Source organism: Nerophis ophidion, linkage group LG01 (assembly GCF_033978795.1).
Source record: "Nerophis ophidion isolate RoL-2023_Sa linkage group LG01, RoL_Noph_v1.0, whole genome shotgun sequence".
Lineage (NCBI taxonomy): Eukaryota > Metazoa > Chordata > Actinopteri > Syngnathiformes > Syngnathidae > Nerophis > Nerophis ophidion.
Window position 1 is genome coordinate 68,043,297 of NC_084611.1, and position 125,973 is coordinate 68,169,269.

Here is a 125,973-nt window from a genome sequence, read left to right on the forward strand (position 1 = left end):
CATACATGTACATAAACATTCCCTTTTCAAACATACATATATACATACTGTACATATACATATACTGTACACACATACATATACACATACTGTACATATACATTCACTGTACAAACATACCTTGACAGACTCTTGCTGTTGTCGTGCGGGTTCCATGGACCACTCAGGAAGGACATTGCTTTGAGCAGGTTTGACTCTTGTTTATTCTTTCTATAACACAAGCTTGTCTGCGGTCGGGTCACTTTTCAGCTCCTTCTCTCGTGCTCGCTCCTCGCTCTCTTTCATTTGTCTCTGTCTTCGGCTTGCTTTCTGGCGCTCTCGGTCCTCAGGTACTGCTGCAGGTTCTCCTACTCCTTTTGCCTCGATCTCTCCTCCTTCTCCCCTTTTATACAATATGAGGAGATAAGTCAATTGTTTGCCGGTGCGCGATCCACGCATCTAAATTAGATTGCGGCGGCGTCGCTCCCGGCATGCCCCGCCTCTCCGCTCAGCCGCATTCTTCGCCTACTTGTTGCGATCTTGGGCTCCGCTTCTCCACACATACATATACACATACATGTACGTATACATTCACTGTGCAAACATACATATATACATACATGTACATATATATTCACTGTGCAAACATACATGTACAGATACATGTACACATACATTCCCTTTTCAAACATACACATATACATATTGTACATACACATTCACTGTACAAACATACATACATACATACATGTACATATACATTCACTGTGCAAACATACATATACACATACATGTACATATATATTTACTGTACAAACATACATATACACAAATGTACATATACATTCACTATAAAAACATACATATACACATACATGCACATATACATTCACTGTACAAACATACATATACACATGCTGTACATATACATATACATACATAACCTCATGCATAAGATCACATTTCATCAAACATATATTAATGTTGTTACCCTAGGGCAGTGGTTGTCAAACTTTTTTCACCAAGTACCACCTCAGAAAACACTTGGCTCTCAAAATACCACCATATTGTGGTATGCTGGGTAATGGTGTTCTTATGTTACCCAGCTCATAACAACACAGCATATATCTGCCTTGGGCCATCTAGAAGGCCTTACTGACAACAACTCGTGATCTGATTGGCAATTGCCACTGTCTATCAACTGTATGTCCCCGTTCACTTACAGTGCACAGACACCCGCATTGTTGACTCTGAAGGCCTCGGCTCGGGCAGATTTGCATGGCAACATAAGCTAGCTGAATTCTGATTGGATAAAAACTCTATAAACTAAAAACAACAGTTTTATATTTAATTATGATCATGATTTCTGGTAATTTTAGGCCAGTGTAATCACACAAAACATGTCTTTATAATTAATATATATCTTATAAATCATTATTAGTTTTCATTTTAACTTTCATTAAATGAAACCATCAAAACCCTGACCGCACGTCTTTGGTATCTCGTTCTTGTTCTCGGAACTTTACAACATACGTCCAAGTTTCAGGCTTGCATTCTGACCCTGGCAAGGACTTCTGAAATGACCCCAATTGACAGAATGTAGCAACTGCCTCCTCGCCACTCACCTGCAATTACACTTCCGAGGTGCAGGTTGACCCTTGAACTGCTTCAGTGCCGTCTTCTATTCTTATGCTGGACTTTGCATGTCTCAAAGGATCGTTTTTACATGGCCCAGTTTTTAACTCAAAGTCGTTACCAACTGGAAACTAGTTTCTTTCATTTACTATTTGTTTACAGTACATTAGAAATGTGTTTGGGAGCCCAAAAACAGTTCTTGAAGTGGTACTTTTTTATTAAAATGACATGAAGGTCCTGAGTAGTCCTGGGTTCAGGATCTTTCTGTGTGGAGTTTGCATGTTCTCCCAGTGACTGCGTGGGTTCCCTCCGGGTACTCCGACTTCCTCCCGCCTCCAAAGACATGTACCTGGTGATAGGTTGATTGGCCCACGAAAGCCTAGAAAGAACATGTGCTAAGAAGTCATTACATTTTTCTTCATTATTATATTTCAATGTTGACGGAAAAAAATGTAATGCATAAAAATACAGTTCTCAACTTCATATTATTTGAACAAGCCATAGGGCGCAATACATTGTGGTTCCTGCTGGTGTCTGAATAGTTTATTCACATGGCTGAATGCAAGAGTCTGTCCTAAAGTTGTGTTTTTTTGTTGATTAGTTCAAATCAGGGGTCACCAACGCGGTGCCAGCTGGCACCAGGTAGCCCGTAAGGACCAGATGAGTCGCCTGCTGGCCTTTTCTAAAAATAGCTCAAATAGCAGGTTATTACCACTTACTTGCTTCTGTTTTTTTTAATTGTATTCATTTACAAGCAAGCTGATCTCGCTTTGCTCGACATTTTTAATTTTATGAGAGACAAAACTCAAATAGAATTTGAAAATCCAAGAAAATATTTTAAAGACTTGGTCTTCACTTGTTTAAATAAATTCATTTATTTTTTGACTTTGCTTCATGTAACTCTTAGAAAGACATTTTTAGAGAAAAAATACAACCTTAAAAATTATTTTAGGATTTTCAAACACCTTTTAAATTCGTTCCTCTTCTTTCCTGACAATTTAAATCAATGTTCAAGTATATATTTTTTTATTCCAAACAATAATAAATACATTTTAATTTAATTCTTCATTTTAGCTTGTGTTTTTTCGACGAAGAATATTTGTGAAATATCTCTTCAAACTTATTATGATTAAAATTCAAAAAAATTATTCTGGCAAATCTAGAAAATCTGTAGAATCAAATTAAAATATTATTTCAAAGTCTTTTGAATTTCTTTTAAAATTTTTGTTCTGTAAAATCTAGAAGAAATACTGATTTGTCTTTGTTAGAAATATAGCTTGGTCCAATTTGTTATATATTCTAACAAAGTGCAGATTTGATTTTAACCTATTTTAAACATGTCATCAAAATTGTAAAATTAATCTTAATCAGGAAAAATTACTAATGATGTTCCGTAAATTATTTTTTAAATTTTTTAAAAAATATTCGAATGAGCTAGTTTTTCTCTTCTTTTTTTTGGTTGTATTGTGAATTTTAAAGAGTCGAAATTGAAGTTAAACTATGTTTCAAAATTAAATTTTCATTTTTTTCCTGTTTTCTCCTCTTTTAAACCGTTCAATTAGGTGTTTTTTTTCATCATTTATTCTCTACAAAAAACCTTCCGTAAAAGGAAAAAAAAAAAAATATGACGGAATGACAGACAGAAATACCCATTTTTTTATATATATAGATTTATTTATTGAAGGTAAATTGGGCAAATTAGCTATTTCCGGCAATTTATTTAAGTGTGTATCAAACTGGTAGCCCTTCGCATTAATCAGTACCCAAGAAGTAGCTCTTGGTTTCAAAAAGGTTGGTGACCCCTGGTTCAAATCATGACGTGAGTGTGCGACATAATTAACTGCCACAAAAGGTGTTATGATCGCCAAGGAAGTTGGGTTAGTGAGCTAATAAAGAGACAATGGATAGCAGCCATGTCTCATGATCCGTGGTCTGGATAAAGTTTTTGTTATTTTCTGTTAGTTTTGGACTCTTTTAGTTCCTGTTTGTGACACCTCTGAGTTTGGTTTGGTTGCCACGGCTGCTTATTGTTTTCACCTGTCTCTGGTGTTCGGGACGCTCACCTGTGTCTAATCAGAGGCCTTATTTAAGCCTGCCTTTGCCAGTCAGTCGGCCTGGCGTCATTGTCCGCTTCATGCCTAGTCCACGTAAGTCTTGTTTGTTCATGATTCCAGTGCTAAGTTGTGGTTCTTTAGCTTCTCGTGCGAACGGCACGCTTTCCTTTAGCCTGTTTCCTGTTTTTGGTTTAAGCTATGATTTATGACAATAAATCATACTCCTATCTTCACGCTTTGTCTGGAGTTGTCCGTTCTGCATCCTGGGAGAACGACCCCGCAATGAACTGCGACCCTCCACGCGACACCATGAGATGATCAAACATCACTTTTAACGCCATCACCTCGTACATGTTGATGTGTTCACGGCATTTTCGGCAAGTTTGAATCAAAGCCTGTTTTATTCTGTGGAATACATAGCATTTAGTAGGATGTTAGCGTTTGCTAAGAAAAGATAAGCTTTCTGCGGGTTACGAACAACATACAGTATTTGGGTAAAAAGAAATACCCCTTTTCATAGACCAGTAACTGAGAAGACTACCCACATTTCCCACATTAATGCACAGTGTATTTCAGACGTAAAATATTAGTTTAAGTTTGAAACTAATTTCTCCAGGAGACACCACAGAGTAAAAAGTCCTGTTCATTTATATCTCAAAGGAAAGTTGGTTTGTCCGTGGGCATTTGCAGATTTCTTGTTTCGCCTGTATAAAAACGGACTCCGTTGCACCCAGGATACATGACACGTTCGGCAGTTTGCTCAAATCACAACTATTGGACGTGCTCATATGGATCAATTCCACCAATTGTAATCATTTTTTTTAAGGTCCAGTTTGTTTCAGTGCAGTCCCTTGATTTTATTCTTTCCTACGATCCATGTTCATCCAGTTTTTTGCTCTCTCTCTCTCTCATACTTGCCAACCTTGAGACCTCCAATTTCGGGAGGTGGGGGATGGGGGGCGTGGTTGGGGGCGGGGCGTTGTTGGGGCGTGGTTAAAAGGGGATGAGTATATTTACAGCTACAATTCACCAAGTCAAGTATTATATATATATATATATATATATATATATACATATACATATACATATATATACATATATATACAGGTGCTGTTCATATTATTAGAATATCATGAAATAGTTTATTTATTTCAGTAATTATATTCAGAACGTGAAACTTACATATATCAATTCATTACACTCATAGTGATATATTTGAAATGTTTATTTCTTTAAATTTTGATGATTATTACTAACAATTACTGAAAATCCCAAATTCTGTATCTCAGAAAATTAGAATATTAGTTACGACAAGTACCAAAAAATATTTTTTTAGAAATGTGGGCCAACTGAAAAGTATGAACATGGAAAGTTTCAGCATGTACGGCAATCATTACTTAGTTGCAGCTCCTTTTACCTGAATTGCTGCAGCAATACGGCGTGGCATGGAGTCCACCAGTCTGATGCACTCCTCAGGTGTTATGAGAGCCCAGGTTGCTTTAAATAGTGGCCTTCAGCTCTTCAGCATTGTTGGGTCTGGCATCTCGCATCTTCCGCTTCACAATACCCCAAAGGTTTTCTATGGGGTTAAGGTCAGGTGAGTTTGCAGGCCAATCAAGAACAGGGATACCATGGTCCTTAAACCAGGTACTGGTAGATTTGGCACTGTGTGCAGGTGCCAAGTCATGTTGGAAAATGAAATCTTCACCTCCATAACAATGGTCCGCGGCAGGCAGCATAAAGTGTTCTAAAACTTCCTGGTAGACTGCTGCATTGACCCTAGACCTCAGGAAACACAGTGGACCAACACCAGCAGATGACATGGCAACCCAGACCATTACCGATTGTGGAAATTTGACACTGGACTTCAGGCAACGTGGATTCTGTGCCTCTCCTGTCTTCCTCCAGACTCTGGGACCTTGATTTCCAAAAGAGATACAAAATTTACTTTCATCTGAAAACATAACTTTGGACCACTCAGCAGCAGTCCTTTCCTTTTTGTCTTGAGCCCAGGCAAGACGCTTTTGACGTTGTCTCTTATTCAAGAGTGGCTTTACACAAGGAATGCGACAGCTGAAGCCCATATCTTGCATACGTCGGTGCGTGGTGGTTCTTGAAGCACTGACTCCAGTTGCAGTCAACTCTTTATGGATCTCCCCCACATTTTTGAATCGGTTTTGTTTGCCAATCCTCTCCAGGGCGCGGTTATCCCTCTTGCTTGTACACTTTTTTCTACCACATCTTTGTCTTCCCTTCGCCTCTCCATTAATGTGCTTGGACACAGAGCTCTGGGAACATCCAACCTCTTTGGCAATTACCTTGTGTATCTTGCCCTCCTTCTCTAAAGTATCAATGGTCATCTTTTGGACAGTTGTCAAGTCAGCAGTCTTCCCCATGATTGTGTGTCATACAGAATCAAAACGAGAGCCCATTTAAAGGCTTTTCCAGGTGTTTTGAGTTAGTTAGCTAATTAGAGTGTGGCACCAGGTGTCTTCAATATCTGACCTTTTCACCGTATTCTAATTTTCTGAGATGTTGAATTTAGGGTTTTCATTGCTCGTCAGCTGTAATCATCTCCTTTTTGGCAAAACACTTGAAATGTATCAGTCTGTTTGGAATGAATGTATACATTGTACAAGTTTGACTTTCTAAATGGAATTAATGAAATAAATCAACTTTTTCATGATATTCTAATATGACCAGCACCTGTATATATATGAAATACTTGACTTTCAGTAAATTCTAGCTGGTGTGCGGCAGGTAAAATTGGCTAAAAAAAACAAAAAAACATCCCGGTTTAGAACATTACACACAAAAAAAAAATACAATATAAAATTTGGGGAGAAATTGCGTGTAAATGCTGAAATGCGCAGGCCGATCTTAAATGCTATTGTTAGCATGCTAACAGATAAAATGCGTCAGGTGACAAGTATGAAATATAAAGGATATGCATAGAAATGTAGCATAAAAAGTTAACATGCCAATATTAGCATGCCCTCAGTTAGCGTGTGTCAAGTACTAAGTTAAATTACTTTGAGGGGTGCGGCAGGTAAAATTGGCTAAAAAAAACAACAACATTCCGGATTAGTACATTACACACAAAAAAACTAGAATATAACATTTTGGGAGAAATTGCGTGTAAATGCTGAGATGCGCAGACCGAATTTAAATGCTATTGTTAGTATGCTAACAGTTAAAATGTGTCAGGTGAGGAGTATGAAATATGAAGGGTATCCGTAGAAATGTAGCATAAAAAAGTTAACATGCTAACACTAGCATGCCCTCAGTTAGCGTGTGTCAAGTACTAAGTTGTATACCATATTCCGTTGAATATGCTACAAAGACAACATATTTGATGTTCAAACCGATAAACATTATTTTTTGTGCAAACAATCATTAACTTTAGAATTTGATGCCAGCAACACGTGACAAAGAAGTTGGGAAAAGTGGCAATAAATACTGATAAAGTGGAACATCCCACAGGTGTGCAGGCTAATTGGGAACAGTTGGGTGCCATGATTGGGTATAAAAGTAGCTTCCGTGAAATGCTAAGTAATTCACAAACAAAGATGGGGTGAGGGTCACCACTTTGTAAGCAAATTGTCGAACAGTTTTAGAACAACATTTCTCAACGAGCTATTGCAAGGAATTTAGGAATTTTACCACCTACGGTCCGTAAAATCATCAAAAGGTTCAGAGAATCTGGAGAAATCACTGCACGTAAGCGATGATATTACGGACCTCTGATCCCTCAGGCGGTACTGCATCAAAAACCGACATCAGTGTGTAAAATATATTACCACATGGGCTCAGGAACACTTCATAAAACCACTGTCAGTAACTACAGTTGGTCGCTACATCTGTAAGTGCAAGTTAAAACTCTGCTATGCAAAGCCAAACCCATTTATCAACAACACCCTGAAACGCCGCCGGCTTGGCTTGGCCCAAGCTCACCTAAGATGGACTGATGCAAAGTGGAAAAGTGTTCTGTGGTCTGACGAGTCCAAATTTCAAATTTAATTTGGAAACAGAGGACGTGGTGTCCTCCAGACTAAAGAAGAATGTAACGATTCAGATTGTTATAGGCGCAAAGTTCAAAAGCCAGCATCTGTGATGGTATGGGGCTGTATTAGTGCCCAAGGCATGGGTAACTTACACATCTGTGAAGGCACCATTAATGCTGAAAGGTCCATACAGGTTTTGGAGCAACATATGTTGTCATCCATGCAACCTTATCATGGACGCCCCTGCTTATTTCAGCAAGACAATGCCAAGCCACGTGTTACAACAGCGTGTCTTCGTAGTAAGGAGAACAGACATGACACAAACCTTCCTAATTGTTAGAAAGCCCACTGTTTAATATGTTTGTGTTTATGCTTCACTGATGAGACTATTTGGCGAGCGCTGTTTTGTCCTACTAATTTCAGTGGCTCTTGAACTACCCCACAGTGTGGACTGTGACTCAACAGTTTGTTTACATGGACAACTTTCCCCAACACTGCCACAGAGAGTCGTGTTTTATGCCACTCCTTTTTTTGGTCTCATTTTGTCCACCAAACGTTTTATACTGTGCGTGAATGGACAAAGGTGAGCTTTGTTGATATTATTGACTAGTTGGAGAGCTAATCAGGTATATCTGGTCACTGCACGACTGCAAGCTAATCAATGCTAACATACTATTTAGGCTAGCTGTATGTACATATTGCATCATTATGTCTCGTTTGTCGGTATATTTGAGCTCATTTAGTTTCCTTTACTTATGTCCTCTGTGTATTTAGTTTATTTTTCCATGTTTCATGACACATGGGACGTGGATCCCGACTTAAAAAAGTTGAAAAACTAATTGGGTGTTACCATTTAATGGTCAATTGTACTAAATGGAATATGTACTGTTCTGTGTAAACTGTACTGTTTCATATAATGTATTCTCTTCCTTTGCAATCTACTAATAAAAGTTTCAATCAATCAATTAATCAAACATTATCTGTACGTAATATTGGCTGCATTTCTGATAGTTGTTTGTGTGCCATGTCGTTCCAGACCACAGTAAACCTTAGCCAGCTTGCCAAAGATTGTAATAAATCCACTAGAAAAAGACAGCCTGCTGTTTCCTTTGACTTGGACACACACATCTGTACCTTCGGCCATTCTAAGATAGTCATTTCCATGAGTTATCTCACCCTCTGAGAAGTTTTACAAATGGTTTCTAATGTTGTAAAAATGTGGAGTTAGTTTGTTTACATGTAAAATCCTCCACTCCGTTGTCTCATTTTGTCCACCAAAAGTTTTATGCTGTGCGTGAATGCACAAGCTAATCAATGCTAACATGCTATTTGGGCTAGCTGCATGTACATATTGCATCATTATGCCCCATTTTGGGATTGTAATAAATCTATTAAAACATTTTAATACATCTGTTGATTAAAAGAAGACAGCCTTAACTTGGACACACACATCTATACCTTTGGCCATTAAAAGCCAGTAATTTCCGGGAGATATCTCACCGTCTGAGAAGTTTTGCTAATAGTTTCTTATGTTGTAAAAATGTGTGGAATAAATATTACCTTTCAACATTTCTGTCAACGAAGATTTGACACATAGTCATTTTGATAGTAGGCTATTATAGCTAATATAGACACTCTCATCATGTGTTGCCTTCATTATAAGACTTATACAAGTCTTTTAATTTTTTTGCGGATCCAGACACATTAATTTTTTGTATACAACCCAAGAGCTATGCACAGTTGATTGGATTTTCTTATTTATTAATTCAAGCCCTGGGCAGCACGGTGGGACAGGGGTTAGTGCATGTGCCTCACAATAAGAAGGTCCTGAGTAGTCCTGGGTTCAATCCCGGGCTCGGGATCAACATGCACCTGGGGATAGGCCCCTCCCACCTCCAAAGACATGCACCTGGGGATAGGTCCCTCCCATCTCCAAAGACATGCACCTGCCTAGTGTGTGAATGTTGTCTATCTGTGTTGGCCCTGTGATGAGGTGGCGACTTGTCCAGGGTGTACGCCGCCTTCCACCCGAATGCAGCTGAGATAGGCCCCAGCACCCCCCCCGTTACCCCCAGCACCCCCCCCGGCCCGCGGGAGGAGTATAACATTTGGTGGACATTTTTTAATGAAAGAAACTGCTGTTATAAATGTGTCCACTGGATGACGCAATAGCTATTTTTTTGTATCTTTGTAGATGATGCTACATATGTAAAAAAATACAAATAAACCTCATTATGTTAGTGCACTAGTTGTGGAAAATGAGCAAAGTACATAAATAACTTGCTGTAATTATCCATCTATCCATTTTCTACCGCTTATTCCCTTTGGGGTCGCGGGGGGCGCTGGTGCCTATCTCAGCTATAATCGGACGGAAGGCGGAGTACACCCTGGACAAGTCGCCACTTCACCGCAGGGCCTGCTGTATTTAGATTTTGATATAATTTTTTTTTGTTTTGATGGATTGAAAATTAACACCAATGAGTTGACTGATGAACATTATCACATAGTTTATTCAGAAAGTATAAATAACAACAAATAAAATAAAAATATAACACAAACATGTAAGTGTAAAAAAAAAACTCCAACAACATTATGATTTGTACATTTTCAGAATGTGCTTATTCTATTATTAAACAAAGAAAACCATCTGAAGTTGTCTTTATTTTTAAGTTATCGTGCCGTGATTTTACCAGTCTGGTCCACTTGAGAGTAGATCTTTCTCCATGTGGCCCCCCATCTAAAACGAGTTTAACACCCCTGATCCAAACAGATAACAGAGCATATGACGCCAAAACGGCAATTGCAACATAAATACAATATTATCATGTCAATTATTCAGAAAGTATAAATAACGACAAAAAAAAAAGATAGCGTAGAATTAACCGCAACAGGTAAGTGTGAATAACCCCGACAAAATTATGATTGTACATTTTCAGAATGTGCTTGTTCTATGTTCAAACAAAGAAAACAATCTGAGGTTGTCTTTATTTTTAAGTTATCGTGCCGTGATTTTCCATTCCATGTGGCCCCTGATCTAAACTTAGTTTGACACCCTTGCTCTAGAGCCAGATGTGGCTCTTTTGATGACTGCATCTGCCTCTCAGATTAATCTTAGCTGACATTGCTTAACACAATAAGTAATGAATAATTCCACTGGTAATCAATGTTAAAAATTCTAATGCATTTTTAGCCATCCATCTGTTTTCTACCGCCCCTGTTCTAGAAGTCAAGAATGGTAAGAAGAATTGTATTCATTATTAGTTAACTTCAGAATAAATTTTTTATTAAAAAGAATAACAGACACAATATAACCTAATGTTGGTTTTACATAAAAATGCACACATTTAGTTGTATTCAGTGTTAAAAAAATATTATATGGCTCTCACGGAAATACATTTTAAAATATTTGGCTTCCATAGCTCTCTCAGTCAAAAAGGTTCCCGACCCCTGCACTAACACATAATAAAAACACATATATTTTTAATTATATATATTTTTTTCACCCAAATATTCCAATCTATGGATGCTGAACACGTCGAGCCCATCCACTGTGTCCCCCTCCCACCTCCCGCGTGTTTCTATAGTAATTTCCAGCCAATGATCAGTAGGTGTCCACATCCCCGCGTCCTCACCTCAGCACCAATCAGCCACACTCAGCGACAGCAACCACAGAGCGAGCATACACAGAGAAAGAGAGAGAGAGAGAGAGAGAGAGAGAGAGAGAGAGAGAGAGAGAGAGAGAGAGAGAGAGAGAGAGAGAGGTGGGGGGAAAGAGAGAGAGAGAGACTCTCACACACACTCCACAAAGCCCGGGATCAGGACAACAGCAACTCCCTCTGCTTCTAGCGCCTTTTTTTTTGTGGCTTTATTGAAACCTCCTTTTTTATATTTATTTTTCATCTTTCCGTAAGAAAAGTCGCTACAAAAATAAGAGATGGCTCTTTTGTTTTGAGTGAGCACCCCCCCCCCCTCCGACGCACACGCTCTTTTTTTTATTTATTTATTTATTTTTTTTCTCTCCCCTTCCACCACCTCCACGCTCCACATCTCTCAGCGGTAATGTGCGTGTTCACGGCCGCAGGCTGCTAGCGCCTCAGGAGCTGCTCTCAGCGGGGAACCTGGTAGGTGAAGCAACCCCATCACTTGGCAAAGTCCTCCTATCCAGCCCTGTCCTGTCCCGTCCTGTCATGCATGTGTCTTTGTCAAAGTCACCCAGGCAATGCCAGATTAAGTTTTTTTTTTTTCGGGGATTTTATTTCTAATTCGGATTACTAGCCCCGTGACCTTTCGATGGGAATATCTCCCACGGTCGCCCGATGAATGTAATTAATATCGCCGGGCTTCATCCCTAGCTCCTGCGTGTGCGTATTGGACATTTCTATCTCTGTAAAGTTTGTTTACAGGCTGAAAATCAATGGCGGAGACTTGATTGCCTTTGGGCCACATGTTCTGCTTCTTGGGCGGATTGATTAAGTAATAATCACCCGGCGGAGAGATGATCATTAGGCGAGGAGGAGGTTCAGTTCACTCTTGGCTCCAGGTTATTTTGAATGTATTAAATATGTGTATGTGAAAGTTGTGCACCCCTGATGACAATAACATAAAATATAACCACGCGTCTAATTTGGCGATAAATCCACACAAGGTGGTCTTCTTAACTCTTGTAAATACTACAATGTATTTTGGAAGTGATTTGCTGTCCCACAAATGGATCAGAGGGGACACATGGGGGGAAAAAAGGTAAAGCTGGATGTGTCTAATGGGGCTGTTATCTTGTGGAAACCGAATCCGGTGTAGAGATAGAGGAAATGAACCGCACACGCACTCTTGGACACACAATGACGTACACACCGGGTGACACCAGTTGGTCCATGGTTTGGATGCAAAATCACCAGTGGCTTTTATTGCGTTTTCATTGGAGGAAATAGACCGGTGGGTGGTCTTGGGTGACCTATTTGGCTCTAAAACCAAGTAAAGATCTTCCAAACATTGACTCTAAGTATTGTATTTTCTAAATCCACTTAGTATGTTCCTCGTAGGACTATTGTATAGTGTTTGTACGATAGTTCAAGTTAAGAATTTGGTTACAATTTGGAGGAACATACTCACCAGTAATTAGTTGCTTATTAACATCCAAATTAGTAACATATTGTCTCTTAGTTAGTCGTTATTAAGTACTTGATAATGCCTTATTCTGCATGGCCTTATTATACAACAACCCCAACCCTAACCAAGTAACACTAAATTAAGTTTTTGATACTTACAATATGTTCCCCTAGTGTCCAAATAACTCTTAATTAAGTCATTGTTACTTAGAATATGTTCCTCATACTAAAGTGTTACCAAGTTTGCAGCTATGGAGTCAGAAATTCCAATTCTAACTTTTCTAAAAGAAAATTCAGTTTGTGTTGAAATCTCTCCAATAATGATATCAGTGGTGGGATTTGAAGCATGCTATTTTTCCTCCCTATTGTAATGGCGCCACAACAACTTTTTTCAATGTTTTTCACAAAACTACTTTATAATCATGACGTCTTATGTGTATACCTTTTCCCCACTTTTAGCACCGGTGAAGCTAACTCAGGATGCTACGGCCTTGTTGGTAAGCCGTTCGACTTCCGACCAAGGCCACGGTAACCTCCCTCCTCCTTCATAAGCAACGACCAGCCATCCTCAGCCATGTCTAACCTAAACAGTGCACTTTGCATTGAAAATGTACAGAACGCCGACGTGTCTCTTTTACAAAAGGATACTCTCCAGGATGGTGGATTAAGCCAGCTTTTGGATTATAACGCTGAAATGGAAAGGTACAGGTCTTTTGCCAACTTTTACAAAACCAATGGGGCGTTTTCGCAGTCTGCCAAGATCGCCCGCATCACGACGCCCATTTTTCCCAGCGCCAGAATTGGCATGTCCCCTTGGAACTGCGATAACGCCATGCTCTGGGGGAGGAAATCAGCGGCAATAAACCCTAATAGGACCAGCATGCATAGAAATGACTCCCAGAGGCCGGGTAAGCCTGGCGTGCCGCCAGAGACGCTGCAAATGGCAAATAATAATTTCCTCTCTACCTTATCCCCCGAACACTGCAGACCTTTAGCAGGAGAATGCATGAACAAGCTGAAATGCGGCGCTGCCGAAGCAGAGATAATGAATCTCCCTGAACGCGTTGGAACTTTTTCAGCTATTCCGGCTTTAGGGGGCATCTCATTACCTCCTGGGGTCATCGTCATGACAGCCCTTCACTCCCCCGCAGCCTCAGCAGCCGTTACAGACAGTGCGTTTCAAATTGCCAATCTGGCAGACTGCCCACAGAATAATTCTTCGGCATCGAGTGGCAACCCGGCGAAGAAGAAAAGGAAAAGGTGTGGGGTCTGTGCACCCTGCAGGCGGCTAATCAACTGTGGTGTCTGCAGCAGTTGTCGGAACCGCAAAACGGGCCACCAGATCTGCAAATTTAGGAAATGCGAGGAGTTGAAGAAGAAGCCAGGCTCGTCGCTGGAGGTGAGAACCGGGGCTCGGCTTCCCCATCTTTTGTTATTATCCCCTTGCACTCTAAAGCATTAACCTTTTCATCCAGTCACGTTCTAAGCCCTTGAAAATTGTTTCCATGCCCAGCCATGCCTGAACATCCCCCCGGCTTCTCAAATCTGCCTACCCGCCTAGCCTAATTGGCAGTAATTAGGGGTGTTTGTGCGAAGCGCAAGCTGAGCTTGGCTCAGACACCCCTAATTGCTGCCAGTCAGACTGGGGCTGGAACATATCCGAACAACCCAGAGCTTGGCTCGGCTCCAAGCGGGGCTGGGAAATGGTTTTCAGCAGAGAGCTATCCCTCTCGGCACCCGGTCATTTTAACCAATTATGGAAACCGTCTCTGGATGGAGAGAATCAATATCCCGCAAAGCCTCAGCCTCCGACCACCGCGAGATGCTGAAAGGGATGGCAGGACTGCTGATGGCATTTCTCAGAGTTTACACTCAGAGGACCCTTGGTCCTAAGAAGCATGTGTATATTGACACACAACCATTGCACATATTAGTGGGCTTCAGTTTGGTCAATATATAAAAGGCCTTTCAGTAGGAAAAACAGAAAAGGAGTGAAGACCAACTGATTAGCAAAAGGTTTATCTGAACCTAATTTGGGTGCAGAGTAATCTAAACCAGCTGATCGTCAGATATTGTGTACATGTATTTCTTTAATGAAGACCACATACTGAATGTATAACAGTAGTCACCAACAACCTTAGTTCAACTAATTTTTACGTGGAGATTCTTGTCATTTCTTTATATTGGTTTGCGGGATGTTCTGTGATATAGATAGATAGATAGTACTTTATTGATTCCTTCAGGTGAGTTCCTTCAGGAAAATTTAAATATACATTTCCCCTTACAGCGCTATTGGGGACATAACCAATTGTGGACTGAAGTTGATGGAGATGACTGATTTTGCCGTGTTTTTAGCGTTAGTTTCATGATCTGATTGCTTGAGTGTTACATTTACCACGTAACACAACTTTGGTTTTGTTTACTGAAACCAAAGTTTGCGCTCTTGATAGGAAATTTGTGTGAACACTTAAGTACAAAGCTTTTTACCAGCATGGCGGCAAAGTTTGAAGATTACATTAAAGATTTGATGATAAAGACAAAACTCCCCATAACTCCTCTACACAGGTTCAGACCTTTATCAAAACTGGTGAGCATGAGGATGATACTGACCTCAAACCCCCTTAAAGGCCTACTGAAACCCACTACTACCGACCACGCAGTCTGATAGTTTATATATCAATGATGAAATATTAATTGCAACACATGCCAATACGACCTTTTTAGTTTACTAAATTTCCATTTTAAATTTCCCGGGAGTTTCTTTTTGAAAACATCACGGAATGATGACGTGTACGCGTGACTTCATGGAATTGTTAGGAAATATGAGCGCTGCGCACACACACAGCTAAAAGTCGTCTGCTTTAACAGCATAATTGCACAGTATTTTGGACATCTGTGTTGCTGAAAATTTTGCAATTTGTTCAATTAATAATGGAGAAGTCAAAGTAGAAAGATGGAGTTGGGAAGCTTCAGCTTTTAGCCACACAAACACACGGTGATTCCTTGTTTAAAATTCCCGGAGGTGAAGATTTGCTATGGATCAGAGCGGTCAAGCGAACATGGATCCCGATCACTTGTCAACCAGCAGTTTTCGGTAAGAAAATTGTGGTAAAAAGTCGGCACTTACCGAAAATCAGCTGAGCTTGAGCCGTACATACAGCTGCCGTCGACTTCCATCAGACACTGGCCTCAAGACACCCGTGGATACACCCTTCCGACTATCAGGTACTATTAAACTCACTAAAACACTAGCAACACAATAGGAAGATAAGGGATTTCACAGAATTATCCTAGTAAATGTGTCTAAAAACATCTGTATCCGTCCCAATGCAATCGTGTTTTTTTTTTTAACTTGATTTTGTTTTTTCTTTGTAGTCCTTTGCTATCAATATCCTCAAACACGAATCTTTCATCCTCGCTCAAATTAATGGGGAAATAGTCGTTTTTTCGGTCCGAATAGCTGTTTTTGTTGGAGGCTCCTATTAAAAACAATGTGAGGATGTGAGGAGCCCTCAACGGGTGACGTCATCGTCTGCGACTTCCGGTAAAGGCAGGGCTTTTCTGTTAGTGACCAAAAGTTGCGAACTTCTTCGTTGATGATCTCTACTGAATCCTTTCAGCAAAAATATGGCAATATTGCGAAATGATCAAGAATGACATAGAATGGACCTGCTATCCCCGTTTAAATAAGAACTTCTCATTTCTGTAGGTCTTTAAGTGACACAGATTGGATACATTTTTGCCAAGTTAAACGCTCCAAAATGCTTCAAATTTAACATGTTTACATCAGATTCGGGCCACATCAAGGGTAGTCAGAATTTGTTTGGAATCTGATCTTTTAGAATGTGACTGCAGTCTAAACGGCAAAGCGACCTGTTTGCGACTTTACATCATATTGAGTCCATCTACGTCATCCGTGCATGTGCACAGTAAGATCACTTTCCTTTTTGCAATGCTCTTCTTCCTTGGGGCGGCATAGCTCGGTTGGTAGAGCAGCCGTGCCAGCAACTTGAGGGTTGCAGGTTCGATTCCCGCTTCCGCCATCCTAGTCACTGCCGTTGTGTCCTTGGGCAAGACACTTTACCCACCTGCTCCCAGTGCCACCCACACTGGTTTAAATGTAACTTAGATATTGAGTTTCACTATGTAAAGCGCTTTGAGTCACTAGAGAAAAGTGCTATATAAATATAATTCACTTCACTCTTTCCTGCAATTGTTTTCCTTCCTCTGCCTACTTCCTCGACACAACAGCCACGGCGCAAACCCACTAACTAACCATTGATCTGTGGTGTCCATGTTTTTTCATATGGTAGCGACTTCCTTGTTCATTTCCGAGTACCCGGGCAACTTCCTTTGTTTTTCACTTCATGGTACGTTGGGCGAGGTAGAGGCCACATTCGGGCCTGAGGGCCTATATACTGAAGTCTGATAACGACCATATTTTACTTGTAAACTGAACGGTCAGCTGGAAAAAAAAATCTGATTTGGTCCACTTTAGCCTGCAGTGTAAACATCTAGACTGCTGGGCAATGCTAAATTTCCCATTTTTAGCCTATGCAAGTGCTATTTTACCGTAGGCCTGAGGGCAAAATCTAGCTCAGGAATGACATCATTCCGACCCCCGGGTTTAGTTCAACACTTTGGAGACAAACATTTTTGCAGTAAACTTTTAAAAAAGACTAGAGTGCTCCTTGGACCACTATAAACACATTGGCTGATCCTTGCATTTGCTCTTTAACCTTGCAAGTAAACAGAATGCTGGGCTGCAAACGTTTGATTTTACATAACTGATGCGTCCCTCAAGGCTCCCCTTTAAGTCCTCCCATTTTTTTGGCAGCTACACATTTTATCCGCAATGTCATTTATGTAAGTAGGGTGATGCTGTAGCTTGTTTACTTCTGATGCAGTCATTAGTCACTTCTTTAGTTATACTAGTAGTGTTCCATTTCATGTCATCTCTTTTTTAATCCTTTGGGTTATTCCAATGGTGGCCACTTGTTCAGTTCAAACGATTTGTGAGAGACTCATATTTTTGCAGCAAATTCATAAAAAAACACTGTCTCGGTGACTGGCTTTTTTGCCAAAGCTCCTTAAAAACAGCAGGTCAGTCCTGTAACTCTGACAAAATAAATTTATCAACGTCCAATGTGTCATGGCCTGGTGATCATGTTTAGTTTGGCTATGTTCTGTTTGGTTTTTGGATTTTGTCAGTTCCTGTTTTTTGTTCACTCCCTGCTTTGTTTTTACATGACAACCCATTAGTTTTCACCTGTCCGCATGTCACGCACCTGATTCATTTGGACTCATGCAACTGTTATCAATCCCCACATCACTATTTAAGCCTGCATTCGCCAGGCACTCAGCCTGGCTACATCACCCTCTACACACCCTTGTTATTCATGCTGATAATCCATACTGCTCTTTTTCATGCCCTTTTCTCGTTCCAAGTAAGTTGTCTTTATTTATGCCATCGTTTGCAAGTTTTGTTTTATGTCCATAGTTTTGCCTTTGTGGTAGTTTTGTTTTCTTAGCCAAGTTTTGAACCTCTGTTGAGAGCGCCTTTCGTTTGTTCCTTTTTTTTCGAGTTAAGATTAAAATCATATTTTTACTTCCACGCCATGTCCGATGCAGTCGCTTTGCACCACGGGGAAAACAAATCACACCAAAGTCCACGTTATGACAAAATGTGTACTGTAGAGGACGCTGGTTCTCCGGAATGTACAAAGTAAGAATAATCGTGAAAGAAGAAGTCCAGCCCCCGGTCCTTAACTTTCTGGAAATGCCCCCATCCATCCATTTTCTACCGCTTATTCCCTTTTGGGATTGCGGGGGGCGCTGGCGCCTATCTCAGCTACAATCGGGCGGAAGGCGGGATACACCCTGGACAAGTCGCCACCTCATCACAGGGCCAACACAGATACACAGACAACATTCACACTCACATTCACACACTAGGGCCAATTTAGTGTTGCCAATCAACCTATCCCCAGGTGCATGTCTTTGGAAGTGGGAGGAAGCCGGAGTACCCGGAGGGAACCCACGCATTCACAGGGAGAACATGCAAACTCCACACAGAAAGATCCCGAGCCTGGGATTGAACCCAGGACTGCAGGACCTTTGTATTGTGAGGCAGACGCACTGACCCCTCTTCCACCCTGAAGCCCCTTTCTGGAAATGTGGCTCCCAAAACAATTTAGTTGAGTACCCTGGCTGATGCTATTTAATGGCAAAGTTTGTTGATTTGTAGCGAATTATTATGCTTTGGGAAGGAAAACGATTGGATTGGTATCACAAATAATTCAGCAAAGCTACATCATATTGCAAGAAAGAGACCGTCAAAGTTGGGAAGTGTGCAGGTTTTTATATTTACTTGCATGTCACGCATCACACGGTCTGGGAATTGTTTAAAGGTGGAATAACAGCGACCCTAAAGTTTATGTCTTCCAATAAAAAGCTTTCTGATGGGTTATGGGCTGGCGTTGTGGACCACGGAGATGGCAATCGGAAGCCTGTGTGTATATTGTGTACAGACGTGTCTCAAACAGATGTCACGGAAGTTTGTCTGACTGTTTTTTTTTAATAAATGGGTAGACGCACCAAACACGGAAACACCTTCTAAAAGCATTTTCAGTGAGTTATTCCGATGACACTCTCTGATAGTGGTAATTTTTGGACGGGACACCTGTAATTATATCAGCACTTTCTGTTTACGGAAGTAGGACGCAAGTTCCTTGAGGGTCCTAAGTGGCACTTGTTCAGTTTTATCAAAAAAATTAAGGGGAAAGGGATGTTTTTTTCAAAGTTCATTAGGATTCCGGGAGCAACTTCTCATGTCAACATGCTAACTCCATCCCACACTTTCAATCCAGCAGTCACGCCCTCTTGCTAAATACTCGTCTTGTGTACCTATTTGCCTTGCCAGAGATGATAAGCTGCTGGCTGCCAGTTAGATTTGGCTGTCAGCGTTCTCCACATGGGAATCGCCCTGAACTAATTATATCGTACGCAGCGTTGGAAAAAAAAAAAAAAAAAAAAAAAAAATGCAAATTTGAATTTTACTCACACCCCTGAAATCGGAGAGCCAATTTAATCTAATACCCCCTTTAATTTAGCACGCTAATGCAAGGCCCTCGAGAGTTGCCCCGTGTCACCGCCGTGCTGTTCCGTAGCAGATTCAGCCTCTCGCTTTCACCCCGCTCCTTGCTTGCAGGATGGATTAGTTTGGCAGAAAAATCTCATCTAACCTAACATTTCCCGTGCAGTTATATACCTTCGCTTAGCTGGAGCGCCGACGGCTCAAAGGTCCTTTGGAAACTTTGTAAATGCGATCATACGTGTGCTGGCTTTCACCTCAACTTTATGTGTGGATGGGCCTCATGCATTCACGTGAATGTTAATTACTCTACTTGCATCTTGCATTGCCATGCTGGTCCAAACCGTTCACATAATAGATGGGGGGGGGGAAAAGTTGACAGCGAATGTAATTCTAATGAGAATGGTAAATGTGACTATGTGAACCTTACTTTTTGGCACGGTTTAAAAACACAAACAAGTCCATTTTTGATGAATGTCATTGATATCTACATGTATATATGATTTATAGCAGGGGTGTCAAACTAATTTTAGATCGGGGGCCACATGGAGAAAAATCTACTCCCAAGTGGGCCGGACTAGGAAAATTACAGCACGATAACTTGAAAATATAGACAAACATCAGATTGTTTTCTTTGTTTAAAAACAGAACAAGAGTGCACATTCTGAAAATGTACAAATGATAATGTTTTTTTTTTTTTACACTTACATGTTGTGGTTAATAGTATTCTACCTTTATTTGTGTTTTTTCATACAATCGGAATTATTATAACGGGACCCATTACCTCCCTGCTTGGCACTCAGCATCAAGGGTTGGAATTGGGGTTTAAATCACGAAAAGTGATTCTCGGGCGCGGCACTGCTGCTGCCCACTGCTCCCCTCACCTCCCAGGGGGTGAACAAGGGGGATGGGTCAAATGCAGTGGACAAATTTCACCACACCTCGTGTGTGTGTGGGACAATCATTGGTACTTTAACTTTAACTTTATGTGATCATGTTCATTGGTGTTCATTTTCAATCTACAAAGATAAAAAATAATATCAAAATCAAATAACAGGATGTTTTTTATGTAGTTTGTTCATTTTCAATATATTATATTTGTAGCTCATCTGCAAAGATACGAAGAATTGCCATTGCAACATCTAGTGGACACATTTAGAACAGCGGTTGAATTCCTTAAAAATTTTTGGCTCACTGTTGTACTTGGCAAACTCATCCAGCGGGCCGGGTAAAACCTGTTTGCAGGCCTGATCTGGCCCGCGTGTCGTACGTTTGACGCCCCTGATTTATAGCAACCTTTTTTGCACCAGGGACCGGTTTAATGTGGGCATTGTTTTCACAAACCGGTTTTCCATGTGTGGAAGATAAATATGATAAATAAGTGCATGGCAAGGCAAGGCAATGCAACTTTATTTATATAGCACATTTACTACAATTTTTAAATTGAACCAAATTGCTTTACAGGTTAAAAAGCATAGAGCACAAAAACAAAACAAAAAAAAAACAAACAAACAAAGAACATAAACAATGAATGAGCTAAACACGATAGTGCAAAAGCAATACGGTAAAAGAGTCGAATAAAAAGTAAAAAATTGCAAAATAATTATAATAAAAGTGCGACAAATTGAAAAAAAAAACAACTAAAGTGTAGGGGTTGGGGGGGACTAGAAATGACTAATGCATGAAAAATGAATGCATGAAAAACACTCCATATAATTTAGTCTTTTTACTAATTTTTACCAGTAGTAGGCATTTTTTTTGGCTTTGTTATCTGATGGGTAATAAGTGTAAGGATGATGTTCGTTAAGAAATGATCGAGTTCGAGCCCATTACCGAATCCTCTTATCGAACCGATTCCTTATTGAATCTCTTATTGAATCCAGATAGGTTGTTGTGTGTCCAAAAGCCATATGACAGCCCAGGGGTCAGGAACCTTTTTGGCTGAGAGAGCCATGAAAGCCAAATATTTTAAAATGTATTCCCGCGAGAGCCATATAGTATTTTTTAACAGTAAATCCGTTCATTTATAAATAACACCAGCATTTTTAGAGTACAATGAGTCTCATTCTTTTTAATAACACGTTGTGACGTCACCGAGGTAGTCAACCGCCATTTTCTCAAACACATTATAAACATCGAGTCAAATCAGCTCAGTTTTTTTCCGTTTTTTCGACTGTTTTCCGTACCTTGGAGACATCATGCCTCGTCGGTGTGTTGTCGGAGGGTGTAACAACATGATCAGGGACGGATTCAAGTTGATTTACGTAGAATGTGCATCGATTAGCGCGGCATGCTAATCGATGCTAACATGCTATTTAGGCTAGCTGTATGTACATTTGTAGCTATATTTGCATCCAGCCTTTCCCTCCACCCACACATAATGCCAAAAAAACACTTACCAATCGATGGCTTTAAGTTGCTCCTGTGTCACAGGATGCGAAAGTCCTGATTGTTTGGTCTGCACATTTTACCGGCGATGCTAAGGCAGACATGGCCGAATAGCGTCTATAGCTATTCGCTCAATAGCTCCAGTTTCTTCTTCAATTTCGTTTTTGCTATCTGCCTCCATACTCCAACCTTCCGTTTCAATACATGCGTAATCTGTTGAATCGCTTAAACCGCTGAAATCCGAGTCTGAATCCGAGCTAATCTCGCTATATCTTGCTGTGCTATCCGCCTGGATAGCATGTATATCACTGGATGACGTCACAGGAAAATGGACAGTGGCTGCACAGATAGCGAAAATCAGGCACTTTAAAACATTTTTTCGGGATATTCCACAATGGGTAAAATAAAAAAAAAACTTCCAAAAATAGAATAAGCCACTGGGAACTGATTTTTATTGGTTTTAACCCTTCTGAAATTGTGATAATGTTCCCCTTTAAGCGCGTCTTTGTGTCTGAAAAATAGGGTCATCTCTTAAAAACGTGGTCAAAAAAATCCAAATTGTTCAGTTTTGAAAGTGAATGTTCTCATAAGAAAATTTGGAAATACTCCACAGTAGTACCTCACCTTTCGTACGCCGCACATTTTGTACAAACCGTTTTTTTCCAAAGCTTGCCTCGTTTTTTGAGCTTAACAAACTACTCACTACATTGCGCTTCAAATATTGCAGTTTTTCGCAATTTAACTGCAGGTTTTTGCAAGCATATTCTACAACATCTCTGCCCTAAATCAGGCATTGATCAAGCATAAAAATGGTCCCATGAGGTAAAAATATCAATACTACAGTAATATTGGCCGCCAGAGATGACCCAAACCAATCAGAGCGCGATGTTCAGTATCGTGGTTACCGATTGGCTTAGCCTGTATTCAGCTTTACTATATTGAATGAAAAGGTGACTAAGAGTTAGTATTTCATGTCTAAAGGTGTCAGGCTGACACAATTTTGGAAAATAAAATTTGGAAGGTTTATTTATACCCTAGTTGGGAAAATATTTTGATTTATAAATAATTATTGTAAGTATAACTGCAAACTATCCCACCATAGGGTCAAAGAAACTTCTATAAAGAAGGTGAAAAAAACTATCTAATTAAATAAATAATTTGTAGCAAAGTACAAAAATAGCGTTCGCTTGACTAACCTAACGACGAGTTGAGTTTATACCAAAATGGATACATGGATGATACAGCAGAGGATTGGGAGAATGTCATGTGGTCAGATGAAACCAAAATATGACTTTTTGGTATAAACTCAACTCGTCGTGTTTGGAGGAAGAAGAATACTGTGTTGCATCCCAAGAACACCATACCTACTGTGAAGCATGGGGGTGGAAACATCATGCTTTGGGGCTGTTTTTCTGCTAAGGGGACAGGACGATCGATCCGTGTTAAGTAAGGAATGAATGGGGCCATGTATCGTAAGATTTTAAGCCAAAACCTCCTTCCATCAGTGAGAGCTTTGAATGGTTGACCAAATACTTATTTCCCACCATAATTTACAAATAAATTCTTTAAAATTCCTACAATGTGAATTCCTGGATTTTTTTTTCACATTCTGTATCTCACAGTTGAAGTGTACCTATGATGAAAATGTCATCATTTTAAGTGGGAGAACTTGCACAATCGGTGGCTGACTAAATACTTTATATATACTAAATACTAAATACTATATATATATATATATATATATATATATATATATATATACATATATATATATCTATCCATCCATCCATTTTCTACCGCTTATTCCCTTTTGGGGTCGCGGGGGGCGCTGGCGCCTATCTCAGCTACAATCGGGCGGAAGGCGGGGTACACCCTGGACAAGTCGCCACCTCATCGCAGGGCCAACACAGATAGACAGACAACATTCACACTCACATTCACACACTAGGGCCAATTTAGTGTTGCCAATCAACCTATCCCCAGGTGCATGTCTTTGGAAGTGGGAGGAAGCCGGAGTACCCGGAGGGAACCCACGCATTCACGGGGAGAACATGCAAACTCCACACAGAAAGATCCCGAGCCTGGATTTGAACCCAGGACTGCAGGACCTTCGTATTGTGAGGCAGACGCACTAACCCCTCTGCCACCGTGAAGCCCCCATCTATATATATATATATACATATATATATATATATATATATATATATATATATATATATATGTGTGTGTGTCTACAATTATATGTATCAATACATATATACTGTATACTGTATATATAAATAAATAAATAAATGGGTTGTACTTGTATAGCGCTTTTCTACCTTCAATGTACTCAAAGCGCTTTGACACTACTTCCACATTTACCCATTCACACACACATTCACACACTGATGGAGGGAGCTGCCATGCAAGGCGCCAACCAGCACCCATCAGGAGCAAGGGTGAAGTGTCTTGCTCAGGACACAACGGACGTGACGAGGTTGGTACTGGGTGGGAATTGAGCCAGGGACGCTCGGGTTGCGCACGGCCACTCTCCCCACTGCGCCACGCCGTCCCTATATATATATATATATTGTAAATATGTATGTATATCTCTATATACTGTGTTTACACATACTGTATATGTATGTATATATTTACACATGTATATAAATGTATGTATATACTTATATATGTATATATATATATATATATATATATATATATATATATATATATATATATATATATATGTATATATGTATATACAAGAGAGAGAGAGAGAGAGAGAGAGAGAGTGAGAGAGAGAGAGAGAGAGAAATTAAATACCAATAATGTGACATACTGGAAAAAAAAAAAAAAATTATTATATTTTCGCAGTGATAAATTTGGCCAGCCACAGCATTAACAGGGGACTTTACTACAAAACCCAAAACTTGTGAAGTTAGCACATTGTGTAAATGGTAAATAAAAACAGAATACAATGATTTGCAAATCCTTTTCAACTTATATTCAATTGAATAGACTGCAAAGACAAGATATTTAAATTTCGAATTGAGAAACTTAATTTTTGTTTGTAAATAATAATTAACTTAGAATTTAATGGCAGCAACACATTACAAAAAAGTTGGCACAGGGGCATTTTTACCATTGTGTTACATGGCCTTTCCTTTTAACAACACTCAGTAAATGTTTGGGAACTGAGGAGAACAAATTTTGAAGCTTTTCAGGTGGAATTCTTTCCCATTCTTGCTCGATGTGCAGCTTAAGTTGTAGGCTTCTTATTGTACCACACATTTTTAGTGGGATACAGGTCTGGACTACAGGCAGGCCAGTGTAATACCTGCACTTTTTTACTATGAAGCCACGCTGTTGGAACACGTGCACAATCTGGCTTGGCATTGTCTTGCTGAAATAAGCAGGGGCGTCCATGAAAAAGAAGTTAGTTGGATGGCAAATATGTTGTTCCAAAATCTTAATGGTGCCTTCACAGATGTGTACGTTACCCATGCCTTGGACACAAATACACCCCATACCATCACAGATGCTGGCTTTTGAAATTTGCTCCTAGAACTGTTAGGATGGTTCTTTTCCTCTTTGGTCCGGAGGACACAACGTCCACAGTTTCTGAAAACAATTTAAAATGTGGACTCGTCAGACCACAGAACACTTTTCCACTTTGTATCAGTACATCTTAGATGAGCTCGGGCCCAGCGAAGCTTTTCTGGGTGTTGTTGATAAATGGCTTTGGCTTTGCACTTACAGATGTAGCGACCAGCTGTGGTTACTGACATTGGTTTTCTGAAGTGTTCCTTAGCCCATGTGGTGATATCCTTTACACATTGGTGTCGCTTTATAATGCTGTACCGCTTGAGGGATCGAAGGTCACGTGCATTCAATGTTACGTGCAGTGATTTCTCCAGATTCTTTGAACCTTTTCAAGATATTACAGACCGTAGATGGTGAAATCCCTAAATTCCTTGCAATAGCTTGTTGAGAAATGTTGTTCTTAAACTGTTGGACAATCTGCTCACACATTTGTTCACAAAGTGGTGACCCTCACCCATCCTTGTTTGTGATGACTGAGCATTTCATGGAAGTTGCTTTTATACCCAATCATGGCACCCACCTGTTCCCAATTAGCCTGTTCAACTGTGGGATGGTCCAAATAAGTGTTTGATGAGAATTCAACTTTTTCAGTCGTTTTTGCCACTTGTGCTTGCTTTTTTGAAACATGTTCCAGGTATCAAATTCCCAAATTAGATAATATTTGCAAAAATTAACAAAGTTTACCAGTTTGAACGTTAAGTATCTTGTCTTTGCAGTCTATTCAATTGAATATAGGTTGAAAAAGAATTTAAAATCATTGTATTCTGTTTTTGTTTACTATTTACACAACGTGGCAACTTTACTGGTTTTGGGTTTCGTATACGGTATCTTCTGCTTATGTACTTTTGCTTGTTGCTACTTAGCCAGTTACCACAGCAGATACTGGACATACTGTAGCCAATGTTTGTTTACTTTGTTTTACTTTGTCTTCATTGGGATGGGTACCTTTCACATTTCAACCATTGCGGTGCCATTTCCTAACACCTGGGAATCCATCCTGGTACTTTAGTGTGAGCTCACGTGTTAACAAATGTTAGTTGTTTTGATAATAACCAGAATAATAACATAACTGTGCTGTCCAGTTGTTTTATAATGTTTTCTTACACTTCTTAGTCTAATGTTCTAGTATTATATAGCAGACTTTGTATTTCCAAGTTACATCGCTGTAGTATGTAGGCTACGGTAGGTTGCCTTAGCCAGTAAGTAGTCTTTGCCATTTAGTTAATTGTGCCAGTCTAGTCTTAGCTTGAGCTCTCAGAAGTGTTTGTAATGTAAGTATTATACTTATTACACACCAGCTGTTTGATTGTGACGTAAATCTTGTTTGTAAATTTTGCTTTCCAAATTTGGAGTTGATAGAATCGCCTTGTAAATATCACCAATGCTAATCAGTATGATATATATTGTAAATCCGATGCAGATTTGCATTGAGGTTTTGTATTTGGAAAAGTTCCTTTGAGCGCCTTCTTGGTTTGTTGGCATGGAAATTTGCATTATTACCGGGAGGCAGCCTGGCTGCATCCGCTGTAAATTCTGCTTGAGTGCTTGTTTCCCTGCCAAGTGTTTGCGCTGGTGCTTAAGTCTACAACCACAGGTGTCAAAATATGGTCCACTGCAAATTATTTAAAATTGTATTCGTAGTAATGCCCCTCATTTTAAGAGGGGACAAGTGTTGTAAATTAGCTTTGGCTACAAACTCTATGATGCATACATTGGATAACTGTTTCAGATGTCTATGTTTTTGTATCTGTCCCTATTTCAAGTAAACCTAATATATATATAAGGGGCAAAAAAGTATTTAGTCAGCCACCGATTGTGCAAATTCTCCCACTTAAAATGATGACAGATGTCTGTAATTTTCATCATGGGTACACTTCAACTGTGTACCTATGCCAAAAAGTTGTATCTTGGTTTCATCTGACCACATGACATTCTCCCAATCCTTTGCTGTATCATCCATGTATCCATTTTGGTATAAACTCAACTCGTCATGTTTGGAGGAAGAAGCATACTGAGTTGCATCCCAAGAACACCATACGTACTTTGAAGCATGGGGGTGGAAACATCATGCTTTGGGGCTGTTTTTCTGCTAAGGGGACAGGACGATTGATCCGTGTTAAGGAAAGAATGAATGGGGCCATGTATCGTGAGATTTTGAGCCAAAACCTCCTTCCATCAGTGAGAGCTTTGAAGGGTTGACCAAATACTACATTATCCACAATAATTTACAAATAATCCATCCATCCATCCATCCATCATCTTCCGCTTATCCGAGGTCGGGTCGCGGGGGCAGCAGCCTAAGCAGGGAAGCCCAGACTTCCCTATCTCCAGCCACTTCGTCTAGCTCTTCCCGGGGGATCCCGAGGCGTTCCCAGGCCAGCCGGGAGACATAGTCTTTCCAACGTGTCCTGGGTCTTCCCCGTGGCCTCCTACCAGCTGGACGTGCCCTAAACACATCCCTAGGGAGGCGTTCGGGTGGCATCCTGACCAGATGCCCGAACCACCTCATCTGGCTCCTCTCGATGTGGAGGAGCAGCGGCTTTACGTTGAGTTCCTCCCGGATGGCAGAGCCTCTCGCCCTATCTCTAAGGGAGAGACCCGCCACCCGGCGGAGGAAACTCATTTCGGCCGCTTGTACCCGTGATCTTATCCTTTCGGTCATTACCCAAAGCTCATGACCATAGGTGAGGATGGGAACGTAGATCGACCGGTAAATTGAGAGCTTTGCCTTCCGGCTCAGCTCCTTCTTCACCACAACGGATCGATACAACGTCCGCATTACTGAAGACGCCGCACCGATCCGCCTGTCGATCTCACGATCCACTCTTCCCCCACTCGTGAACAAGACTCCTAGGTACTTGAACTCCTCCACTTGGGGCAGGGTCTCCTCCCCAACCCGGAGATGGCACTCCACCCTTTTCCGGGCGAGAACCATGGACTCGGACTTGGAGGTGCTGATTCTCATTCCGGTCGCTTCACACTCGGCTGCGAACCGATCCAGTGAGAGCTGAAGATCCCGGCCAGATGAAGCCATCAGGACTACATCATCTGCAAAAAGCAGAGACCTAATCCCGTGGCCACCAAACCGGAACCCCTCAACGCCTTGACTGCGCCTAGAAATTCTGTCCATAAAAGTTATGAACAGAATCGGTGACAAAGGACAGCCTTGGCGGAGTCCAACCTTCACTGGAAACGTGTCCGACTTACTGCCAGCAATGCGGACCAAGCTCTGACACTGATCATACAGGGAGCGGACTGCCACAATAAGACATTCCGATACCCCATACTCTCTGAGCACTCCCCACAGGACTTCCCGAGGGACACGGTCGAATGCCTTCTCCAAGTCCACAAAGCACATGTAGACTGGTTGGGCAAACTCCCATGCACCCTCAAGAACCCTGCCGAGAGTATAGAGCTGGTCCACAGTTCTACGACCAGGACGAAAACCACACTGTTCCTCCTGAATCCGAGGTTCGACTATCCGGCGAAGCCTCCTCTCCAGTACACCTGAATAAACCTTACCGGGAAGGCTGAGGAGTGTGATCCCACGATAGTTGGAACACACCCTCCGGTCCCCCTTCTTAAAGAGAGGGACCACCACCCCGGTCTGCCAATCCAGAGGTATCGCCCCCGATGTCCACGCGATGCTGCAGAGTCTTGTCAACCAAGACAGCCCCACAGCATCCAGAGCCTTAAGGAACTCCGGGCGGATCTCATCCACCCCCGGGGCCTTGCCGCCGAGGAGCTTTTTAACTACCTCAGCGACCTAAGCCCCAGAAATAGGAGAGTCCACTACAGATTCCCCAGGCACCGCTTCCTCAAAGGAAGACGTGTTGGTAGGATTGAGGAGGTCTTCGAAGTATTCCCTCCACCGATCCACAACATCCGCAGTCGAAGTCAGCAGAACACCATCCGCACCATACACGGTGTTGATAGTGCACTGCTTCCCCTTCCTGAGGCGCCGTATGGTGGTCCAGAATCGCTTCGAAGCCGTCCGGAAGTCGTTTTCCATGGCTTCCCCGAACTCTTCCCATGTCCGAGTTTTTGCCTCCGCGACCGCTAAAGCTGCACACCGCTTGGCCCGTCGGTACCCGTCCACTGCCTCCGGAGTCCTATGAGCCAAAAGAACCCGATAGGACTCCTTCTTCAGCTTGACGGCATCCCTCACTGCTGGTGTCCACCAACGGGTTCTGGGATTACCGCCACGACAGGCACCAACAACCTTGCGGCCACAGCTCCAATCAGCCGCCTCGACAATAGAGGTTCGGAACATGGTCCACTCGGACTCAATGTCCCGCACCTCCCTCGTGACATGTTCAAAGTTCTCCCGGAGGTGTGAATTGAAACTCTCTCTGACAGGAGACTCTGCCAGACGTTCCCAGCAGACCCTCACAATGCGCTTGGGCCTGCCAGGTCTGTCCGGCATCCTCCCCCACCATCGCAGCCAACTCACCACCAGGTGGTGATCGGTAGAAAGCTCCGCCCCTCTCTTCACCCGAGTGTCCAAAACATAAGGCCGCAAATCCGATGACACAACTACAAAGTCGATCATGGAACTGCGGCCTAGGGTGTCCTGGTGCCAAGTGCACATATGGACACCCTTATGTTTGAACATGGTGTTTGTTATCGACAAACTGTGACGAGCACAAAAGTCCAATAACAAAACACCACTCGGGTTTAGATCCGGGCGACCATTCTTCCCAATCACGCCTCTCCAGGTTTCACTGTCGTTGCCAACATGAGCGTTGAAGTCTCCCAGTAGGACAAGGGAATCACCCGGAGGAGCACTTTCCAGTACTCCCTCGAGTGTACCCAAAAATGGTGGGTATTCTGAACTGCTGTTTGGTGCGTAAGCACAAACAACAGTCAGGACCCGTCCCCCCACCCGAAGGCGAAGGGAAGCTACCCTCTCGTCCACTGGGTTGAACTCAAACGTACAGGCTTTGAGCCGGGGGGCAACCAGAATTGCCACCCCAGCCCGTCGCCTCTCACTGCCGGCAACGCCAGAGTGGAAGAGGGTCCAGTTTACAATTTACAAATAAATTATTTTAAATTCCTACAATGGGAATTCCTGGATTTTATTTCACATTCTGCCTCTCACAGTTGAAGTGTACCTATGATGAAAATTACAGACATCCGTCATCATTTTAAGTGGGAGAACTTGCACAATCGGTGGCTGACTAAATACTTTTTTGCCCCACTGTATATATATATATATATATATATATATATATATATATATATATATATATATATATATACACACATATCTTTATTTATTTATTTTTTAACTTATTTTTAGTAATTTTCTTATGGCACAATTCTGAATTTTAAAATGTATATTTTGTCTATTGTAGTTCAAAATTGTTAAAATAGAAAAAATAACTATTCAAATTAGGTATTTTGGTTTTCTCTGTATAAAAAAAATATGTCAAGATTCTGCATTATTTCAAGGATGCTTAAACTAAAAATTGCAAGTTGAATACTGCTTATTTTCAAAATAAAATACATATTTTTTATTTTAAAAGTCCTGCTAATTTCTAGATATAGAAAATCTTAATTCATGATGTCTTCTCGAGCAAAAGTAACTAGCTGCATAAACAGATAATTTAATTAGTTTTTAGAATTTTTTTCCCTAAAATCCAATCCTTTCATCCTATATTTTTTCAGCTCATTTTTGCGGTGTTCGTTTGTTTTTACGTGAATCGATACCCGGTAGTACCGTTAAACTTTGTACAAATTATCGACAGATATCCATATTAGCTATCCTAAGGCTACAAAAATGTCAGGATTTATGACATTATATAAAAATGTCTAAATATTAGGGCTGTGAATCTTTGAGTACTGCACAATTTGATTCTTGGGGGTAACCATTCAATTCAGAATCTATTCTCGATTTAAAACGATTCTTGATTCAAAGCCCTTGTTTTTTTAATAACATTGGGTGCCAGTTTTATGATTAATTGTACTCCTCCATAAAGATAGTTTAACAGCTCTGATAAATGTTATATTACTTAAAAGAAAACTGTTTTGTTTAAAAAAAAATGTACCAAAAATTTTAATATAATCAAATACAAATAACTATCCTATGCCAAAGTCAATCTGTACATCAGATATAGGCGTGTACATTAACAATATAATTTGCATGATTACAGATTACAAAACAATAAATGAAAAAAGAGAAAAAAAAAGATGTGTATTAATCAAAGGAATACAGAAATGTAATTGCACATTGAATTAATATTTTGCCAATATCACACTAAATAACGCGCCATTTTTTTATTTTGTCATTTAAAGGAGCCATATACAAGAATCTGGCCAGAAATGGTACTGCAATCACAGTCAAAATTTTGTCGTACCCTCCCCTTTTCTCTGACTGAGGTTACCAGGTAAGCAGGCGAATCCAGCTCGATCGACTGGCCTACTCCAAGAAACTTCGAACTTCCACTGCCTCTTACTCGAGGTTGAGGTGCTGGGACCATCATAGCTGAATAGACAAGAGTTATTTGTCAATAACAAATCCGTAACCAACAAGTTTTACTCAGAAATTTGACTATTTTCTAGGAAAAAGTATGTCATGCCTGTGTACAATATCACAACAAATGGCAATCATGTGGTTGTTGTCAGTGCTATCAGAAAACAAAGATTAAAACAAACTACAACCAACGCTAGCAATGGTTATACTGGTGAAAATAAGTAGAGCATGCTTAGCAACTTAATGTACGCCCAAAACTAGAGAGGAGATATTTAACCAAGGTATGCCTATAGGCTACTGTTTCAAATGTTTCAGATTGCCATGTAACTTGGTTAATGTGGTCCACACTATGCAAACACGAATGAGGAATTCTTTTATCATGTGATTTGGCTGTCTCTATACGTTTCAGACAGCCGTGCTAATGTTGGAACTGTTGTGATCCGGTTCCCGGATCACATCTTTAGTCTGTGTTTTGAGTCCTTTTGATTATTTTTAGACTCCTCCGATCCCTCTGTTTGAGCACTTCCTTGTTTGTTCAGTTACCATGGTTCCTCATTTGTTCCACCTGTCATGCCTTTTACGCACAGTATTTAAACCTGCCTCCTCCCTGTGTTAAGTCTTGGCTCATGGTTGGCGGTAAGCAACAGTCACGTTTATTCTTCTTCTTTGTATTAACCTTGCTAAGTCACGTCCTAGCTTCGCGTGTACTCTGCACGTCGTTTCTATTGGACTTTGGACTCGATGCTTGCTAACTATTAGCATTAGCTTTCCGTGCGTAGGCACGCCGTTTGATTTCTGTTTTGTACAAGTTTTCGTTTACCTTTTTGTATATTAAAATCAGCTCTTACCTGCTATCCTGCCTGTCTGGTCCCACTGCATCCTGGGGTGATACCTTCGCACATCATAATGCATTTTAAATGTGACAGGAACCCAAATCCTCAGCGTACCAGCATATTGAGAAAACGAAATAGGGACTGGCATCACCCATATGCACATATGTTTTATTTTAATCATAACGAGGCCTTTTAGATTTACTAAGGTCTGACAAAACCCATGCTTTTTTAATAACATTGGGTGCCAGTTTTGTGATTAACTACACTCCTCCATAAAATAGATAAACAGCTCTGATAAATGTTATATTACTTAAAAGAGAACTGTTTTGTTTAATAAAATGTTAACCCAAATATTAAAAAAGTAAAATACAAATAAGTATCTCACACTAAAGTCAATCTGTACGGCGGATATAGGCATGCATATTAACAAAAATGTTTGCATGATTACAGATGACAAAATAAAAAAAAAAAGATTTTTAAATTTAATTTAATTGAACTAATTTTTTATTTAATTCAAATACAAAAATGTAAGATTTTTAGCGATGTTTAAACAGATGATTTTTTTTTGGGCTTTGTAGCAAATACGTCTTAAACTGACAAATATGTCTTATTCAGTGGTCCCCAAATTTTTGGAGTTGAGGGGCCGGGCTGTGTGTGTATATATATATATATATATATATATATATATATATATATATATATATATATATATATATATATATATATATATATATATATATATATATATATATATATATATATACATATATATATATATATATATATATACCGTATTTCCTTGAATAGCCGCCGGGGCGCTAATTAATTTAGAAACCTCTTCTCACTCCTGCTCTTGTTGAAGACATGCGGTAAAAGTAAGCAGGCGCTAATTATTTTAAAACCTCTTCCCACCCCTGTGCTTACCAATGGCAAGCAGTGAAAAATTGAGTGTGATAATAAATAAAAGCCATAAGAAATTCTACTGCGGCCGTCGTCCTGTGGTTGGGGACCACTGTTCTAAAAAATTGTTCTACAGCCGCGGTCCTGTGGCTGGTGACCACTGCTCTACGTGTCATTGCTTTCACCTTTACACCATGCTATCTGTGTGCCTGTAGGACACATGCCTTTCGCTGCTTCTTATATGAGATTGCAATGCATACTTAGTCAACAGCCATACCGATTACACTAATGGTTGTGATATAAACAACTGTAAAACTCTTACTTATACGTGCAACACTCTGTGAACCCTAACCAAACAAGAATAACAAACATATTTCTGGAGAACATTGGCTCTGTAACACATTATAAATGCAACATAAGAATTACCCAGAATACCAATGCATCCATGAATCTTGGCTATATTATACACGCGCCCTCAGCCCACGCACGGAGGGGGGGGGGGGGGGGGGGGTTTGGTGCTAGCGGGTTGTATGATATAGCCAAGAGTCATGGATGCACGGCATTCTGGGTAATTCTTATGTTGCGTTTATAATGTGTTACAGAGCCAATGTTCTCCAGAAATGTGGTTGTTATTCTTGTTTGGCTAGGGTTCACAGAGTGTGGCACATATTAGTAAGAGTGTTAAAATGGTTTTATATCACAACCATTAGTGTGATCTGTATGGCTGTGGAACAAGACCCCTATTTTATACACAGTATAAACATAAATAAACTCCTACGCAATTTTGAAAATAACGTCAGGGGGAGCATCATTCGAGACGTTACAAATTTGACCCGGTGGTAAAAGTAAGCATGCGCTTATTAATTTAGGGAGCGAGTATTACCCGGCAGTAATTCAAGACAGGCGCATATTACATGCCCGGCGGTTATTCAAGGAAATATGGTATATCCATCCATCCATTTTCTATGGCTCATTTCCTTTGGGGTCGCGGTGGGCGCTGGTGCTTATCTCAGCTACAATCGGGCGGAAGGCGGTATATACCCTGGACAAGTTGCCACCTCATCGTAGGACCATACATATATATATATATATATATATATATATATATATATATATATATAAATATATGGACCCCAGGAAGACTAGCGGGTTGTTGTGGCAACCAGCTAATGGGGATCCTTAGTAAAATTTAAAAAAATTGAAATAAATAAGTATATATATTTCTCGCACACTATGTGACTGAAAAAGCGTGCACTTGCTGCGTGCTCGTCCAACACTGCGGCGTGAGCGCAATGATGTCACATTAACGATTGGAACATGCATTTTTAGACAATATATGCCTGAGCGGCTAGGAGACACTATGAGTAACAATCAATCAATCAATCAATGTTTATTTATATAGCCCCAAATCACAAATGTCTCAAAGGACTGCACAAATCATTACGACTACAACATCCTCGGAAGAACCCACAAAAGGGCAAGGAAAACTCACACCCAGTGGGCAGGGAGAATTCACATTCAGTGGGACGCCAGCGACAATGCTGACTATGAGAAACCTTGGAGAGGACCTCAGATGTGGGCAACCCCCCCCCCTCTAGGGGACCGAAAGCAATGGATGTCGAGCGGGTCCAACATGATACTGTGAAAGTTCAATCCATAGTGGCTCCAAGACAGCAGCGAGAGTCCCGTCCACAGGAAACCATCTGATGCGGATCAGCAGCGTAGAGATGTCCCCAACCGATACAGGCGAGCGGTCCATCCTGGGTCCCGACGACGGTCCATCCTGGGTCTCGACTCTGGACAGTCAGTACTTCATCCATGGTCATCGGACCGGACCCCCTCCACAAGGGAGGGGGGGACATAGGAGAAAGAAAAGAAGCGGCAGATCAACTGGTCTAAAAAGGAGGTCTATTTAAAGGCTAGAGTATACAAATGAGTTTTAAGATGAGACTTAAATGCTTCTACTGAGGTAGCATCTCGAACTGTTACCGGGAGGGCATTCCAGAGTACTGGAGCCCGAACGGAAAACGCTCTATAGCCCGCAGACTTTTTTTGAGCTCTAGGAATCACTAATAAGCCGGAGTCTTTTGAACGCAGATTTCTTGCCGGGACATACGGTACAATACAATCGGCAAGATAGGCTGGAGCTAGACCATGTAGTATTTTATACGTAAGTAATAAAACCTTAAAGTCACATCTTAAGTGCACAGGAAGCCAGTGCAGGTGAGCCAGTACAGGCGTAATATGATCAAACTTTCTTGTTCTTGTCAAAAGTCTAGCAGCCGCATTTTGTACCAACTGTAATCTTTTAATGCTAGACATGGGGAGACCCGAAAATAATACGTTACAGTAATCGAGATGGATGGATGGATGGATGGATAATCGAGACGAGACGTAACAAACGCATGGATAATGATCTCGGCGTCTTTAGTGGACAAAATGGAGCGAATTTTAGCGATATTACGGAGATGAAAGAAGGCCGTTTTAGTAACGCTTTTAATGTGTGACTCAAAGGAGAGAGTTGGGTCGAAGATAATACCCAGATTTTTTACAGAGTCACCTTGTTTTATTATTTGGTTGTCAAATGTTAAAGTTGTATTATTAAATAGAGGTCGGTGTCTAGCAGGACCGATAATCAGCATTTCCGTTTTTTTGGCATTAAGTTGCAAAAAGTTAGCGGACATCCATTGTTTAATTTCATTAAGATACGCTTCCAACTGACTACAGTCCGGCATGTTGGTCAGCTTTAGGGGCATGTAGAGTTGGGTGTCATCAGCATAACAGTGAAAGCTAATACCGTATTTGCGTATGACGTCACCTAGCGGCAGCATGTAGATGCTGAAGAGTACAGGGCCAAGGACCGAACCCTGGGGAACTCCACACGTTACCTTAACATAGTCCGAGGTCACACTGTTATAGGAGACGCACTGCATCCTATCAGTAAGATAAGAGTTAAACCATGACAGGGCTGAGTCTGACATACCAATTCGTATTTTGATACGCTCTAATAAAATATTATGATCGACGGTATCGAAAGCAGCGCTAAGATCGAGGAGCAGCAACATAGATGACGCATCAGAGTCCATCGTTAGCAATAGATCATTAGTCAATTTTGCGAGGGCTGTCTCAGTCGAGTGATTTGCCCTGAAACCGGATTGAAAGGTTTCACATAGATTGTTAAACGCTAAGTGCTCATTTAGCTGCTCCGCAACAATTTTTTCGAGGATTTTCGAAATAAAGGGAAGGTGAGACACCGGTCGGTAGTTTACCATGAGGTCAGGATCGAGGTTAGGTCTTTTAAGGAGAGGATGAATAACCGCTTTTTTGAATGCAACGGGAACAGTGCCCGAGGAAAGTGATAAGTTTATAATATTTAGCACTGATGGACCTAATAATACAAAAAGCTCCTTGATAAGTTTCCCAGGAAGTGGGTCAAGTAAACATGTTGTTTGTTTTATTCCATTTACACGTTGTAACAATCCTTCTAATGTTATTTCATCAAAACGAGAGAAACTATTTTGGATATTTGCAGTATCCGCCGTATATACAATCGTATCTGTGTTACTATAACCCCGTTGTAGCTGGGACGCATTGTCTTTAATCTCCTTTCTAATAAGTTCAATTTTCTTATTAAAGAACTTCATAAAGTCATCTGCCGAATGGGTGGAGCTACTGGAAGGAGTCCCTTGTTGGGTTAGCGATGCTACAGTACTAAACAAAAATTTTGGATCGTTTTTATTAATGCGGATGAGATTTGAGTAATAATTAGTTTTAGCTAAGGTAAGCATGCGTTTATAAGTTATTAAACTATCACTCCATGCTTGATGGTGCACCTCAAGTTTAGTCGTGCGCCATTTGCGTTCCAGCTTTCTACATAATAATTTCTGAGCTCTAGTTTCTTCAGTAAACCATGGCGTACGCCTATTTGGAGCCTTTTTTAACTTCAGCGGTGCTATACTATCAATGGTTTCGCGCAGGGCGTTGTTAAAGTTGTTAGTGAGGTTATCAATAGAGCCCACATACTTTGGGAACGGTGCCATTACCGAGGGCAGTAGGTCCGCAAGAGTCGTCGTTGTGGCAGCATTAATGTTGCGGCTGCTATAGCAGTTATTATTCTTATTAGCTTGCCGAACATGAGTCTGAACTTCGAATTTTATAAGGTAATGATCGGACATTACTTTAGTATACGGGAGTATCATAACTTTGGAGACGGTGATACCTCTGACAAGCACTAGGTCTATCGTATTGCCGCTGCGATGCGTCGGTTCATTTATTATTTGTGTAAGACCACAGCTATCAATTATAGTCTGGAGCGCCACGCACGGTGGGTCCAATGGGGTATTCATATGGATATTAAAGTCCCCCATTATAATTATATTATCGGCGTGCGTCACTAGATCAGCAACAAACTCTGAGAATTCACTAATAAAGTCCGAATAGGGCCCTGGGGGGCGGTAGATAACGGCCAGGCACAGAGGCAGAGGTGTGGCAGACTTCATAGAAAGCACCTCAAACGATTTATATTTATTATTTAAGTTAGGACTAAAGTTAAAGTTTTCGTTGTATATTAGTGCGACACCCCCTCCCCTTTTGAGGTGACGGGCAATATGCGCATTCGTATAGTTAGGAGGGGATGCCTCATTTATCGCAAAAAACTCGTCTGGTTTAAGCCAGGTTTCGCTAAGACCGATGACGTTAAGGTTAAGGTGGTGGTAAATGGATTAGAAAGGACAGATTTCAAAAACAAGAATTAGAATGTATTTTTTTTGACTTGGGACTTCCCGCGGGCTGGATTTTGGATGCGGCCCGCGGGCCGTAGTTTGGGGGACCCCTGTCTTAAACTGCCTTCACGGTGGAAGAGGAGTTAGTGCGTCTGCTTCACAATACGAAGGTCCTGAGTAGTCCTGGGATCAATCTCGAGCTCGGGATCTTTCTGTTTGGAGTTTGCATGTTCTCCCCGTGAATGCGTGGGTTCCTTCCGGCTTCCCCCCACCTCCAAAGACATGCACCTGGGCATAGGTTGATTGGCAACACTAAATTGGCCCTAGTGTGTGAATGTGAGTGTGAATGTTGTCTGTCTATCTGTGTTGGCCCTGCGATGAGGTGGCAACTTGTCCAGGGTGTACTCCGCCTTCAATCAATCAATCAATCAATCAATCAATCAATCAATGTTTACTTATATAGCCCTAAATCACTGGTGTCTCAAAGGGATGCACAAACGTAGGTGACAATGATGACGCAGTGGGACGTCAGTGACAATGACTATGAAAACCTTGGAGAGGACGAGAGCAATGGATGTCGAGCGGGTCTAACATGATACTGTGAAAGTTCAATTCATAGTGGCTCCATAACAGCCGTGAGAGTCCAGTCCAAAGCAGAGCCAGCAGGAAACCATCCCAAACGGAGGCGGATCAGCAGCGCAGGGATGTCCCAAGCCGATAGCTTGGGGTCCATCCTGGGTCCTGACTCTGGACAGCCAGTACGTCATCCATGGCCATCGGACCGGACCCCTTCCACAAGGGAGAGTGGGACATAGGAATAAAAGAAAACTGGTCTAAATAAGGAGTCTATTTAAAGGCTAGAGTATACAAATGAGTTTTAAGGTGAGACTTAAATGCTTCTACTGAGGTGGCATCTCGAACTGTTACCGGGAGGGCATTCCAGAGTACTGGAGCCCGAATGGAAAACGCTCTCTAGACCGCAGACTTTTTTTGGGCTTTGGGAATCACTAATAAGCCGGAGTCCTTTGAACGCAGGTTTCTTGCCGGGACATATGGTATAATACAATCAGCAAGATAGGATGGAGCTAGACCGTGTAGTATTTTATACGTAAGTAGTAAAACCTTAAAATCACATCTTAAGTGCACAGGAAGCCAGTGCAGGTGAGCCAGTACAGGCGTAATGTGATCAAACTTTCTTGTTCTTGTCAAAAGTCTAGGAGCCGCATTTTGTACCAACTGTAATCTTTTAATGCTAGACATGGGGAGACCTGAAAATAATACGTTACAGTAATCGAGACGAGACGTAACAAACGCATGGATAATGATCTCAGCGTCTTTAGTGGACAGAATGGAGCAAATTTTTGCGATATTACGGAGATGAAAGAAGGCCGTTTTAGTAACGCTTTTAATGTGTGACTCAAAGGAGAGAGTTGGGTTGAAGATAATACCCAGATTCTTTATTGAGTCGCCTTGTTTAATTGTTTGGTTGTCAAATGTTAAAGTTGTATTATTAAATAGAGGTCAGTGTCTAGCAGGACCGATAATCAGCATTTCCGTTTTTTTGGCGTTGAGTTGCAAAAAGTTAGCGGACATCCATTGTTTAATTTCATTAAGACACGCCTCCAGCTGACAACAATCCGGCGTGTTGGTCAGCTCTAGGGGCATGTAGAGTTGGGTGTCATCAGCATAACAGTGAAAGCTAACACCGTATTTGCGTATGATGTCACCTAGCGGCAGTATGTAGATGCTGAAGAGTGCAGGGCCAAGGACCGAACCCTGGGGAACTCCACACGTTACCTTAACGTAGTCCGAGGTCACATTGTTATGGAAGACGCACTGCATCCTATCAGTAAGATAAGAGTTAAAGCAAGACAGGGCTAAGTCTGACATACCAATTCGTTTGATACGTTCTAATAAAATATTATGATCGACGGTATCGAGAGCCTTCCGCCCGATTGTAGCTGAGATAGGCGCCAGCGCCCCCCGCTGCCCCAAAAGGGAGTAAGCGGTAGAAAAATGGATGGATGGATGTCTTAAACTGTCAAAACTGAGGTGTCAAGCACAATTAATTGTCCAATAAATGTTCCAAAAAGACAGAGGAGCATCATTTGTTGTTGCAAACTGGTCCCGTTCTGACCAGTGGCGCCAATGTATTAATAGAGCTGCCGACGAAGCGACGATTTAAATTCAACCTTCAGCGGGACTTTGAAGGTTACGCCTCGCATGCATAATTCATGCGCCGTTCAAGGTTTTTGGTCGCGTGTGACACTCTCGAACAAAATGCTTCCACGCGGCACCTTCCCTGATTATATAGTCAATCTCAGTGATGAAAATTGACGAAAATAACACAGAACGCCGCGCATCCCTGAGTTGACAAGACAAGCCCTGCGAGGATGGCGAGGAGGACAAAGCCAGGAGCACTATCCGCCTGAACAGATTTCAGCCTTTTTTTTTTTTTTAAATGAGCAAAATGTCAGAGGCCGGCATCAAGTCACGTGCGTGGAGACGGCGCGGCGCACCCTGCCCCCCCTCCCACCCCTGCGGGCTCCTTTGTGTCATGTTGATATGACGACATGAAATGAGCGCCATGCGAAGGTGGCACGTCTGTTCGGGGGGAGCCTTTGCTTTTTTTGTCTTCAAAAGACAAGGCGAAAAAAAAAAAAAAAACAGATAGGAAGCGGGACCTTGAGGAAAAATAGCTGGGATTCAGCCTCTTAATGAGAGCGAGGGCACCGAATAAGCGGCGACGGCCAGGTCTAATTTGTTGTAGGTGTGCTCGGAATAGATAAGAAGCAATCTGTAGTCCTCCCTTCCACCAACCTTTTACCTTCATGGCGATAACACTGAGGGCTCCCAGTAAAGGGGGTGCAAAAAAAAAAACAGGGGGCAAAAGCATCGGAAAGCCTAAGGGACGGACGGCCTTTAGATTTCGAACTTAGCGGGTTTATTCAAGCTTTAAAACTGCAGATTAATTTGGTTTGCGGTAGGAAGGGGGGGCAAGGAAGGAGAGGATGAGCGTCTCAACCTAAAGGGCAACCTTAAGCCCCTGTCAAGACAATAGGATTTTGCCACGATGCATCCTGCTTAATTATACGCATCTCGGCTGCGAGCGAGGCTCAGCCGCCTCATTCATCGTCACGGCCCCCCCCTTCTTCCCTTCCCGTGCCGCATGTCAGCTTCCATCGGCGCCGAGAAGCTGTCCTCCTCAGGCAAACCCCGACGCGTGGGGCTGTTAAAGAATTCATCGTTTTTTTAGGGGTTTTTTTATTGTTTTTTTTTGCCGCCAATTAGCAAATAATCAGGGGCGTCCGGATAATTCCCTTACATTACGTGGCCTGTTGCCTGCTCCTGCCCTTGTGCGATTTAACATCCCTGCTTCGGTGATGACACGGAACTCATTGTCATTGTCTTTATTATAGCGAGAGAGAGAGAAAGACGGATGGAGGATGGGTAGGCGGTTGGTGGACGGACAAGCGTGAAAAGAGCAGGTGCGCCGGGACGTTAATGTGTGGCACTTTAAATTTTAAACAGATGAGAGTAAATTATTGATGCCAACTCTGGCTGCGAAGTTAAAAGGTATCTTGTCATTACCGAGGGCTCGTAAAAAGAAAAAAAAGGTGCGAGAGAAAAGCCTTCAGTAAACGTATCGGAACATCTCAGGAACAAAGTGTTTTAATCCCCCCACGGAAAATGTGATTGACGTGTTTTGAGCTCCGGCGCGTGGTTTGGAATCGACAGTTTAGTGAAGGAGGAAATAAGAACGGTCCCAAAGCAGGAGACAATAAACCAGCTCGGCGTATTACCAGGCAACGCACGCCTCAGGTCGGACCGTGACGAATTTGGACGGAATTTTGTCCGGCGAAAATGAGGAGACCTCAGAACTCTGTCGTTAAAAAGTGGAAAAACTTTCAATTGAAAAGTACCGACCCAAGTTCCTCGATACTACTGAGCCACATTTTAAACTATTCAAACGGTACCACAGTTCAACACTTTTGTTGCACCTGATGTCACGACCGATGACGGTGTGGCACCGGCCGAAACAGCACTCAGAGCGCACTTTGGCGGACTGCCTTTTGCTAATTTTACAATTTTCCATGCCAACAAAGCAAGAAGAAGGCACTCCAAGGTACAGTTATAGGCGGCACTTTTTAAAATGCGCTAGCTCGATGCAAATTTAAATCAGATCTGCCAAAGACATCTGCATTAGCGATTGATGGCGATTTCAACACCTCCAAATGGGTCATTAAAACTACAACAACGATGCATATTACAATTAAATAGCTGGTGTGTAATACATACAATACTTACAGTACAGAGACTTTGTAGAGCTCAACTAAATAAAAGAAGACAACGCAGCATAGATTACACTACTGCCCTCTAATGTCTTGGAATTGTAACTGCATGCGAGGTCTACTTATAATACATAATTGTAAAAAAACAAGGTACCCGGTAACTGGACAAAAATTTAGATTTTTTTCCAAACATACACTCCAAAAAGTAAGTGTTCAAAAACAAGGAAAAAAATAAAAAAATATTTAGGGGTGTTTTACTTGAACTAAGCAAAATTATCTGCTAATAGAACAAGAACATGTGGCTTGTCAAGATTTCCAAATCAAGTAAAATTAGCTAACCTCAATGAACCCAAAATACCTTAAAATAAGTATATTCTCACTAATAACAACTGTACTACTACTGTATATGAGTATGTATTTTCTATTGTTTCATTGAAGATAAAACAGCAAAGGCCATTTGGCTGTCATCTGTTTTACTCATGAGACAGAATTGTGTTAAAGTCATGATTTTTTTTTCATGCTTGAAATAAGAAAGTGTTACTTTTAAAAAAAAGACAGTTTTATACTGGTGAGTGTTGATGACTCAGCTTTGCAACAGTTGATATTGTCGTTTCAAACATGTTTTACTCAATATAGGTCATAAAATCTCACCAACAGGCTCTAATATCTTACCAAGATCATTTTGGACCAAAAATACTTAAAACAAGTAAAACAGTAACATAAAATCTGCTTAGTGTGAAAAATTATCTTATCAAACAGAAAATAAGCAAATACCACCCTTATTTGAGATATTTCATCTTACTTAGATTTCAGTTTTTGCAGGTTACACAAAAGTACAAACAAATAGGTACTGTTGACTACCGGTATCGATTTCCAGGTACCAGGACTTGGTTCTGTATGTATTTAGATGTGAAAGGTGATCCTCCCGGCTTAGAAAATTTGATTCAGAGTATGATTCGGAGGTGCCTGATTGGACGGTCCACCTCACAGTCGAATCGTCGGACTTTGAACGCCTTTCTCCCGGGTACCCTGGGTGTGTTGGGAGGATGTTCTGAGATGCGAGACGCGCCATCAACGGACCGGAACCCCTTTTCGGTCGCAAAGCACGCCGTGCCACTGCACGCCTTGGGGGGTTCAAATTTGTAATCAGACCTGGTGGGACTTGTCGGAAATTGGAGCTGGTGTTCTAGCGAGACATGCTCCCTATTGGAATTCATGCACCCCCTGCTTTTGTGCATGTTATTTAAAGGCCTACTCACACCCACTACTACCCACCACGCAGTCTGATAGTTTATATATCAATGATGAAATATTAACATTGCAACACATGCCAATACGGCCTTTTTAGTTTACTAAATTACAATTTTAAATTCTAGCGGAGTTTCTTGTTGAAAACGTCGCGAAGTGATGACGCGTATGATGACGCGTATGATGACGCGTATGATGACGCGTGACGTCTCGGGTTGGAGGGGACATACTAGCGCAGCACCACTTGCGGCTAAAAGTCGTCTCTTTTCATCGCGCAATTACACAGTATTTTGGACATCTGTGTTGCTGAATCTTTTGAAATTTGTTCAATTAATAATGGAGAAGTCAAAGTAGAAAGATCCTTTCAGCAAAAATATGGCAATATCGAAAAATTATCAAGTATGACACATAGAATGGACCTGCTATCCCCGTTTGAATAAGAAAATCTCATTTAAGTAGGCCTTTAAAGCAGTGGTCCCCAACCACCGGGCCGCGGTCCGGTACCGGGCCGTAGAAGAATTTTGTATTCATTTTTATTAAAAAAAAAATATATATATATTAAATTGATATAAAAAACACTATATACACTTAAAATTAGTGCACCCGGGCCGCGGGACAAATTATTAAGCGTTGACCGGTCCGCGGATACAAAAAGGTTGGGGACCACTGCTTTAAAGGAATACAGGAATGTAAATGCACATTGAATGAATATTTCAGAAATATTACACTAAGTATTTTGTCATTTAAAAAATCTGGTCAGAAATGGTACTGCAATCATGGTCAAAATTCTGTAGTTCGATCCCCCTTTTTTTGACTGAGGTTGCCAGGTACGCAGCCGAATCCAGCTCGATCGACTGGGCTACTCCAAGAAACTTCAAAATTCCACTGCCTCTTACTCGGGGTTGAGGTGCTGGCACCATAAAAGTTGAGTAAACAAGCCTTTTTGTCACCATCCAACACATTTTACACAGAAATTAGGCTATTTTTTAGGATGAAATACATCCTACCTGGGTACAATATCCCTACAAATGGCAATCATATGGTTTTTGTCAGTACTATCAGAAAACAAAGACTAAAATGAACCAAAACCAAAGCTAGCAATGGTTATACTGGTGAAAATAAGTAGAGCACGCTTAGCAACCTAATGTTCACCCAAACTAGAGAGGAGACATTTTACCAAGGTATGCCTATAGGCTACTGCTTCAAAGGTTTCAGATTGCCATATAACTTGGTACATGTGGCCCACAATATGCAAACACGAATGAGGAGTTCTTTTTTCATGTGCTTTGGCTCTCTCCGTACGATTAACATTGCCATGACAGCCGTGCTATTGTTGGAACCCAATTCCTCAGCGTACCAGCATATTGAGAACAAAATAGGCATTGGCAATACCCAAATCCACATATGTTTTATTTTAATCGTAATGAGGCCTCTTAGATTTACTAAGGTCTGACAGGTTCAGTAACTTCAGCAGTGGCAGTAGCTAGACGAAGATTACGTAAGGTGCGTAACTGGCAACCTGGATGTGACACACTCGCAGACTTTCTAAAAAAAAAAATATATATATATATATATATATATATATTTTTTTTTTAATCAATCCAACAAAACAATACACAGCAATACAATAACAATGCAATCCAATTCCAAAACCAAACCTGACCCATCAACACTCAGAACTGCAATAAAGACACAAACACGACACAGAACAAGCCAAAAGTAGTGAAACAAAAATGAATATTATCAACAGCAGTATCAATATTAGTTATAATTTCAGCATAGCAGTGATTAAAAATCCCTCATTGACATTATCATTAGACATTTATAAAAAAAAAAAAAAAAGTGTCACAGTGACTTACACTTGCATCGCATCTCATAAGCTTGACAACACACTGGGTGCAATGTTTTCACAAAGATAAAATAAGTCATATTTTTGGTTCGTTTAATAGTTTAAACAAATGTACATTATTGCAATCAGTTGATAAAACATTGTCCTTTACAATTATAAAATAAAAAAATAAAAATCTACTACTCTGCTAGCATGTCAGCAGACTGGGGTAGAAGCTACTGAAATCCTATGTATTGAATGAATATTTTGAATCGGAAAAATATCGTTTTTGAATCGATAATCGAATCGAATCAAAAAAATCGATATATTATCGAATCGTGACCCCAAGAATCGATATTGAATCGAATCGTGGGACACCTAAAGATTCAAAGCCCTAATAACTACTGTTATCAGTTAGAGAGGTATTCGAAAAGAACATGATTTATTAATGCCTTTTGACATATCAGAGCCATTTATTGATGACTTGACATGAAATTGTTACATATGGCTCCTTTAATATAAATTTTTTTACACCACAAACTATTAAGCAAAGCAATGCTTTCATGTGAAAAATACAAAAATTAAATGCGGCAAGGGATGCTGAAAGAACTTTTTATATCCGAGCAAATAACACAATCCTAAAAATCGTACATTTGATTGTTTGTAGCGTGAAACATGTATATTGCATTACAAAATACAGGAATAGAGCATTACTTAGTGTAATATTTGTACTCACATAAAATATTCCTTTAATTACGTTCTTGCATTCCTTGGATTTCTATACATGTGCATCTGCAAGTGAAGCATGAAATAAAATGGGGAGCACGTCTCGCCAGAATACCGAGACGCGCCGATAAGGTGTAGGATAAACAACCAACCAACTAATTAAGGATAAATAAATAAATGATAAATGGGTTGTACTTGTATTACGCTTTTCTACCTTCAAGGTACTTAAAGCGCTTTGACACTACTTCCACATTCACCCATTCACACACACATTCACACATTGATGGAGGGAGTTGCCATGCAAGGCGCTAACCAGCACCCATCAGGAGCAAGGGTGAAGTGTCTTGCTCAGGACACAACGAACGTGACGAGGTTGGTACTAGGTGGGGATTAAACCAGGGACCCTCGGGTTGCGCACGGCCACTCTTCCACTGCGCCACGCCGATAGGTAGGATAGGTACCTTTTGTAATAACGTGGACTATAGGGTGATTGTTTCCCCGAGATGCAAGAATAGAAATGGACATGACGAGAAGGTAGGGACATGATTTAATTTTACTATAAAAAAAGGAAGAAGGGGTGCAAACAAAAGGCGCGCACGAGGCGGAGAACAAACTTGGCTTTGATAACAATAAACTAGCACTTGGGCAAAAACTATGCCAAGTGAGATAAAACTCACTTGGCATGGAACTATGGTAGCAGAAGTCCAACATCGTTAATGTCGTCGACGACCAACAGAAAAAGACAGGCTTTAAATAATCAGTGAAAGGTGTGTGAGTCCAAACGTGGAACAGGTGAAACTAATAGGTAACCGTGGAAACAAGGCAAACAAGGAAGTGCAAAAACAGGAAGCAATGGAGTCCTAAACAAAACAGAACATAACTAAACAAAACATGATCACAAGACATGACACCTTTCACATTTGAATCGATACGGCACCAATTCCTGGTACCTGGGGATCCATATCGGTACTTTTTGGTACCAATTGTTGCTGCTTTCGTATTTGTCCAAATATGCTAATAAATGTTAAATAATAAAATACATTTTTTAAATGTAACATTCAACACTGAGTTGTGCAGTCCAGTTGTTTTCTTGTTTTCTTACACTTCTACATCTCATTTGCAAATATCGTACGGTATTGGAGACTTTGCATGCAGTTGCAATTGCAAGACTTTAGATGGCAGTAGCGTATAGGCTGCAGTGTGTATGTTAGGCCGGGAAGTAGCCTTTGCCGTTACAGTAAGTTGAATAGGCCAGTCTTTCCATGCATTGTGCCCTACAATTTGTTTAAACTTTGAAATCTCGATTTACGAATGCCTCTATTTGTGTTCTTCGATCAAGCCAAATATGCCTCGGTGTGCGACCCACGCCTCGGTGTATGATTGCGTCATTCATTTATTTGAATTATTTATTTATTCATTTTGTGTGCTGCTGGAAGCTCTATGGGTGCTGCCCTTTTGATGACATCGCTTCTTGTACACGCCGTTTTGAAGAGGCGGACCCCAGATGTAGGGCCGGGCGATAGATCGATGTACTCGGTGCATCGCGGGTTTATCTCTGTGCGATATAGAAAATGACTATATCGTGATATTCGAGTGATTCAATTATAAATAAAGATTTCTACACATAGAAGTAATCATTAACTTAAAGTTCCCTCTTTGGGGATTATAATAGAGATCCATCTGGCTTCATCAACTTCATTCTAAACATTTCTTCACAAAACAAGAAATCTTTAACATTAATATTAATGGAACATGTCCACAAAAAATCTAACTGTCAACACTGAATATTGCATTGTTGCATTTCTTTTCACAGTTTATGAACTTACATTCAAATTTTGTTGAAGTATTGTTCAATAAATATATTAATAAAGGATTTTGAATTGCAGTTATTTTTAGAACGTTTAAAAAAAATCTCACGTACCCCTTGGCATACCTTCAAGTACCCCCGGGGGTACGCATACCCCCATTTGAGAACCACTGCACTAAGCCACTGAGTAAGTTGTGTATGTAAATGTAGCATCATTTGAAATGTCACACGCTAGAGAATGAAGAGTGCTTTCTCCGCATGTCAACATCTCCATTCGGTGCCACACCAACAAAATGCAGAGGCAACCAGTTCCACATCAACACCGTATGAAAAAATAGTGAACGACATAAGGAGATGACGTCCGCAGTAACCTACCACATAGCGATTTGATTTCCTATTATGCAGCACATTTTTATTTGACAGTTATTGAAATATCTTGTGTGACATCATGAACAAAAGTGCACTTTATTTGTTTTAAACTATTGTAGTGGTGTTCTGTACAAAACGTGCACTTTAATTTAGTGTTGTTTTGATATGTTATCTTAGTGACATCATGCACAAAGTGCACTCATAGCTTGTTTTAAAATGTCTCTGACAATCTTGCACTTTCTGTTTTGAAATTACATGAATGTTTCTGCCACTTCTTAATAAATGTTTAATAAATACAGTTTTGGTAAATGGACTTAGTTGTGATTTCCCTCCCTGCATGAAAGTATAAAATGAGCATATATCAATGCAGTATGAACAAGAATGTGTTAATGTAGACACATAGAATCATCATACTGCTGTGATTATATGTATCAAGTGTTCATTCAAGGCTAAGGCAAAATATTGAGATATATATCGTGTATCGTGACATGGCGTAAAAATATCGAGATATTAAAAAAAGCCCATATCGCCCAACCCTACCCTGATGTCACATCCTGTTTACATACAGTATTTGTAAGTAGTAGACTGCTGCAGTGGCGACAATGGCACACGGTTTGGCTCACAAATATGGAGGAAACAAGTCCACAATTGCACCTTTAATTAAAAAGGATGTTTATATTGTTGCTAAATTTGCCGAAGGGGTTACGTATCATCACAAAGGACAGCGAGAAGGTACAAGACCAGGTGGAAAAGCTGTTGCTAGTGTGGATAAATGACAAGCAGCATTTCCGAGGCTATCATTTGAGAGAATGCTAGCCATTTAAATGGCGACTTGATGTCCAAAAGTGGACAATTTAAGGCAAGCCGTGGGTGTTTGGAAACGTTTAAAAAGAGAAGCCGTCATTCACAGCGTCGGTGCAGCATGGCGAGGCTGCTTAGACAAAGTTGCCGCTTCAAGGATTTTATCGGCAAAGGGGGGCTTTCTACCTTAACGATTTTTTAATTGTGATAAGACCGGACTTTTTATTTTTTTTTCCGAAAAATATGCCAGAGCGAAGGAGAATGCAACCTGATGGAGGACCGCCTCACACTGCTAGTTTGTGCTAACGCTAGCGGTGGCTGGAAGGGGACGCTATGCTTGTTTACCACTCCCAGGCTGTTAAATAAATGCTGCAAAAATTCAAGGACACAAGGTAAAACGATTGGCCTTTTTTAAATTTTTTTATTGTAGCATCTTGTTTGGTAACATTTTGGAGTGCACCAATGGAACGTTTGTGTTTTTGTGGTGGCATTGATAGTGTAGCTGGCTGTTGTTGTTGTGTTTTGGATAAAAAAAAGAGATTGTTGAGCTATTACCCCCGTGTTGGTTTTATACATATACATTATAGGGTGCATTTTTTATATAAAATTCGGACTTTTGTCGAGGGCTGCACGGTGTAACAGGGGTTAGTGCATGTGCCTCACAATACGAAGGTCCGAGTAGTCCTGGGTTCAATCCCGGGCTCGGGATCTTTCTGTGTGGAGTTTGCATGTTCTCCCCGTGAATGCGTGGGTTCCCTCCGGGTACTCCAGCTTCCTCCCACATCCGAAGACATGCACCTGGGGATAGGTTGATTGACAACACTAAATTGGCCCTAGTGTGTGAATGTTGTCTGTCTATAAGTGTTGGCCCTGTAATGAGGTGGTGACTTGTCCATGGTGTCCGCCCATGTGCAGCTGAGATAGGCTCCAGCACCCCCCGCGATCCCGAGAGGAACTTTTGTCAAGGATGGAACCAATTATTCATGCTTACATTGTTTCTTATGGGGAAATCTGTTTTAGTACGCGAACATTTCGGTTAGCAAACCATGTCCAAGAACCAATTGAGTTCGTAAATTGAGTTTTTGCATGTATTACACACTAGCTGTTTGAAAGTAACATGCATCTTAGTTGTAGTTTTACATCTAAAATGACCAATGCTAACCGGTAGCATATGTATGGCAAAGCCAATGTAAATTAGCATCGAGCTAGCGCATTTTGAAAAGTGTAGGCTTACTGTACTTTTAAACGCCTTCTTCTTGCTTTGTTGGCATTGAAAATTGTAATATTACCTAGAATACACTGCAAAAACTGAAATCTAAGTAAGATTAAATATCTCAAATAAGGGTGATATTTGCTTATTTTCTGTCTGATAAGATAATTCTTCTCACTAAGCAGATTTTATGTTTTACTTGTTTTAAGGGTTTTGGTCCTAAATGATCTCAGTATGATATTACAATTTGTAGCTTAGATTTTATGACCTATATTGAGTAAAACATGCTTGAAACTAGAATATCAACTGATGCAAAGTTGTGTCATTAACACTCACAAGTAAAAAAAACTACTTTGTTAAAGTAATATTTTTCTTACTTGAAGCATGAAAAAAAAATCATGATGCCGAGCGCATATCATTATGTCAAGATAATGGCACTGGCATGTACTTCTTTTAAGATTATTTTTCAACATATTGAGCAAAAAGGTCTCTTTTTCTACCAAGAAAAGTGCACTTTTTATTAGTGAAAATATACTTATTTTAAGGTATTTTTGGGTTCATTGAGGTCAGCTAATTTGACTTGTTTTGGAAAGTCTTGACAAGCCGAATTTTCTTGTTCTATTGGCAGATAATTTTGCTCAGTTCAAATAAAATACCCTTCATTTTTGTATTTTTTTTTCTTGTTTTTGGACAGTGACTTTTTGCAGTGCAGTTCTTCTCAATTATTTTCTGTCCGAACAAGAAACATTTGTGCACCCCCTGACTTGCTATATACTGTATGTATAGACTATAGACTATAAATATTGTCATTTTCCTATACTATTGTTATAAATACACCTCTGCATATCATTGGGATCAGTATTAACCTTCCAGAATACAAAACCAAAATAAAAAACTATAGGTCAATTTATAAAAAACGACGCTTTTATTAAGATAGTTTTTTTAGTTTGTAACACAAAAGATCTAGAGTGCATCAATTTGCCTGGGAAAAAAAAAAGGTATCCTTTTTTAAACGATAAACATTTTTTGACCGTCTTGAATCATTTGATGCGGAAAAAATAGGATTGAATAAACTGAATAAGTAATTCAAATTGGTCAGCAACATTAACTCAGGAGAACAATATATAAAACACTTACAAAATAAAAATAAATATAAAACAATTTGTGCTGATTTATGAAAAAAATATATATATAAATATATATATATATATATATATATATATATATATATATATATATATATATATATATATATATATATATATATATAATTAGGGGTGGGCAAATTAATGCGTTAATTACGCGTTAACTCATCAATCTATTAACGCCGACAATTATTATATCGCACATTTGCGTATGTTGTTTACATGCTTTTATTTTGTTAATGCCTTTTCTTAACAAGATGGCATCTCCCGGATGTACTTCGGCGTCGAGGGGCTCTTGGTAAAGATGGAACATTTGGCAAAAATACCGGACAATTCTGCAAATTTCATGGCTGGCTTACAGCGTGGTCACTCTGGGATCACTTACGACCGCCAGACAATTCTGGGAGTTGATAGATCGGCCGTTCTGGACTGAATGACGCGTGCTTGCTAGACCGGCTAGCTAGCATGGGAATACTTTGCCGGCTACATCCAGCGGCCTGTGAAGCAGCGGAGTATATGTGTTGTTTGTCTATTTATTAATAATGCAGATGAGGAGTGTTGGCTGAGTTCTTAACGTTTGCTTTCAGAGCGTGTATATCACAACATACAAGATGCCGTCATGGCGACACAACCTATACCGGGCTACCGCGCATGCTCGTCACTCCTGTTGCATGCTGGGTAGGGTAGTTCTTTTTTCCCCTGGCTCATAACATCACAAATAGTACCATGTATATGATGCGTTCAGTTTATCAAAGCATCAAGCAAACAATCGGAAAATTACATCATATCAATTCCTAGGTATGGTCATAATTATTTTAAGTGCACTACGCAGAATCAACACAACATTATTAATATTGCTACTACGGATAATTTGATCAAAAATTCCCTAAAACAGCCCACTACCTAAAATATAGGTTTTTTAAACATAAGACCCTGATAAAAAAAAAAAATTCTGCTGTTACCTCAGAAATTGCCTGTTCAGATGTTATGATTGTGGCTCAGAGATTTGTATGTAGATTATATTTATTTTCCATAACAAACAGGATAACTTAAATACCCTGGCAGTGGCAATAAGCTTAAATGTTTGTATTTACATTTTTTGAGTTGATTTTCATAAAATATGCTATTTAACTGCTACTGTTTAACAAGGACTGATTTAAATTGTGTTTGCACAACAAATGTTTTGGCGCTTTTGTTCATGTGGGAGAATATTCCAATAAAGGTGCACTACACACTACTTTTGAATTCATTTTTGGGCTTTGCGTATACAATGCAGTTAATCGCGATTAATCGGAGAAATAGTGCGATTAACTTCGATTAAAATTTTGAATCGTTGCCCAGCCCTAATATATATATATATATATATATATATATATATATATATATATATATATATATATATATATATATATATATATATATATATATATATACATACAGCGGGGCAAAAAAGTATTTAGTCAGCCACCGATTGTGCAAGTTCTCCCACTTAAAATGATGACAGAGGTCTGTAATTTTCATCATAGGTAAACTTCAACTGTGAGAGACAGAATGTGAAAAAAAAAATCCAGGAATTCACATTGTAGGAATTTTAAATAATTTATTTGTAAATTATGGTGGAAAATAAGTATTTGGTCAACCAGTCAAAGCTCTCACTGATGGAAGGAGGTTTTGGCTCAAAATCTCACGATACATGGCCCCATTCATTCTTTCCTTAACACGGATCAATCGTCCTGTCCCCTTAGCTGAAATACAGCCCCAAAGCATGATGTTTCCACCCCCATGCTTCAAAGTAGGTATGGTGTTCTTGGGATGCAACTCAGTATTCTTCTTCCTCCAAACACGACGAGTTGAGTTTATACCAAAATGGATACATGGATGATACAGCAGAGGATTGGGAGAATGTCATGTGGTCAGATGAAACCAAAATAGAACTCGGACCAGACCTCGGATAAGCGGAAGAAGATGGATGGATAGATGGATGGATTGATACTGTTGTTGGTAATATTCATTTTTGTTTGACTACTTTTGGATTGTTTTGTGTCATGTTTGTGTGTCCTCTCAACTGCTGATTATTGTTATTCTAAATGTTGCTGGGTTTGGTTTTGGAATTGGAATTGCATTATTATGGTATTGTTGTATATTGTTTTGTTGGATTGATTAAAAAAAATAAATATAAAAAAATGGCCTTTCCCGTATGTACAGGAAAGCGTAATGCAAAATGAGTGAATGAATGGATGAGATGTTTGTTCGCCGAGACATGGCTCACATGCAGAGGCATATTTGGCGTTTGTAATGGTTCGTATACCGAAAAGATGGCAAATAAAGGCGTTCGTAATTCGAGGTTCCACTGTAAAGCAACAATTTTCCATCGACCAATGAACGAAAGCGAGGGATAAACATTCGAGTGAAAATTCCCCCAAACTGGAGGTTGACCAGCGTGTGGAAACAGACGGTGGTGGCTTGAGAACGAGGTTGGGCTGTAAACCACGGCGCTGGCTTCAGCTCATGGCGGAGCGATCCGGCGATGCCTGCTGGAAATTTGAATGCGCCGACTGAGTTTGTCGCTTCAAAGGATGGCGCCGGTGCGCGGCGTTGACGTGCGCGCTGAGGTGAAAGTGAATGTGTGAGTGACAGGCGGAGACGCTGATATAAATCGGCCAACGTGTTTTTTTTTTAAGCGTCTCCCATTTCTGCAAGTCAAATCCTCGCACGCTGCCACCTCCTCTATTGTGGCTCTGCTCGCGCATTATGAATATTTCATGGCGAGCATCTGACACCATGCCCAGAAAGATATTTCAAGGTTTTTTTTTTCCCTTCCTTTACCCCCCCCCAACTCCTTCTCCCTGACAGAAACCCTGAGGTTAGAGAGCGTCATGGAGGTGTGAAGTCGGGCTCTGGCCTCCGGGCAATGGGTAGGTTTTATGATGGTTGATGACATCAGGTGGATATATTTCGCCCGTCCGCTTTGTCTCCCGAGCGCTGATGAACTATTGAGACGTTCGCGGTTTGTTGTCACTCCTCAAAGATCCGTCTGTGCTGAGTGATTTCAGTCTGCTCAGCGTGCAAACTGTGTCTCGACAAACTGTGACTGTTTTTTTTCCCACCCCCCCCCCCCCCGCCATCTGATGAGCGTGGCGCCCAAATGGCTAAGAGTTCAGAGGGGGTGTGCTTGGTGTACACCTCATTGTTTTGTCCCTAACATTTTGGCCAGTCAGCAATGTTTTCATCATTATGTTTGTTTCTTGTGTAGACTAAGCAGGAACAACAAGGTGCAACAATGTATAAACTATTAATTATTAAGTGAAGCTCGAAACCTACTTGCTGTTCCAGTCTTCTGGGTAAATTCCGGACTATAAGCCACTACTTTTTTTTTAACTACACTTTGGGCCCTGCGTCTTATAAAACGGTGCGGCTAATTTACGGACCTTTCTTCGCTAAAAGCCATAATGTTTGTGTGCAATAGTTTTACATTAAATCAGGGGCGTCAAACATACCACCCTGGGTCCGGATCAGGCCCGCGAACAGGTTTTATCCATCCCGCGGGATGAGTTTGCTAAGTATAAAAATGTACCTGAAATTTTTGAATAAAAGAAACAGCTGTTCTAAATGTGTCCACTGGATGTCGCAATAGCAATTATTTGTATCTTTGTAGATTATGCTACATATCCATCCATCCATTTTTTACCGCTTGTCCCTTTTGGGGTCGCGGGGGGTGCTGGAGCCTATCTCAGCTATAATCAGGCGGAAGGCAGGTTACACTTGTACAAAATAAACCACACGATGTTAGTACAAACCCCGTTTCCATATGAGTTGGGAAATCGTGTTAAATGTAAATATAAACGGAATACAATGACTTGCAAATCATTTTCAACCCATATTCAGTTGAATATGCTACAAAGACAAGATATCTGATGTTCAAACTCATAAACTTTATTTTTTTTGCAAATGATAATTAACTTAGAATTTCATGGCTGCAACATGTGCCAAAGTAGTTGAGAAAGGGCATGTTCACCACTGTGTTACATCACCTTTTCTTTTAACAACACTCAATAAAAATTTGGGAACTGAGGAAACTAATTGTTGAAGCTTTGAAAGTGGAATTCTTTCCCGTTCTTGTTTTATGTAGGGCTTTAGTCGTTCAACAGTCCGGGATGTCCGCTGCCGTATTTTACGCTTCATGATGCGATGGGAGACAGGTCTAGACTGCAGGCGGGCCAGGAAAGTATCCGCACTCTTTTACTACGAAACCACGCTGTTGTAACACATGGCTTGTCTTGCTGAAATGATAACGTTGCTTGGATGACAACATATATTCCTCCAAAACCTGTATGGACCATTTGGCATTAATAGTGCTTTCACAGATGTGTAAGTTACCCATGCCTTGGGCAATAATGCACCCCCATACCATCACAGATGCTGGCTTTTGAACTTTGCGCCTATAACAATCCGGATGGTTATTTTCCTCTTTGTTCCATAGGACACCACGTCCACAGTTTACAAATATAATTTGAAATGTGGACTCGTCAGACCACAGAACACTTTTCCACTTTGCATCAGTCCATCTTAGATGAGTTCAGGCCCAGCGAAGCCAGCGGCGTTCCTGGGTGTTGTTGATAAATGGGTTTTGCTTTGCATAGCAGAGTTTTAACTTGTACTTACAGATGTAGCATCCAAGTGTAGTTACTGACAGTGGTTTTATGAAGTGTTCCTGAACCCATGTGGTGATATCCTTTACTCACTGATGTCTGTTTTTGATGCAATACCGGCTGAGGGATCAACGGTCCGTAATATCACTGCTTACGTGCAGTGAGTTCTCCAGAGTCTCAGAACCTTTTGATGATTTTACGGAACGTAGATGGTGAAATCCCTTAATTCCTTGCAATAGCTCGTTGAGAAATGTTATAATACTGTTCGACAATTTGCTTACAAATTGGTGACCCTCACCCCAACCTTGTTTGTGAATTACTTAGCATTTCATGGAAACTGCTTTTATACCCAATCATGGCACCCAACTGTTCCCAATTAGCCTGCACACCTGTGGGATGTTCCAAATAAGTGTTCGATGAGAATTTCCCAACTTTATCTGTATTTATTGCCACCTTTGCAAACTTCTTTGTCACGTGTTGCTTGCATCAAATTCTAAAGTTAGTGATTATTTGCAAAACAAAGAATGTTTATCAGTTTGAACATCAAATATGTTGTCTTTGTAGCATGTTCAACTGAATTGAAAAGGATTTGCAAATAATTGCATTGTGTTTATATTTACATCTAACACAATTTCCCAACTCATATGGAAATGGGGTTTGTACATCAGTCTAGGAAAATGATCAAACTACATAAATAACATCCTGCAATTTGATTTTGATATCATTTTTTTTATCTTGCTAGATTGAAAATGAACACCAATGAGTTGACTGATAAACATTATCGCATAATCCATCCATCCATCCATTTTCTACCACTTATTCCCTTTGGGGTTGCGGGGGGGCGCTGGCGCCTATCTCAGCTACAATCGGGCGGAAGGCGGCGTACACCCTGGACAAGTCGTGACCTCATCGCAGATTATCGCATAATTTATTCAGAAAATATAAATGACGACAAATAAAGATAGAATACTACTACATGTAAGTGTAAAAAAAAACACAACAACATTATGACAATTACATAAATAACATACAATAATTTGATTTTGATATAATTTTTTTATCTCTTATAGACAGAAAATTAACACCAATGAGTTGACTGATGAACAGTATCACATAATTTATTCAGAAAATATAAATAATGACAAATAAATTGTGTAAACTAATAACTGCAACAGGTAAGTGTAAAAAACAAAAAAAGCAACAACATTATGATTTGTACAGTTTCAGAATGTGCTTGAAAACAAAGAAAACAATCTACAATTTAGCTACTTCTAAATCATTAATCCTGGTCTCCATGACGACAAATAAAGTACGTTTCTTACAAGTATCATCCCTGCAGGACGAGGAATAGCGAAACATGCTTCACTACACATGGGAGGATTACAACAGCTAACCGCTAACAGCAAGCTAGCGCTCCTGAATGTAAACAAACGCCACGGGTGAATCTACACGACATGGACTGCAACAATAGCACTAACAAGAGCTGTATATAGTTGATACTGCATTGATTAAATTGATATTTTTTATTATCAAACATTTTTTTTTTGGTCTTTCTTATTTTTTATAACGTCAGGAATTACGTTTAAATATGACCAATGTATGACCCTGTAACCACTTGGTATTGGATTGATACCAACATTTGTAGTATCGGCCAAAACATATGTGAAGTTTTCAAAAACAACATTGTAAGTTATGATTACATTTTCACAGACGTGAAGATAGGACATGTTTGAACAGAAAATAAGCAGATATTAACAGTAAATGAACAAGTACATTAATAATACATTTTCTACAATTTATCCTTCATAATTGACAAAATAATGGAACAGGAAATGACACAATATGTTACTGAAGACTCAGCCTCCAAATTATGAGCCTTTGTAACCCGTTTGCTTACTTACTACTAAAAGAAAAGTTGTACACTATATTTAAAATTGTATTTAATGATAAAATTGTTCTTTAATTACAATAAGAAACATATATTTAATGTTACATGAGATTTAACGTCAACATTAAGCCAATATAGATTATTTTTGTGTGGTCCTCCTTATTTTGAAAAGTATCGAAAAGCATCGCAATATATTTTGGTTTTGTTACCAAAATATCGGTACCGGGACAACCCTAGTCTATAGTATTTATGTTAGCATTCAAGCTAGCCAGTCATTGTCGTGCTAGCTATGGCGCGAATGTTAGAGCTAGGCTAATAAAGAGGCATACAGGGATCGACATGCGTTGTCAGGAAGATCAAATGTTTGGTATTGTTAGAGGAATATTTTTTCCCCTTAGGACAGGTTGAACCGTACATGACATCTCTCCTCATGTGCCGTACGTTACGTTCTGGCACATAACATGAATACACTCTATGTTCCTATCCATGAAAATACACACACATTATATCTCATTTAGGGTCCAGACTATAAGATACAGTACCAGCCTGGAGAGAGAGTGAAGAAGGAAATGTTTGTGCTCGACACACAAATCAGGTTAACTTTCAGTTTTGGTTCCTGCCAAGGTGTACCATGAATTGATTAACGCGGACCCCGACTTAAACAAGTTGAAAAACTTATTGGGGTGTTACCATTTAGTGGTCAATTGAACAGAATATGTAATGTACTGTGCAATCTACTGATAAACGTTTCAATCAATCAATCAATCAATCAATCCATCAATCAATCAAAGAGTAGCAACCGGGGTGGATAAAAGCATGAAAGACGGGCAACCATTTTAGAAATTGCTCCGACATTTAGATCACTCAGTTCTCGCTCATCACAACTGTTTGTACTCACTCCTATTTTAAACTTCAGTTCTAGTCACCTCTCATCATTTTTGACAACCTTAAAACAAAGGAAGACTCTCCCCTCCTAAAAGGGAAAGTCCTAATAGTATGTATATTTTTATTATCTTACAATTGTTATGTGGGCACGCACGATATTGAAAGTGTTGAGTACATCTGTATGTGGAATTAAACTATAAAAATGGACTAGGTAATGCATTTCAACAAAGTACTTATATGAAGCAGTTTAAGAAACGGCACAAGCAGATGGTTCTTACAAAATATACGAAATAACTTGTGGAGGGGGGTGTGGCCTATGGACCTGCAGCGAAGCGGGTTGTAGCAGTTTTGAGATCAGCGACAGGTGCGTAGATGGCCCACCTGGGCCTGGGTATCTAATCACCTGTCGCTGTTAAAAGGCAGCAGCCGGAGAGGAGAGAGGTGGTGGAGCTGGAGCAAGAGCGAGCGAGAGACAGCCACAAACAGACCATTGCTGAAAAGCACATGAGAGACTTTATTCAAAAAATAAAACGGTGTTGTAACCCTGATCCGGGCTCGTGTGGCGATGTTTGGTGGTCCGAGGAACCCCGAGGAGAGAAACCTCCACAGAACTATTGAAGCAAAGTGTCTGATATTACTATCAGATACTTTTATCAAACTGAACCAGTTTTCTTTAAATAATATAGAAATGTATCTATTTTACGGAGGAATGTCACACCCACTTTTCTTTAAAAAAATGATGTATTTTGAGTCAAGAATCACTTTGACTTGAGAATTCTGAATTCAATTGTGTGAGGCCCAAAGATTGAAAGCCTTAGTGTTTATGGTTCCATGGCGACAGAACCCTCATACGGAGGTCTTCCGGTATTTGAAGTTACACTCGTCCCCACTGATGGAGCTTCCACTTCCGCTTGGTGCCATCACTAACCCTAAGCCAGGGAGTCAAACTCATTTTAGTTCGGGGGCCACAAGGCTAACCTTTACCACTCAAAGAGCCATTTTGACCCGTTTCAGACTAGACTCTTTTGAAATTTAAAATGAAATAACACAGCGTACAAAGTTGTTTTTTTTTGCTTTGTACTATATATTAACCAGGGGTCTCAGACACGTGGCCCGTACCTTAATATGAAAATGTAATATTAGTGCGGCCGCAAATTTTATTTGAATGCCACTTGACAACATCACATCTGCCAACCATTCAATTTTTCCGGGAGACTACCGGGTTTCAGAGCAACTATTCTCTGCTGGTTTTCACTCAAACAACAATAATAAGGGCGTGCTATAATGACAATGCCTTTAGCGCCCTCTACAACCGTAACAAACAGCTTACCAGCCCATTCACATGTTGTATGAGGCTTCTGCAGACACACATAAGCGACCGCAATGCATACTTGCTCAACAGCCATACAGGTTACACTGAGGGTTGTGATATAAACAACTTTAGCACAGAACAAATACCCAGAATCCCATGCATCCCTAAGTCTTCCGGGCTACATTACACACCTCCGCTACCACCAAGCCCCGCCCCCCCCAACCCCGCTCACCTCAACCGACGCACGGAGGGGTGCGGGAGGGTGGATGGTGGTAGTGGGGGTGTATAATGTAGCCCGGAAGAGTTATGGATGCATGGGATTCTGAGTATTTGTTCTGTTGTGTTTATGTTGTGTTACAGTGCGGATGTTCTCCCGAAATGTGTTTGTCATTCTTGTTTGGTGTGGTTTCACAGTGTGGGGCATATTAGTAAGAGTGCTAAAGTTGTTGATATCACAACCCTCAGTGTAACCTGTATGGCTGTTGAACAAGTATGCCTTGCAGTCGCTTGAGCGTTGAGTCAGCAGCCGCACACTAGATGTGGCCGGCCGGCACTCAGATAGCATAGTATTAAATGGACCCGACGACATGGTCGAGAGGACGTTTAAGGCGTTGCCATCACGGCACGCCCTCAATATTGTTGTCCGGGTGAAAATCTGAGAATGTTATCCTGGGGAGATTTCTGGAAGAGGCACTGAAATCCGGAAAAATGGGAGGGTGGGCAAGTATGCAGCTGAGCCACATCAGAGTGATCCAAGAGCCGCATGCGGCTCCGGAGCCACGGGTTGCCGACCCCTGCCCTAAAGGGACATGGAGGAAAAATGGATGTTTTGCGAGATCTCGCAAAAGATGTTTTCCTATGTCTGTCACGTGGGGGGGGGAGTCGCAGCTCACCGCGGGGTCGTTCTCCCAGGAATGCCGAACGGACAACTCCGGACGACAGCGTGACGTAGGAGATTATTTTTTTTAATCAAAAATCATCCAACTACAAAATAACAGGCAAACAAAAAAAACGAAAACTTAGCGCAGGAAACCTAGAACTATGGACATGGAAACAAGGAATCAACCTACGTGTTGCAGACTGAGCGTGGCGACCAAGGTGAATAAAGTAGCTCCCTGATTAGTGGTTTGCAGCAGCTGAGCGTGGGACCACTAACCAGAGGCAGGTGAACCCAATTAATCCCCATGGTGACCAAAATAAACCCAGGAGTGCACACAACAGGAACTAAGGGAGTCCAGAACTAAAATAACATAACTAAACAAAACATGTCAATGTCATTGAACCGGAAGTAAAACAGACACAGCGATGGTGAACGGGAAGTGAAACAGACAAAGAGATGGAGGCGAGCCTACCCATCATCCGTGGGAGAAGTTTTTTGATTTCTATTTTAGTATTGGTCTAACTTATAAAGACATCAAATCGTATTATGGTTCCAAAACAGAGCATAGATGATGGGTGGGTTCCCGCATGCTCCCGCTCATCCGTGCCTGTCTCTGTTTTACTTCCGGTTTACTGACATAGGAATAAACCTTTTGGGAGCTCTCGCAAAACATCCATGTCCCTTCAGGGCAGACCTGGGCAAATTAAGGCCCTGGGGCCACATGCGGCCCATTAAGCTTTTCAATCCGGCCCGCCGGACATTTTTACATCTTTAAGATGAAAACTGTAGCTGCCATTAGGATGAACACTGATGTTTTTTTTAAAACTGAGTTCTAAATTTAGTGATGTATTGTAGGTGTTTTTTGTTTTTTTTTACCCTTCGCGTTCATATTTCGCTGTTCATTGCATTTTTGTTGCATTTCGCTTGATTGTAAAATATGTCGATGGAGGGGTGGTGTGATGTTCATATGTTGTCAATATTCAGTGTTTTATTCTTCATGCTTCATCTTAAATCCCACCTTATTGTCATGTACTTTCTGGGTGTCCCATTCAGTAAAAATAAAAATGAAACTCCATTCTGTTTTTTAAGGCGGTCTCTCATAAAGTTTTTAGCATTCAATCAGACATCGTGAGGTTTTGTATTAGTGTTCCTAAAAATAGATATATTGGCCCCCCAGACACATTTTTTCCTCTAAATTTGGCCCCCCGACTCAAAATAATTGACCAAGCCTGCTTTAGGGGCTCCGTAGAAAATGTAAAAATCATAATGTTGTTGTTTTTTTTTACACTTAGAAGTCCCGGTTAAAAGTATTCTGTCCTTATTTGTCGTTATTTATACTTTCTGAACAAATTATGTGATGTATAATGTCCATCAGTCATCTCATTGTAGTTTGCTCATTTTCTTCAACTGGTGCACTAACATCATGTGGTTTATTTTAATTTTTAACTTACGTAGCATCATATACAAATATCCAAAAAATTGCTATTGTGACATCTAGTGGACACTCATTTTTATACTAAGCAAACTCATCCCGTGGGCCGGATAAAACACCCCGTGCTCTAAGCCAGTGTTTCTCAAATGGGGGTACGCGTACCCCTGGGGGTACTTGAAGGTATGCCAAGGGGTACGTGAGATTTTTTTAAAAATATTCTAAAAATAGCAACAATTCAAAAATCCTTTATAAATATATTTAATGAATAATACTTAAACAAAATATGAATGTAAGTTTATAAACTGTGAAAAGAAATGCAACAATGCAATATTCAGTGTTGACAGCTAGATTTATTTGTGGACATGTTCCATAAATATTGATGATAAAGATTTATTTTTTTGTTAAGAAAAATGTTTAGAATTAAGTTCATGAATCCAGATTGATCTCTATTACAATCCCCAAAGAGGGCACTTTAAGTTGATGATTACTTCTATGTGTAGAAATATTTATCTATAATTAAATCACTTGTTTATTTTTCAACAAGTTTTTAGTTATTTTTATATCTTTTTTTCCAAATAGTTGTTGGATTAATTGTAAATATGTGTCTTTATAATGTCTCATGGTATTTGACCCTGACAATATTTCAAGAAAGACCACAACAAATGAGCAATATTTTGCACTGTTATACAATTTAATGAATCAGAAACTGATGACATAGTGCTGTATTTTACTTCTTTAGCTCTTTTTTTCAACCAAAAATGCTTTGCTCTGATTACGGGGTACTTGAATAAAAAAAAAATGTTCACAGGGGGGAAAAAGGTTGAGAACCACTGAGCTTAGCTAAATACGATGTTGATCTCCAGTAAATATAAATACAATGCGTAAAGGCCCTTTGAGTGGAAGGGCTCCCACACAGATGCTGCTCCATACAAGAAGGTCTGCTCCTGCTTTGCATTTCAATTTAACATTTCAGAGAAGTGGCAGCACGTCGCCCTGCTCAGCTTCCTCCCTCTCGTCGTTAACGCCCACGCCGCTTCTCGCTCGCTGTTCAAAGGGCTGCGTCTCGGGCTGAGAAATTGGGGATTTCAATAGCGGATCCCTCAGGTATGAAAAGGCTCCGACTCGGACGCAAAACCCTGACCTCCTTTTTGTTTAGCTCCCCGTCCCCCCCAAATCTCACCTATCCTGTCTGACATGCCAGCTTTTCCCTCGGCGGGGTCGGCAGCCTGCCGGAAGAGCGCCTGCTTACATCGAGCTAATTGAAATGGAGTCGGGCGCTGTGGTACGTCGAGGCGGGAAGGTGATCTTGACTGCAGTCGGCCGCCTCTGACCCCAAGGGCGCGCTGAGCTCAGCCTCCGTCTGTGTGGGCCGGGATTTTCCTGGCGTGACAAATGGAAGCGTCATCGTGTCTGCGAGCCTGTCTCCTGGAAATCACATTCCCGTGCAACCGCCCTTCCTGCCGTCATGTTTGAACCCACGCATGAGTGTCCCTTCTCCTTGGGCGACGGTAGCAAATATTCAAAACATTTAATTGTTAGTGATGTGCAGATCAATACTGAAACATCGATACCGCCGATACCGCATCTGTTTGTCTCTAATACTGATCCTCCAATCAAAATTTCAATACTGTTGATACGAGTGTTGTCCTCGGTGTATTTCGATACTTTTCGGTACTTTTCTAAATGAAGGGGATCACAAAAAATGGCATTATTGTCTTTATTTTAACAAAAAAAAATCTTAGGGTACATTAAACATATCTTTATTATTGCAAGTTTGTCCTTAAATTAAATAGTGAACATACAAGACAACTTGTCTTTTAGTAGTAAGTAAACAAACAAAGGCTCCTAATTTAGCTGCTGACGTATGCAGTAACATAATTGTGTCATTTCCCATTCTATTATTTTGTCAACATTATTGGATTAGATTTGATTAGATAGTACTTTATTTATTCCTTCCAGAGAGTTCCTTCAGGAAAATTAAAATTTTCAGCACAATCCCGTTCAAGATCAGACAAACGTTACAGGGAGACAGAACGGGATCGCTGACGGGTCTGCCGGCTTCCAGCGCCCCTTACAAAAAAGGTGAGATACAGGTAAACAAGTGGGGGGAATGGGAGAAAAAAATAAAATAAAATACATTTAAAAAATCGGTCTAAGCCTGGGCCCTGGAGAGGGGGTCCAGACTGAGGCCAAGGGAAAAAAACAACAACTCATAGCCGTAGTACACATCTCTTTCACATGTTTGTAAGAGGGAAACATCAAACATCAAAGAAGACAAAGGACATTAAAGACATTAAAGCAGCAGATACAACCAGCCACTTCTACATACAGCTCTGAATAAAAAGTAAAAGAAACATATACACTGTGGTGGCCTCTGCGGCGTTCCACGCCATCGTCTGCTGGGGTGGAGGGAGCATGGCCAGAGACAGGAGCAGACCCAACAAAGCAACCAAGAGAGCCGACTCCACTCTCGGCCGCCAACCAACTCTCGGCCATTAAGCACAAGTAGTAGAAAATAAATGATTAATCTACTTGTTCATTTACTGTTAATATCTGCTTACTTTGTCTTTTAACATGTTCTACATACACTTCTGTTAAAATGTAATAATCACTTATTCTTCTGTGGTTTGGATAATTTACATTAGTTTTGGATAGTACCAGACATTTGGGTATCAATCCAATACCAAGTAGTTACGGGATCACACATTGGTCATATTCAAAGTCCTCATGTGTCCAGGGACATGTTTCCTGAGTTTATAAACATAACTTGAATTTAAAAAAACTACAAAATATTTAGTGATGCTAGAAAATCATAATGTAATTATAGTAGTATCAACTAGATACACTCCTGTACTTGATGACATTACAGCCACCAATGGCGGTTGTTTACATTGTGACGCCGGTGAGCTACAGTGTGTAGTGAAGCATGTTTAGCTATTCCTCGTCCTGCAGGGATGATACTTGTAAGAAACTTACTTTATTTGTCGCCATGGAGGCAAAGATTAGTGATTTAGAAGGCGATTGGGGCTGGGCTTTAGCCGCCAGCGCGCTAGCCATTTCTTAAAGCATCTCTTCCTGAGGGTGTTGCAGTGTTATAACTTCACCATTATCAATAGTTTCTAAGCCAAAATGCGTCCGTTCTCCCTTTTCTGTATGTACACTGTGTCTGTTTGTAAGTACTCTGTGATTGTGTGCTGCCGAACGCGCTCCTCTACTCGTAAAACCAGCAGTTACACGATGTGACAACGGCAGGGGACCGGTACTTTTTAAGGCAGTATAGTATCGAATATGACTCATTATTATCGCGGTACTATACAAATACCGGTATACCGTACAACCCCGAGTTGATACTTCAGTTCAGGGTTGTCCAAACTTTTTCCCTTAAGGGCCTCATACTGAAATGTCAAGTATGCTGTTGATATTTTTAATTAAAAATGCTTAAAACAAATATTGTGTGAGTTTTTTATATTATAACCCAGCAGGCACAAGACATTAAAATAATGTTGACAACTTGTCGAATTAGGTCCTGATGTGGAGCAACTCAAACATAACCTTGAAACAACAGTTTGTGACGTTGATTTGACCATTGAAATTTGGTCAATTCTCAATATTAGACATCAACGTTCTCTCAGTTTACAGATAGAACTATTTTTCAAAGTTGTTGTTGTCTGTCTGTGTTGGCCCTGCGATGAGGTGGCGACTTGTCCAGGTTGTACACCGCCTTCCGCCCGAATGCAGCTGAGAAAGGGTGGCGGTAGAAAATGGGTGGACGGATGTTTACAAGTCAGTTTTAAAGAGCATGCGGGTATAATCAACATTGTAACAATGGCTCGTGTGTGGTGGGAGGTGACCAAGTGTATCATTATTGATTATTAGTTCAAACATTTGAAATTTTTCTCATTTCATACACATTTTTTTTGGCTGTTTTTCTTATATTTTGGTATTGTTCTCCCCCATAATACGATTGTGTCAGTGCATAAAATGACGTCTGCATGAAAATATAAATGTTCAGCTACACATTTACCAGTGATTATTATAGTTGTTGCATTTTTTTGGAATTCATCCCGTAAACTACTAATATTTTATTGTTCGATTAACTAACCAAACTTATTTTTATAATTTTAATTATATTTTATTTTGAAGGCTTGTAATATTTCATATCAGGGGCGTCTAAACTTTTTCCCCCAAGGGCTGCATACTGAAAAGGAAAGTATAATAACTGTTTTTAGCATTAAAACATGCTAAAAAGAGATATATTATATATTGATGACCAAGTACGTAATTATTAGTTTTAAATATCCAGCTTCCAATGTTTGCTCTTTTTTCTTCCATTTTTACTGTTGTTTCTTTTTTTATAAATAGAAATGTTGTTATTTAAAGGAACAAGCGGTTAAAAAATGGATAGACGGATGTATTTGTTTGAAAATACACCCATCCATCCATTTCCTACCGCTTATTCCCTTTGGGGTTGCGGGGGGCGCTGGTGCCTATCTCAGCTACAATCGGGCGGAAGGCGGTGTACACCCTGGACAAGTCGCCGCCTCACCGCAGGGCCAACACAGATCGACAGACAACATTCACACTCACATTCACATAACTTTTAACATTTTAGTAGAATAGAATAGAATAGAAAGTACTTTATTGATCCCTGGGGGAAATTCAGCACCACAGTTTGCTCACAATAAACAATAATAATAACAAATAATATATGACATATATTTTATATATAATATATGAATAATATACATATATTCTACATATATTCTACACCGATACCAGCCGGAATTGTACTTGGTATCGAATCGGATAATAAAATCAGTGGTATCGCACATCACTTGTAATGGTAATCTCCTACTGAGCCACTTCACAGGAGGCGGATGTTGTTCTACATCTTCTGGCCACGCCCCCAACCCCAGTCAGTGACGTCTTGTATCCAGCAGGTGTTTTTCCTTAAGCAGCTAATGAAGAACATCTGCCGGATGTATCGCGTCCGTAGTGGGGAACAGATTGCTTATTAACAGCCCTCCATCGTGGGTCATCACGTATACCCCATGTGTGACTGTAGGTGGAACGTCTTAATGGCGAAGTAATGGAAACAGAATAAATCAGTGGTTCTCAAACTTTTTTTTCCACCAAGTACCACCTCAGAAAGCACTAGGCTCTCTAAGTACTTTAATGATCAATATATATATTTTGTAAAGTAGCGTAGTAAGTCTAAGTATTCATTAAAAACAAGGAAACAGTTTTATTTAAGTATATTTAATATGTTTTATCACTGTACCATTACACAGTTTGAATATAGGATAATAAAACGCTGTACTTTAATTAAGTCATTAATTGGCATACCACTATACGGAGCCCGTGCACCACAGTTTGAGAATCACTGGTCTATATGCATTCTGGCAGGGGTCCTACTGTAAGTACAGCATGTCAGCCATTTGCAGACCACCTTGTGTTGGCTCTGGAAGACAAACTTAATAAAATACCTTGCTAATGCTGTAAACCAGGGGTCACCAACGCGGTGCTCGCAGGCACCAGGTAGCCCGTAAGGACCAGATGAGTCGCCCGCTGGCCTGTTCTAAAAATAGCTCAAATAGCAGCACTTACCAGTGATTGCGTCTTTTTTAAAAATTTTATTTATTTACTAGCAAGCTGGTTTCGCTTTGCTTGACATTTTTAATTCGAAGAGAAACAAAACTCAAATAGAAATTGAAAATCCAAGAAAATATTTTATAGACTTGGTCTTCACTTGTTTAAATAAATGTATTCATTTTTTTACTTTGGTTCTTATAACTTTCAGAAAGACAATTTTAGAGAAAAAATACAACCTTAAAAATTATTTTTAAGATTTTTAGACACATATACCTTTTTACCTTTTAAAATCCTTACTCTTCTTTCCTGACAATTTAAATCAATGTTCAAGTAAATATATATTTTTTTATTGTAAAGAATAATAAATACATTTTAATTTAATTCTTCATTTTAGCTTTTGTTTTTTTCAAAGAATAATATTTGTGAAATATTTCGTCAAACTTATTATAATTAAAATTCATAAAAAATATTCTGGCAAATCTAGAAAACTCTGTAAAATCAAATTTAAATCTTATTTCAAAGTCTTTTGAATTTCTTTAAAAATTTTTGTACTGGAATATCTAGAAGAAATAATGATTTGTCTTTGTTAGAAATAGAGCTTGGTCCAATTTGTTACAGTATATATTCTAACAAAGTGCAGATTGGATTTTAACCTATTTAAAACATGTCATCAAAAATATATATTTATTGTGACAAATCATTAAGATGATCGGTGTTTGCACAAAGATAAATATAATTTATTATTAATAATACCTATTATTATTAATAATTTAAGTGTGTATCAAACTGGTAGCCCTTCGCATTAATCAGTACCCAAAGAGTAGCTCTTGGTTTCAAAAAAGTTGGTGACCCCTGCTGTAATTTATAAGGGTCCCCAAACTTTTTGACTCAGTAGCCACGTCAGGTTAAAATCATTTGGCTGGCTTATATTTAATGATTTAAAGTTGGAGCACATGTTGGTCACAAAAAACCTTCATGAAGTTTGGTTCTTTTATGAATTTATTGTGGGTCTACTGAAAATGTGACCAAATCTGCTGGGTCAAAAGTATACATACAGCAACATACGTGATCAATTCTGGTGATGTAGAACAGTTACAATCAAATCGAAGTTAGCTGCATGGCATGGCCTCTTAACTTCATGTGAGTGATTATGATTGACGACACCTGTTGACTTCTCTGAGCCCATTGAAATAGGGCTCATGCGATGCAGTCGTTAAACTCGGTTACAAACGCGACAATGGGAAAGTCAAAGGAACTCATCACAGATCTGAAAAAACGAATCATTGACTTGAACAAGTAAGGAAAGTCACATGGAGCAATTACAAAGCAGCTGTGGTGTTTGGGTCTGCGGGACCCACTTTCATTTTTTATTCAAAAAAAATTATACAATTAATACATTTTTCAAACTAATACTCACTGACTTTGGATCATTTTCTGTGAAGAACACATATCAGAATACATATTTAATGACCACACACCATACACCCCCGGTATACACATTTCTATTACATATAAGATGTCCGGGTCCCCTGGAACCGGGGCTAAAAGAAGTGTGGAAATTGGTGTTTTGTGTACCGCACGCACACACGCAGGCCTAGACAGGAGGAGGCCAGAGTGTTGGTACATAGAACATCAGAGGGTCAAATGTGCGAGAAAATGAGAGCAGACAAACATAGTTGCAATCTTGTGTGGGAACCGCAGGTGCAGAAACACAAAAGAAGAATCATTGTGGGGTGCAGAAACTGGCAGAGAAGTTTTCCGTGTAACGTTCACATTGTTGTTACTCAGCCAGCATTTGTGGGTATGATGGACCTGTTGCATTTTGTGACTTTTAATGCCTCTCATCAAACACTTTTATGTTAAAATATTGAACAGATGTTTATTGGAATAAGGTAAACATCTGTTCAGTATTTTAACATAAAAGTGATTGATTGTTCATTGCAGACCTGCTTTTTGGTGGTTCTCGGTTCACCCTTGATCATCCTGACCAATTTTCTTTCAGCAACAGCGATTTCTTCCTGATTCTGGCAGTGACAAAACTGTGCTGTGCACTTTATCCTTACAAACAGTTGTCTGCAAAATTGCTCCTGGGACATTAACCCTTGTGTAATGTTCATATTGTTGTTACTCAGCCAGCGTTTGTGGGTCTGATGGAGCCGTTGCATTTTGTGCACGGAAGATGTTTATTGGGATAAGGTAAACATCGGTTCAGTATTTTAACATAAAAGTGTTTGATTGTAAGGCATTAAACGCCACAAAATGTGCGTGGCACAGTCGGGAGAGTGGCCGTGCGCAACCCGAAGGTCCATGGTTCAATCCCCACCTAGTACCAACCTTGTCACGTCTGTTGTGTCCTGAGCAAGACACTTCACCCTTGCTCCTGATAGGTGCTGGTTAGCGCCTTGCATGGCAGCTCCCTCCATCAGTGTGTGAATGTGTGTGTGAATATGTGAATGTGGAAGTAGTGTCAAAACGCTTTGAGTACTTTGAAGCTAGAAATACAAGTACAACTCATTTACCATTTATTTACAAGTTACAATTTATTAAAATTATATATACCTTCGTCCTCATGCCTTTCATAATAACTGTAAAAGATGGGGGAATTGAATAAATAAATAAAAAAGTGCAGTTCCCTTTTAAGGCCGGGAATCAAGCATCAGATTGTAAGTGCTTATGTCAAGACGCCACATTACTTACAAGACGTTACTTGTACAATATCCCAATGTTGCAGGTTGCTGAGTCAGCATTTATTTCGATGGCTTCTTCTCTTTTCGATCTTGTAATTGCCGTTCACGAGGCCACCGCCGGTGCCATAAAGGAACCGGGTTTCGTAAATTAAGACCAGAAGAAACTGAAAAAGTGGAATGAATAATTGAATTTTGAAAAATACATATGTGTATTGAAAGTAAGAATATGTTTGTTTTTAGCTTGATTACAATGATGAATTACTCAGATAATCGATTTGAAAACAGATATATTTTTGTATCTCCACTTTCATCTGTTTTTTTTTAATCATATTGAAATCTTATTTTTCAGAGTAAGATTTTTCATAATTGTTGTTAAATTTTGGATCAGCTACACCCAACACAGAACCCCATTGATTTTATTTTTCAAAATTCATCATCAGTATTATTAGATTTTTCAGTCTCAAAGTGTTGGATGTCCCATTCAGATTTTTTTTTTGTCAAATCAGATCTTTTAAATGTTTTTTTATTGAGATGTCCGATAATATCGGACTGCCTAGAGTATTGGCCATTAAATGCTTTAAAATGTAATATCCGAAATTGTCGGTATCGGTTTCAAAAAGTTAAATTTATGCCTTTTTAAAACGGCGCTGTACGGAGTGGTACACGGACGTAGGGAGAAGTACAGAGTACCAATAAACCTTAAAGGCACTGCCTTTGCGTGCCGGTCCGTTCACATAATATTTACGGCTTTTCACACACACAATTGAATGCAAGGCATACTTGGTCAACAGCCATACAGGTCATACTGAGGGTGGCCATATAAACAACTTTAACACTGTTACAAATCTGCGCCACACTGTCAACCCACACCAAACAAGAATGACAAACACATTTCGGGAGAACATCCGTACCGCAACACAACATAAACACAAGAGAACAAATACCCAGAACCCCTTGCAGCACTAACTCTTCCAGGACGCTACAATATACACCCCCCGCTACCCCCTACCCCCCCCCCCCCCCACCCCAACCCCGCCCGCCTCTACCTCCTCATGCGTTCACAGGGAGAGCATGTCCCAAATTCCAAGCTGCTGTTTTGAGGCATGTTAAAAAAAATGCACTTTGTGACTTCAATAATAAATATGGCAGTGCCATGTTAGCATTTTTTTCCATAACTTGAGTTGACTTATTTTGGAAAACCTTGTTACATTGTTTAATGCATCCAGCGGGGCATCACAACAAAATTAGGCAACAAGAATGACAAACACATTTTGGGAGAACATCCGCACCGCAACACAACATAAACACAATAGAACAAATACCCAGAAACCCTTGCAGCACTAACTCTTCCGGGACACTACAATATACACCCCCCGCTACACCCTACCCCACCATCCCAACCCCGCCCACCTCAACCTCCTCATGCTCTAACAGAGAGAGCATGTCCCAAATTCCAAGCTGCTGTTTTGAGGCATGTTAAAAAATAATGCACTTTGTGACTTCAATAATAAATATGGCAGTGCCATGTTGGCATTTTTTTCCATAACTTGAGTTGATTTATTTTGGAAAACCTTGTTACATTGTTTAATGGATCCAGCGGGGCGTCACAACAAAATTAGGCATAATAATGTGTTAATTCCACGATTGTATATATCGGTATCGGTTGATATCCGAATCGATAATTAAGAGTTGGACAATTTCAGAATATCGGATTTTGGTAAAAAAGCCATTATCGGACATCTCTTGTTGTTTACCTTATAAAAACAAAAAAAATGCGATTTCTACTGTGAATGCAATCCCACCCACATGTAAAAATGACTTCCACTCTTGTAACTCTCAGTGGTGATGCAATTGTGGCAATTTCAAAGATTGTGTGCAATCAAAGTCAACATTTTCTGAACCAAATTACAGTGTGTAGATCAGGGATCCTTGATCCCAAGTTTTGAAGAAAAAAAAAAAAAAATATTTTACTTAAATCTGTCCTTTCTAATCCATTTTCTACCGCTTGTTACTCTCAATGCAATTTTTTTTTCCTAACCCTTTGCGGCCCCCGCCGAGTCAAAAAGTTTGGGGACCCCTGGCATGGATGATTAAGAAGAAAGGAGGCAAGTATTTTGGAGACTGGGGAACTTTCACAGTTCCTGAAACATTATTTACACCAATTTTCTGCTCCCTTGCGAGCTCTTTATTTTATAACCGTCTATTTTGGCGAATAACTATCACACTTAATGCTTTTTGATGACGTTCTGGTCTGTTGGATGCAACCTCACATTGAAGATGTGTTGATTATACAGTCATGGTCAAAAGTTTCCATACGCTTGTAAAGAACATAATGTCATGGCTGTCTTGAGTTTCCAATAATTTCTGCAACTCTTATTTTTTTGTGATAGAGTGATTGGAGCACATACTTGTTGGTCACAAAAAAACATTCATGAAATTTGGTTCATTTATGACTTTATTATGGGTCTACTGAAAATGTGAAAAAAACATGCTGGGTCAAAAGTATACATACAGCAATGTTAATATTTGGTTACATGTCCCTTGGCAAATTTCACTGCAATAAGGCGCTTTTGGTACCCATCCACAAGCTTCTGGCAAGCTTCTAGTTGAATTTTTGACCACTCCTCTTGACAGAAATGGTTCAGTTCAGCTAAATGTGTTGGTTTTCTGACATGGACTTGTTTCTTCAGCATTGTCCACACTTTTAAGTCAGGCCATTCTGAAACCTTAATTCTAGCCTGATTTAGCCATTCCTTTTCCACTTTTGACGTGTGTTTGGGGTCATTGTCCTGTTAGAACAGCCAACTGCGCCCAAGACCCAACCTCCGGGCTGAACATTTTAGGAATTATTTTGAGGTTATTCTCCTTTTTCATTGTCCCATTTACTCCCTGTAAAGCACCAGTTCCATTGGCAGCAATTCAGGCCCAGAGCATAATACTACCACCACCATGCTTGACGGTAGGCATAGTGTTCCTGGTATTAAAGTCCTCACCTTTTCTCCTCCAAACATATTGCTGAGTATTGTGGCCAAACAGCTCAATTTTTTTTTTCATTTGACCACAGAACTTTCCTCCAGAAGGTTTTATCTTTGTCCATGTGATGTCAGATGAAAAGGTAATGAAAAATTCGGAATTGCACTGTTCACAGGGACATAAAGTTACCTGATACAGGTGAACGAGACCAAAGTACAAAACTTTTAGCGCCACAGTTTTAGTAAGCTATAGTCGACATTAGAGATGTCCGGTTATATCGGACTGCCGACATTATCGGCCAAAAATACTTAATGTAATATTGGAAATTATCGGTTTCAAAATTATCGGTATCGATTTCAAAACGTAACATCTATGACTTTTTAAAACCCCGCTGTGTACACGGACGTAGGGTGAAGTAGAGACCGCCAATAAATCTTAAAGGCACTGCCTTTGCGTGCCAGTCCAATCACATTATATCTACGGCTTTTCGCACACACAAGTGAATGCAAAGCATACTTGGTCAACAGCCGTACAGGTCACACTGAGGGTGGCCGTATAAACAACTTTAACACTTTTACAAATATGCGCCACACTGTGAACCCACACCAAACAAGAATGAAAACACATTTCTGGAGAACAACCGCACCGTAACGCAACAGAACTAATACCCACAATCCCTTGCAACACTAACTAGTCCGCTACCCTCCCAACCTCAACCCACCCACCCCCAAACCCTGCCCACCTCAACCTCCTCATGGTCTCTCAGGGAGCAAATTCCAAGCTGCTGTTTTGAGGCATGTTAAAAAAAATAATGCACTTTGTGACTTCAATAACATATATGGCAGTGTCATGTTGGCATATTTTTCCATAACTTGAGTTGATTTATTTTGGAAAACCTTTTTACATTGTTTAATGCATCCAGCGGGGCATCACAACAAAATTAGGCATAATGTGTTAATTCCACGACTGTATATATCGGTATCGGTAATTAGGAGTTAGACAATATCGGAACATCGGAGATCGGGAAAAAAGCCTTTATCGGACATCCCTAGTTGGCATATAAAATTTAATGTATTGTATGCATGCAAATACAGTGATATGGAATACTTAAAAATGCATGTGAATAAATAGATGCATGAAACCACTTGGTTGTTTTTAGGAGCTTCTTTTAATCTAACTGTCGAGAACCTTCCCTTTGGAATAAAGTAACAAAACAAAAAAAAGCTAGACTTTAGAGGTGTATTTTTCGACTGGTGCAGCATTCCGCTTCATGCACGTGCTCCATTTAAAGGCCTACTGAAACCCACTACTACCGACATCGCAGTCTGATAGTTTATATATCAATGATGAAATATTAACATTGCAACACATGCCAATACGGCCCTTGTAGTTTACTAAATTGCACTTTTAAATTTCCCTCGAAGTGTCCTGTTGAAAACGTCGCGGAATGTTGACATTTACGCGTGACTTCACGGACTGTTAGGAAATATGAGCGCTGCACACACACACAGCTAAAAGTCGTCTGCTTTAACCGCATAATTACACAGTATTTTGGAGATCCGTGTTGCTGAATTTTGTTTAATTAATATTGGAGAAGTCAAAGTAGAAAGATGGAGTTAGGAAGCTTTAGCCTTTAGCCACACAAACACACGGTGATTCCTTATTTAAAATTCCTGGAGGTGAAGCTTTACTATGGATCAGAGCGGTCAAGCGAACATGGTTCCCGACCACTTGTCAACCAGCAGTTTTCGGTGAGAAAATTGTGGTAAAAAGTCACCTCTTACCGGATATCAGCTGAGCTTGTGCCGTCCGTACAGCTGCCGTCGACTTCCATTAGACACTGAGGTCAACACACCCGTGGATACACCCATCCGACTATCAGGTACTGTTAAACTCACTAAAACACTAGCAACACAAAAGAAAGATAAGGGATTTCCCAGAATTATCCTAGTAAATGTGTCTAAAAACATCTGAATCCGTCCCAATGCAATGGCGTTTTTTTGTTTTATTTCTTTTCTAGTCCGTCGCTATCAATATCCTCAAACACAAATCTTTCATCCTACCTCAAATTAATGGGGAAATTGTCGTTTTCTCGGTCCGAATAGCTCTTTTTGTTGGAGGCTCCCATTAAAAACAATGTGAGGATGTGAGGAGCCATCAACATGTGACGTCATCGTCTGTGACTTCCGGTAAAGGCAGGGCTTTTCTGTTAGCGACCAAAAGTTGCGAACTTTATCGTGGATGTTCTCTACTAAATCCATCCATCCATCCATTTTCTACCGCTTGTTCCCTTCTGGGGTCGCGGGGGGCACTGGCGCCTATCTCAGCTACAATCGGGCGGAAGGCGGGGTACACCCTGGACAAGTCGCCACCTCATCGCAGGGCCAACACAGATAGACAGACAACATTCACACTCACATTCACACACTAGGGCCAATTTAGTGTTGCCAATCAACCTATCCCCAGGTGCATGTCTTTGGAAGTGGGAGGAAGCCGGAGTACCCGGAGGGAACCCACGCATTCACGGGGAGAACATGCAAACTCCACACAGAAAGATCCCGAGCCTGGATTTGAACCCAGGACTGCAGGAACTTCGTATTGTGAGGCAGACGCACTAACCCCTCTTCCACCGTGAAGCCCCCTCTCTACTAAATCATTTCAGCAAAAATATGGCAATGTCGCGAAATGATCAAGTATGACACATAGAATGGACCTGCTATCCCCGTTTAAATAAGAAAATCTCATTTCAGTAGGCCTTTAACCACCCGTGTCTTTGAAGACAGAGATCCAATGGGCTCCTTTGCAGGCCTTGTAAAATCTATGTCCTACAGTTATACGTCACTCTAATTACATTCCCTATTAGTAGGCGGCGGCTGTGAGTCACACCGAGCTCAGCCTCCAGCAGCACTTTGCCATATGGTCCATCTGCACGTCGGCGATATTTGGCGAGACTCTTTTGCGAAGGTCAAAAATCAAGTCAGGGGACGGTGCCAGAATTGCATCTATGCTAATTGCTTTTTCCTCCATTCATCTCTGGCTCGTCTGCTCTATCTCTCTCCTCCCCTCCCTCGCTCTCTCTCCCGCTCCCCGGCGCCTGCTGAATTTAGTAATCTGCTTTAGGATGTTTCTGAGATGGAGATGGATTTGGTTTTCCTCCGCTGCCCCCAAGCCTAATCTCCCCCCTGTGACCACCCCGCCTCTTGCAGGCGCAGCTCTTAAGCACACCATCATACATCTCCACCACCCCAACACACACACACACACAGACACTGCATGAGCCGAGTCAGCAAAAAAAAACAAAAAAAAAAAACTGCCAAATTCGTCATTACTCACAAGCATCCGCAACACACTTAGCTTGATTTGCTCCAAGTCTGGTGCGCAAGGCGGGACCTTGAAGTAAACGACAGTCGCTATACTTCAGTGCAATCACACGAAGTTAATTTTTTTATTTTTATTATTATATCGTCGGTATGCTGTAGTCCTGCACGAAAAATTAAATGCAGGTGTTTAAATACTCACTTTCTAGCCCAGGGGTAGGGAACCTATGGCTCTCGAGCCAGATGTGGCTCTTTTGATGACTGCATCTGGCTCTCAGATAAATCTCATTTAACGTTGTTAACACAATAAGTAATTAATAATTCCGCTGGTAATCACAGTGTTAAAAATAATGCTCAAAATATAAAACATTGTCATGCATTTTAATCCATTCATCCGTCTCTATCGCACCTGTTCAAGAAGTCACATTAATGGTCAAAAGTATTTTATTTATTATTGGTTAGCTTCAAAATAACAATGTTATTAAAAAGAATAAGAGATGCACACATTTTGTTGTTGTAATCAGGGAAAATCCAAATAAAAGAGGAGGCGTAGAATTCTCTTGTCGGAGCGTGGGACGACACTGTACAAGGGTACAGGTCTACGCGTTTCTCCTTATTGAGCTAAATTGAATCCTGTCTCTGTTTAATTCCTTGCTTCTTGTCTGTTTAATAGATGTCATCAGTGTTTGAACCTGACAGTTGTATTGGGTGTTAAAAATATTACATGGCTCTCACAGAAATACATTTTAAAATATTTGGCTTTCATGACTCTCTCAGCCAAAGAAGTTCCTGACCCCTGTTGTAGCCCGTAAAAAATGTGTCCATGCCAATAATAGGGTCTCATTTTATAGTTTGTTGCACTGAAAATAATAGAAAATAATAATTGAATACAAATTGTCAGGTCTCCAAATCAATTATTTTTTTTTTGTACTTTTGATAACTGCGATGAGGTGGAGACTTGTCCAGGGTGTACACAGCCTTCCGCCCGAATGCAGCTGAGATAGGCTCCAGCGAGCCCCGCTACCCCAAGATGGACAAGCGGTAGAAAATGGATGGATGGATGCTATTTTTTTTAAATAGCAAAATATCCCAGTCGACCCAGAATTTTGAACACATTTCCTATTGAAAATTGGCCATTTTTTGAAAATGATAGGGTCTCATTTTATAGTTTGTTGCGCTGCAAATAATAGAAAATAATAATTGAATAGAAATTGTCAGTCTCCAAATCAATGATTTTTTTTTTTTGTACTTTTGATTACTGCGATGAGGTGGAGACTTGTCCAGGGTGTACACAGCCTTCCGCCCGAATGCAGCTGAGATAGGCTCCAGCGACCCCCAACCCCGCTACCCCCAAAGGGACAAGCGGTAGAAATGGATGGATGGTATTTTTTATTAACTACCGAAATATCCCAGTCGACCCAGAATTTTTAACACATTTCCTATTGAAAATTGGCCATTTTTCGAAAATGATAGGGTCTCATTTTATAGTTTGTTGCACTGCAAATAATAGAAAATAATAATTGAATACAAATTGTCATGTCTCCAAATCAATGATTTTTTGTACTTTTTTTTGTATTTTTGTATTACTGCGATGAGGTAGGGACTTGTCCAGGGTGTACGACGCCTTCCGGCCGAATGCACCTGAGATAGGCTCCAGCGACCCCCCGCGAGCCCAAAAGGGACAAGCAGTAGAATTTGACCATTCCACTTTAAGAACATTCCTCTTGGTTGGGACAAAAAAAAAAATGCCAATTTTTTTTTTGTACAAATTTCGGTTTACACAAAATTGCAGGAATTCTAAAATACCCATTCTCAGTTTAAACTGTTACTACTTCAACATTTTTCAACCGATTCCAAAAATGCCAACACCAACCCGTTCATATCATCTAGAACAATTGTGCTGATCAATATTTTTTTTAAACCCCTGTTATCCCCAAATTCCCATTTTTCCAGGAAATGACCATCCAAATGAATGGACGTACAGTATTTATGCTTATACAATGACCTACATTTTCAAAATATTTCGCATTTTTAAACCCGATTCCGACCTTTCAATCCTCCACCCACACTGCTCTTCATATATATCAATAGCAAAACGTGTTTCCCCCCCACAATTTCCGGTTTTCATGGAAATTCGTAATTTGTCTCCCCCATTGACAATGAATGGGAAATATGCAATCGACTGCATATCCCACATTTCTAACCCTACCGGAATTGCGGATTATACAAACCCCGTTTCCATGTGAGTTTGGAAAATGTGTTAGATGTAAATATAAACGGAATACAATGATTTGGAAATCATTTTCAACTCATATTCAGTTGAATTCTCTACAAAGACAAGATATTTGATGTTCAAACTCATAAACCATTTTTTTTTTGCAAATAATAATTAACTTATAATTTCATGGCTGCTACACATGCCAAAGTAGTTGGGAAAGGATATGTTCACCACTGTGTTACATCACCTTTTATTTGAACAACACTCAATAAACGTTTGGGAACTGAGGAAACTTATTGTTGAAGCTTTGAAAGTGGAATTCTTTCCCATTCTTGTTTTATGTAGAGCTTCAGTCGTTCAACCTTCCGGGGTCTCCGCTGTCGTATTTTATGCTTCATAATGCGCCACACATTTTCGATGGGAGACAAGTCTGGACTGCAGGTGGGCCAGGGGAGTACCCACACTCTTTTACTACGAAGCCACGCTGTTGTAACACGTGGCTTGGCAATGTTTTGCTGAAATAAGCAGGGGCGGCGTCCATGATAACGTTGCTTGGATGACAACATATATTGCTCCAAAACCTGTATGTACCTTTCAGCATTAATGGTGCCTTCACAGATGTGTAAGTCACCCATACCTTGTGCACTAATACACCCCCATACCATCACAGATGCTGGCTTTTGAACTTTGCACCTATAACAATCTGGATTTTTATTTTCCTCTTTGTTCCGGAGGACACCACATCCACAGTTTCCAAATATAATTGGAAATGTGGACTCGTCAGATCACAGGACACTTTTCCACTTTGCATTGGTCCATCTTAGATGAGCTCAGGCCCAGGGAAGCGGGCGGCGTTTCTGGGTGCTCTTGATGAATGGGTTTGGCTTTCCATAGTAAAGTTTTAACTTGCACTTACAGATGTAGCGACCAACTGTAGTTACTGACAATAATTTCCTGAAGTGTTCCTGAGCCCATGTGGTGATATCCTTTACACACGGATGTCGGTTTTTGATGCAGTACCGCCTGAGGGCTTAAAGGTCTGTAATATCATCGCTTACGTGCAGTGATTTCTCCAGATTCTCTGAACCTTTAAATGATTTTACGGACCGTAGATGGTAAAATCCCTAAATTCCTTGCAATACCTCGTTGAGAAATGTTATTTTAAAACTGTTCGACAATTTGCTTACAAAGTAGTGACCCTCACCCCATCCTTGTTTGTAAATTACTTAGCATTTCATGGAAGCAGCTTTTATACCCGATCATGGCACCCACCTGTTCCAAATTAGCCTGCACACCTGTGGGATGTTCCAAATAAGTGTTTGATGAGCATTCCTCAACTTTATCAGTAGTAATTGCCATCTTTTCCAACTTCGTTGTCACGTGTTGCTGGCATCAAATTCTAAAATTAATGATTATTCGCAAAAAAAAAATATTTATCAGTTTGAACATCAAATATGTTGTCTTTGTAGCATATTCAACTGAATATGGGTTGAAAAGGATTTGCAAATCATTGTATTCCGTTTATATTCACACAATTCCCCAACTCATATGGAAACGGGGTTTGTAATTAAGTATTAAATAACTCATGACATTTTTGGCTATCCAGCACATTTATTGTCTGTTTATTATTTTATGCTATTGCGTGTTGCCTCGTGTGTGTAATTGATGTTTGTGTCGAAAAAAGGCACTTGCTGATTTATGAGCACCCCTGCTGGTTGCAGCCATGTATTGCACTCCATTTTGCTTCAATTACTTTCAGGATGAGGTAAAATTAAGTTTTAGAAAAAATAGAGTGATTATTATGACCATCCCAAAGTGTCATTTTAAAACAGGGTTGTCAAAGTCAAGGAATTATCTACGGCCCCTGAATTATATTTGATTAGTATTAGAACCAGCCCGCAGGCCACAGCCGCATGCTGCTGTTTTGCACGCACCGATACTCCATCAGTGTTGGCGCTAGGAATTTTCAAAATGGGGTCTCGGGGACCCCATCAAGTCGTAAAGTACATTTTGGGGTCCCACTTTTTTGTAACTGTTTTGAAAACAAATGATAAATGTATGCATTGTCCTGTTATATCTCACATTCTATATTGTGTTTAGGAAAAAGGTTGTCATAAACGTTACTTAATTCATAAAAAAAAATATATATATATATATAAAAAAAAACCACATTTTCATGTATATGTAAATATATTCAGTTATAAACATTCATTCACTTTCTTCTTCTCTTCATGGATCTAAACTTTACCGCTGCCAGCATTTTTTTCTATATTTTTATTGTAATATTGTCAGAATGTGTTTGTTCTATTTTTGGCGCAGTTGTCTTATTTTTATAGTACGGTTCTCGTTTGCACAGATTTTCCTCCATGCGGCCCCTGAGCTAAAATGAGTTTCACTTCCCTGCCTTAAAAGGAAACGGGCAGCCAAAAATTAAAAAATTATAATTATAATTGAAAATAAAAATGCAGCGTTATGGAGCATTTTTCCTGCAACGATGCTGCGTTGCAGGCTTCGGGTCAATGGCGTGTGGCTGACGAGATGAGCGTGCCGTCCGTGATGGCGGCCTTGGGAGCGACGTACCTTTTATAAATGGCATTGGGCGACGGCAATATTGGCCACCAGCTTCAAGATGAGATCCACACCCCCCTACCCACCGCCCGAGCCCCCTACCTTGCGGCACAGGTGATGGATTGCTCTACCTTCCAGGTTTGAGCTTGGCAACGCCCCAATATTCCGGCGGAATAAAGTGACAGGCAATATATAACCTATCAGTTAAGGCCGACTGCGCCGTTCTTTCGCTGCTTCTTTCCGAGCCCTGAATGTGTGGCTGCTTCCCGACTTGACCGTGATGAAAATGATCCCCAGCTGCACTTTTTTCCCCATACTCCCGAATCCTCACTACTGCACTGATTTGAGTGCATGGCGTCATCACGCCAACTCTCGAGTGGAAAAGTAGAGCATGTTTGTGTAACTCCTCTCTACTCCTCAACTTCCATCCATCCATTTTCTACCGCTTATTCCTCAACTTATCCGTCAAAAAGTGAACCCCTCTGTGTTTTTTACGCATTTTTCCGACAAGTACAACACAGGGTGGCGCTGTTTTTTATAGCTTCAAGTTTGACCCCCCAAGTTGGATTAACATTGCACTCCGTCCCCTTATTTCAGGGGTGTCAAACTCAAATACAGAGTGGGCCAAAATTTTAAACTGAACAAAGTCCTGGGCCAAGGTTGAACAAATTAACCTTTTAATAAGGATCCAGACAAGTTTTGCATTGAATATTGAACAAGCAAGGCTTATATAACTTTATATAGGCATGTAAAATCGAGTTTTAAATAATAATATTAATAGTAAAAAAATATCAATGGCATATCAAATACAATTTAAATACAAATTGAATGCCTCTTTTCTATTTGCAGCCCTCTGAGGTAAATATCAAAATAAACTTTTTCCACAGGCTAATAATAAATATTAAAATAAAATAACAATGACAAATTAATCAAACATTCAAGCGTTGAAGTAGCAAGAGAAAGTGCATGAGTAAAACATTAATTGTTGCTTGGGGGGGCTATATTGTAGCGTCCCGGAAGAGTTAGTGCTGCAAGGGGTTCTGGGTATTGTGTTCTGTTGTGTTTATGTTGTGTTACGGTGCAGATGTTCTCCCGAAATGTGTTTGTTATTCTTGTTTGGTGTGGGTTCACAGTGTGGTGCATATTTGTAAGATTGATAAAGTTGTTTATATGGCCACCCTCAGTGTGACCTGTATGGCTGTTGAACAAGTATGCGTTGCATTCACTTGTGTGTGCGTGTGTGTGTAAAAGCCGCATATATTATGTGACTGGGTTGGCACGCTATTTCTATGTAGGAAAAGCGGACGTGACAACAGGTTGTAGAGGACTCTAAAGACAGTGCTGTTAATGCACACCCCCAATATTGTCGTCCGGGTAGAAATGGGGAGAAACTCAGGAGAATGTTTACCCTGGGAGATTTTCAGGAGGGGCACTGAAATTTTGGAGTCCGGGAAAATCGGGAGGGTTGGCAAGTATGAGTATTAGAGGTTGAATGCGGTGTTACAGCGGCACCGCCTCTGTATAAAACCGGCGGGCCTGCTCTAATGTTAATTTCATACTGCCTCAAGGGCCAAATGAAATTACACGGCGGGGCAAATTTGTCACCCATGCCTTATTTGCACGTTACCATGCTCGTACGTAACACGTTAGATAGAAATTTGGATAGCTAACTTTATTAGAGTGTCCGCCCTGAGATTGGTAGGTCATGAGTTCTAACCCCGGCCGTGTCATACCAAAGACTGTAAAATGGGACCCATTATCCCCCCTGCTTGGCATTCAGCATCAAGGGTTGGAATTTGGGGTTAAATCACCAAAAATAATTCCCGGGCGCGGCCACCGCTGCTGCTCACTGCTCCCCTCACTTTCCATGGGTGAACAAAGGGTGATGGGTCAAATGCAGACAATAATTTCGCCACCTAGTGTGTGTGTGACTATCATTGGTACTTTAACTTTAAGTTTAACTATTATTGAATACATAAACTAGTGGTTCTCCAAGGTTTTTTTTTTTCAAATACCACCATAAAGACCAGCATTAAAATACAGTAGCGTAGTCAACCTATGTATTCATTAAAAACCAGGCAGAGGTTTTATTTATAAGGATATTTAATATTTTGGCCATTGTAACATTACACACAGTTTGAGCAGTACCACCGTGTTTAAATGTAGGAAAATAAAACACTGTACTTTAATGAAGTGATTATTTGGCGTACCATTAAATAGAGCCTGCGTACCACTAATAGTGCACGTACCACAGATTTTAAAACAACAAGACTGCAAATTAAAGACATGCACCTGTGGATAGGTTGATTGGCAACACTAAACAGGCCCAAGTGTGTGAATGTGAGTGTGAATGTTGTCTGTCCATCTGTGTTGGCCCTGCGATGAGGTGGCGACTTGTCCAGGGTGTACCCCGCCTTCCGCCCGAATGCAGCTGAGATAGGCTATAGCACAGCCCGCGTCCCTAGGAGGACAAGCGGTAGAAAATGGATGGAGAGTACCCGGTAGTACCAAAGGATATTACTTGGTACCTATACAAGTACAGAATTTGGTACCCAACAGGTAATACTGTTGATAATAATAATAATAATAGTAATGGATTAGATTTTATATTGCGCTTTTTTATTATTAGACACTCAAAGCGCTCACAGAGAAGTGGGAACCCATCATTTATTCACACCTGGTGGTGGTAAGCTACATTTGTAGCCACAGCTGCCCTGGGGTAGACTGACAGAAGCGTGGCTGCCAGTTTGCGCCTACGGCCCCTCCGACCACCACCAATCATTCATTCATCATTCATTCACCAGTGTGAGCGGCACCAGGGGCAAGGGGTGAAGTGTCCTGCCCAAGGACACAATGGCAGAGACATGGATATCAAATGGCAGGGAGTGAACCCGCAACCCTCAAGCTTCTGGCACAACCGCTCTACCCACAACGCCATACCGCTCCTAAATGTTAGTTCCTAACGAACAGGTATGCACAAAACCTGCTCAGTGGTCTTTTGGTTAGAGGGTCCGCCCTGAGATCGGTAGGACATGAGTTCAAACCCTTGGCCGAGTCATCCATCCATCCATCCATTTTCTACCGCTTGTCCCTTTTGGGGTGGCGGGGGGGGGCGCTGGAGCCTATCTCAGCTGCATTTGGGCAGTAAGCGGGGTACACCCTGGACAAGTCGCCACCTCATCACAGGGCCAACACAGATCCTATTCACACACCATGGCCAATTTAGTGTTGCCAATCAGACTTTAAAACTGCTTGGCACTCAGCATCAAGGGTTGGGATTGGGGGTTCAATCACCAAAATGACTCCCGGGCACGGCCACTGCTACTGCTCACTACTCCCCTCACTTCCCAGGGGGTGGAACAAGGGGATAGGTCGAACGCAGAGGGTAATTTCACCACACCTAGTGTGTGTGTGACCATCAGTGGTATCCATCCATCCATTTTCTACCGCTTATTCCCTTTGGGGTTGCGGGTGGCGCTGTAGCCTATCTCAGCTGTGTTTCGGCGGTAGGCTGGGTACACCCTGGACAAGTCGCCACCTCATCGCAGGGCCAACACGGATCACATTCACACACCAGGGCCAATTTAGTCTTGCCAATCATACCAAAGAATTTAAAACTGCTTGACACTCAGCATCAAGGGTTATAATTGTGGGTTCAATCACCTGAAATGACTCCCGAGCACGGCCACTGCTGCTGCTCACTGCTCCCCTCACTTCCCAGGGGGTGGAACAAGGGGATGGGTCGAATGCAGAGGGTAATTTCACCACACCTAGTGTGTGTGTGACTATCAGTGGTATCCATCCATCCATTTCTACCGCTTATTCCCTTTAGGGTCGCGGGGGGCGCTGGAGCCTATCTCAGCTGCATTTGGGCGGAAGGCGGGTTTACACACTGGACAAGTCGCTACCTCATTACAGGGCCAACACAGATCACATTCACACACCAGGGCCAATTTAGTGTTGCCAATCAGACTTTAAAACTGCTTGGCACTCAGCATCAAGGTTTGGAATTGGGGGTTCAATCACCAAAATGACTCCCGGGCGCGGCCACTGCTACTGCTCACTGCTCCCCTCACCTCCCAGCGGGTGGAACAAGGGGATGGGTTGAACGCAGAGGGTAGTTTCACCACACCTAGTGTGTGTGTGACTATCAGTGGTACTTTAACTTTAAAAGAATGTGGATAACTAATAAAACAATAGTCTGCTGATAAGGTCTTGAGGTTATCAGGAAGGCTGAAACCAATAAATCCACTCGTAAGGACGGTGAATTAAACGTTTCCCGGCGATTGCATACCTAAGTGTGTGTGTGTGTGTGTGTGGCAAGCATTTAGCACAGGGTTAGCACCAGACATGTCTCAAGAGAATCCAGGGCACATCTGCAATCACCCCGAGTTCAAAAGGGTAAGTTATTCGCAGTCCGCGCTTAAAGTCGCTCCGCTCGGGACGCCGCTGTGGGATTGTGCCGCGCGAAGGCACATCATTTTCATTTTTCACTCGCTTTCTCTGCTCACCTTCCTCCTCCTCCACCCCACCGCCGTTGTTGTTGTTCCTCCCAGAGCCCCGTGTGGCGTCTTTTAGCCCGGGCGCGGGCGAGCATATTTCACTTTTACATTCATCCGCGCTGACGTCCCGGCGCTGATTGAATTCTGAGGCGCTGCGGCGTCTGCCATTATCGCCCTCATCGTCTTGAGTGGTTTATCTCTGGCCGCAGCTCGGTACGGCTCCAAGGCTGCGGGGTAGACGAGGGGGCAGGGTTGTGGACTCTTCATGCCTTTTTATTATTTGTGTGCGAAAAAAAAATAAATAAAAAAGGGACTGGCCCGAACCTGGACGTAGTGCTTGGAGGTCTTGTGTACTGAGGACTTTCCTTTGTAATCCCTGTTTTTTTTCTCTTTACATTATGCTAGTTCCACTGTGAAGGGGTTTAGAAATACCCAACACTTTACCCATTTAGTATATCCAGAGGTGTGTAATAATGAGCTACATGTACTTTATTTCAGTGGGTCCAGAAAATATTCACAGCGCATCACTTTTCCCACATTTTGTTGTGTTACAGCTATTTTATAAAAGGGTATACATTAATTTTGTCCTCACAATTCTAATTTTTTTTTTTTTGGGTTTTGCAAATGTATTAAATAAAAATATCACATGTACATAAGTATTCACAGCCTTTGTTAACAAACCTTTGGCAGCAATTTCAGCCTTTGGTCTTTCTGAATACGATGCCAGAAGCTTGGCACACCTATATTTGCAGCACCTCTCAAGCTCCATCAGGTTGGATGGGAAGCGTTGGTTCTCATCCAGGATGTCTCTGTACATTGCTGCATTCCTATTTCCCTCTATCCTGACAAGTCTCCCAGTTCCTGCATTCATTTTAGTCTAGTCAGGGAGGTGACCAAGAACCTGATTGTCACTCTGTCAGGGCTACATCATTCCTCTGTGGAGAGATGAGAACATTCCAGAAGAACTCTCTGCAGCAATCCACTAATCAGGCCAGTGTGGTAGAGTAGCCAATGGAAGCCATGTCTTGCCTTCAGACTCTCGGACTATGAGGAACAAAATTATCTGGTCTGATGAGACAGAGATTGAGGTCTTTGGCGTGAATGAGATCGGTAGGTCGTGAGTTCAAATACCGTCCGTGTCATACCAAAGACTATAAAAATGGGACCCATTACCTCCCTGCTTGGCACTCAGCATTAAGGGTTGGAATTGGGGGTTAAATCACCAAAAATGATTCCCGGGCGTGGCCACCGCTGCTGCCCACTGCTCCCCTCACCTCTCAGGATGTGATCAATGGTGATGGGTCAAATACAGAGAATAATTTCGCCACACCTAGTGTGTGTGTGATAATCATTGGTACTTTAACTTTAACTTTAACTTTTGAATGCCGGGCGTCATGTTTGGAGCAACTGGGAGACTAGTCAGGATACAGGGAAAGATGAATGCAGAAATGTACAGAGACATCCTGGTTGAAAACCCATCCGTCCATCCATCATCTTCCGCTTATCCGAGGTCGGGTCGCGGGGGCAGCAGCCTAAGCAGGGAAGCCCAGACTTCCCTCTCCCCAGCCACTTCGTCTAGCTCTTCCCGGAGGATCCCGAGGCGTTCCCAGGCCAGCCGGGAGACATAGTCTTCCCAACGTGTCCTGGGTCTTCCCCGTGGCCTCCTACCGGTTGGACGTGCCCTAAACACCTCCCTAGGGAGGCGTTCGGGTGGCATCCTGACCAGATGCCCGAGCAACCTCATTTGGCTCCTCTCGATGTGGAGGAGCAGCAGCTTTACTTTGAGTTCCTCCCGGATGGCAGAGCTTCTCACCCTATCTCTAAAGGAGAGCCCCGCCACCCGGCGGAGGAAACTCATTTCGGCCGCTTGTACCCGTGATCATATCCTTTTGGTCATGACCCAAAGCTCATGACCATAGGTGAGGATGGGAACGTAGATCGACCGGTATATTGAGAGCTTTGCCTTCCGGCTCAGCTCCTTCTTCACCACAACGGATCGATACAACGTCCGCATTACTGAAGACGCCGCACCGATCCGCCTGTCAATCTCACGATCCACTCTTCCCTCACTCGTGAACAAGACTCCTAGGTAGGTTGAAAACCAACACTTCCCATCCAACCTGATGGAGCTTGAGAGGTGTTGCAAAGAGGAATGGGCGGGACTGCCCAAAACCAGGTGTGCCAAGCTTGTGGCATCGCATTCAAAAATGCTTGAGGGTGTAATCGCTGCCAAAGGTGCATCAACAAAGTATTGCGCAAAGGCTGTGAATACTTATGTACATGTGTTTTTAATTTTTAGTAAATGTATTATGGAAAAAAACAAAAATATTGTGTTTATGGTGTATTGTGTGTATAATTGCGAGGGAACAAATGAGTTTATTGGAGGGGTGTAATGATATTTTGAATACCGCGGTATTTCAGTATCAAAATCATCACAATTATGTTGTGACGTGATGTAGTATAGAATGAAAACTTGGTCAGGGTATTTTTTTTGCTGGCACTTTTGAATAGGCCGGTCTGGAAGTAATGTACGTTTCTCAAAATTCCCCGCATAGCGCGAGTGTGCCAGGGCCGTATGTGGGAGCTCGTAAACCAGAGCGAAAGGATTGGTTTTCAGAAATTTCCTGAACTTTTCATTAAAATCAATCCAAAACTTTTTGAGTTATGTTGCTAACAGACAGACGAACAACCCCTGGCAAAAAAACAACATTTTTGGTCTGCATACTGCAAGACAAAGTTGTGACGTTTTAAACCAAATTTTTTTTCTATACCATTAAATCATCTTGCAGTTCAAATGGATTTGTTGTCCATGTTTTTAGCAGGAAATGTGGCAGGTGGTTGTGCAGACAAAAAATATGTTTTATGACACTGCACTGCGGGGAACTCAAGAAATATGGGAATATACTTGATAAACCACCACCCGGATAATATATTTGATGTCAAGCAGGCCAAGCCTTAATTAGTGAGGTATTTCCTTTGTTAAATATGATATTTTCAGCTAAATTTTCTGAGAACCAGCATTTTCCAAAGTGATATAAGATGTCCACTACAGAGGACACTGTTTCTCTAAAATTAAATTTGAAAGAAACTATTGTTTTAAATTTGCTTGTATTTACACTGGATGTTTATATTGTCAGTTAAAAAAACAAACAAACAAACAAACAAAACAAAACAAAACAAAAATAAATAAATATATATATATATATATATATACAATATATTGCCATATGACTTGGGAATTTGTGTTGGATGTAAATATAAACGGAATACAATGACGTGCAAATCATTTTCAACCCATATTCAGCTGAATATGCTACAAAGACAACATATTTGATGTTCAAACTAATAAATGTTTTTTTTTTTTTGCAAATAATCATTAACTTTAGAATTTGATGCCAGAAACACGTGACAAAGAAGTTGGGAAAGGTGGCAATAAATACTGATAAAGTTGAGGAATGCTCATCAAACACTTATATGGCACCGCTGTAGTGGCTGCTGTTGGCAGGAGCTCTGTGCTCTTGTGTCATCCTTTTGTGTTTCCCACTTGTTTTCATTTGTTATTTTATATATATATATATATATATATATATATATATATATATATATATATATATATATATATATACACACATTAATATTGCCTTTTGGTTGGGGACCCTTTGGGACTGTGTGACAAGGGGGGGCACTTTCGTGACCTCTGCGGTGCTTTTTTGTGAACTTCTGGATCTGCCTCCCGGGACCCTTTTGGCCATGGAGACCAGCTGCTGGGTCTCTGCCACACCAGACTCTGTTTGGAGAGACTGGAGGAGATGTGGATGAAGAGACAGGGCTGCAGAGCTAGCACTGAGCGCCGGACGGACAAGCTTCACAGTGTCTTGGCTGAATGAGCAGGTATCGGACACCTCAGTCTTTTTGGACGAATCATCGCTCATCCATGTGGACTGGACACTTGCCGAGAGTTGGTTGGCGACCGAGAGTGGAGTCGGCTATCTTGGTTGCTTTGTTGGGTCTGCTCCTGTCTCTGGCCATGCTCCTTCCACCCCAGCAGACGACGGTGTCTGACGAGTCCACATTTCAAATTATATTTGGAAACAAGGGGACGTGGTGTCCTCCAGAACAAAGGGGAAAATAACCATTCGGATTGTTATAGATGCAACGTTCAAAAAACAGCATCTGTGATGGTATGGGGGTGTATTAGTGCCCAAGGCATGGGTAACTTACACATCTGTGAAGGCACCATTAATGCTGAAAGGTCCATACAGGTTTTGGAGCAACATATGTTGTCCTCCAAGCAATGATATCTGGCCTTGTAATAATATCTCAATATTTTTAGGCCATGTCACGATACACAATATATATATCAATATTTTGCCTTAGCCTTGAATGAACACTTGATGCATATAATCACAGCAGTATGAGGATTCTATGTGTCTACATTAAAACATTCTTGTTCATACTGCATTAATATATGCTCATTTTAAACTTTCATGCAGAGAGGGAAATCACAACTAAGTCAATTGACCAACATTTTATTTATTAAACAGTTATTAAGCAGTGGCACAAACATTCATGCCATTTCCAAAACAGTTAGTTTAAAACAAGCTATAAGTGCACTTTTGTGCATGTCACTAAGATGACATAACAAAACAACACTGAATTAAAGTGCACTTTTTGTACAGAACGCCACTACAATAGTTTAAAACAAAGTGCACTTTTGTGCATGATGTCACACAAGCTATTTCATTAACTGTCAAATAAAAATGAGCTGCATAATAGAAAATCTAATCGCTATGTGGTAGGTTACTGCGGACGTCATCTCTTTATGTTGTTCACAATTTTTTCATATTGTGTTGATGTGGGAATGGTTGCCTCGGCATTTTGTTGGTGTGGCACCGGACGGAAATGTTGAAATGCGGTGTTTCAAGCACTCTTCATTCTCTAGCGGGTGACTTTTCAAATTATGCTACAAATTAGCAGTGCCGCTACTTTTTGTAGCAATGCTTTTACTTGACATATTACTGTTTGTTGAAGCCAAACCACGGGCAGACGATGGACCCCGTGCTGTTTTTTTGGGGAATTAATTCTTCCTTAATTTGTTACCAGAATCGCACCTTCTTTCTCTCGTATTACCACTCTCACCACAGCTAACGTTACCCATATATATATATATATATATATATATATATATATATATATATATCTATATATATATATATATATACATATTTATGTATAAATACACATTAAATATTATAAACATACTATATATATATATATATATATATATATATATATATATATATATTTATATATACATACATATATACACATATATAGATATATACATACATATATATATATATATTAAATTTTATATACATACTATATATATATACATATATATATATATATATATATATATACTTATATATATATATATGTATATATATATATATATATATATATATATATATATATATATATATATATATATGTATATATATATATATATATATATATATATATATATATATATATATATATATATACATATATACATATACATGTGTGTATGTGTGTGTGTGTTTACATAGTATATTATAATGGATTTATAATTGCTTATTATTATATTTGAGTATTAAATGTATGTAAACATTCATCTCCTTCCTTTTTCACTTCTGTATGATCTATTTAAAGCTTCGTAATCAATCAGAAATATCAAGCAGCTAAAAGTCAAACATGGATAAGTGGGGTGAGAGTGTTTTTCATTTTTCCCATCATGCCTAGCAAGGGATATAAATGAGTATAATTTAGATTTTTTTTTTATGGTGATGGCACGTTTTTTATTTATTATTTTTTTTATAATATCCACAGAGTTCAGTGAGCAGGTTGTGTTGTGTTACCCCTCGTATTCTGTACTGGATCATTTTTATTTATTTCCACTACGACTAGAACAAGTTGTCTGGATTGGGTCATATAAGTAAATGCCTTACTCACATGATCAAGAAAGTACATATTCATGGTCTTTACCTTGAGTTTTCCACATTGTCCACAAGATGTTCACATTTTGGCACCTATTAATACTCTGGGTGCTTACATTTAATAAGAGCACAGTCATGTTGCTTATAAAAAAATTGAAGATTGAAGTTAAGTTGTGACCAAATGAACATTTTGAAACCCAAAAATAATAATTTGCAATGGAAAGTTTTTTTGTTTTTGTGTATTTATTTTTCTTAAAGGGGAACATTATCACCAAACCTATGGAAGCGTCAATATATACCTTGATGTTGCAGAAAAAGGACCATATATATTTTTAACCGATTTTTTTTTGGACTGTTTTCCGTACCTTGGAGACATCATGCCTCGTCGGTGTGTTGTCGGAGGGGGTAACAACACGATCAGGGACGGATTCAAGTTGACTTACGTGGAGTGTGCATCGATTAGCACGGCATGCTAATTGATGCTAACATGCTATTTAGGCTAGCTGTATATACATATTGCATTGTTATGCCTCATTTGTAGCTATATTTGCATTCAGCCTTTCCCTCCACCCACATTTAATGTCAAACAAACACTTACCAATCGACAGATTCAAGTTGCACCAGTGTCAAAAGACCCGAAAGTCCCTCGTCTGCACATTTTACCGGTGATGCTACGACAGACATGGCACAGAGATGTATGGATACCCTGCGACACTCAAAGCAGATACATTTCCAACGATAAAGTCAACAAAATCACAAAGGTGAGTTTTGTTGATGTTATTGACTTATGTGCTAATCAGACATATTTAGTCACAGCATGACTGCCAACTAATCGATGCTAACATGCTATTTAGGCTAGCTGTATGTACATTTGTAGCTATATTTGCATCCAGCCTTTCACTCCACCCACATTTAATGCTAAACAAACACTTACCAATCGACGGATTTAAGTTGTTCCTGCACATTTTACCGGCAATACTACGACAGACATGGCACAGAGATGTATGGATACCCTGCGACACTCAATCGTTGGTTAGAAGGCGATCGCCGAATAGCTTCAATAGCTACTCGCTCAATAGCTTCAGTTTCTTCTTCAGATTCGTTTTTGCTATCTGCCTCCATACTCCAACCATCCGTTTCAATACATGCGCAATCTGTTGAATCGCTAAAGCCGCTGAAATCTGAGTCTGAATCCGAGCTAATGTCGCTATATCTTGCTGTGCTATCCGCTATGTTGGCATCATTAAATGACGTCACAGGAAAATGGACGATGGATTTAAAGATATCGAAAATCAGGCACTTTAAAGCATTTTTTCGGGATATTCCATGATGGGTACAATTTTGAAAAAAACTTCGAAAAATAAAATAAGTCACAGGGAACTGATTTTTACTGGTTTTAACCCTTCGGAAATTGTGATAATGGTTCCCTTTAATTACATTTTTTTTGGTTTGTTTGCAGATCCTTTTCTGGTTTGGTTGCATAAAAAGCCACAGATTTCCTCTACACCGCTTACACGTGTGCTTCATTTAAAGTCTAGAGACTCGTCTTTTGGCCGTGGGTTCGATACTGAGCGGCGTGCGTTGGCCGCCCGAGCGAGAAATTGTCTTCCCCTGCGTGTGTGGTTGTATCCAACTTGTTATGTATGCTCTGCTGCACAGGCAGCGGCGTTCACCAGAGGCTGAAACGTCGACGCCGCGCCGTCTTGATTCGAGGTGAAACCTCGCTGTTGTCGCGGTCGCACCACAACCAACCCTCCCCGTTCAGACCTCCCCTTCCAATCTTCTCTGCCCTTGCTTGTTCCATCTCTTGCCATTTTTCTCTTTGTCCTCCTCCCCCTCCCCGCCCCTCTCCGTTCCCTTTCAGTGGCGAGTGATTTTTTATTTTTTTTTGTCAGGCGCAAGCAGGTGGAAGTGTGCTAATTGAGCCTTCCTCATGTCTTCCTCGTCACCGCAGCTTTGTGAGGCCAGCACTCGAGCCTCGCCGGGTCGATACGGTGGAATCTTAACAAAATGCAGACATGCCGAGTGCCCGGATCAGGGTCATTATTGTTTCTCACCAGCCGCACTTCCACCAGAGACTAATCAATGCAAGGATATGGATCAAGAAAAACACCTTGCCTTTCTCCAGACCAAGGTAGCGAAGCTTGTCGCTAAAAGTGTTCCCTTTTAGACGCTCTACGTTTTCGTTTGAAATCATCATCGGTGTACTTTACCTGCAATGAATATAACGTCCTCACACACATTTGGACCATCAATGCAATCGTTCACCACTAGGGGCATTATACTTGCTATTGATTCATGCACGTTTAGCACTTTTTTCCTGTTCCATACTTGGCCAGCTAAATGGAATATAAAAAGTAGTGGTGGTTATTTTCGTCACGTTTCGTGTTTCAGTCAATCCCTGCGTTTTCAAGCTACCGTATTTTCCGGGCTATATCGCGCAGGCACTTCATTTTAAAAGGAAAAAAAAAAAGTTCAATATATTTGCCGCACCCAAAAAATGAATTGAGATATTTACATAAAAAAAAATTCTAAATGTTTATTTACATACCTTTATTCAGGAATAACTCGATTGGTAGAGCGGCCGTGCCAGCAACTTGAGGGTTGCGTGTTCGATCCCCGCTTGTGCCATCCTAGTCACTGTTGTTGTGTCTTTGGGCAAGACACTTTACCCACCTGCTTCCAGTGCCACCCACACTGGTTTAAATGTAAAAATTAGATATTGGGTTTCACTATGTAAAGTGCTTTAAGTCACTAGATAAAAAGCGCTATATAAATATAATTCACTTCACTTCACTTTTTGGCTGAGAGAGCCATGAAAGCTAAATATTTTAAAAATGTATTTCCGTGAGAGACATTTAATATTTTTTATTTAACTCTGAATAAAACTAAATGCATTCATTTTTAAGTAAGACCCACCTTTTTAGAGTATAATAAGTATCTTATTCTTTTTAGTAACGTTGTTATTCTGAAGCTAACCAATTATAATTAAAATACTTCTTACCATTAATGTGAATTCTTGAACAGGTGCGATAGAAAAACGGATGGTTGGATTAAAATGCGTGACGATGTTTTATATTTTGAATGTTTTTTTTAACACTGTCATTACCAACGGAATGATGCATTACTTATCGTGTTAAGCAATGTCAGCTAAAATGTATCTGAGAGCCAGATGCGGTCATCAAAAGAGCCACATCTGACTCGGGAGCCATAGATTCCCAATCCCTGCCTTAATTGTTTCCAAAAGGTGCCTGTTACAAGGCAGTAAAACGGCAGATCAAACGGAACCGAAAAGTCATTATCAAATAGCAGACTTGATAAATCCACTGTGACGTTTTGGTGAATATACTGAGAAATTTGTGAAAACTGAAACAATACAAAAATAATGCCATTGTAAGTCAATAATACTAACACAGACATTTGTAAACGTGTTAGCGTATTGGCTAATGGTAATGACGCTACCTTGAATAAATTACGATAGCGCCTCCAAAAATGCATGACAACATCAACTGAATTTATTTCATCCAACCATTCATTTTCTATGGAGTATATTGTGAATATATTGATAACAGGAAGTGAACAAAAGTTTTAGGGACTGCTATGTAAAAGGAAAAGGGGTAGGATTAAATAAGATCTGCTTCTTTCTACTCCTTTTCGAACATATTGAATAAAGAAACTGGAAATTGTGATGTATCATGTTGTATGCAGGTTCCAAATAAACACAAACTCGAATGGTAAAGTTAAAGTTAAAGTTCCAATGATTGTCACACACACACTAGGTGTGGTGAAATGTGTCCTCTGCATTTGACCCATCCTCTTGTTCACCCCCTGGGAGGTGAGGGGAGCAGTGAGCAGCAGCGGTGGCCGCGGCCGGCCATCATTTTTGGTGATTTTACCCCCAATTCCAACCTTTAATACTGAATGCCAAGCAGGGATGTAATGGGTCCCATTCTTATAGTCTTTGGTATGACGCAGCCGGGTTTTTGCTTTTTTTTTTTTAACTCACAACCTCCCGATCTCAGGGTGGACACTCTTACCACTAGGCCACTGAGTAGGGTGATGTGATAGTGACTATGACTATCATTATGTGACGGTTTAGTAAATATGAATCATTTTAGTTATATTGTAAAACTCACAAACGTTGCTTGCAGTGATGAATGAAGAGAGACCATACAAGTACAAAGGCTGTGGATAACTAGTAGAAGGAACGGCCCTTATACTTTTGGATCGAGGAAAGAAACAAAAAGAAATACGGCGTAGAATTTCAACCCACTGCACTTGCAATGAACAAACTCATCCAAAAGATGGTGCCATAGTGATAACTATAACACACCTTTTCAGTCTCTGTGTCGGTGTTACTGCTGTGTAAGTTTGTTGTATATACAACATTATGGCTGTCAGCGGAGGAAAAATCATACATTAGGTGCACCTTCATATAAGCCGCAGGGTTCGAAGCTTGGGAAAAAAGTAGGTACGAAGCTTGGGAAAAAAGTAGGTACGGAAAATACGGTAGTTTAAGAGGAAGCTTATCATCCAGGCAAACTGTTGCCATCTGTTAATGTGTTTCTAGCTTGATGCTAACTTTTAGCATGTGCTATATAGCAACATACGTTTTGAACATGATTAACAAGTTACTTACTGGTATTTGTTCACTTACATCAGGGGTCGGGAACCTTTTTGTCTGAGAGAGTCATGAAAGCCAAATATTAAAAAATGTATTTCCGTGAGAGCCGTATAATATTTTTAACACTGAATACAACTGTCACGTTTAAACACTGATGACATCTATTAAACAGACAAGAAGAAAGGAATTAAACAGAGACAGGTTTCAATGTAGCTCAATGAGGAGAAATGCGTAGACCTGTACCCTTGTACAGTGTCGTCCCACGCTCTGACAAGAGAATTCTACGCCTCTTATTTCATTTGGACTTTCCCTGATTACAACAACTAAATGCGTGCATCTGTTACTCTTTTTAATAACATTGTTATTCTGAAGGTAACCAATAATAAATAAAATACTTTTGATCATTAATGCGACTTCTTGAACAGGTGCGATAGAAAGGGATGGATGGATTAAAATGCATGAGAATGTTTTATATTTTGAATGTTATTTTTAACACTGTGATTATCAGCGGAATTATTAATTACTTATCGTGTTAAGCAACATCAGCTAAGATTTATCTGAGAGCCAGATGCGGTCATCAAAAGAGCCACATCTGGCTCGAGAGCCATAGGTTCCCTACCCCTGACTTACATTGTTTGACTTGTATTTTTATTTTTATTTTTTTTTTAATTCCTGCACACATTTCTGAGGCTGTTAATCAAAATGCTGAGATCTATCAGCATATTAGCTTAGCGCACATAGCATTGGTGCATCCATTAGTTTTTTTTTTAATTGATTTGATTGAAACTTTTATTAGTAGATTGTACAGTACAGTATATATTCCGTACAATTGACCACTAAATGGTAACACCCGAACAAGTTTATCAACTTGTTTAAGTCGGGGTCCACGTTCATCAATTCATGGTAGTTAGTAGTAGTTAGTTGTTATTCTAGTTGGGGTTGTTTACAAAATGGCATAATTAATTTTCCAGCTATTTAGAATGTTTTTAATTTCCTCCTAATGACTTTAAGGTTGTGGTATAATCATGTTTTGTTTGTAAAAATAAAGTGACAACAATACTGTAAGGCAGTGGTCCCCAACCACCGGGTTCGATTGGTACCGGGCCGCAGAATAATTTTTTATAATTATTATTATTATTATTATTTTTATTTTTTTATTTTTTACTTAAATCAACATAAAAAACACAAGATACACTTACAATTTGTGCACCAACCCCCCCAAAAATCCCTTTTTCATGACACATTATCAAGCGTTGACCGGGCCACAGCTACAAAAAGGTTGGGGACCACTACTGTAAGGCATACAATATTGATTAGGGATGTGAATCTTACAAAAACTCATGAATTGATTCAGATTCTTGGGGTGACAATTTGAATTAGAATCGATTCTTGATTCAAATCGGTTTCCGCAATAAAATGATTTGGTATAAAATGACAGTAAAACCTTTTCAAAATAAATCATGGATGTGAAACTATTTTTTTTCAGCAGCACATTGATTTGACTGTTTTTTTGTTTTTTTTTACACTTTGTCATAAAATTCCTCATCCTTATTGCAAAACAGACAAATCTAATGTTCCGAATGTAGTATTGTTTCGGAATAATTTAGAGCATTTTCTTTTTTTCAAACTGGTACCATTTGTCTCAGTTGGGCTGCATCTAATAGTACTCAGTAGCATCAAATATAATAGAAAACTATATTTCAAAATTATACTACACATTTACATATGAAATATTTGTACTGATACTAGTTACAGTTTGAAGTGATTATTTTTCTGAAATAATACTGTTAACTTATCTCCTACCTGCAAATACAGTGCATCCGTAAAGTATTCACAGCGCTTCACTTTTTACACAATTTGTCATGTTGCAGCCCTATTCCAAAAGGGAGTACATTAATTTTTGTTCTCAAAATCCTACAGAAAATAACCCATGATGACAATACGATTTTTGTATTGCAAATTGATTAAAAATGAAAACGAAAACAAAAACAAAAAAACATCATATGTATTCACAACCTTTGTCCATCCCTACAGTGAAACATTATGGTGGCAGCATCATGGTGTGGGGGTGTTTTTTTCAGCACCAGGAACTGAAAGACTAGTCGGGATTAAAGTTAAAGTTAAAGTTCAAGTACCACTGATAGTCACACACACACACACACACACACTAGGTGTGGTGAAATTACCCTCTGCATTCGACCCATACCCTTTTTCCACCCCCTGATTGGGGAAGGGAGCAGTGAGCAGCAGCGGTAACCACGCTCTTGGAATCATTTTGGCGATTTAACCCCCAATTCCAACCTTTGTTGCTGAGTGCCAAGCAGGGAGGTAATAGGTCCCATTTTTATAGTCTTTGGTATGACTCGGCCTGGGTTTGAACTCCCGACCGACTGACACTCTGACCACAAGGCCACCTGCTCAGTGGCCTAGAGGGAAAGATAAATGCAGCAATCTACAGAGACATCCTGGATGAAAACCAACACTTTCCATCCAACTTGAATATTTATGTGCTTAATTTAAAATATATATCTATCACATTGTCATTATGAGGTATTGTCTGTAGGATCTTAGGGACGGCGTGGCGCAGTGGGATAGTGGCCGTGCGCAACCCGAAGGTCACTGGTTCAAATCCCACCTAGAACCAACCTCGTCACGTCCGTTGTGTCCTGAGCAAGACACTTCACCCTTGCTCCTGATGGGTGCTGGTTGGCGCCTTGCATGGCAGCTCCCTCCATCAGTGTGTGAATGTGTGTGTGAATGGGTGAATGTGGAAGTACTGTCAAAGCGCTTTGAGTACCTTGAAGGTAGAAAAGCGCTATACAAGTACAACCCATTTATTATTTATTTATCTTGGAAGAAGGCTGTAACAAAATGTGGAAAAAGTGAAGAGCTTTGAATACTTTCCGGATGCACTGTACAATCCTTATTTTTGCAAATAGATTACGGTACAGTTCCCTTAATCATGCAAAAGATTGTGTTTTGCTCAAAATTCTTGTGTTTATTTTTACGTGTAAAAAAACAAACACTTTTACGTGTAAAAAAACAAACACAACTTATTACAGTCTTTCTTCGGTCAATCCTGATTTGTTACTTTAAAAAAAAAAAAGTACCTTCGACATGAATCATTTTGGGGCAGCTTTTAGCGTCATACGTGACAAGACTATCCACTTATAAGAAGTCTTAATTGCGTCAAAATGAATGGCTGCGTGCAATTAGGCGAAGAGGTGACATCAGATGCTCTCTTAAAGCCTTCAAACGTGCCGTCTTGGAATTAGGCGAGAAGGCGCCCCGCTGCTTGGGGTCCTCCATTAAACACTTAGAAAAAGAATATGCCTTGTTTGATGTTGGGTGAAAACATCGTAAGTGCTTCTTTCGCAAACACGAGAAAAAGAAGGACGGGTCGGATGTCACGTGAGACCAACGGAAGCAAACTTGGAGGCTTAAATCGTCCTAAATGAAATGTTCATCATCGAGGAGAGGCGTACGGTGCAAGCTTCTTCTTTTTTTTTTTTTTTTTTTTTTATGAGGGGGGCGGACTCAGACGCTCATCAGTATGCCTTTAAGGAGCCACTGGGTATTAAAATGCAAAATTGCCCTCCACTCAGGCTAAAGTGATTTTAGTTGTGATTATGCACCATTTCCTCCCACTCAACAGCAAAGAGGGGGGGTGGGGGGGGGAAAGAGGGAGGAGAAAAAATAAAAAGAGCGCTAATTGGTCATGGGGATTGGTGGGAGGCTTGGCTGTTTTATGTGTCTGACTCCTAAATGAGTTTGGGAAAGGAGAGGCTTCCACTCCGCTATAGAGGTTCTGTTCTGTTCGGTTGAGCTGGGTGGGTGGGTGGTGTATTGGGGGGTGTTGGCGCGGGCTCAAATTGAAATGATGCACTGTTCCCCCTCACTGCGGCTGGAACGCACAGTAATTAAATGCCTCATTGTTGCTTCCTGGGAATTGGAATGGAATATTTCATGCGGCGTGGTGATTATTTGGGTGTGGGTGGGGCGTGGATGTAATCACCTTGGCTGCATCTCTGATTAAACACGTTGGTCTGGTGCTTGTGCCCGCCTAAAGTGCCTCTCTGGGTTTCTTTTTCTTACTCTTGTTGATTTTTTTTTTTTGCATTTATTTTTATCTGTTTTTGCCGAGTGCTTTTTATTCATCAGCGGTCTTGTTTTTGTCCAACTTGAATGCAACACGTCACAGCTCAGCTATTACTACAGCTAATGCCACTGGGTCACTCTCGGTTCAAACTGCTTCAATCCCGATGAGTGGCCTCTTGCTTGAAGAAATGCAACATCTCAAATAAACACGTGGTGCCCCAAGATGGGCGTGGTTAATTAATTTAGTTTAGTCTTTATTTGAAGGGACAATGCACAGAAACATTAAAGTTAAAGTTAAAGTACCAATGGTTGTCACACACACACTAGGTGTGGTGAAATTTGTCCTCTGCATTTGACCCATCCCCTTGATCACCCCCTAGGAAGTGAGGGGAGCAGTGGGCAGCAGCGGTGCCGCGCCCGGGAATCATTTACGGTGATTTAACCCCCAATTCCAACCCTTGATGCTGAGGGCCAAGCAGGGAGGCAATGGGTCCCATTTTTTTTTATAGTCTTTGGTATGACTGGGCCGGGGTTTGAACTCCCAACCTACCTATCTTAGGGCGGACACTTTAACCACTAGGCCACTGAGTCTAAGCTCAAAGACAGATATGTTCTATACCAGATTATAGCTAAATAGCTAATTTCCATCTGCAGTCCCTGGCTACCTAAATTAGAGGGATACAAAAATCATGCAATAAAATTATTACAATAAAATCATACCATATCTCGTAATCAAATTTTAAAAAGTCATAAAATGCCCTTTCTTGCACACATACTTATTGCACAATACAACCACACCACATTTACATCATCACACAAAGACAATACATGCTCTTGTTCACATGCGTCATAATTTGTAAAAACAACCATGATTTTAACAGACACACCTCACAATTTACAACAAAAATGCTGTTATGGCTAAATATACTACACATTAAGTTGCTCTGTCAATCATAGTGCCCACCTTATTGACCGTGTGAGCAGTTTGATTGCTCCAAAGCCACTTTTTAACTTTAATTGTCAATGAAGAGTAATCTGTTAAACTTTTCAAGTTTGTTGTGAGGTCTTTCCATTTCTTTATGGAATTAATTACACATGAAATATCGCGAATGAAAGCTACCTTGACCAGGGGTCGGCAACTCAAAACTCTAGAAAGAGGTTCCGCAGCCTCTGTAGCAGAACCCCAAGGTTCTGAAACAGCTTCTTTCCTCAGACCATAATACTCTTGAACGCATCATAATAATCCTTTCAATTCCCCCCCAAAATAGATTAACACACTGGAATATAAAGACAATATAACATACATCCATAAATGTGGATGCATATGCAAAAGTGCAATATATTTATCTGTACAGTAATCTATTTATTTATATCGGCACCTTATTGCTATTTTATCCTGCACTAAAACAAGGTAATGCAACAAAATATTGTTCTTATCTGTACTGTAAAGTTGAAATTTTGTTAAGAGGGGAGGACTATAATTCACCAACTCGAGTATATCATATATATATATATATATATATATATATATGTGTATGAAATACTTGACTTTCAGTGAATTCTAGTTATATATATTTATTTTATTATATATATAAATAAAATAAATGGTTGAATTTCCGATGGCGACTATCAAATACACAGTAATAAAAACACAGTTGTTCTACTAACTGTACTGTGCTTGCTGGTTACTAGAAAAAGAAAAACAACACTTACCTTTCACTATTTGAGTAACCTTTGTTCTGCCATTTGCGTATTGGCGAGCGATCTCCGAATCCGGGAACATATCCTTCACGGATTTGTTGTAGACATACGCAAATGAGAACGGGATGTTACTTCCAGCTATCAGCTCAGCCATCTTTGTCTCAGCATAAGTTACACCATCGGGTCTCCATTTTGCGAGATGGCCCATAATACTGGGTTGTGAACGATTCTGCGCTGCGGACGCTTTGTGCTTCGCTGACCGTTCATGGCTGAGTATATCCGTTCGGCCGCCATGTTTAATGGAGAAGTCTGTTCTACAAGATTTACAGGCAACATACCCCTTCCCCTTCGAACTCTCCTGGATAAACTGAAATTCTTGTTTCCTATCGTTTTGGAACTTGCAAGCGTATTTCTTCATTTTGCTCGTCGACAGTGTAATATATTGGGTGGGAGTCAATAACCAGGCGACATGATGAAGTTACATCTCTTTACTGTGGGCTTCAGAACAGACTCCCTAATGCATGTTCCTTGACTGCACTTAAATGTAGAATATTTGTAGAATATATTTACATTCTATTCTATTCTATGTACAGTAGATGGCAGTATTGTCCAGTTTAAGAGGGTCACAACATTGCTGAAACAGGTTCTCATGAAGCTGGAGGGGGTGTGGCCTCCAGCTCCGCCTGAATTTCGGGAGATTTTCGGATAAAATTAGTCCCGGGAGGTTTTCGGGAGAGGTGCTGAATTTCGGGTGTCTCCTGGAAAATCCGGGAGGGTTGGCAAGTATGATCCAGGGAGCCACTAGGGCTCGAGAGCCGCGGGTTGCGGACCCCTGATCCAGACGGATAAGCATGCATGCATTTCAAGAAGCATAACACCCTACCTTGAATAAATGCCTGACATTTACTGCTGTTGAATACAAATGTTTATATTATTAATTAAACACATTCCTCCTAAATAACTAAGTCTGATATTGTTCTGTTAAGTGGATAGATTTAAGCTTTCAATTTATGCCTTTTCCTACACTAAACGTACTCTCTACCAGTGATTAGATTGGTACAAAACCCAAAACCAGTGAAGTTGGCACCTTGTGAAAATTGTAAATAAAAACAGCACACAATGATTTGCAAATCCTTTTCAACTTATATCCAATTGGATAGACTGCAAAGACAAGATAGTTAATGTTTAAACTGAGAAACATATATATATATTTTTTGCAAATAATCATTAACTTAGAATTTAATGGTAGCAACACGTTGCAAAAAAGTTGGCACAGGGGCATTTTTACCACTGTGTTACATGGCCTTTCCTTTTAACAACACTCAGTAAACGTTTGGGAACAGAAGAGACCAATTTTTAAAACTTTTCAGGTGGAATTATTTCCCATTCTTGCTCGATGTGCAGTTTAAGTTGTTCAACAGTCCGGGGTCTACATTGTGGTATTTTAGGCTTCATTATGCACCACACATTTTCAATGGGAGACAGGTCTGAACTACAGACAGGCCAGTCTAGTACCCACACTCTTTTACTATGAAACCATGCTGTTGTAACACATGGCTTGGCATTGTCTTGCTGAAATAAGCAGGGGCGTCCATGATAACGTTGTTTGGATGGCAACATATGTTGCTCAAAATCCAGTACGTACCTTTCAGCATTATTGGTGCCTTCACAGATGTGTAAGTTACCGAATGCCTTGAGCACTAATACACTCCCATACCATCACAGATGCTGGCTTTTGAACTTTGCGCCTGGAACAATCTGGATTGTTCTTTTCCTCTTTGTTCTGGACTACATGATGTCCACAGTTTCCGACATTGTTTTTGGAAACTGTGGACGTCATGTAGTCCAGAAGAAATTTCCAAAAACAATTTCAAATGTGGACTCGTCAGACCGCAGAACACTTTTACACTATGCATCAGTCCATCTTAGATGAGCTTGGGCCCAGTGAAGCCTGCGGCATTTCTGGGTGTTGTTGATAAATGGCTTTCGCTTTGCATAGTAGAGTTTTAACTTGGACTTACAAATGTAGCGACCAATTGTAGTTAATGGCTGTGGTTTTCTTGGGTGTTCCTGAGCCCATGTGGTGATATCCTTTACACACGGTTGTCATTTTTTGATGCAGTACCGCCGAAGGGATCCAAGGTCATGGGCATTCAATGTGCAGAGGAGTGATTTATCCAGGTTCTCTGAACCTTTCAATGGCGAAACCCCTAAATTCCTTGCAATAGCTGGTAAAGAAATGTTTTTTTAAACTGTTCGACAATTTGTTTACAAAGTGGTGACCCCCGCCCCATCATTGTTTGTGAATGACTGAGCATTTAATGGAATGTTGCTTTTATACCCAACCATGGCACCCATCTGTTCCCAATTAGCCGCATGGTCACCTGTGGGATGTTCCAAATAAGTGTTTAATGAGCAGTCCTCAACTTTCTCAGTTGTTTCTGCCACTTGTGCCAGCTTTTTTTAAACATGCTGCAGGCGTCAAATTCCTAATGAGCTAATATTTGCAAAAAATAACAACATTTCCCAGTTCAAGAGTTATCTTGTCTTTGTAGTCTATTCAATTGAATATAGGCTGAAAAAGATTTGCAAATCATTGTATTCTGTTTTTTTTTAATTTACGATTTACACAACTTCACTGGTTTTGGGTTTTGTAAATTTACACTTTTAATTAAACACCCGACCTCTAGTAAATGGTTTGTACTGCCTGCTGTTGAGTAGATACATGTGGAAGTCGCTCTCAAGCGGTCCCAATGACAAACACTTCACAGGATCCAACCGTGCAGGTTTTAACAGAGTTTTAATGATCATATGTTTTTATCAAAAGTTTTTTCAGTCACGTCCATATCCTCTCTCCCCTCCTGCTCCTGGCCGCTTACCGTTAAAAGACAACAGATCATTTGATTAACACGTACTACCTGTGAAATCTAATCACCTGCCAGCTGTGTCTCGCCGTCAGCACATGCCCCGCCCCTACCCGATGGTGCTCGTCCTCAGCACCATGGACAGCGGTGGTGACTTTTGCTTCTACAAGCACGCTGGCCCCATCTCCCTCCACAATACATACTTTAGCTCTGTGGCTAAATAGATTTGCACATTAATGTCAATTCATTAAATGCCTTAACTTTAATAAATGCAAGGCTTACCTTTAATAAACGCTTGGTACTTTCTTCTGTTGAGCAGATGGATAAATGATGGATAGACAGACAGAATTGAAGAATTGCAGTGCCTTACGTTGAACAATGATAGATTTAGGCTTATAATTAAACACCTTGCCTACACTAAATGCCTGGTACTTTCTGCCATTGAAAAGTTGGGTAGATTCATCTGTATTTATTTGTAAATAATTATCTCTAATGAATGACTCGTACTGTGCTGTTGACTCGATGGATACGCCAGATAGATATTCCCACCTGAAAGTAGATCCACTGAATGGCCTACCTTTAATAAATGTACATTTTACCTCTGATGAACGCCTAATGCTTTCTCCTTATGAGCAGATAGATGCATGGATCAAACCAGCAGGCACAAGACATGAAAACAATGTTGAGAACTTGTTGAATTAGGTCCTGACATTGAGCAACTTCAACTTAACGTTGAAACAACATGATTTTTGACGGCATTTAATCAATGTCAGGTTGTGACCTCGATTTGACCATTGAAATGTGGTAATTTCCCAACCAACAACGTGGATCCAACATTAGACACCAACGTAGTCTCAATTTACTGATAAAACTTTTTTGCAAAGTTGTTTAGAAGTCAGTTTTAAAGGACATGTATGTATAATCAACCTTGTATAAATGTCAATGCATTAATTACATTAAATAAATGCCTGGTATTCACTGCTGTTGAATAGGTACATTAATAAATGAACATATTTATACACGTAATCAAACACACTACCTGACGAATATTGATATCTAATATTTTTCATTGTCTCCATTAGGGCTCCCCTCAATTTTGGTGAATATTTTTAAGGTCCCGGGGACCCGAAATGTATTAATCATATATATTTTAATATACTTCAGATCCATCCGATGACATAATTTTTTCTATATTTTTTAAATGCTATATGGTCTTTTTGTCAAAGAAAACCATGTTTTTTGGGGGCAAAAACACAAAATATGTAATATTTCACCCCCCAAAAAATGTTCCAAGTGGAATATTTGATGTAAAGTAATTGGAGCTGTAAATAGGTAAATAATTCATAACAACATTGATTTTGATTTATTTTCATGTTTTGAACAATGACAGGTCTTGGGGGATCCAGAAGGGCCCCACTCTTAAAAGTGTAAAAATAATACATTTATCAACACATATTATTTTTTACTTTTAACGCTTGAATCTCAAGATCAACTTCAGAACCATCTTTCTATTATAATTTTTTTTTTTTTTTTTTTTTTAGCCAATGCCTGTAATAAAATAAGTGTTAACATGGTACATATTTTTTCTTTTTTGTGTGTTTTTTTAGTTATTTTTTAAAATTGTTATTTCAAAATGTGCTGCAGGCCTTTGAAAAAATATCTACGGGCTGCGCTTTGGACACCCCTGATAGATTTACGCATAAAAGTAAATCCAATAAATGCCTCACCTTTAAGAAATGCATGGTACTTTGCGTGCATGTTACATTGTGAGTAAATGGAGAGACTGACACAAGTGATCAAACACGTTGCAGCTAATAAATGCCTAGTATTGTCTGCTATCGAGTAGATGGATTTACACATTAGAGTAAATTGTATAAATGCCTTACCTTTAAGAAATGCATGGTAGTGGTTGTGAGTTGATGGATGGATTCAAACTAGTGATTAAACACGCAGCCTTGCACTATCTGCTGTTGAGTGAATGGATTTACACGTTGAAGTAAATAAATTCAATACCTTACTTCAGGGGTCTCCAAAAAGCGGCCCAGGGGCTATTTGCGCCCCTCAGCTTTTTTTTTAAAGGCCAGTGGCCCATTTTAAAAATACAAAAAAAAAATAAAAATAAATAACTTCAAAAAACATAAAACATGGAATAAAAGATCAACCAGATGCAATAACACTGTACAATAAATATTTTTGAATCTAGATCATGGTAAGGTTCACATAATCATGCAAAAGACTGTGCTGTGCACAAAATTGTTAACAATTGATACCACAAAGCTGCCTTGCATGCCGTTTTTTTTTACCTTAAAACTGGCATGAAAACTTACAGATAGATACATCTGAAGTTTAACTAGATATAAAGATAATATAACATACATGCATTAACATGGATGCATTATAAAAAGTGCAATATATTTATCGGTACAGTAATCTATTTATTTATATTTATTTGCTCTTTTACCCTGCACTATCGTGAACTAATGCAACAAAATGTAGTTCTTATCTGTAATTTAAAGTTTAAATTTGAATGACAATAAAAGGAAGTCAAAGTCAAAATATTTCAGTGTTGAAAGTAAAAATGATATATATTGATATCTGTATTATTTTTAACACATTCATGAGCGGGGGGCTTTTGGATCCCCCCCTGACCTTAAGTATTTTTTTTTTTAAACTGTCATTATTCAAAACACTATAATGAATCAGAAACAATTTTGTTATGAATTATTTACCCATTTAAGGGTCTAATTATTGCATATATTGTTTTTTAACCATACAAAACAAGGTTTTCTTTGACAAAATAGCATTAAACATTTTTAAAAGTTCTAACTTTATGTCAACGAATTGATCTGAAGTTGATCCAAAAATATTTAAGTGTTAACATTTTTTTATGTACCGTATTTTTTGGAGTATAAGTCGAAAATGCATGATAAAGAAGAAAAAAAACATATATAAGTCGCACTGGAGTATAAGTCGAATTTTTTCGGGAAAATGTATTTGATAAAACCCAACACCAAGAATAGACATTTGAAAGGCAATTTAAAATTAATAAAGAATAGTGAACAACCAACTGAGAAGGTGCCTGGTATGTTAACGTAACATATTATGGTAAGAGTCATTGAAATAACTATAACATATAGAACATGCTATATGTTTACCAAATAATCTGTCACTCCTAATCGCTAAATCCCATGAAATCTTATACGTCTAGTCTTTTACGTGAATGAGCTAAATAATATTATTTGATATTTTACGGTAATGTGTTAATAATTTCACACATAAGTCGCTCCTGAGTATAAGTCGCACTCCTGGCCAAACTATGAAAAAAACTGTGACTTATAGTCCGAAAAATACGGAATATGATACGGTACAGGCTCGGGGTCTTTCTGAGTGAAGTTTGCATGTTCTCCCCTTGACTGCGTGACTTCCTCCCACCTCCGATGACATGCAGCTGGGGATAGGTTGATTGGCAACACTAAACGGGCCCTAGTGTGGGAATGTTGTGTGTCTGTGTTGGCCCTGCCATGATAGGCTCCAGCAGCCCCGGGGGTAGAAATGGATGGATGGGTCTCCGGCTCTTCTGACAGTCAGCGAAATTGAGGGGAGCTCTAATGCTAACTATAAATATTGTATTGGTTTTGAAAATTAAAATAATATCAAAGTGGCCCCCGCATGCTTTCATTTTTCAGTGTGAGGCCCTCAGTGAAAAAACGTTGGTGCGCCCCTGCCTTACCTCTAAAAAATCCATCCATCCATTCATTTTTTTTTACCACTTGTCCCTGGATCCTCTCCCAGCTGCATTCGGGCAGTAGGCATTGTACACCCTGGACAAGTCGCCTCTAAGAAACACCTATATCAAAGCTAACGTGTCCCCTCCTTGTGTCTCCCACAGAGGACGCCGGTGACTAACGGCGAAGCATTCCGGTGGTTCTTCTGAAGACACGGAGCGCCCGGGCCGCCGCCTCAGCAGGAGGTCACCAAGGAGCGACTCTGAGGACGGTCTGCTTAGGACACTATGTGACTCAAAGCAACACATTTTTGGACGGAAAGACGGAATTGAAAGACCTTTTGGACGGGAAGATGGGTTGAAAACATACTGGGTGTCGTTTGCTTTTTCTGTGTAATTATTGTACCTTTTGACAGTATGACAATGTATATTTTCGGTGTCTATGAATGTGTTTTCAACGTCGGCGGCCGGTGGACGAGGCCGCCGACCTCCTGTAAAGAAAGAGACAATCGTAGCACCACACACTGAGGACACGGACAGACCGCCGGGATCGACGTTAAAGCGACAGCAATAATTCTTTTTTCAGCTTTTCTCCCTCCGAGGAATCTTTCTCCGCTGTTTTGTCTCAATGAGGCAAAAATGGAATTTTTTTTTTTGTTTGTTCTGGATTCTAACCGGGTGTGGGCTCACTGCAGTACAGGGCACATTGTCTTGAGCGGTGGGTCGCGCTTCTTTTTTAAAACGGAGCATTTAAAAACCGGAGTCGGGACTCAAATCTGGAGATTTTTTTCTGGGTATTTAAAACAAAACAAAAAAAAGACTTTAAAACCAATGAAAGTACACGATGAACATATCAGGCGGAGTTCTGCGACGACGGACTTTTGGCTGCTCCCCCGCAAGGCAGGCCACCACAAAGCATCCCCCCCGAAATGGAGTTCCCCCTTGTCCTTAACCCTGTTGTTGCATGTGTACATGTGTTTGGCTTTTAAAGACCACTTAAGAATTTGTATATTGTTGTTGTGATGCTTTTATGTGTTCTAATAAAAAAAAAAAAGAATGACTTGGACGAACCGACGCTTGATGGAGACGATCGCCAGATAAGTAATCGTTCCCATCCTCTCCTCTTCCAGGGCATGAATCCGGCGGCGTTGCTTTGCCTCCCCGGTCACGTATTCCCGGGAATACTAAAATGCTGCTCGGAGAAGAGTGCTTCCCGGAGGCAGCAGACTTTAAAGGACGAGTGAAATCCCATGTGGTTTGTCATGCTAGAATGCGTACGGGGGGGTGGAGCGGAGACGTGGTGGGCACGGTGGAAGAAGGAGGAGGAGGAGGATGGTGGCGGGTACTGACGGTGAGGGGGGGGTGGAAGGCGGCGAGATGTGCTCCTGAGATAGCGCCAGCATCAGAGTGATTGCCGGATCTTTGGGATTCAGGCGGAGGCTGCGTGGTAGTGGGGGGGAGAATCATCCTAGACTGACTGCTCCTCCGCCGCTCGCAATCACCCCCCCGATTGAGCTCCTGACGAGCAAGGAGTGTTTGGTGGCGGCCATGTTGACGGCGATGTAGCGCCCAGAGCCTTCCGTCCCTCCTCGCCGGTGATTAGAGCGTGGCTCGCTCGCCTCCTTCCCCAACCTGGCCGGCCGGATTAAATTATATCGCACACGGCTCGCTCTAATCCCATCGCCACCGTTTGGGATTAAAAGCGGTCGGGCCTGCGGTGGAGGTGGTGGTGGTGATCTTGATGATGCCCTCCCTTTTCTCGGCAGGCGACAGCAGGAAGGCCGGTGTGCCGTGGGAGATTACCGTATTTTTCGGACTATGAATCGCAGTTTTTTTCATAGTTTGGCCAGGGGTGCGACATATACTCCGGAGCGGTTTATGTGTGAAATTATTAACACATTACCGTAAAATATCAAATAATATTATTTATCTCATTCGCGGAAGAGACGAAGAAAATGTCAACAATCGTCACACACACGTCACACACACTTTAGCGGTAACTTATAAAAACTGAGAAGGGCTGAACAAAAATGGCACCGAAAAGGAAATCATGTACTGCAGATTACACAATATCAAATAATATTATTTATCTCATTCGCGGAAGAGACAAAGAAAATGTCAACAATCGACACACACACGTCAACCAATAAGAATTTGGCGGGGGAGGGTCATGGTAGAAGTGAATTGTGGGTCATGGGATGCTAACTGCTATATGCTATATGCTACTGCCGTAGCTATTGAAATGGATCATTTCATCGTTGGCGGTAACTTAGAAAAACTGAAAAGGGCAGAACAAAAATGGCACCGAAAAGGAAATCATGTAGTGCAGATTACAGAATATCAAATAATATTATTCATCTCATTCGCGGAAGAGACGAAGAAAATGTCAGCAGTCGTCACACACACGTCAGCAGTCGTCACACACACGTCAACCAATAATAATACGGCGGGGAGGGTCATGGCAGAAGTGCATTGTGGGTCATGGAATGCTAACTGCTATATGCTATATGGTACTGCCGTAGCTATTAAAATGGATCATTTCATCGTTGGCGGTAACTTATAAAAACTGAGAAGGGCTGAACAAAAATGGCACCGAAAAGGAAATCATCTACTGCAGATTACAAAATATAAAATAATATTATTTATATCATTCGCGGAAGAGACGAAGAAAATGTCAGCAATGGTCACACACACGTCAACCAATAAGGATTTGGCGGGGGAGGGTCATGGCAGAAGTGCATTGTGGGTAATGGACTGCTAACTGCTATATGCTATATGCTACTGGCGTAGCTATTAAAATGGATCATTTCATTGTTGGCGGTAATTTATAAAAACTGAGAAGGGCTGAACAAAAATGGCACCGAAAAAAATTATGTAGTGCAGATTACACAATTATGTGTGAAATTATTAACACATTACCGTTAAATATCAAATAATATTATTTATCTCATTCGCGGAAGAGACAAAGAAAATGTCAACAATCGTCACACACACGTCAACCAATAAGAATTTGGCGGGGGAGGGTCATGGCATAAGTGCATTGTGGGTCATGGAATGCTAACTGCTATATGCTATATGCTACTGCCGTAGCTATTAAAATGGATCATTTCATCTTTAGCGGTAACTTATAAAAACTGAGAAGGTTCTGAACAAAAATGGCACCAAAAACGAAATCATTTACTGCAGATTACAAGCTGGACGTAGTGAAATATGCCGCAGAAAACGACAAAAGGAAGTGGCGCATACCTTTGGAGTTGGCAGTGTTGTTTAGAAGCGACATCGAGGAAAAAGATTTCATGGGATTTATCGATTAGGAGTGACAGATTGTTTGGTAAACGTATAGCATGTTCTATTTGTTATAGTTATTTGAATGACTCTTACCATAATATGTTACGTTAACATACCAGGCACCTTCTCTGTTGGTTATTTATGCGTCATATAACGTACACTTATTCAGCCTGTTGTTCACTATTCTTTGTTTATTTTAAATTGCCTTTCAAATGTATGTTCTTGGTGTTGGATGTTATCAAATAAATTTCCCCCAAAAATGCGACTTATACTCTAGTGCCACATATATATGTTTTTTTCCTTCTTTATTATTTTCTGCCGGTGCGACGTATACTCTGGAGCGATTTATAATCCAAAAAATACGGTATGTAATAACCCCTATTAGGGTTCAAAATAATTTTTGCAATCCAGTAATTATAGTCTGCAGATGATGTGTTGTTGAAGAGTTTCTGTGCTGTCGAGAGCTCGGCAGAATAAACGTGTAAAACACTTCCGTATCAGTAGGTGGCAGCTGGTAGCTAATTGTTTTGTAGGTGTCGGAAAAAGCAAGAGGCAGTGTGCAGGTAAAACGGTGTCTAATGCTTAAACCAAAAATAAACAAAAAGTGGGTGCCCCTCAGAAAAGGCACTGAACCTTAGGGAAGGCTATGCAGAACAAAACAAAAACTGAACTTCCTACAAGGTAAACAAAAACAGAATGCTGGACAACAGCAAAGACTTACAGTGGAGCAAAGACAGCGTCCACAAAGTACATCCGAACATGACATGGAGTCAACAATGTCAAAGAAGGATAAAAAGAAGGATGAAACAACTGAAATTTTCTTGATTGCTATAACAAAGTCGATGCGGAAAATATCGCTCAAAGGAAGACATGAAACTGCTACAGGAAAATACCAAAAAAAGAGAAAAAGCCGCCAAAATAAGAGCACTAGACAAGAACTAAAACTTTACACACAGGAAAACAGCAAAGCCTCCAAATAAGTCACAGGCGGAATAGCTCGGTTGGTAGAGAGGCTGTCGGAAACAGCGGGAGGCAGCGTGCAGGTAAAAAGGTGTCTAATACTTAAACCAAAAATAAACAAAAGGTGAGTGCCCCTAAGAAAAGGCATTGAAGCTTAGGGAAGGCTGTGCAGAACAAAACAAAAACTGAACTTCCTACAAAGTAAACAAAAACAGAATGCTGGACGGCAGCAAAGACTTACTGTGGAGCAAAGACAGCGTCCACAAAGTACATTCGAACATGACATGACAATCAACAATGTTCCCACAAAGAAGGATTAAACAACTGACATTTTCTTGATTGCTAAAACGAAAGTCGATGCGGGAAATATCGCTCAAAGGAAGACATGAAACTTCTAAAGGAAAATACCCAAAAAATGAGAAAAAGTCGCCCAAACAAGAGCACTAGACAAGAACTAAAACTCTACACACAGGAAAACAGCAAAACCTCCAAATAAGTCACGGGCGGAATAGCTCAGTTGGTAGAGAGGCTGTGCCAGCAACTTGAGGGTTGCAGGTTCAATCCCCGCTTCCGCCTTCCAAGTCAATGCCGTTGTGTCCTTGGGCAAGACACTTTACCCACCTGCTCCCAGTGCCACCTACACTGGTTAAAAAGTAACTTAGATATTGGGTTTCACTATGTAAAGCGCTCTGAGTCACTAGAGAAAAGCGCTATATAAATATTATTGACTTCAGGTGGTGACAGTACACCTACATTGAGACAAGAGCTACAGTGATGCATGCTTGATTATGCTTTATATTCATATCTAACAATTGCAACAATAACTTTTTACCTTCAACTGAGTTTCGTTTTTTTAATGATCTCTGCCAGTGTTGTGCCTCCGGATTTTTTCAATGCAAAACATGTCTTGGCTCAAAAAAGTTTGAAAAACACTACACTATAGGACAGTGTTTTTCAACTTTTGTTGGTTGAAAAACACTACACTATAAGAAAGCGTTTTTCAACCATTTTTTGAGCAAAGGCACAATTTTTTTTAATTGAAAAATCTGGATGCACACCACCAGCAGAAAACATTAAGAAAATGAAACTCATCAGTCGATATTGACTGTAAAAAGTCGTTCTCGCAATTGTTGGATATGAATTTAAAGCATAACCAAGCGAGCATCACTATAGCTCTTGTCTCAAAGTAGGTGCACTGTCACCACCTGTCACATCACGCCGTGAGTTCTTTTGGTGTTTTCCTGTGTGTAGTGTTTTAGATCCTGTCTTGCACTCGTATTTAAGTGTCTTTTTCCTGTTGTGTTGCTATTTTTCTGTAGCAGTTTCATATCTTCCTTTGAGCGCTATTTCCCGCACCTGCTTTGTTTCCGCAATCGATAATATTTCAGTTTGGTGTGGACGCTATCGTTCTTTGTGGGGACATTGTTGATTGTCATGGCATGTACGGGTGTACTTTGTGGACGCCGTCTCTGCTCCGCATTAAGTCTTTGCTGTCCTCCAGCATTCTGTTTTTATTTACTTTGCAGCCAGTTCAATTTTTAGTATAGTTTTGCATAGCCTTCCCTAAGATTAAATGCCTTTTCTTAGCGACACTCGCTTTTCGTTTATTTCTGCTCTACCTGCACGCTGCCTCTCGCTGTCATCTGCTTATTGGGATGAAGACAAACCATGTTCCCAATATCTACAAAGCAATTAGCTACCTGCTGCCACCTACTGATATGGAAGAGTATTACACGGTTACTTTGCCAAGCTCTAGACAGCATCGGCATGTTATTTGCGGGTATAACTACTAGTTTGCAAAAAATAATTTTAACAAAAGATGTCCGAAAATAGTGGACTCCCGATATCATCGGCCGATAAATGCTTTAAAATGTAATATCGGAAATTATCGATATCAGTTTCAAAATTATCGGTGTCAGTTTCAAAAAGTTTATGACTAAAATGTATGACTTTTTAAAACGCCGCTTTGTACACGGACGTAGGGAGAAATACAGAGCGCCAACAAACCTTAAAGGCACTGCCTTTGCGTGCTGGCCCAATCACATAATATCTACGGCTTTTCACACACACAAGTGAATGCAAGGCATACGTGGTCAGAAGACATACAGGTCACACTGAGGGTGGCCGTATAAACAACTTTTAACACTGTTACAAATATGCGCCAAACTGTGAACCCACACCAAACAAGAATGACAAACACATTTCGGGAGAACATCTGCACCGTAACACAACATAACAAATACCCAGAACCCCTTGCAGCACTAACTCTTCCGGGACGCTACAGTACACCCCCCCCCCCCCCGCTACCTCCTACCCCCCTACCTCACCCCGCCCACCTCAACTTCCCCATGCTCTCTTCAGGGAGAGCATGTCTCAAATTCCAAGCTGTTTAAAAAAATAATGCTCTTTGTGACTTCAATAATAAATATGGCAGTGCCATGTTGGCATTTTTTTCTGTAACTTGAGTTGATTTATTTTGTAAAACCTTGTTACATTGTTTAATGCATCTAGCGGGGCATCACAACAAAATTAGACATAATTATATGTTAAATTCACGACTGTATATATCGGTATCGGTTGATATGGGTATTGGTAATTAAGAGTTGGACAATATCGGGATATCGGCAATAAAGCCATTATCGGACATCTCTACTTTCAACCCAGCTCGGTGAAAATACATATTTTCCCATGGCACTTCAGACTGTATTTCTTGGCACACTAGTGTGCCGCGGCACAGTGGTTGGAAAACACGACAGAGCAATGAGAAACATACGTTAAAGACGATACAGTTGCCCCTCGCTATATTGTCCTTCAAATATTGCGGCTTCACCACATCACCGAAAGAACGAAAAAACAAGTTGCCTGCATATCGAAGCTATTATCATCCATCCATCCATTTCCTACCGCTTATTCCCTTTTGGGGGTGCTGTTGCCTATCTCAGCTCCAATCGGGTGGAAGGCGGAGTACACACTGGACAAGTCGCCACCTCATCGGCGAGCTATTATATTTTCTCTAATTTAAGACAACAAAATACTTCCAAAGTTTGTGAACGAATAGATATGATCGAAATAGTATCAATCTCACGGATATTCCCGAGCCATTTTGAGAGTTCGTGAGCAAGCCAGTTACGTGATCCGTGACGTAAAAATTACGAACCACAGACCCCTTCCCCATCAACAACAACGCTCATCAAGCAGACTCTGGAAGAGCCAACAATGATTACTTTCAGAGAAATATGATCCAGAATCTTAGATTTTTAAAGTTAAAGTACAAATGATTGTCTCACACACACCAGGTGTGGCGAAATTATTCCCATGGGGTGATCACCCAATGGGAGGTGAGGGGAGCAGTGAGCAGCAGTGCTGGCCGCGCCCGGGAATTATATTTGGGAATTAAACCCCCAATTCCAACCCGTGATGCAGGGAGGTAATGGGTCCCATTTTTATAGTCTTTGGTATGAATCGGCCGGGGTTTGAACTCACGACCTACCGACCTCAGGGCGGACACTAAATCCACTAGGCCACTAAGTAGGTTGAGCCCGAATACAAAGACTAAGTAAGTATTTTATTTATAAAGCTTTTTTCACAGATAAAATCACAAAGCGCTGTAAAAAACATAGGTGAAGTAAAACACTAATTCGATTTAAAACAACAGAGGCAACATCATAAAAAGGATACAAAGTGGATTAAAAATTATAGTTAAAAGGTGCATTAACTAAAAGCTTACTAAAAACAGAAGTTGTCAAATGTATCTTAAAAGTTTCAAAACAGTCAAGATCACAGAGGGACTGGTGCAAATTGTTCCAAAGTCTGGGAGATATAGCCTGGAATGCCAGGTCTCCATGGGTTTTAAAACGAGTTTTTGGGATCTTTAGAAGACCCTGGCCTGAAGACCGGAGGCTGCGCCCTGAAACGTAGACGCACAACAAGTCAGTGATGTACTGAGAGGCCCCACCAAGCGATGCCCGGAAAATCCGGGCTAAAATCTTCAACTCAATGTGGATGATATACTCAGAGAATAAGCACCTCCATGTCCGAGTCGATGGTTCCTGCCCGGAAAAGGGTGGAGTGCCATCTCCGGGTTGAGTAGGAGACATTGCCCCAAGTGGAGGAGTTCAAGTACCTCGGAGTCATACTTGCCAACCTTGAGACCTCCGATTTCGGGAGGTAGGGATTGGGGGGTGTGGTCAGGGGTGGGGCGGAGGCGTGGTTGGGGGGCGTGGTCGGGTTTAAGAGGGGAAGAGTATAATTCACCAACTCGAGTATTTCATATATATATATATATATATATATATATATATATATATATGTGAAATACTTGACTTTCAGTGAATTCTAGCTATATTTATTTATTTATATATATATATAAATAAAAGAAACAGTCAGACGGCACCTATCAAATACACAGTAATAAAAACAGAGTTGTTCTACTAACTGTACTGTGCTTGCTGGTTACTAAAAAAAAAAAAAAACAACACTTACCATTCACTATTTGAGTAACCTTTGTTCTGCCATTTGCGTACTGGCGAGAGTCACTTGCCGTCAGGTGCGCAACACCACGCAAATCGTTGGCCAATCCAAAAGCAACCTCATAACGCTATAGCCAACATTCACCAGGAGATGGCACCAGACAACATAGAATCACTTTATTACAGACGGCGTCGCCATGGCTGTAACTTCCTCGTTCTTCTGCTTCATATCCTTTTGTGTGCAGTTTTTTATTAAAATCCGTAAATGTCGTAACGTGATTGGGCAGGCAAGCTGTTTATATAGTGGGAAAGCGGACGTGAAAACAGGCTGTCCCCACTCAGGTCAGCTGAATTTCGGGAGATTTTCGGGAGAAAATTTCTTCCGGGAGGTTTTCGGGAGAGGTGCTAAATTTCAGGAGTCTCCCGGAAAATCCGGGAGGGTTGGCAAGTATGCTCGGAGTCTTGTTCACGAGTGAGGGAAGAACGGATCGTGAGATCAATAGGCGGATCGGTGCGACTTTTTCAGTAATGCGGACGCTGTATCGATCCGTTGTGGTGAAGAAGGAGTTTAACCGGAAGGCAAAACTCTCAATTTACCGGTCGATCTACGTTCCCATCCACACCTATGGTAATGGGCTGTGGGTTGTGACTGAAAGGACAAGGTCACGGGTACAAGCGGGCGAAATGAATGTACTCCGCGGTTGGGGCTCTCCCTTAGAAATAGGGTGAGAAGCTCCCTCATCCGGGGGGAGCTAAGTTCAAATTAAAGCTGGTGCTCCTTCACATTGAGAGGAGCCAGATGAGGTGGTTTGGGCATCTGTTTAGGATGCCACCCAAATGCCTCCGTAGGGTGGTGTTTAGGTCACGTCCGACCGGTAGGAGGCCACGGGGAAGACCCAGGACACATTGAGAAGACTATGTCTCCTGGCTGGCCTGGGAACGCCTCGGGATCCCCTAGGAAGAGCTACTTAGGCTGCTGCCCCCGCAACCCGACCTTAGATAAGGGGAAGAGGATGGATGGATGGATATGCTCAGAGGATAAACAATACGTTATAAAAACCAAGTGCTAAACGTATGTAGCTTTATTGTAACATTATAGCATCATGTAGCAGCACTGCTAGGTGCTATACATACAAATTTACCAGAATTAAACAGACACTTACTGTACAATGTCCACCCACGCTGGGATGACGACCGACGAGATGGTCACATGATAAAATGAAGAATGGATTGAAGGAATTAAAAAACTAGAATCTTTTTGTGTCTTTTTCACTACCTGCCTCTCGGTCTATGGCTACTTTTGTCTGCTACCAGGTAAAAGATGCATGAATTATAATCTTGAATTAAAGGTGCCATATGTAGAAATCTGGTCGGAAAAATGGTACTGCAATCTTGGTTAGAATTCCCACTCTCTATGACTGAAGTTGCCATATATACAGCCGAATCAGAATCCTACTCCAAGGAACTTCAATTGGCAATCGACGAGTTCTATGCTGTAGGTTTCTCTTGTTCGTGCTTTTTGCAAAATGGTTTACTAAGTAATCATGTCACACTTTACTAATGTCGATTAGTAAAATAACAAATTTGTAAAGTTACGCAGCAATATTTTCGTTGGGAGAGATTGTTGGCATTACCTTGCTAAAATGTCTAGTTTGACTGCATGGAACACCATCAAAATAATTATTTGCAATAATATATGTCGCATAAGCCTACTTTGATGGCAAGCCAAAGCCAACAGTAAAATGAATGCCACATTTCATTCAGCATAACTCCATGTTGCCAACCCACGCTACACAAAAACCACGTTACGCAAAAATCATAGAGCCCACTACCATGTCTATATATATATATATATATATATATGTATATATATATATATATATATATATATATATATATATATATATATATATATATATATATATATATATACATATATATACATATATATATATATGTATATATATATATATGTGTGTATATATATGTATATATGTATATATATATATATGTATGTATATATATACATTTATATATATATGTGTATATATATATATATATATATATATATATATATATATATATGTATATATATATACATATATATATAAATATATATATATATATATATATATATATATATATATATATATATATATATATTAGGGCTGTCAAACAATAAAAATATTCAATTGCTATCAAATGCATTTTGTTTATAGTTCACTCAATAATTGTGATTAATTGCAGATTTTGTTTTCATCATTAATAAGTGTACCCGAGACAGATACTTTTTAAGTTTTGAGTTTTAAATACCATCACTGGACAACTACTTTGCTTAAATGAAGTGATTTAAACATATTTCTTTTTTTAAAACAGGTCAACACAAAATGGTCATAAAGACGCTGTTAAGGACAATAAATAAATTGCTATAGTTTTTTATATATATAAATATATATATATATATATATATATATATATATATATATATATATATATATATATATGTATATATGTAGGTGTGGGAAAAAATCACAAGACTACTTCATCTCTACAGAACTGTTTCATGAGGGGTTCCCTCAATCATCAGGAGATTGATGATTGAGATTTTAGCCCCTAAAAAAAAAAAAAAAAATCTCCTGATGATTGAGGGAACCCCTCATGAAACAGTTCTGTAGAGATGAAGTAGTCTTGTGATTTTTTCCCACACCTACATATTGCGCTCTACCACGGTCTCGAGCACTATCCTCTGGATAATCCAATCAAGACATATATATGTATATATATATATATATATATATATATATATATATATATATATATATATATATATATATATATATATATATATATATGTGTGTGTGTGTTTTCTTTGTTTTTATGACTATTTACATTGTTGATTGTCACTGTAGTCATCAAAACAATGACACCTGTGAAGTGAAAACCCTTTCAGGTGACAACATCTTGAAGCTCATCGAGAGAATGCCAACAGTTTGCAAAACAGTAATCAGAGCATAGAGTGTGTATTTTCAAGAAACTAGAATATAAAACATGTTTTCAGTTATTTCACTTTTTTTGTTAAGAACATAATTCCACATTTGTTCATTCATAGTTGTGATGCCTTCAGTGACAATCTACAATGTAAATAAAGAAAACCCATTGAATGAGAAGGTATTTCCATACTTTTGGTCTGTACTGTGTATAGAGTTTACATCAGGAGGAAGGAACACGAGAAACTTGAGAAGTACCAAGGGTTGAAAGAGCAGCTGGAACAGATATGGAAGGTCAAGGCTAGCATGGTCCCCGTGGTAGTGGGGGCGCTTGGGGCAGTAACCCCCAAACTCGGAAAAAGGCTCCAACAGATTCCAGGAACAACATCTGAAGCCTCAGTCCAGAAGAGCGCAGTCCTAGGAACAGCCAAGATACTGCACGGAATCCTAAAACTCCCAGGCCTCTGCTATAGGACACAAGCTTAAGGATGAGAATGCCATTTTTAAAAAATGTTTATATATGTATGGCCATGTATATATATCCATACATATGTATATGTGTTTATATATATATATACATGTATCCATCCATCCAGTTCTACCGCTTATTCCCTTTGGGGTCGCGGGGGGCGCTGGTGCCTATCTCAGCTACAATCAGGCGGACGACGGGGTACACCCTGGACAAGTCGCCACCTCATCGCAGGGCCAACACAGATAGACAGACAACATTCACACTCACATTCACACACTAGGGCCAATTTAGTGTTGCCAATCAACCTATCCCCAGGTGCATGTCTTTGGAAGTGGGAGGATGTATATGTATATATATTTATTTTCTTAAAAAAAAAAATAAAAAAAAATTACACTTTAGTTCCTGTGTTTTCATTCAGTGCTGTCACATGCTTCACAGAAAGTTGCATCATTCCGATTCTCTGGGTCATGGGAAGGCTTAAAGTAAGTTCACTTTTCAACAAAAGAGGACAAACATAACCTTAGAGAGCAATTTCATTTAAAACATCTGTATGCACATTGAGTAGCACTTAAAACTTTTAGCATATCAGTATGTGGAATTAAATTATGGAATGGATTAGCCAAAGAAATCAAACAAAGCACCAATATGATTCAGTTTCAGAGACGGTTCAGACTACAAGTCTTCACAAAGTACATCTTGAATCCTTTTTTCTTTTCTTTTTTTCCTTTTTTATCGAGACAAAGATTATGTATGTATTTAATTTTTTTATGTTTACTATGGTACACTATTTTTTGTATTATTTATTTGTTCGCTGTTCTGTTACAGAAAATGAGGTAATTGGATAAAATTGTTGTGATGTGAAAAGGGGTAAGATTAAATAAACTCTTAATTATTCCTACTCCTTTTTGGACGTGCTGTCATGAAACAGCTGGAATTGTGTGATGCATTACATTGTATCGTATGCGTGTTCCAAATAAACTGAATCTGAACTGAACTGAACTCATTTATTTTTCAAAAAATGTGATGATATTTCAACTATGTTGCGGGGGAGGGGTAAATCTTACCTACATTATATTTTTATTATTATTATTGATTCACTGTCACATGTTTTGGTGTCAACATGCTATTAGTTTAAATGCTATGAGGCTATAATTGCTAATTCTATGCTAACAACTCGGGTGTTACTCCAATAAATGATAAATGGGTTGTACTTGTATAGCGCTTTTCTACTTTCAAAGTACTCAAAGCGCTTTGACACTACTTCCACATTTACCCATTCACACACACATTTACACACTGATGGAGGGAGCTGCCATGCAAGGCGCTAACCAGCACCCATCAGGAGCAAGGGTGAAGTGTCTTGCTCAGGACACAACAGACGTGAAGAGGTTGGTACTAGGTGGGGATTGAACCAGGGACTCTTGGGTTGCGCACAGCTACTCTCCCAATATGTGCATTATCAGATATAATGTTCCATCCATCCATTTCTACCGCTTATTCCCTTTCGGGGTCGCGGGGGGCGCTGGCGCCTATCTCAGCTACAATCGGGCGGAAGGCAGGGTACACCCTGGACAAGTCGCCACCTCATCGCAGCAGATATAATGTTGAAAAAAAAAAAAATTTAAGCTTATTTTGACAATTAACATGCAGAATGACCCTTAAATTGTTAGCAATAAGGAAATATAGTGTAAGTTCCACACCCAGGAGACACCTTCACAAACCCTGGGAAACTTCAAATATTCGGAAAGGAATTCCTAAATAGATGCTAACCCACCTGCCGCGCACCCACATTAACCACGAATTACGCGGCCTTGTTGGAAAAGAAGACGCTTTCACAAATTGGGAAGTTTTCTTCGCAGCAGGTGCAGAAATAGACGTTTTCAGCGCGCTGTGAACTCAGTCTGAACCGCCCTCGCATGAAATATTCCGTGTTTGCTGACGCTACCTGAACCATCGCAGCAGGACAAATAAAGCAGGATCCCGGGAGATAAAGTCATTTGATTGAGTGGAGAGAAGCTGAGCTGGAAAGGTAATCGTTAATTAACTTTGGTATAAATCGCTGGAGAAATGATGAACATAAAGATTTTTCTCCAAAAAGCTTTTTGGACAACTTTGTTAGCATTGTGTGATTATGTAAATGGACAAACAACTCCATTGGTGCTCACAGTACGGTAGCCCTGAAAGATCAAAAAGGTCCCCATCATGAAACAGACTTGTCCAGCCTCTTTATGAGCACCAAACGTGAGAGAAAATTCATTATCTTCATCATTTGTTGGCTACATTTTTGAGAGGAAGCACTCAAAAAAATGCTCACTTTTGAAGTTTTTCATGATTTCGTAACGGAAAAGCCTCCTCCTGTTACGGTTTGTACAGGGGGTGAAGACGCCACAGACAGCAGGGACGTCGTTTAACTCTATGTTTATATATATACAATACATATAAATAATAAGTGAAGTGTGAAGTGTGTAAATGACCCAAATATGTGTACGGTGTGCGACTATGTGTGGGGATTAATTATTGAGTGTTACCTGTAGTGTTGAGCGAGAGCCGTAAGTCCAAAAAGGAGCAAAGCTTGCTTGGAGGTCCGGGAGCAGGCAGAAAGTAGGAACGTACTTAGTGGCCTAGTGGTTAGAGTGTCCACCCTGAGATCGGTAGGTTGTGAGTTCAAACCTCGGCCAAGTCATACCAAAGACTATAAAAATGGGACCCATTAACTCCCTGCTTGGCACTCAGCATCAAGGGTTGGAATTGGGGGTTGAATTACCAAAAATGATTTCCGGGCGTGGCCACCGCTGCTGCCCACTGCTCCCCTCACCTCCCAGGGAGTGAACAAGGGGATGGGTCAAATGCAGAGGACAAATTTCACCACACTTAGTGTATGTGTGACAATCATTGGTACTATTTCATCTCTGTTGAGATGAAATAGTCTTGTGATTTTTTTCCCACACACACATATATATATATATATATATATATATATATATATATATATATATATATATATATATATATATATATATATATATACATATATATATATATATATATATATATATATATATATATCCATATATATCCATATATATATATATATATATCCATATATATCCATATATATATATATATATATATATATATATATATATATATATATGTCAAGACTAGGACCTTGGTGCGGTTTGTTTTCCCGTGGTACAAAGAGACTGGATCGGATATGGCGTGAAGGTAACTTTAAATTAACTCGAAAAAAGGAACAGAAAGGCGCTAATAGCTGAGGTACAAAACTTGGCTATGAAAACAAAACTACCACACAGGCAAAACCATGGACATAAAACAAAACTTGCAAACTATGGCATGAATAAAGAAAACTTACTTGGAACGAGAAAAGAGCATGAACAAGAGCAGCATGAATAACAAGGGTGTTTAGAGAGTGATGTCCCCAGGTTGACTGCCTGGTAACTACAGGCTTAAATAGTGCTGTGGTGATTAACAAGTGCATGAGTCCAAATGAATCAGGTGCGTGACATGAGGACAGGTGAAAACTAATGGGTTGTCATGGAAACAAAACAGGGATTGAAAAAACAGGAACCGACAGAATGCATAATCCAAACAGAACATAGCATAACTAAACATGATCACCAAGAAATGACAATATGTATATAATGTATATATATATATATATATATATATATATATATATA

The 125,973-nt window shown here is 40.2% G+C and overlaps 1 protein-coding gene across 1 annotated transcript; it reads left to right on the forward strand.

Moving 5' to 3' along the window:
* The first annotated feature begins 11,447 nt into the window (after positions 1-11,447).
* On the forward strand, positions 11,448-111,115 carry cxxc4 (CXXC finger 4). Its single transcript, XM_061878946.1, has 3 exons — positions 11,448-11,793; positions 13,237-14,176; positions 110,262-111,115. Exons 2-3 carry the CDS (start codon positions 13,352-13,354, stop codon positions 110,304-110,306), a joined length of 870 nt encoding a protein of 289 aa, XP_061734930.1. The 5' UTR covers positions 11,448-11,793; positions 13,237-13,351; the 3' UTR covers positions 110,307-111,115.
* Positions 111,116-125,973: the final 14,858 nt, after the last annotated feature.

Excerpts from the sequence above, each read along its gene's own strand:
- cxxc4 (XM_061878946.1), top strand. The coding sequence starts at position 13,352 with ATGTCTAACCTAAACAGTGCACTTTGCATTGAAAATGTACAGAACGCC. Across the intron at positions 14,177-110,261 it reads AGCCAGGCTCGTCGCTGGAG|AGGACGCCGGTGACTAACGG; the intron begins GTGAGAACCGGG and ends TGTCTCCCACAG.